We start from the raw sequence: 144179 nt of genomic DNA on the forward strand, positions 1-144179 counted from the left end.
AACCCGTTTTGTGGCTCAGTTCTGTAAAACTAAAGTTTTATTGTATGACTGCGAGGCTTCTAGGAAGCATATTTCCCACTTACAAAGAAACCTGTGCGGAGGAGCCATGCGCTGGAATATACAGAGTTGCATGTGAGGAGCAAACATCTGTGAGAAAGATGCTCCTGCGAATAATTCTTCAATTTTACAGTGAATGGATCCACAATACTTAACAATAACAGCTCCTCTGTGGTGGGGGGACAACACACCACACTTCTACCACTGTTACCACAGAATTCTTTCCCCGCTTATTGCTGGCCACTCAAGCTGTTCGTTTGTTTTAAGCCGTTGCTTCCATACTGCCTATTGGCCTCACCACTTAATGGCCTATGTTATGCACCTCTATTAGATATGGTGTCAGAGCTAGGTTAACACCATGATTTTACAAGTAGAAAGAGCCCATATATTAAAAGGGCTGTCATGGAGATAGCAAGATCAAAAATGAATGAAATGCTTCACCAAGCCAGAGAAAATTCACTCGTAAAAGTAAGCCGATGGTAAGAAAGTATACGAAATGTGTAGAAGTACCAAGTTCGTTTGGAAAGCGATACTGAAGTCCAGCTTTTGTGAAATGAATATCGGGGCCTGGTGTGGGGTTGTTGGGGTTTTTTTAGTCCTACCAGGCTGCACTTCCTATTTTTAAAACAACCTTCAGCAGGAGCAGTGACAATGAATTAATTGATGGCGACGGCAGCAACAGCATACATCTTTGAAGCCTGAGAACTAAGCAAGAGATGAACAAAGGTCACAAGACACAGAAATGCCTTTCCCACAGAAGCCCTGGCCTCTCTCCCTACATGTTTGGGGGCCCACTGCCCCCACCTGCCCTCCCCTGCCTGCAGAGACTTTCTGCACACTTCATTCATGTTTTTGGCTTGGGGCTGGATGGACTTAGATGCAAGTCTGGGGAAAGTAAGGAAGTCAGCATTAGAGAACTTTGAATTCTTCCCTAACAGTTGCCAAAAAGGTACATTTATCATGAACACTGTGAAATGCCATTGCAAGGTCTTTATGATGTAGAATCTCCTGAAATCCACCAAGTGTCTGTCTGTCTGTCTGTCTGTCTGTCTGTCTCTCTCTCTCTCTCTCTCTCACACACACACACACACAGGTTTCAAACCAGTTTATCTAAAGGGATCCTGCAGTTTCATGAGGGTACTGAGAATTCTTGGCTAGAGACCCCTGTCCCCTGCCCAAGCGGCCCCTCTTCCTAGAGCTACAATTCTCAGAATTCTTGTATTTGGTAGCTGTAATCACTAAAAACAGGTTTGAAACCAGTTTAAAGTTGTAATGTAGATTGCCCCCCACACACACACACACTTTTAGCAACCATGATAGCTGTTTGTATTCATCATGTGGTTTGGGGGGATGTGGGAAGGGTTGGATGGATTCTTATGAAAAGGTCTTATAAACAGTGTTCAAATATATTCAGATTTCCTAGCCACCACATTAATTGCAACTCAAATTGTTCAAGGCTTGGTATGCCTCTAGCAATCAGGGAACCAAACACACTCTGCATATTTTTTATTAACCAAATTCCATTTATGTATGACTGTGTGTCTGTGTGAGTATGTATGCATGTTTGTATGTATATGTATTAAACTTATATTCTGCTGTTCCTTTGGGAAGTTCAGAAAAGCTTACAAAGGAGTCCCAGACAATTTCCCATTCACACACTAAGCAGGCAGAGACATGCTTAGCTTTAATAATGTAACAGAGTGTTGTGTTTCCTCAGACTGTGTGGATCTGAGCAAGAATGGGTGCAACAAGCTGCTGCATGATAGCAGCAAGAAGTCAAGGCCTAAAGCATGGATTCAAAGCAACCCTGAACAGCATGACTTAACTGGAGGTGGCCATTCCTATATTCATTAGTTAGTTAAGCTTATCTTCTGCGCCTTCATCACAACAAGTACTCCCAGGTACCATAAAAGAATTCCACAAAACAAGCCTCATAAAATCACATAAACAGCAGAATAAATCAAAAGCTTAAATCAAAATCATAAAAACACAGCAGCAGATTAAAATGTCCACAGTGGCCTTTTAAAAACATGTAAAAGCCTGGGAGAATAAAGGGGCTTTGCTTGGCACCAAAACAACACTAACATAGGCACTAGAGGAGAATTTTCCTAGGGAGAGACCAGGTGCCAGAACTGAAAAAGCTTTCTCCATAATTGTCACTAGGGATGGACAATTTTGGTTTCTCAGTTTCTCATTTTTCCAATCTTAATGTCTGTTCATTCCAAATTTTGAAATATTATTGTTAAGCTTTGCATGAAATTTTGTATGCATTTCAGCACATTTCTTCTAATGCATCAATTTTTATATGCAGTTTTGCCTAATATACACGTGTTTTGCAAGCAATTTCCCTAGTACAATGCATTTTTGAACATTATTTTCACACAAACACACACATACACATGCATTTTTGTGTGTAATTTTCACAAATATATCCATTTTTGTATGCATTTTTTGATTGGAGAACTCTATTGTGAAAGTCATGGAAGTTCGAATTTCAAAGGATAACTGAATTTTGCTTCACGTATAGCTTCAAAGGGGCAAAATTAGGGAAATTCACATTAAAATGCAAAACAAACAAATTTCTCCTCCTTCCCCAGTCAGCACCCACCTTACCTCAGACAGCTGAGGTAAGCCTCAGATGAGGATCTCAGCAACTTGGCAGACTGGTACAGGTGAAGATGGTCCAACGACGAGTACCTATGGCATATGATATAAGAAAAATATTACAGTTATAAGTAATACAAAGAAAATGCATATGAGAGTTTGTGCTTTCAGATGAAGGGCTCCTAGCACTAGCAATCAATGTTGTTGTTGTTTTGCAGACTTTTTCTGGTAAGAAAGAAGACAAAAGAAGCAGTGGGAAAGCATGGGAGGGCTACACATTGAAGATGTTGACAACATCTGGACTGCCCATAAAATCTGTGAATAAGGCAGAGCAATTCCTCATCTTGAAGCACCCTATTTGACTGAGCTACAAATCAGGCAGTCTCCAGTTTGAATCTTTCCTCTGCCATGAATTCAACAGATAGCCTTAGGAAAGCCATTTTCTCTCAATCCCTCCCCCCACTGCCCAGTTGCAACTTGTGATTTTGCAGTCCCAGTGCCTGCAGCATTTCAGTTGGTAAAGGTCAGGAAATCATGGGATGTAGTGTAACATGTAGTTCAGCCTTCATACACAAGCACTTATTGCTAACATAGCTACACGTGTCACAGGAGGCCGCACTGGCTATGCAGTGCTTCACAAAATATATATTTTATTTTATTAAAAATAGCAAGCAATGTTCTTCCATGAGGCATCAGAGAAGCGAATTAAGAGTTCCCATTTCAAATCTATTTCTGTTGTGCTGTACCTTTTGCAAATAACCCTGAACTCAGCTTGTGTGTTAGTTCCTCTCTAGCCACCAATAAAGATATCTCTGAAAATGTCTTTGCATCAGACATTTCCCAGATGGGTTTCATGATCACATGCATTATGTCTTCGTTGCATTCTGTTCCCGACAAATCATTCCTCTCCACATTTTCCAATAATTGCAATGGAGTTTAATAATCAGTGTTTGCAGTATGTTTAAAGGATGAGCCCATGGTTAAAATTTTCAAAGCTTTTGGATTTGAAAACTATCGATCTAAACTGGAAAGGTTTTACATGCTCTCTTTTCTTTTCTTCCTCCCCCTCCCTCCTCTCTTTTCAAAAAGAAATACTGAGGTATGACTCAGCTAGGAGGGATGATTTCAAATGATGTGTCAGCTGAAGAAACAGAAAACAGATGTGCTGTCAGGCAAAAAGAAGAAAATAACTTAGAGGCCTATGGCCTTTCTGAACTGCCAGAAACACGCTGCCTTCCCACTGTAATCACCTAAAGCTGTAGTAGATAGTGAAGTTGGCAGATTAGATTTTGTTCAAACCTTGGGAACATATCAGCTTTCAGTTGCTGGCCAGCTAACACAAACTCGTTTTCCTGGAAATCAGTATACTGTGAAATGTATTTCCAAGCACGGGTTAGTGCACATGAATAAAATTGGTGTGAAAATATGGATTGAGTCACCTTAATGCAGCCTTCTCCAACCAGCTGCCCATCAGATATGCTGAACTACAATTCCCAGCATCCCAGCCAGCCCTGCTGAGAGGGATGCTGGGGGTTGTAGTCCAACACTTCTGGGGAGCACCAGGTTGGGGAAGGCTGCTCTAGTCTGATTTTTGCACCCTATTCAGGCATTCAGATTGTGTGTTCAATGAATGCACATGGGGTGGGGGGGGATCTCAAAGATCACTCCTTCCTCTATGCACATTCATTAAATGGTACTCTGTGTATACAGCTGTATGCAGAGAAAGCTCTGTACATGGCCATGGACCCCATGTGTGCACACAGGGCTCCACAGCTGAGCAAGGCATTGTGTTTATAGCAAGCTGGTCATGTGACTGCATCACCATAAGTACAACTAGCAATTCAATCTGTGTGAACTGAATCACTGCTCAACTCACTTTTGACAGTTTTGTGGTGTTGCAGTCAAGTAAAATATGACCTGAGTTGTGGATTCTGTTTGTAGTCAAGGGATCCAATAAACCAAGGATGTGGAACTGCTGGCCCATGGGCCAGACACAACCTGCAGATGCTTTTCATCTGGCCCCTGGCCAATCCTCCCAGGCACCACCCCCCTCATGAGCCACACCCTTCCTTGGTAGTTCCATCCACTTCCTCCTCTGCCACAGCCTTCTCTTCTTCAGAGCAACACATCCTTCTGAAAGATGCTCTACGCCACCACACTTTGTAGATGGGGCTTTGTGTCGCCCCTGCAGTGGGCGTTGAACTCTTAGGTTAGAGGTGCCAAGATAGTGATAAATCAGACTCAAAGGTTTACTTACAAGGAGTACTTTGTTGGGTAACTTACAGCACACAGGCATACCCAATGGTTGGATCAGACAGCTTCTCTGAACCACGAGCCATTGGGCACAATGGGTCCTATATGCTACATGTTGGCAAGAAGGCAGCATAGCACTAGCAAGCACCCCTGGCGTTCATTCGCAGCGTAGGCTAGAAGTATTTGGCTCTCAAGCACAGCCACCTGTAAACAAGCTTCACTTCTCAGGCACATCAGAGATAAAGACTCTCCTCAATAGCAAGGAATGCACCAAGAAGGCTGTTATCGGCCTTTTGACTCACCTGCACATGCTCAGAGGCTTACTAGCATGGGAACTGCACCAGCAATGAACTTAAGCAAGTATTATGGATGTCTAGGCCCCTCTAACACTACAAATGACTTGGGTACGCTCCTGGGGCCAATACAGACTTTGAGTTCACATGTGCGCCTTCTTGCCTCTATCCTTGTTTCTCATTCTCCTCAGCAAAAATTGTGGCCACCACAAGGAAGAGAGAGAGAGAGAGAGACCAGGAGGCTGGCAGTCACATCCTAAGACACTCTAATGCAGTGTTCCTTCACTGCAAGGACCAAGGGACACTGGTGGTTCTCAATCACCACAAGGGCAGCTCTCAGCCTCTCTTCTCGATCACTGCAAGTGCAGCTCTCTGCCTCTCTCGTTCATTCACTCTTTTGCACTAGCTGCTCAAACTCAGCAGGGCCTCTCTTTGTTGTTGTTCAGTTGTTCAGTCATGTCCGACTCTTTGTGACCCCATGGACCATAGCATGCCAGGCCTTCCTGTCCTGCGCTCTCTCCCACAGCGTGCTTAAATCCATATTCATTGCATCGGTGATGCTATCTAGCCATCTCATCCTCTGCCGTCCCCTTCTCCTTTTGCCTTCAGTCTTTCCCAGCATCAGGGTCTTTTCCAGAGAGTTTTCTCTTCGCAGGGGCCTCTCTAGCTTTATGTAAAAGATTTTTAATATTTAAAAGTGTTTTAAAGTATTTTTAACAAGATTTTGCCTTCTTTGCTTTAGCTGAGGGTGGAAATGAAGGCAAAATTTGAATGTGCGGGCAAGTGAAAGAGAGCAATATGGACCTGTGCTGGGAGATTTTGAAGCACTGAGTAGAGCTGAACATCTCCAAGATGAGAAAAAGATCCATCCCGATCCAAGGCCCAAGTGAATCTGCTGGAATTTGCCTGCCTGGTGACTTGGTGGCTGACTGACTTAGGCCTTGCATGGGTGCCATGGAGGGGTTTGGGGAGGAAAGGCCTAAAAAGGGCTCCAGCCAAGTCCAGTGCACACCATCACTGCTTGGCTGGGTGGGGGCGGGGAAGAGGAGAAGACCTTCATGGCCTGGAAGAGGCCCCCAAATCTTGGTGGGTTTTGGTGTCAGTTTGTTGTTGTTCAGTCGTTAAGTCATGTCCGACTCTTCGTGACCCCATGGACCATAGCACGCCAGGCCTTCCTGTCCTCCGCTCTCTCCTGGAGTGTGCTCCAATTCATATTAATTGCATCGGTGATGCTATCTAGCCATCTCATCCTCTGCTGTCCCCTTCTCCTTTTGCCTTCAATCTTTCCCAGCATCAGGGTCTTTTCCAGTGACTTTTCTCTTTGCATTAGGTGGCCAGAATATTTGAGCTTCAGCTTCAGTATCTGTCCTAATGAGCAGTCAGGGTTGATTTCCTTTAGGATGGACTGATTTGACCTCCTTGCAGTCCAGGGGACTCGTAAGAGTCTTCTCCAGCACCACAGTTTGAAGGCATCAGTTCTTCAGCGCTCTGCTTTCCTTATAGTCAAGCTCTCACAGCCATACGTTGCTACTGGGAAAACCATAGCTTTGATTAGACGGACCTTTGTCGGCAAGGTGATGTCTCTGCTTCTTACTATGCTGTCTAGGTTGGCCATAGCTTTCCTCCCAAGGAGCAAGCGTCTTTTAATTTCATGGCTACAGTCACCGTCTGCGGTGATCTTGGAGCCCAAGAAAATAAAATCTGTCACTGCTTCCATTTCTTCCCCTTCTATATGCCAGGAAGTGATGGGGCCAGATGCCATGATCTTCGTTTTGTTAATGTTGAGTTTCAAACCAGCTTTTGCACTCTCCACTTTCACCCTCAACAAGAGGCTCTTGAGATCCTCTTTGCTTTCTGCCATTAGGGTGGTATCGTCTGCGTATCTGAGGTTGTTGATAATTCTCCCGGCAAACTTAATTCCAACCTGTGATTCATCCAACCCGGCGTTTCTCATGGATGTACTCTGCATATAAGTTAAATAAGCAGGGCGACAGTATACAGCCTTCTTGGTGTCGGTGCCTGCAGCCAAAGTGGCTCCTGCTTGAAAAGTAATAAAGTAATGAAAATCACTAGACTGTGCTACGTGGTTAGGCCTCCAAGCCTGTATATGCACTTTCCTGTCTGTCTCAAGCTCTCTTGCCTTCTCCTAAGCAAAAGCAGTGGCTGGATCACTTGGGCAAGAGAGGGGTCCAGTGATGACATGGAAGCCCCAGCCTTGTTCTTATTTTATTTTTATTTTATTTTTGGAGGCAGTGGCTGAGTTCTTGGCAGTGGGAGGAAAAAATGTGTGGCACAGAGAGAGAGAGAGAGACAGAGACAGAGACAGAGAAAGAAGTGTGGTGGCAAAGGGAGGACGATTTCACATATGCATACACACAGAACCGCACCTTCCCCCCAGGTGTAATAACTTCTTGAAATAATTACCATCATTCCGGCCACCTCTGGTTTTGTGCACCACTGGTATGTGGCCTCCAACAGATTATCCCCAAGACAATGCAATTATCAACAGGAAAAAAAGTGTCCCCACCCCTAACAATGAACAGTTTGCCACTTGTGAGGATTGGCCCACTAAATATTCTTAAAATGTTACATTGTCCTTGGCTGCTGTATTTTTCCCTGTCTCTATCTAGAAAGGGGACACCCATTACAGATGCTTACTTAACAGCTGAGTGACATTCTGAAGGCCATGCAGAAATCCCTCACAGCACTGAGTGCTGAGAGGGATGAGGCTGTGCTCCTACACCAGCAGTGTAGCGTGCGCAGGCAAACTAGCTGGATAAGGAGATTCCTGTCCTTGCTCTGTGCAGCACCTTTTTTGCACCCCATAGAGCAGAAAGAACTCTGTGAGATCTGAGACATTTTATTATATTCAGCAGTATATAAATGCCACAAATAAATAAATAAACTGTTTGCAGAAACATGGGTCAGATTGTAAAATGACACCAGGCAGGTTAGGAACAAAAATATCTATGTAGCATTCTATGTAGAGAAAGCATCTCTTGCTCTCAGCTGCTATGGATGCAACATTAGCACAGCAGAGAGGTACCTGCTTGGGCCATGGTTCTTAGGTTACTAACACTATATACACAGGTCAAGTGACTTGATTTAAACAAGATGCTAGTCACTTGGAAGATACTAGTTGTTGTCACACTGATACAGTCCCCACCCCCACCCCCACTTAAATCTGTTCTTACTTCCATACGTAAGTATCTCTGGCTGGATCTACACTTACTGCCTTTTTTTGCTTCAAATGAGGTTTCACCGCCCGCCTTTCACACTATGCAGTAGCCACCTCAAATTGGAACCGGAATTTCCCACTTCCATGCTCCCGCTTTCAATACCCTAATATCCTGGTATTTCCCCTTAATATGCTCTGATTTTCTGCCTTCGTTACCATATCCAGTCGTAGTCCCCTCCCCCGCCTGTCCATATGCGGCGATGTTTGTATTTCCCTCCTGTCCAATCACAGCTCTCGATGGCCCCATTTCTTCTTCCGGCTACCGATTGATCACATAGCTTCCTCAGCAGCCCCTGTTTCCTCAGCAACAAGCAAAGGGCTGGATGTACGCGTGCTTGTCTGATCTCGGAAGCTAAGCAGGGTCGGTCCTGGTTAGTGGTTGGCTGGGCGACCGCCTGGGAATCAGGCTTCCTGCACTGAGCAGGGGGTTGTTGTATCCCTTCAAATGAGATTAAGCTTTACCCCCTCCTATCCCCCGCTCTGGATGTGTGTGTTTTTAATTAAGGCATTATCCTTGCAGAATCTGGGCTTATCCGCGATGTTTTTTTTTCTAATTGAGGCATGATCTTTGAAGCTTCGAAGTTGTGAAGATCATGCCTCAATTAGGAAAAAAAAAAAACATCTTGGAGAAGCCCGGATTCTGCAAGGATAACACCTTAATTTTAAAAAAAAAACACATCCGGAGCGGGGGATAGGAGGGGGTAAAACTTAGTCTCATTTGAAGGGATACAACAACAACCCCCTGCTCAGTGCAGGAAGCCTGATTCCCAGGCGGTCGCCCATCCAACTACTGACCGGGGCCGACCCCACTTAGCATCCGAGATCAGACAAGCGCGTGCAGGAAAACAGCACAGCGCTCAAGTGTGAACCGAGCTTGCGTATTCGATGAAGCACTGCAACGGGGAAAATGGGTGAGTGTGAATAATCACGTGTTAATGCGAGAGCGTTTAACCCGACGGGACACTGAATTCATTGCGATGGCGGGCGCAATGTAGATCAGCCCTCTGTTGCTTGACTGGAGTAATTATTTGGAACTTCTACTGAAATGAATGGGTCTTACTTCCAGGGAATGCATGAAAGACTTGATAGTTTTCCTGACACTCCTACTCCCACTTGGGGGTTATACTTGGCTATGGAAGAAACAAGTTTTTTCTTGATCATGCTTATTTTGACCAAAAGCTTTCACTGCGAAGCTAGATGAAATTCAGTTTTACATGATGTCTGTCTGAACTACCGGCAGGAGTTGGTGAAATGTGTCACTGTTGCTCTGAACCTCAGCTTACTTCTTTCTTTTTTTACCAATTGGAAAACTGCAGCAAATCAAAGCAGTTGGACAACTCAAATGCTTGGTGACATGCAAAAGTTTCATTAAAAACCATGCCAATGACTCAAATGCAAATAGCAAGCAGGGAAATTTAGAAATCTCCTGTGCAGTTATGCTCCGAAGGCTGTTATTTCTGGCATTTATATGCCATACGCTCTATCACCTGGGGATGAAATACTGCATGGCATTACAATCAAATAGGAAACACAGTCTAATTCAAAGATTCCTTCTATCAGCATTCGCAACAACAAAAATGTTGTTGGCACTTATACCTTCCAGGGTGGGGGGTGACTGTGTGTGAGTGACAATGAGAGAGAGAATGAATGAATGAATACATTGAATGAAAATGAGTTACAGTTAGGGCTGGGAGAATCAGCAAGGCTCAGGCTTGTTAAGGCACTTTGGTTTCCACCTCCAAGCTCAGGTCACCTCATTCCTGTTCCTGAATGCGGGTGTGTTGTTGTTCTTGTTTGAACAGGAAAAGTGTGGATTGGGGTGTACTTTTTAAAAAAACTGTCCATCCAAATTGCGTACTCTCCCCCCCACCATTGACTTAAGCATGAAAATGTGTCACTTGCTTCCAAAATGTGCATTTTTAGAGTGCACATTTCTATAACAAAAGCATTTTTTTAACACGATCGCAAGTGTAGGAATGTGCTTTGCCCAAAAAATACACTCCCATTTGGGGTTGTGAATGGGGCACATTCTGATCTTTAATGAAATGAAACAAAATTCTTGAACATCCAGATGTTATAATGTACAATTCTATACATTCAAAGTTCAATGCAGCTTACTTCCAGATAAGTGTGTACAGAAGGGATGAGGAGATTCAGGCTTGTGGGGTCTACTTCGTTTGTTTTTCCTAAAAGCCTGAGATATACCAACTGGAGCCTGGGGCAAAAGGCATACACTTAAAATCAAATAATTTTGAGCCCAAGAATTCCACACATAAATCTGCTCCTGGTTACCCTGAGTGTTCTTCATTTCCACAGTATAATATAGGGTGTGGTGGGGGGTCATGTTGTTATTGCTGTTGTTCAATATTTGGGAGCCTTGCTGATCTACAATGAATCACCCAGAGATTTACCAGGAGATCCTAATCTATCTTCTGCCTGCTTCAGGTGTATAGGATTGTGGCCCTCAGGCCCATGTAAGCTGTGTTGCGTTCAAGCAAAAAGAATTAACTGCATTGCCCCTTAAATACAGCATAGCCTCCAGATTCATCCCTCCCTTTCTTCCCTTGAATTAGTGGGAAATCTGCTGCTACAGGCCCATGTCTAACAGCCCTGCCAGGGAGCTGTATATATAATCCTATTTAATAAACCTGATACAACAAACATGGCCAGTACCTGTATGGGGCTTGACTGAGTAACTTAGGTTCAACCGGCAACACCTAAGTGAAGACTCGTTCTGATATTTATTTTCACTATACTAATGCCAGGTCTACCAATATGAATTTCATTTCATTTCTTTCATTTCTATACCACCCAATAGCTAACGTTCTCTGGGAAGTTCACAAAAATTACAGCCCAAAATACAACATAATAAATAACAAAATATAATCTTTAACATACAAAAATTAAAAACGATCTAAAACAGCTGAGAACATCATTTTATACAAGTTTAACTGTCCTGGTTCCCCTCCTCCCCAAAGAATCATGGAACTTGTACTTTAGCAAGGGTGCTGAGAGAATCCTGCTAGAGGTAGCTCCTCCCCCTTACAGGATTCCATAGTATGCAGCAAAGACACAGCCTTAATGCCCAATGAGAGACTTCAAAGCTCATATTCATGTTCAATTCTGGATGGATTGTGAAAGTTCCTTGGATTATAACTTTCAGTGGATAAGAGGGGAAGATAAAAGGAGACCTATAAGGATGTCAGAGGAATCCAGTTGGGGGGTGGACTTTGATGAGCATTCATTGGCTCATCCCCCAGGAGTCCAGGATTCCGTTCTGTCTTCTGCCAGCTGGCCCAATTCAGTGCGCAACAAATCAGGCCAGCTGGCAGAATTTCTTTAAATTGGGGGGGGGGGTGCATAAAATGACATTTGCACAAATTATGGCCATAAATTGCATAATGTGCACAAAGTATGCAAATTGGTGCAATTAGCCGTTGTGATTTGCGCAAATGTCTATTTGTGCAAATTACGGCCAAGACCCCAAAAATGGGTACAAACCCCCGGAACTTGGGGAAACCACGTGGCTCAGCTTGCAAAAGAAAGCCAAGTCGAGGATGCCGTGGAGGTCTTGTCAGCCCAAAGAGGGCAGCATTTCCTGGTGGTGGACATCCCTATTCAGGTGATTCAAAAGTCTGCTCATGGACAGGAGATGGGAACACACACTCCAGCACCAAACTTCCTGAGTTGAACCAGAAGGTTTGAAGCAAATCTGTAGCCATGTTCTTCAGCTGAACACAGTTGCAGTCCTTATTATGGGTTGTATCCAAGATTATTCATGCCTAGAGGAGACCCATTAAAATGAATGGGACTTCTGTTATGTAGCCCATTGGACATAACTCAATAGTTTAGATATACAATATATACATCATAAGACAAATACAAGATAAAATTTACCCAACAGAATGAAACCATAATTTAAAAAAAAAGACATTGTTGAGTTATTATTTACCAAATATATGAATCCAATAACAATCATAAAAGTGTTGATACAGAGGGAAATTGAAAGAGATGCAGTCAATCTAACACAAAAATGTGATTAAAATGTCAGTGATCAAGAAATACAAGATAACTGATATATTCTATTGTATGCTGGAGAAAGTTAGATGTAGTTGCATCTGTGGCTTTGGGTTTATTTCAGATTTATTGTGGCAACATTTTATCTTTCCTGTCCTCAAACACTTATGAATTAGGTTTTCCCAAACACAAATGTTGTGGAAACTGGACAGAAAGACCACAGGCAGTCTTGACAAGCTGTTCTTGATTATATTTACTAGATTGGCTGTAGCAGTTTCCTGCCCATCTTTACCGTGATGATTGATGATAATGGAGACGCAAATTGTATTTGACCCATTCAGTGCTAAAACTACTCCCTCAGGACAAGTAGAATCCTGCAAAGTTACACAGATGGGTGGTTATTAGAAGAAATTTAATTACAGCATTTCAACATTGTTACAGAGGAAGGGCCACAATCCACTGGGCAGTTTCCCACACAAACTGCATTGACAGAAATGTGGAGCTGCACAAACTATATTTGTGTCCATGGAGCTTGCACAGGAAAATGCCTTGGTGGGTTGTGCCTTGAGACTGATTACATCGAAGTCCTCTTCAGGACTGATGCTCATGCATTGACTCAACATCGCAGCAGGGAGTGGGGCTGCGCTGGCTAGCCCCACCTCCAACCTCGCACATACCGGTCTGCCTCGCACATGATGTCCACAAACAGCAAGGAAGCCTTCACATGTACATCTCTACACACAAAGGCTTTCTCACTGCGAATGTTCATGCTGAATGTATGGACATCAGGGGGCAGGGCAAGACAACAGGCAATGTCAGGGGCAGGGCAAGCCACCCTTATGCATCAGTGTGTGGGCATCACTTCTGAAGAAGGCTCTAGTTATCCAAAGTAAGTCATTCCATTGGTTTCTTCATCAGCCAGGCATGGCAAAGAGATGTGCATGTAAACCATTTCATAGCCAGCATGGGGAAAACCCTTGGTTCATTGTTTGAGTGTTTAGCTTTCAGATCTTGAGATCACAAACATGACCCTGCTCTATTCCCAGTAAGGCAAATACTTAGGCCCAGGGCTCCTTGTAAGAGAGGGCAGAATATAAATATAAATACATACAGTACATACATAATATTAAAAGCTACTGCAGATTTACAGAGTTCATGCAGGCAAATGGACTTGGAGTTGTTTGGTTGCTACGCTAAGGAGCACTTCAAGATGTGTCATCATGCACATCTTGAAGGGAATATCTGTGTTATGTACTGGGGGGGGCGTTCTTGTTGTTGTTTTGATGTGACAGAGCCATTCAGTTATTATTTTTATGTTTCTGGTTTGCAGACACCCCTTTCCATGGCAGTAAATGAAATGTTGGTGAGACGAGGAAAGTCTTCTTTCTCCAGTGGTATCCCATCATGCAGTTATCTGATATTCTATGCAAATAAACACAGTGAGAAGAGTTGTTTGTTTGCATGTACAGTGGTGGTATCATCACTCTTCAAAGGCCCTCTGCTGGGGGGTGGGGGCAGCCAAATGAAGGGAAGAGGATGGCTACTGAGGAGAGGGCCTTTTCAGTGGTGGCACCCTGGTGGTGGCATACCCTCCCCAGAGAAGCTCACCTGGCACCTAAATTGTGGCATTTGGAGCACTACATGAAGACTTTTAAAAAAATTCTCCAAGGCATTTTATTTCTTCAGTTTTTATTGTTTTAAATTAGTTTTTGTGTTTTTAGATCTTTGCACTGCTGATGGTTTTTATACTTTCATTTTATACTATAGTTTTAAAATGTTTACCGTTTTATACAGTGTTTTGTCAGGTTGCTAAATTTTATGTTTTTGATTGTTGTGAAATGCCCAGAGAGCTTTGGCTATTGGGCCATTAGAAATGTAATTAATTAATTAATCAATTAATTAATGGGGCTAGTGTAAGAATCACTCAGGCTTCCTGCTTCAGACAAGAATCGCTCCAAGTCCTCCATTACAAAATTGCTGATTGGAGTGCCAAAATGGAATGACACATAATGCCTCATGGCTAGACATAGCGTAGAAAGGAGCAATCATATACAAGACATGCTGCACTGCCGTGATGGAGGATGCCCTAGGTGAGAGACAGGAGGCAAGGCAGCCCAGGTGAGAGATGGACTGTCCAGTCACTGTTTGTCACTATCTGTGAAGGTCCTTGGCACGGGCATTATGGGTGGCTGAGGAAAGTGAAAATGTGACCATGTTTTTTGCCGCTCCTGTGTTGATCGAGATTAATGCACCTCTGTTTTCTCCTGGCTTATAATGCTGCTGCTCCAATGGTCTTTGAATTTAATGGTTTTACATTGTAATGTTTTGACACTGATGTGTTGCCGTTGTTGTTTTTTTGTTGTTGTTACTAGTACCTCTGTGATTTAGTTAGTGAAACGTCTGTTAATTAAATATACATTTTTGTGTGATCACATTTATGAAAATGTTTCATATAGTTAGGTAAATTTTAGTGGTACTTATTAGTTTGCTAGTGTGGATATAAACACTATATTATGAAATCTGCCTGATATATTTATTCATGTTTCTGCTGCACCTATATATGGAGAATTTGTATACTTTTCTTATTAACGTCTTTGAGCATTTAGAAAAACAGCTTATAAATAAACTTGATGATGATGATATTTGGGCATCTATCCAGCTAAATTGCATTTGTAGCAATTTAGATCTGAACAGATGCAGAAAAGACCACAGAACCCATTGCTTTGCCTAGGGCTGCCATGGCTGTCATTTTCACCATTTGTGCGGGATCTATTAAACCCATTTTTCTAATGCATCTGAAAGAATTTTTGGTTAACAAGATTATATCTTTTTATTCCTGATTCTTCCTTGTGGTGGAAATCCTCAAGTGATCATCACTTCCTCTGACAGTGGTACGCGTTACATTGCTAACGTATCAGTGTTATTGTGTTATTATTTACATCTTTTCTACTTGGGCTTGTTAGGAGCAGGACAGTGTCAACCCCATAATGGAGGAGGTTTTAGAAATTCTCATGCAATATCTATTGTAGCTTCTGTATCTCTCTCTCTTATGTATAATTGAAACTTTGTAACTGCGCAGGGATGGCTGAGTAAATAAATGAAGGGATACTTACAAAACAGAAAGTGGGAGACCCTGATATCTTTTTACAAAAGAAGTAATAATATAAACATTCACAAAACTTAAAACATTCCAACATCTGTTAGATATAAATTTGTCTTTGAATTAAACCATTTTCTTCTTTATTCTAAACACCGGGCAAGAATCTGTGGCTGCACATTGGGATGGACAAAGCAAAGGCAGAAGAGCCAGCAAGACATTGATAGATCAGTCCCATTACGTTAAGAGAACAGCTGTGAGAATAAGCGAAGGTCACCTGGGGATTTCCACCATGAGGAAGCATGGGGGGGGGGGAATTATCATCTTGCTAACCAGAAATCCTGGGAGATGCATTAGAAAAATGGGATTAATAGTTCCGTCAGAAATGGTGAACATGCCACAGACTCTTAAATCCACAGCACTACGATCTTATAGACCAGCACTTCCTTAGCTTTTTCTAGATGCTGACAAAAGAGGACCTGTCTCATGCTTTCTCCAAGATAATGTGAAGAACTACAAAGTGCCGGGAAGCACAGACCTTTCATTATTTACATCTCTAGATGTTGCTGAACCCTTTGCACTGGTTAAGATGGGATTGGATGGGTTCTTCTCTTTGTCAGACATAGCAATAATGGCTTGAGTGCATCTTCTAGATTCACAACAGAGTAAAAATCCAAAAGGACATCACTGTTACTACACAGCTACAGATATGATCATAAGAAACTGTACGAGAAGCTGTAATTTGCTATCATAATTTTTTTTGGGGGGGCAACAACACAGATGTGATGCTTTAAGCTTAATCTTGCTGCTGGGAATAGCTTACCCATGGAATACAGTTCTAAAACCATCAATCAAATAACATTCAATAAACAAAGAAACCTGAAGAAATAGGCTTACTATTCTCTTCCACAGAATTTGGCTTGAAGCTGACTTTGAAATTTGTCCTCTTGCAATATGAACAGAAACCCAAGGTGACTTTTATCAATCAAGAATCCCTTTCAGGTGATATCTCACTGCATTGCATGTAGGAAAAGGGACATTTAAAAGCCATTATTGCATTTTATAATATGAAATAAATAAAATACATGGCTCACTGTTCTGGCTGTAATGAACTCTCACGAGAGCTGGAGTGCTAAATAATTCAGCTGAGAAGCTTGGGTGCTAGAAGAAATGCAACATTCAAAGAGAAACCCCAAACATTATGTGAAGAGGATGCTGGAACAGCCAACATGGGGGACTCTTTTGTAGAGATGATGTTCTCATTATCAGGTGCAATGCTATTCTTATTGATAAGGGGTCATTCTGGTATCGTCCATAACCTCACATCCAAGCAATTACTGGAGATCTATATTGCCTTTTCTCACACTTCTGCAGCAGACTTCTAGCCTATTGTTCCATGTTAAATCTCATCCTTTTGTTCCTCTGCATACTTATTACAAACATAAGCATGACTTCAAGGAAGAGTTGAGCTATACGTGGGACAACCTGACTATCCGAAGTAGATTTGGTGATTCTAACCCTGTTCCCAGCCATTGCTGCCTGTGGCACTTCTTATCTCTAGCCTTTATCACTGGAGCACCGCCATGATCTGACACACTGGCCATTCTGACGTTGGAACACATGGAAACAATATTCAAAATGGTGGCAGCCCAAAAATGCCAATGGCTGGGAGGAGTATGGAAACGGTCTGCAGTACATGACAATGGGAAGTAGACACTTGAGCCCTCCTGCCTTGAATATACATTTTAATGTTTATAGTCTTAAAATATATTTGGAGTGAAAGCATTCAGATTGATTGTGCCTTTCTTCAGCCATTGCTTAAAGTGAAATACGTTTATTGTTTCATGCTCCACAATGCCCTGCCCTTTTGTCATTCCAAGGCAGTTGCTTTAGGATGAGAGGGAACACTGAAGACTTTTACTGTTTCTTTAATGCCAGTTTATAGATATACTGGCTGAGTAGCTAGGAAGCAAGAAGGAAAACAGATAGTAGTGCTGACTCCAGGTAAGTTGCCAAATACAACCACAGCACCCTCAGAGCCTTAACTCCACAACAGCAGAACTGCTTTCTTGTTTTCTGAAATTGAGAATTCCTTCCTTTCCAGGTTATCTAGCTTACACTCAGGTTTAGCAAAGAAGTTTCACAACCTCTTCAAAGTTCAGACCCTCCAAGCAGGTGTGAGCTGACCTCCAAATGTCCAAGGAGATCTGGGGTTAAGGATGTATGAGAAATTCATTTCAGATCATTTCTGATCAGGATTTACCCAGTTCATACCTTCTGGATCTAATACAAATGCAATTTGCGGTCAAAGTCTGTACACTTTTGAGCTTGTAATGTCATTTGCTGACACATACACCCCCCCAAATGTGTTTAACAGCATGTGTGCATTTTAAAAATGTGCATAAAAATGTGTACTTTTGAAAAATGTGCACATATACACTTCAATCAATGGGAGAAAAACGCGTACCTTTCAAAGATACATACATCTGGAAAATATGTACGAAAATATGCACAGATGTTTGTGCAAGAAAAAAGCTCGCAATCTGATACGATTTGAGTTGGAACGAGCTTCAAGATGGAATTCAGAGAACTTCAGTGAGCTCAAGTTTTGCTTATTTATACATCCCTACCTGGGGTGTTGTTGATCTCTCATTATTCCTGGTGGAGCAGCTTGTCACTGAGGTGCCTGCACAGATATTAAGAGTGAGGGGGATGTCCTCTTGACACGGCCGCATCTGCTTGGAGTTCAATATGGAGTAACCCATGAGAGCACATTCTCGATAAAGGCCCCCTGACTGTAGAATTCCCGCCCTCCCCATATATCGTCAGCACTGGGTCTTACAAGCTTTTGGTCCCAATGAAAGACCTATCTCTTCACCCAGGTGTTCAATTTTTATATATATTTACTACTGATGCAGCATCATATAAACTATTATTTGTCTGTATAGCTGTTCTCCCCTGTTTGATTCTTCTTGTTGTTGTCTGGTTGTTGTATAATTTTATTGTGTTTTGTTGGCTGTACCCTGCTTTGGGATTATTTTATAATAAAAAGTATGTACTTGTGAATAAATAAATGAAAATAAATAAAATGAATAAAAAAAGAAAAAAGAAAAAAGAAATAAATAATGAAAAACAGGTATTCATATACATACATGCATGCATACATGCATACATACATACATACATGCATACATACATACATATATGAAAGATAGAAAGACTAACAACAGAGTATTCAAAAAATATATTTAAGCTAAACGTTTCAGCTTCAGCCTTCATCAGTAGCTGTGCTGTTCAAAGGAGTGTATATATAACACTCAAATTTAAAGGGAAGCATAAAAAACCATGACATGGAATTGTTCCAGTAATCCATATTTGCTGTATTTTCCTTTAATTTATTAGTTATTTGATTTATACTTCACCTTTCCACAAAGTAAATGGTGCTCAAGGAGGCTAACAAGAATAAGAAACCAAGATTAAAATAAACTTAGTTAAAACAATAATCAAAACAATTAGATTTCAAGAATGGGGCACTCTTAACTTAACTGTCCTCTTAACTTCATTGCTGCCTGTGTGTTTTCAGATGGTCTTTGTGGCTAATACATCCTGGGCTAAGGGACAATGGAAAAATGAAGAAGGGCTGCCATTTCTTTAAATGGCAGACATAGCCAGGTACAATCTGCAGCTTTAATACAGTCATAAATTTCAGCTCTCTTCCTTGTATGTTGCCAAAATGAACAATGCCACTGGATTGTCTAAAGTTATTTTATCCGTTGGCACAATGGTGGGAATGTAGAATGTTGTGGAAAATGCTCCATTATTGTGTGCATTTTCAATTCTCAGAAAAGCAGCAGTATTGCCATAGTCAGATGATTGGGCCACAACATTCATCATTGAAATAAGATACATCTAACTATCGGATACTGTGTTTTCAGCCATTAATCTTCTTCAGCCAGCCCCTGGCCCTCATTACATTCATCATCTCTCTGTTCACAGGAGTTCTGTGCACTATAAAAGATAAAGCAACTTCTGTAGTGCCAGGAAGAACATGGAATATATTCTAATTATGAATTGCATTCTCGGCCACTGCTCTTCCAGCCTTGCGGCATCTCTCAATTTGGGCCACTCCTTTTATTTGAAATTATGAGAAACAATGCATTGAGAATGCACATTCACTGGCAAGTCCTTCACCAACTGGACAATGCTGAATGGTCATCCCCTCTCCCTCTACTCACTTAATTCTTTCCCCCTATTTTTCTGCTCCCTACTTGCATTTTCCATTTGCTACCGTGGATTCCCTCAGAATCAAGCAGCTCCAGCACACTGGAACTTCCTGGAGCATCAAGATACCAGAGCCTCGGACCATAACAACATGCCATGGCCAAAGGGTCAGACCCTCAGTCAAGTGAAGTAGCTGAGGACAAGGAGGAGGAAAACAGGGTGCAGGAATTACCCCCAGAATGAACTCTGGAAGACATAATTCTTCCAGAACCTTCTTCTATGCAAGGTCAACCCCAGGAGTCTACCTGATCCTGAGGAGGTTGCTCTACCTTTCTTCTTGCATGCTGAAGAGTCTACTCCTGAACCCTCAGAAGAGCCAGAGACTCCCCAGTTCTGCCAGACCCAACACCTGCAGAATTGAGCAGTGTCCCTTTAAGAAGTAGTAGCTTCCTCACTGGTGCCAAACCTAGAAACCCTACCTCGCCTGCTGCATATTTAAGCCTTCTGTTCGCTGCTGACCTTTGCTGGAGCCATATCTTTAGCCACTTGCTCTTAGATACCTGTTATAGGGATGCACGAAAGTCACTTACCTGGTCTCGCAGCTTGCTTCGCGGTGGGGGGGAGGCGCTTCGCTGCTCCCCCCGAAGTTCAGGCCGGGGGGGGAGGCTTCCCTCCTCGCCCGGCCGAAATTCAGGCCGGGGGGGAGGCTTCCCCCCTACGTAGACTACGGCGAAATCTTTACGTAGACTAAAGTCTTTACGTAGACTAAGTCTTTACGTAGACTACGGCGAAAATAAGGGCAACGCAAATAGTGTTGCCCTTATTTTCGCCGTAGTCTACGTAATCTTTACATAGACTACAGCAACCAAATAAGGAATGCGAATGGCGGCTCCCTATGGGGGCCGCCATTAGCCGTACGTGCTTTTTTTTTTTTAAGTCACCCGTGATAGGCTACGTGACGATTTACGTAGCCTATCACGGCTGACTTTGCAAATCTAGCCGTGATAGGCTACGTTAATCGTCACGTAGCCTATCACAGGGGCGTGGGTTTTTTTACTTTTCTTGGAATGGCAGCGGCGGCAGCCGGTCCTGCCCCTGTCGAAGCCCTGCCGAACCGCCGCTGCGACCCGCCACCAGGAGCGACATTCGGGAAAGGTAAGTCCCATCCTGGGAGGGGCGGGGGGGCAGAGAATTTCTCCCCAAAACTACTTCGGGGGGCCGAATACGTTGGCACTCGGCCCCCCGAAGTTTTGGGGAGAAATTCTCCCCCATCCCTATACCTGTATCCATCTTGATTTTTCCTCGGCATCACTCAGTTCTGCTTCCTTGCCTGAACTCTTGCCTTGACTTCCCGGTTCTCCATGTGGATACTGCCAAAAACAGGATAAAATGCAATTGCTCTTCTAGATAGGTAGAGTTCCCCCCCCCCCCAATGTTTCAAAGGAAAGTTTTTGAGGTAATTTTGGAAGCTTCTTCTTGGGAGAGGCATCTGAGCAATATCAAAGAAAACAAAGTTTCAATAGGACTAGTGAAACTTCTCAGAGTTCTGCCCATCCCCTCTGTTTTGGATGCCCTCTGTCTCTAACCAGCACTGAATATCCTGTTGGGAATCTAAGGCAAATGAAGGAACTTGGCCGTCAATCCTGGGAACTGAGTTCCAGTGAATTGAATTTCACTGGAATTTCCTTATGCAGGAAAATGCAGGAATTTTAGCAGATGAAAACAGAGTTACAATAGGACTAGTGACTTGGCATCAAGAAGTGAACATCATTGGCATCAATAACTAAAAACCAGATTCTCTTTGCTGGATTGGAGACGTCCTTGCATTCAGAAGGTCTTCAATCCAGCAAAGAGGGTGGATGGACAAACAATAGTCCTCACTGTTCCCTCACTGCATCGGACAGCTTCAATCATGTGATGCAAAGCGGTCTCAATATCCCATGGTGTAAGGTCTTTGGTCCAATGAGAGGAAGTTAAAAGCACTGTGCTGTCACTGAGACCTTCTGGTCTGGTGTACCCAACTTGTATCCTGACAGCCATTCAATTCAGCTCTGTGTTTTATGCATTCCCCTTGCTGCACTGGAGGCTCTAAGAGAACTAATAAGTTAAATACTTTTCTGTGCATACATTAGCTGTGGAATGATCTCATTCAGAAGCACATCCTTTCTTAAACATCCTGGCTTTCATTTGATATCCTGGTACATCTCTCTCTTGCTAACCTTCAAACATGTCACTGAGTACTTTTATGAAAGGCTTAGGCATTCCTATCTATAAGGTCAGTCTGTGCAGTTACACTAGCTAGGGCAAATTTGAAAAGGCTATCAAGCTTTGTGCTTCAAGGCAGAAACTGATCACCTCCTGAGGACAGAAGAAATGTTATCCTACTATATAGTATTTCACAGTGTGCTTTATCGTATTTTTACTCTGCATTCCTCTTAAGCACCTGATGAGGACCATTCCATATGTCGCATGATGGAATAAATCAGCCTTGCCCAACTTGTTGCCCTCCAGATGTGTTGGACTACTGGCTGGGGACTGTAGAAGTTGTAGTCCAAAATGTCTGAAGGACGCCAGCATGGGGAAGGCTGGAACAAATGGACAACTGGGTTGTTCCACTGATGAGTGAAAGAGCAAAACCCAGCCTCGTCGAGGTTCTCCAAATTCCACTCAAAACTCATTCTGACTCATGTCCAGATCAGATGGCGAGCTTTGGGTTGGATCCAAATTTATACTGGATGAACTGTGGAGATGGAAGTGGACTTCTCTGCCCTCCCCTTCCCACAGCAGCCCCTCCAGCCCCCTGAAAATGCTACAGAGAGTCAGGAGACCTGCAGAATGGAGAGAGCTGTGGGGGGAAGGGGAATTCCCCCAAATAGGGCAGAGGGACCTTCCATGAGCAGAGCCCTTTTTCTTGCGGAAGGTCCCTTCCATTCACAGAAGACAGAACCTGGATCCAACTCTTGTTTTTTTTTTCTTTTCGCACAAAAAATATGCATTTTTGTACACATTTTTCTAAATGTATGCATCAGTTATGCACATTTCTGAAATGTACACATTTTCCCATTTATTAAAGCAGGTTTGTGCACGTTTCAAAAGTGCAGATTTTTTCATGTGCGTTTTTCAAATGTACACGTTTTTCGAACACATTTTTTGTGTGTTCTGCAAATCGCATTCCAAGCTTGGAAATTTATGGACTTCAGCTGCAGATTGCATTCATGCCCACGTTTGATTCCAGGAGGTGCTAACAATGGGGAAACGTGGTCAAAGTACTGGTCAAAATTGAACTGAAATACATTTCTGATACATCCCTATCTTTTATGTTCCTAAATTCATACATGGCTTTATTAAAACTGAACTAAGACTACTAACTTTCTAATGAACATTTTTTTCAGCATTACTCAGAAACGCCTCTCCTTTTTAATGACTATTGGCATTTTATGCAAACGTGTCTGCACGTTTGTTTAACGACATCTGTCACACACATGCCCTCAGTGCCACATCCTAACAGTTCATGACATCACCCTATTCATTATGTGTTCCCTGATTGGGTAGGATCACATGTGGAAGAAAGCTTAAATAGGGAGGGGGGAAATTGTGTTTGAAGAACAGCACCTAGAGAAGCAATAGCATTGAACAGGGTTGAAAGAGGGAATACCCACCCAGTCTATGCAACTTGAACCACAAAAATCAAAAGTGGCAAGCCCTAGCTTTTTACAGTGTACACCAACTTCTGCAATGAAGTCAGGCACTGCCAGAATTTATTTACCCTGGATTGCCTTTGGCATGCAGGGCAATAAAATTGCCTATTCACTGAAAGTATGTCATCTGTCTTGAGGCACTAGAGGGGTTAATGTAATGTGTAAGCAACATATGATGTATTTAATGAGCTCTGAAATTGCTTCTGTGAAATAGCCACATAACTGCCACAACTCGATTTACAGCAGATCCTGCAAATAACAAATGCAATTACTTTGGAATCAACATAATATTAGGTCAGACTGACTCCCCTCCCCACCCCCCTTGGTCTGGTAGGGATGTAATGCAAGAAGGCTAAACCAAGCGTAAGTTTCTTATCATGTTCCTTTGTTGAGCTCTTGTAAGTGATAGAAAACATAAATCACTTGGAAAATGTTTTAGGCTGCAGTCGTATACACTTACCTGGGAGTAAGCTGTGTTGAACTCAGTGTGTAAGCTGCATTGAACTTCTGAGTAGGCAGGTGTAGGGTTGCACTGCTAGTCACAAAGATGCAGTATTATCTGAGTAGTATGATCCTGTTGGGCACAGCTGCTCCTGGAAAGTGAGCTGCCTGCTCCACATTCTAGCTCAAGGCGTAGAGATTGAGGCAAGTTTATGACTGCCATCAGCATATACTGATCTTTGTGAGCATCACAATTCGTCCCCTGCCACAAGCAATTATATCTGGTTGTATCAGTATTATGAAAGCCAAATTGTGCAAAGTTCAGCTCATGCTGGATGGTAAGCAGATGACCTCTTCAGGGAACACGAAACTGAGCCTAAGGCTTCGGTCCTTAGGAAGCTGTCTCAAGTGCCATAGGATTTTGTGGATCTCCGCCTCCAATGGCAGAGTGAGTTCCACCTTCAGAGGGGGCGGAGACCAGCCTCAGAGGCCTCCTCCCAGCCCTGGCGGAAACCTCAGCAGCCCATATCTCTGTCCAGCAGAGGGAGAAATGTGTGCTGAGGGCAGGACAGTGGGCAATAGGAGGAGAGGTGGCCCCTAGACTCACCCCCAAACCATCTCCTCATCTACACCAGGCCTGGAGCTGGTGTAGATCAATTCCCTCCCAGTGGTTTCAGTGGGAGGGAATTTGCAGCCCAGTGTGTGGCAGGGGGTGGGGAGGAATGCTGCTACTCCCTCCTTCCCTTCTGCCCAGGCACACTCACACCGGCAGGGCTTTAGGTTCATCAGAGGCTATGATATCAGAGCACTCTCCAGCACAAGGAAGGCTTGTTCTGTAAATCCTCCTGTCATTCTGTCTCATCTCCAAGTACTAATGATTAGTGCTAATTAACCTTTACCTCTGTGGCACTTTTAGTAATCATGGCTTCAGCATCCAAACTGTACATGAAAGAATCATGTCGCACTGTTGATAATTGGGTTTCTCTGCGCAATCTCTTAAGCAGAAGAACCTTATTGGGATCAATCTGTCAAGAGATTTATCTAAAATGCTAAAATGTATTCTGCCAATATTTGGTATCTGACTGCTCTTGTTGATGACATATTTCCTGCATAGTATCGTACCCTTTTGACACATTTTTATTATGACATGTTTGTCTTGTGCAAGATTAACAATCTACACAGTATGAAAGAGTGCTCCAGATTCTACTGACATACAGAATAATTATATGTGTGAACCAGAAACTCTAATTATGTATTTTTGCATAGGCACAAAAAGATTCTTTCATTGGATAGTGGAAGTAATGTTTTGAGTTACTGTCTATCTTCTTCAGGCTTAGGTGTGCCGAACAAAATTAATAGGTTAGCTTGGATAAATGTGCACAGCAAAACAAAACAAACATAACTCCGCTGGGATGATGATCACTTGGGCCTCCCTTTATCTATAATAATACAAGAGGATGCCATTCTGTCCATCCATCAGTGCCATAATGCCAAGACCGTTAAACCTAGACACCTAACACTTGGCATTAATACTAAGGGTACCTAGGGATGTCAGAGAATTCCGCGACGGATCTCGGTGAGGCTGAATGCCAGTGCATTCGGCCCCCCGAAATCCATCGCGGAACAAAGCCCCCGCCCCCCCAACCCACAAAAGGCACGCGGGACAAAGTCCCCGCGGCCCCCAACCCACAAAAGGCACGCGAAACGGAGCACTTACCTGCTCCCGTCCGCGCTGCTTTGTGAATGGCGGCCGTCCTGCGGCCGCCATCCGCTTCCTCCTCTTCAGAGCCATGATAGGCTACATAAATACTTACGTAGCCTATCACGGCTAATGCAGGGATGCCATTTGCGTCCCTGCGGAGGCCATGATAGGCTACGTAAGTATTTACATAGCCTATCACGGCGGGGGGGGAACCCAGCATACGCAAATGGCGGCGGCTACCGCCATTTGCGTACGCTGGGGTTTTCCCCCCTGCCGTGATAGGCTATGTAAATATTTACGTAGCCTATCATGGCTCAATACAGGGACTCAAATGGCGGCGGCAGCGACAGCCACCATTTGCGTCCCTGCAGGGCTGCCCAGCAGCCGGATGTCCGGCTGCGGGCGGCCGGAGCTGGCCGGTGGCTCCACAGCTTGGCCGCGGAGCGGAGCCAGCAGGGCAGGATTCTGGGGGGGAGGACCGGATCGCCTCCCCCCCGTCGAGGGTTCCGGGGGGAGGGACGGAGCACCTCCCCCCCACCGCAGATTGCCCGGCGCGGAGCCAGGTAGGTGTTTCGTACATCCCTAAGGGTACCCTAGGTGTGTGTACCTCAGGGTTATTTTGTTTTTACAATGCATTAAGAAATTTTAATACGTCTGTGTGTTTGAAGCCTGCAGTACCATCTTTAGTCACTAGGAGGTTCATAGGTTGCAGTTGATAGAACTTGAAGTCGGTAGGGATGTACAAATCCCCTTACCTGCCATCTGCAGGGGTCCGCCGGGGGGGGGGGAAGCGATACATTCCTTCCCCCGGAATCCTCGACGGGGGGGAGGCGATTCATTCCTCCCCCCCAGAATCTGTCCAGGCCAGCTCCGCTTCAACCCTGCGGAGCCAGCTGCCAGCTCCGCAGGGCTGGAGAAAGTCGATACGGCCAGCAGCCATTGCCATGCCGTATCTCTGTGTAAGTCAGTCCCCCGGATGCAAATGGCATAGCAGGCACCATTTGCGGCCGGAAGGCTGGTCGATTAGCCTAAATGCAGCCATAAATAAGAGAGAGAAGGCCTTTCCAGTTGTGGCACCCTGTTTGTAGAATGCTGTCCCAAGAGAAGCTTGCTTGCTGCCTATGTTATGGTCTTTCCAGCACCAGGTGAAGATCTCTCTCTCTCTCTCTCTCTCTCTTTTTTTTTTTTTTTAATTCTCCAGGTATTTTAAGAACTGCTTTTGGTGCTTTTAGTACTTTATTCTGCTGCTGGTTTTAAATTGGTTTTATGTGCTGGAATGGTTTTATTCTGTGTTGTTTTTATATTTTTGTTTTAATGTTTGTATGTTATTCTTTTAATGTATTGTGCACCACCCAGAGAACTTCAGTTATTAGGCGGTATAAAAGTACAATAAATAAATAAATAAATAAATAAAGAAATAAATAAAGAAAGAAAGAAAGAAAGAAAGGAGTTGATAGCCACTCCCTCTGGGGACTAAAGATAGGGGTTGTGGCTAGGGGTGCCGGACAGGGTGGGCACAATATGTCCAACTCTGAGAGCTGCGTAAATTAATTTTGCTTGAAGGCTTTGCTGTATCAAACTAAGGGCTATTCTAACCTGTGCAAATCCCGGCCCATATGGGTTAAGGCTTAGCAGAGACAATGTTAATTAGGTCGCAGGTGGTTATACCTCATATGAAGGGGATATAAAGATTTTACAGAGGGAAAACAGTCAACCACGAGGGGAAGAAAATTCATTTGGAAGCATTAGAAGGAAAAGTAAGATGTTCCTGTATCTCCAGTGTCTTTTGGTACTTAAAAGGTAAGAATGGTCATCGTGCTAGCAATACTGGAAGTGTACTTGGAAATCACAGTAGACAGAAAGATGAAGTAAATTCATCAGTATTACCACATCGTCATAGATTAAAAGAGAATCCATGTTTCAGGTACTCATTACATGTTTGAACAGAATCTACTTCAGAATCCATACGTAGATCTCTCTTGCTACATCAGGTCAAATACCCCCCTTTTTTTTAATCACTCCGCCTTTCTAAAATGTGATGTGAAATTCTTCACTGTTTAAAAAAAAAGTCCTGTGTTCATAATATTGCATGTGGAGACAGCACGGTCTTTCAGTGTATATGCCAAACCATTTTCTAACAGAAGGGTGAGTTTGATCTTGTTAAAGCACCTTGTTTAAAATTCTATCCCCAACAGCTCTATATGTAAATTAGAATTAAAAAGGGTGCTTTGTTATATTCCTTTCATGATGCATCTAATATTAGAAGAAATCTCATGCTACTGGTGTGCAAATTAGGTGGTGCTGAAGGACAAGCTATTAGATATGCAATCCCGGGTCATAACAGACTTTACTAATGACATCAAAATCTTCCCAAAGCAGCATGTTCTCATTACAGATCTTAAAACGTTATTAGCTTGCCTCTTTCTCCCCCCGCCCCTTTCAAGCTAACTTGCCAAATATTTTTCAAGCGCCCATGGTCACTGCTGCACAGATTTGCTTTTCATAACATCATTAAGGTTCCCAAATTTTCTTGCTATTATTTATTCAGCAGCTTAAAATAATTTGATTAGAATATGTAAAAGTTTCACTATGGAAAAACATGCTAGATACCAAAGGCACAGGTTTCAGTGCCTATGAATGGCGCTTTTTAAAAATTACCTTGTAACCACCATATGTCAAAAAGTGCAGTTATCAGCAAATGCCACTCACCTGTTTTCTCCCCACCTTATTACCTGAAGACACTTAGCCAAATTCTAAAACATTTCATAGGTCCAAGATCTCAGCTAGCCAAAGAGAATGCAGGAAGATATACCAGGGACATTGGTTGGAAGGCTGGTCTAGGATTTTAACGTAGACGCAGACATATGCAGGGACATTATAATGTAAAATGCATTAAGCTGTCAAAATGAAGATCCTGTCTTCAATCATGTGAAGTCCCCATAGACATTAATGTTAAATCTTGCATTCAAACACTTCCTGCCCACACAAAATGCGGGAGGGGGGGATTATCCTTAGAAAATAGAAACTGGGGAATGCAAGTGGTGGAATGGCAAAGAAGATACTTGTTAGGGGAAATAAATACAATATTTTCTCTATTCGCCATCATTAGCATCTACTTGTTATTGTTCTAGCATCAACACACATTGGGCAGTGTGTCTATCCAGGTGGTTAAACTCACATCCAATCCACACCTCCATGTAAATCGATCTTCAACCTTATTGAAAACACAACTTGACCAGCAAGCAACTAATTAATGCAGAAGCTCAAATAGTTGACTGTAGAAAGAGGATGTATGGAAGCTGAAGCAACTGAAATAAAAGAAATGGCATAGATGAGGTGGAAAAAAAATGATGCAAGGCTACAGCTCGGAACAGCTGCAAATAATCAGGTCAGAGAGAGGCTTACTCCTACTGAGAAATAAACTGGTTTGAACTGGACTAAAGATACTCAGTAGGGACAACCACTCAATGTATGATAAGAGATAATAAGGCCAAATCAGTTGCTGGCAGATCTATGCAGGGAAAAATTAAAGCAATTCTGAATGCAAAGAGCAGGGGCAACTATAACACAATGCCCAGTTGGGGAAGATTTATAGCATCTACATATGAACTTAAAAAAAAAAAAAAAAAAACTCTGGGCATCTTTACACCAGCCTAAAATCCTTCATTTAAAACGGGGCTTTCTAGATCGGGAGCCAATCTGGATCGAGACTGCAAAGGATAAAAGCCCGCTGTCCCCACAATAGGGTCCAGATCAAGTCCCTGTGCTACCTTTTGAATAAAAAGAATAAGAAAGATGCAGCTTCTAGAGACTTCTTTACAGCATGTGGTTTCACCCACAGCAACACAACAGCAAAGAGTTTTGTGGCAAATTACAGATTAAACCTGATAACCAACGGAAGGAAGTCCATGGAAGCCGACTTTTCTGCCCCTAGGGATGGACGAAAGTCACTTACCTGTCCTCGAAGCTTTTCACGGTGGGGGAGAGGCACTTCACTGCTCCCCCCGCGAAGTTCAGGCCGGGGGGGAGGCTTCCCGCCTTGCCCGGCCAAAATTCAGGCCGGGGGGGAGGCGCCTCACCTCGCCCGGCCGCGAACTAAAAAGTTTAAAAAAAAAACACCCCCGTGATAGGCTACGTGACGATTAACGTAGCCTATCACAGCTAGATCTGCAAAGTCAGCCGTGATAGGCTACATAAATCGTCACGTAGCCTATCACGGGTGACTTAAAAAAAAAAAAAGCACGTATGGATAATGGCGGCCCCCATAGGGAGCTGCCATTCGCGTTCCTTATTTGGTCGCTATAGTCTACGTAAATCTTTACGTAGACTACGGCAAAAATAAGGGCAACGCAAATAGCGTTGCCCTTATTTTTGCCGTAGTCTACGTAAAGATTTACGTAGACTACAGCGACCAAATAAGGAACGCGAATGGCGGCTCCCTATGGGGGCCGCCATTTGCGTACGCGCTTTTTTTTTTTTTAAAATCACCCGTGATAGGCTACGTGACGATTTACGTAGCCTATCACGGCTGACTTTGCAAATCTAGCCGTGATAGGCTACGGTAATCGTCACGTAGCCTATCACGGGGGTGGTTTTTTTTTCTTTTATTGGAATGGCGGCGGCGGCAACCAGTCAAAAGACCGGCTGCCACTCCTGCCCCGGACGAAGACCCGCCGAACCGCCGGCCGGACCCGCTGCCGGGAGGGACATTCGCCAAAGGTAAGTCCCATCCCGGCGGGGGGGCGGGGGGCGGGGGGATGCGGAGAATTTCTCCCTGAAACTTGTTCGGGGGGCCGAACACATTGGCGCTCGACCCCCCGAAGTTTCGGGGAGAAATTCTCCGCCAACCCTATCTGCCCCTTTCTTCCCCTGGTAGCCCTCAGAGCCCCCTAAAAATGCCACACAGCAGGTCAGTGGACCCTCCTGAGTGGGGTGGGCTGCAGCTTCGAGACCTGAGGGAGAATGGGGGAATCCCCCAAATCTGGTGGAGGCAACTACTGCGCGTGCACGCACACATGCACACACGCGTGCATAGTGTTTTGGAATTCAAATCAGTGTTGTGACGAGGGTGGATGGAAGTTCTAAATGTCATTACCCTCCCCATTTTCAGATATAGCTGTGGAATGAGCTGATGAAAATGTTTATCTTGATGGCCGGGTGATACTGAACATATATCTCACAGGAAAAGGCACCAAGTCCTCTAGATTTTTAGTGTATCTTTGGTAAAGATCCTTGATACAGGGTTGATCCCCACCAGTGTGTGGTAAGTGAGAAAACAGGTATAAATCATTGCACTAGAACCAGAGAGGCATTACACGCTAAGCACATATTCAGTTCAGGCTTCTCAATAAGCACTCCAACCTCATTTAGCTTGCAGCTCACACCTAAACTGAGATGATAATCTGGGGAAAAGATAAAGCCTTTTTTATTATTATTTGTCTGGCACCAAGTGGTATAAATAACTTCACCGTCACTTTTCTTTTATTCTACTGCTTCAGTATAAGCAGGAGATATATGTACAGTAAAAGAGGTAGTTTCAATGCATGGATTCCAGGCTTCCCTTCCATTTTTGCATTTATTTATATTTGAATTTATTTATATCTGTTTAAATTTATTATATCCACCTTTTCACCAGCAAAGGCCTGCAGAATGATTCTGCTCTTCAAGCTCCATTGTCTGCTTCCTTTAAAAGCTTATACATCAGTATTCATTTTCATCTATTAGGTCTGACAAAACACATAGTAATATGTTTCAACATAATACATACAATGTGGACTTGGTTAATTATGTCTGTAGAAATTTGCACTGAATAATGAGTTGCATGGAGAGAAATAAAATATCTTGAACTTTACATATATTAATAGAGTCAATTCTTTACCTGGATTATCTTTCTTGGATACTTTGATCTAGCACTGCAAAAGATCTAAAAGATATTAATTATTCTTTTCAGAATCATGATGCTCATATGGTAGAACAAACACACACTCATAGCTGTATTTTACAGTATGATTGGAAGGATATTTGCTCAGTTGGAAGTCAGTCTCCAGGAGTTTGCTGGGCTCCATCCAACATCACATCCACTCACACAACAGGGCCCTGTTTCCACAATGGAAGGAGAAGGAAAGAGTGGCTTACTCGCATTTTTCTAGGAGCCTCTTTTGGTCCGGGCAGGGCTCCACAGGGGTGTGTATCGCCCCATTTTAAATCACTTCTCCTAACATACTTCAGGGGCAGGGATTGGAGTGAACGTCATCTGAGTGGCAGGGGCCACTCAACCAATAACAGAGGCTTCCCCCCTCCATGTTCTCTCCCTCTTTCTCCCTAACAAAGGTGCAGATTAGAAGAAATTACTTCTAATGTGTGCAAGAGAAGCCACCTAACAATCCCCAATCTTTCTATCCTGTTGCTGCGCTGTAACGGGTGGGGTGGGGGGGAATGAATTACTTCCAATGTGGGCATTTGGGAGAGAAGCCTCATTGAGCACAATGTTACTTCTGAGTAGACACTAATTGGTTTGTGCTGGGAATCACAGGGATGGGAGACAGGGAAACACCCCTGGACTGGGGTCATGGTGAAAAGCACACTCCTGGGCAGGGCTAGTGTTCCTGAGGTCAATGCAGGGATTGGGGCACACAGCAACTATACCGGGGAGAACCTGGCTTGAGGAAAAGAATCAGACTTTAAGCACTCTCAGGAAATCTGTTTTTTCCCTGATAAGCTCTGGGCTGGCTGCTGGATGGACACAACGTCATGTATCCCTAATGACCTCAACATGTAGCCGGCTTGGAGTAAACCACTGGTGAAAATGCAGCCCAGGACTTCCCCTTTCTCTCACACACACACTCCCTGCCACATCATCGCACATCCCCGTGCACCACATCCACATCTGGACTTGGACTCAACAGCCCTTCAAAGAGAGGGCACCTTCAACTAGAAGAGCATCTTCTGAAAGCCCTTCAAATGGAAGACTGTTTTCTGTAAAATAGGACATATGGCCATCCTAGATATGTAACTGGACCTTTCATTGAAGAGCAAACCACCTCTGTTTGAGGCAGCAGCAGCAGAATGGCAGAGAAAAACTCCCAGCCCCTGTCAAACCCTCCAACACATTCTCTCACTTGCTTGGGACTTGTTACCTGCTTGAGGAACTATTAACATCCTGCCAGGTTAGTGTGACACTAAGCAACCCTGCCTATTTGTTCACAAAAGTGCAAAAGATGTTGTTCCTTGTACAGATGCCCATGCTTCTTCTGTCTGTAGAAAGTTCTTGCACATCTGGCAACAGCAGACCAAGCAGTTAAGACAGTTATCAAGGCTTCTTCTGATCTAAGAGGCCACAGTGACCTTGGGACATGTCATCAAATGACCATTTCCATAATACTGACGACTACTTTTGACACATAAAAGAATGTCTCCAAATGGAAGCTTCCCTCCCGGGGCGCATAGCAGCTCTGGGGAGATGATTTTCTGTGGCACCACCATATTATGCACATAGAGGGTTTAAAAATCCCTCACATGCTGCAGCCCCAGTCCTGCTTCCCCCCTCCCTCCACTCAGCTGTTATTTAAAGAATTTTTAAAACCGACACAGAAAATGCCTACACATATTTAACACCACTTGTAGTTTGGCTTTCAGATGACGTTTGACAGTTGTTGGATTTGTCAAAACTGGCTTAGGTTGCAATCCTATACTCACTTAACTGGGAGTAAGTCCTACTGAACTCAAAGGAGCTTACCTCTGAGTAGGCGCATCTGGACTGCATCGATCATCATCACTCTTCTGACTGAAACCATTTTATTCCAATTTCTCTCATTCCTCTCCCCAGCATCTATGTATCCAAAGCTATGCAGCATGAATGGATGTATCCTTAAATCAGTGGAAGGAGGTGACTCCAACGTCAGTGGGGCAGTGCATTCGCGCTGGGTTTCAGTCAGAACCAGTCTGAACTCTAACGGAGCTATCCAACGTGCCAGACTGGATTCACCAGCCCACTAACATCAGAGCCACCAGCCTCCACTGCTTTAAATGTTCTGCCGTGCACATTTCAGCTTTGCAGTGCTGGAAAGTGCGGTGTTTGAATCAGGAAGCTGTACATGCAAATAGAATGATCCACAGATGCTCTATGCTAGCCTTTCCCAACCTGGTGCCCTCCAGTTGTTTTGGACTACGACCCCCAGCATTCTTGACCATTGGCCATGCTGGCTGGCTGGGGCTAATGGGGGTTGAAGTCCAAAACATCTTGAGGAGACCAAGATGATTTATGCCAATGCAGCCGAACTTGTAGACTGCAGCCATGTGCCTCAGTGTAACATGGGTCTGGGTCGAGACAGCATTAGTTGTTCTCAGATCCCATTCTTATCGGTGGGACATAAGTCATGACGAACTTGTTTCATTGATTCCAACTAACTTAGTTTGGATCCAACACATGGAGTTAAGCATGCCTAAAACCCATTGAAATCAATGGCTCCAGAGTTTTCATTCTGCTGGCAGGAGCAGCACAGAGCGGAATTCTGCTCGGAATGCTCCTGCTGGTAGAAAGATGGTGGAGGCGATTTTCGCCAATTTTCCCTCCCTCTGCAATCCCCAATGCCACTTCCTCCTCCATTGTTGCTGAGGGTTGCCGAACTAGAAGGAGCAGTGCAAGGATTTTGCTCACATTCGAAAAAGTGATGAAAACGCCCTGGTCTCACCCCAAACGCAATCACAAACGCAATCATGATTTTCAGGGGAAAGCTTGCACATTCTCAAACTTGTGATCACATTCGCAAAATGCATCTTTTTTGAAAAATAAGCACCGTTAAAGGTGCATTTTTCAAAAAGAACACATTTTCCCACTTTAATTAATGGGGGAAACAAAGCATTTGGGTGTGTGCTTGGAAAACTCTGCATTTTTTCTTTTCAAAAACCCCCCACATATGCTCACATTCATAAATGAGGATGAGGCAAAACAAGCATCGGGGTGGGAAAAGGCACATTGAACAGAACGATGTTGGTTTCTGGCCTATGCTTAAACAATGCTATGCAGGCAAAAAGCATCAGTGTGAATAATATGGATTCCAAATTTCTGCAGATTTTCTCATTACTTACAGTATGCCTAAGGGGGAAATTCATAACATTGATGGATAATGGAGAAATAAACCTCAGAGCTGTAGACTTCATCTTTCTCCGAGGTCAGACTTCTATTGATCAGAATATATTTGTGAAATCAGGAGGGTTTTTAACAGGGCACAGCTCCTTCTGTCACCAATATTAGCTCTCGGCATAATTTTCTTTCCAAAAGGAACCATTCCAGGTGGCATACTATTATGAGTCTTTTGCTGTCAGGTAGCTAGCCGCACTGGCTCTAGTTAACTCGGATCTGAATGGCATTCTGGCAGATCTGGCAAGTGACTGACATTCCATAAGTCAGACGTGGCTACCCCAGCTGGAAGAAATGTGATTAATCTTGAGTTGACAACTGTCTTCATTAAGGTGCCAGCCACTGACAGGAAAAATAAGGACCTAGGCAAACAATAATGGGGCGGGGGGAGAGAGATCCTAGTTGAGTACACTTTCTGGGCAGCATTAAATTTTAAGATCCTTTTCTTCTCGAGGCCATAGATTAATGTGGCTACAAAAACTGAAAACAAGTTGCTACGTGCAAACCCTGACCATCAGCAAGCCATGTTTTCCTTGTAAAATATTTGTGTTCACTTGTAAACTTCATTGTTATAGCATACGGAAGCGATCATCGTGCCAGCAATGCTACACTTAAATAATGCACTGTCTCTCACACACACACGCACACACATGCAAGCCATGGACAAAGCAGAGCTACAAAACTATCTGAGCCACAGAGATTAGGCTCAGAATTTTTTAGCGTCAGCTAAAGGAGCTCCCTCTCTCCCATTTCATGTCCATGTTGGCCACTTGAGAGGGCAGGGAAACTCACTATGCATTATGGATGGATCAGTCTATTTCTGGCCCATGATAGTTCCACATTTGTCCATTCATAAGTCTATTCAATCCTACATCAACATGAATCTGAATTAAAAAAAAAAAAACAGCATGAAATCCATATTTAAATATAGTATTTCAACACATATTTTCAAATATATTTTCTCACACAAAATATGCATTTTAATATTTTAATACTGTGATTATCAGCATTTTCTGAATTTAATTTCCCTCTGACTGCTTTACAATTTCCCCACCCCACCCCCTAGGGATGTACGGATTTTGTAAAATCTGTTCCATCTGCATTTCACAGATTGCCAGGTGCTTTTCATTCCAGTGTTTGCTCATTGATGGAATCAGATTTTTTTTTCAGTTTTCCGAACTTGTGTTCATGCACACTTGCAAAAATTTGCCGTTGCACAAATTTGCACTTGTGTAAATGCGCAAATCCTCCCAAAATGTGTGTTTCCATGCTTCAGCCTTCATGAGGGAGATGCACATTTTTGGCTGGTGTGTGTTTGTTTGTTTTACATATTTTTCCATGACTAAATTTGCGTAAAATTCCAGAAAGTAAACAAACCAGTCTGCATGTCCACGGAGTCCATGCAACTTGGGAAAAGCCAGTGCACTGTGGAATCAATGGGTTGGAAGCATAGAAATCAGAACTCATTTGATTCCATTGCAGCTTTTTTTGACATCCCTAACCACCCCCAGGGCTAGCGTCAAGTGTAGGCATGGTCGGGCACTTGCTGAGGGCCCACACCGCAGCAGGGGACCACTGACAAGAGCCCCCTGGACCTGCTCCTCCTGTTCACCATTGCAACCTGCTTGTTCACCTGCATCTCACTCTGGCCCAGACAGCAGTGGTGGGGAGAAGGAGGAGCAGTAGATGCCACTGCCAGCTGGCTGGCTGGTTCTCTGCCTCTCAAGCAAGCCAGTAGTAGCAATGATGAGAAGGAGGAGCAACAGCAGCTGGTGATGATGCTGGTGAGACGGGAGGCTCACTGAGGGAGGGGGCCCATGGAGGATATCTTGCCCAAGGGCCCTCATAATCCTGGAGCCAACACTGCTCACCCCACCCCGCCATATGTACCATCTGTATATGTACCTGAAACTCTCAATAACACTTCATGCATCTGATAGTCAGATAGTTCTGACTATAGTCCACAAAAGCTTATGCCAGAATAAATATGTTAGTCTTTAAGTTGCCACAAGGGTCTTTGTCACACCTCTAAAGGTATTTTATCTCAAAGTTCACATTTCTAAACTTATTTTATCCTCAAATGCACATTTTTAAAACCCTTTTTTTTTAAACGTAGGCATTTAAAAAGGAGAGTGAGAGAGAACAGCATTGCAAAAATCAGAGAAGTGCAAATCTGAAGGATAACTGTGTTCCGATCTGCACATTAGTCCAGGAGGAGCACATCAAATCAGGTTGTCCTGCAATTCACAAAGAACAGAATTCCTCCAGCATGCCTACCATGTATCACATGGCTTTAAGAACATAAAAACATAAGAAGAGCCCTGCTGGATCAGACCAAGGGTCCATCTACTCCAGCATTCTGTTCACACAGTGGCCTGGCCAGCCAGCTGCCCACAGGAAACGCTCAAACTGGACATGAGTGCAGCAGCACCCTCCCACCCATGTTCCCCAGCAACTGGCGAATGCAGGCACACTGCCTCTGATACTGGAAATAGCATAGAACCATCAGGACTAAAAGCCATTGATGGCCTTCTCCTCCAGGAATTTATCTAACCTCCTTTTAAAGCCATCCAAATTGGCGGCCATCACTACATCTTGTGGTAGCAAATTCCATAATTTGACTATGTGCTGGGTGAAGAAATACTTCCTTTTATCTATCCTGAATCCACCACCAATCGGCTTCATGGGATGACCCTATTTTTAGTATTATGAGAGAGGAAGAAAAATGTCTCCCTATCCACATTCTTCACACCTTTTTATATCCTTTTCCCCCATATTGATTTACAAAAGGGGAGAATACACTCAATTTCAACATCAGTCTAGCCAAGACTTTGTCAGGGTATCTACTGGAAATCCATGCTTGCTTGGCCATCTTTCCCGGGGGGGGGGGGTTCATTCATACATTCAGCATTGCTCATTGGCTTTTGGGAGATATGTATCATTTTTTTTAATTAAAAACAGAGGCTAGAGGAAGAGCATCCTAGGAGAGGAAATGCTTTTTGATCCAGAGTGAGCTGCCTTTGCTCAGTAGTCGAAATGCTGCATCAATATTTAGTATGAGTTGTGGTTGGGAGGAACTTTTATCTTATTGAACCTGTCTTGGTTTTGGATACGTTATATCGGTACATAAATAAAAGATCTGGATGGTGAGACAACATTCCTTCTGTACTTGCACAGCAGTCCATAAAAACAAAAGGCAAATCAGAAAGCATGAAGAGCAACTGTGTTCAGACACCACCACAACATCAGAGAGTAGCTCTGTTGCTAATTCATTGTTCTTGAGTTGTATCAATGAATTGGCCAAGCTGCAGTCGAAGCACAAGGGTCTGTGTCAGTATCGTCAGAACCACTGACTGAAGGCTGCCTGTAAATCACTGGGAGAATGATGGGCAGATGCCTGCCTATGGCAAGGCAGTACCATCCCTAACCATTCTATGCATGAAATTACATGTGGTGCTTAGAACAGCACTGGCGCTGGAGGGAGAAATAGTATGGAGGCAAGAAGCCATATCAGAACTAGAGTCTCCTGCAGGGGCAATCAGCAGAGCAGCACAAGGCCAAAGTCCAGGGCTCTGCAGACCACGGGGCTCCCAAATAACCAGCCAGAGAGCAACAGATGTGGGGGCCAGTGGCAAGCAGGCCTGGCATCAGCATCTGGGGCTCCATGCCTACCAAGGCTAAAGCTGGGCTGAATCTACACATAGCAGTTACACCATTATCATACTACAGTGATAACTGTTGGTGCCCATTGGTGTCATGTGCACCAATAGTTATCATTGCAGTATGATAATGGTAAAACTGCTATGTGTAGATTCAACCCTGGTCCCTGCAACATACTTTCTTCTTTTTTAAAATAACATTTTAAAGTCAGGGGGTCTGCAACCAGGCATGGACATGGTTACAGATAGACATCTTATCATTATTTTTCCTTCAAAAGCATATTATCCTTTTCTATACAAAAATGGTGCTTATTTCTAAGTGAGTGCCTGTCTACACTTACTTTTTTTTTTGCTTCCAATGAGGTTTCACCACCCATCTTTCACACTATGCAGTACCCGCCTCGAATTGGAACCGGAATTTCCGGCTTCCGTGCTCACACTTTCAATATCCTGATATCCCAGTATTTCCGCTTAATGTGCTCTGATTTTCTGCCTTCGCTACCGTATCTGAGCATAGGTCCCCTCCCCTGCCTGTCTATATATGGCGGTGTTTGTATTTCCCTGCTGTCCAATCACAGCTCTTGACGGCCCCATGTCGTCTTCCGGATCCTGATCGCATAGCTTCCTCAGCACTCAACATTTCCTCAGCAACAAACAAAGGGCTGGATGTGCGCGCGCTTGTCTGATCTCAGATGCTAAGCGGGGTCAGCCCCGGTAAGTAGTTGGATGGGCGACTGCCTGGGAATCAGGCTTCCTGCATTGAGCAGGGGGTTGTTCTATCCCTTCAAATGAGACTAAGTTTTACTCCCTTCTATCCCCCGCTTCAGCTTTTTTTTTTTTTAATTAAGGCGTTATCTTCGAAGAATCATGGCTTCTCTATGATTTTTTTTTTTCTAATTCAGGCATGATCTTTGAAGATTTGAAGCTTCACATCTTCGAATCTTCAAATCTTCAAAGATCATGCCTGACTTCGTGGAGAAGCCACGATTCTTTGAAAATAACGCCTTAATTTTTAAAAAAGAAAGCCGAAGCAGCAGATAAAAGGGGGTAAAACGTAGTCTCATTTGAAGGGATAGAACAACCCCCTGCTTAATGCAGGAAGCCTGATTCCCAGGTGGTCACCCATTCAACTACTGACCAGGCCGACGTGAAGCTTCGAATCTTCAAAGATGCCAGCAGCCCCCCCCCCAAACGTGAGTGCTGGGTGCCGCCACTGCCCCTCTTTCTCGCGCCAGCTGTCAAGGGCTGGCGTGGGGAAAAGAGCATTGGCGGACACCCTCCAGCCGCTCGCCCTGGCCTCCACAGGTGGGGGTGAGAAGAGGATAGGTGTCTCCTTCTTCCCTCCACCCCCACCTGCTACAGCAGAGGCGGCAAGGGACAAGCTGATTGTTTTCCCCAAGGCCAGGAAAACATGTGGAAAACTACAAGCCTCTCCCGTGGTGGGCGTGGAATCAGCAGAAACAGGAAGAGTTTCTGATCCTCCAATGAGAGCCACCATCTTTAAGAGCAGGAAAACAGCACAGCGCTTGAGTGTGAACTGAGCTCACGCATTTGATGAAGCACTGCAATGGGGAAAATGGGTGAGTGTGGATAATCACGTTTTAATGCGAGAGCGTTTAACCTGACAGGACACCAAATTTGTTGCGATGGTGGGTGCACTGGAGATAAGCCCTAAGTGTGTTTAGCATCAGGGCAGCAGAAGCAATCTCCATTTTATTGCTGTAGTCATGACAGTGCTATAATTTAAGTGAGTTTAAAATACAAATCAGAGTGTGTGTTTTTGGTTTGCTTTTTAATCAGGGTTTGCAAGTTGTTGGTTTTTTTTTTTTACTCTAACATATTAAAGCCCTTACTAACAACCCTTACTTACAGTTGCAAAGAGACTCATACTTCAAGCATAGGAGGATAAACAGCCACCACCTATCATTTAATGGACTGGAGATATTACTGCTCTTGCTGCATTTGAACGCATGTCTTACAGTCATCGGTTTTGTCTGGATGCTGATTTGGATATATGGACTGCTTATAGTAACATATATATTTGAAACAGAATTGTTGAATCTCTCTCTCTTTTAATTAATGGTGTTGTGAATAGTTCTTGTGAATGGATATGTTACCATCTTGTTCTTGTTTGTTGTTTTCCCTTTTTAAAAAATGTGCTATAATTGCAAATAAAATTAAAAGAAAAAATTAAGGGAATGTAGAAGCAGTTGTGACACATGGAATGGCAGCAGAGATGGGGGTGGAGAACATAAATGTTAATTGTGTGCTTCACAACTGAAGTAGTACATATGGCTGTCTAAACAGCCCCCCAGGGTTGGTAATTCCCTAGCTGCACCAGTAGCTGCTATGCTGCAGCCAAGTGGAGGAGCAGTGATACTGCTGCAGTCAAGGCCGCACTGCAACAAGGTCACACCAACAAAGGATGGCGCCACAGGCTGCCCATGGCGCAACTTAAACCAAGCCCTTATCTGTCTGCAGTGTCAGAAGACAACATCCCTGGGAATGAAATGTGACTGCACGTCTATGTGTATTGTGTGTTTAGGTTGTACAACAGGAAAAGAAGAGATGTTACACTTCATATGTTAATCTATTAACTTTGTAGGTTGCAATAAATAGATGTAATAATTAAACAAATGGTTTCTTCATTTACTAAAGAAATAATTATAGTATGTTTTACAGTGCAATCCTTGCAGGCTTACTCAGAAGTAGGAATGGGTGAAAATTTCCTTTCAGTTTGATTTTGATAAGAATCTTCCAAAATTCACAAAGTTCCCTATATTGGGGATGGGGTGGGAGAGAATATATATATATATATATATATATATATGAGAGAGAGAGAGAAAGCAAAACTGACAGATTCATCCATCCAGGCCCAGGGCTCTGAGTGCTTTGCTCATAAACATCTGAGCTTGAATCACCATGTGTGGCTAGGGGGATTCAATTAAGCATGCTTAAAGCACCTCTTGTTTCTGACAGGGTCCTCATCTTTTAACAGCTATATGGCCGGCAAGAACATCATGGACCTCTCCATGCTGGGAATACCTATTGAATTTGGCTGGTGCAGAGGGTGAGAATTTTGTTTCTGATAGGAATTTAGCAAAATTCGCAACATTCTTTATATTTGAGAGAGAAAGAACTTGAGATTTTAAAAAACTGAATGAGGAAGGAAGTAAAACTGACAGGTTCACCCACCTACTCAGAGGTAAGACCCACTGAGTTCACTGGTACTTAGTCCCTATTAAGTGTATTTAAGACTGCAACCTTATATGGATGGACGTTTTGATTTTTTTTAAGTGAAAGAAAGAAAAAAACTCAGCCAGAGAGTAGAAGTAGATAACACAGGCTGATGTTGTGATGCGCAGGAGTCAGTCTAAAGTGCCATTACTAACCATTCTTCCCAATGCCAATTGCCTTGAGTCCCTGAACGAAAACAGAAATATCTGTTATACGAAGATTCAGTTCTGATACTGAGATCAGAATGGGATCAACAGTGCAATCCGATTCAAGTTTACTCAGAAGCAAATCCCACTGAGTTCACTGGGACTTATTTCCAAGTACGTGTGCTTAGGACTGCAGTTTGAGACATGCACAGTCCTGTTGTTTGCCTAACCAAAAGCGGATGTTACTGACTCCTGGCAGATTACGCAACTCTTCCTAAGGATGATCCATAACAGTGCATACCCAAAGGGCCATAGCTGTTACTAAAAGGGATGGGAAAAGGAAATCACCCTAGGCAAGGAGCTGAGAACTTCACGTTCAGTTCCTAACATTAGCACATCACCCTCAAAGGAAAAAAGGGGAAATTACGTGATATAATGAAGACTGACAGCCTTGAAGTCTGAGGCTAATGAAATCTTCCAGGATATCACAGCATGAATCGTGGCAAAAATTTCCACTGCAGCAAATCTTAAGCAGAGTTAGTAGAGCATGTTATTGAGACAGAAGATACTGTGTTATTCTGGCCATCCAACGTAACTGTATCCATTGTGGGCTTTGGTCTCTAGGGGAACATACAGAAAATCACCAAATGTTAGAAGAGGGCAACGAATAATAATAGATCTGAAGGATGGCTGAATTGAAGTCCTGTAAATACTGTTTTCTGTTTTGTTTCTCATTGTTCCTGTGAACTGTCTAGAAATATGGATGGTAATGCATGCTTTATTTTTGCTTTTGACATTTTGAGGATTTGCCATGGATAATTATTTTTAGAAGACAGGCAGTGCTCCAATTTTAGGAGAGGGCTTGGACAAAAGGCTTAACTTGTGGTATAAGCATTTCCTGTCATTCGGCATTGATTTCTGTTGAAGTGGGTGCATGGTCAGCCTCTTCTTACCTCATGGAGAGCTTGCCCTTGTTAAGTGTAGCGATTATGCAAGGCAAGCTTATGCCAATGACAAGATGCTGAGATGAGAAGGCATTCAATAGACGCTGTAGTCAAGGTGAACATCAGGCACAGCTTTCCAGTACAAGGTCTTTTGTGCCTCCGCTTCATCCGTCTTCATAAGAAGGGCATCATTTAAAAATATGTATAAAATTCTCCCTCCAGCTCTCATTAATAACTATGGCTTTGAAAATGAAGGCAAGGTCAAATCTCTGACCTTGCCCTATTGTCAGGAAGCAACTAGTTAGAGAGGAAATCTGCTGTGTTGTATCTTTTTGCTATCTTGCTTTATCTCTCCTTCCCCTGAGTGCACGCGCGCATGCAAACGTACACACACACACATGATGGGAAAAATACACAACAGGCACTTGGGAATGTGAACAGTAAAATGACAAAGGAAGAAAGAGGATGGAGAGAAAATGATAGGAAAACATATAGATCACTGTAATGAAAATATAACAGGGAGAAACAGTAGAGGAGTTTATTCTGTAATGAAATGTGTCCTTCTTAGGAACATGGGAAGCTGCTGTACAAAGCTCATATTGTTTGTCCATCTTGCCCGGTATTGTCTATTCTGCATATACAACAGGGCCGGCCCAAGACATCTTTCTGCCTGAGGCAAAGTGGACTTCCCTTCATCAGAGGCTGACCAAACTGGCAGTTGAATCTTGCTTCAATACTGGCAATGGGGCAGCATACTCCACTGCCCCTGAGAGCAGCAGGCAAGGCAGGGTACAGGTCAAGCCCTGTGGCACATGCAGTTATGTCATCCAGCACCTCACCACTGCTCCCCAGGCCCAGCATCTGCTGTCTGAGGTGGCCGCTTAACTTTGCCTAGTGTCAGGGCTAGCCCTGCTGACTGGCAGGCAGCCCTTCAGCAACGCAGAGGTCTTCCCCATCAAACCGCTATCTAATCCTTTTGACTGGAAATACCAGGGGTGGAACCTGCAGCTTCCTACATCAGGGATGGGGAACCTCCAGCCTGTGGCCTAATCCAGTCCATGGAGGTTCCCCATCTGGCCCATGGAGCCTTCTTGGATTCCTCCAGGCAGCACAGCTTGGCCTCCAAGACCACCCACTGGAGGAATCCCTGCTGTTATCTCCCATCATCCCTGTTGTTACCTCCGCTTCTGGGGTGGCACCGGACTGCTCTGTGATCAGAGATAACAATGGGGATCTCCCTGCACACCACCCAGGCAAGCAATGTGCAGGGGAATCCCCACTGTTATCTCCGATCACAGATCAGAGATAACAGCAGGGATGTAGGTAGGGGGAACTTGGACTGCACTGGGGGGAGGTGCTCCTCCCAATGCCAGCCAAGTCCATTCACATGCCATGATCCACCCACATGGGGACAACATGCAGCATGAAAAACTGGGGATTCACAAATGCTGTTCCTTCCCCTAGTGGGGAGAATGTAGCATGGGAGAGGCAGTGAGGCATCTTGTGGCTCAGGCAGAAGCTAGATCATTCCATCCTCTACCTCAGTTGGGGTGGCTTTGCCCACACTGCGCCTTCCCCCATTGAGGAGGTCACAGCACAGGCAAAGTGACCCTGACCAAGGCAGCTGGAGCTCCCCTCCAGCCACCATCTCAGCTGGGGACATCTTTGCTGCACACAGGCTTTGCCCAGGTGGGGAAAGCCGGCCAGCAGCAAATCTGGTCCCCATCCAAGGTGCTGACTGAAGCTCTAGCCAGTTCTTCATCTGGGAACCAGATGGCATCGGGGTCATGGCCACACTCCCTGACATTGAGATGTGTTGCCACACACATCCTGACATCATCCAACCTATGAAGACTGTGGGGGCGGGTGTTTGGCCCACTATCCCAAAACTATCCCCAACCCTGGTCCCACAGCATAGTCTGAAGGCACTTGAGACAGCCACCTTGCTGAAACTAAGCAGGTTTGGGTCTGGTCAGTGCTTGGAGGGGAGGCCACCTGGGACCCACATGTATGTAACCACCTTGAGTTCCATGATGGAAGAAAGGTGGGATATAAATGTAATAATAAATAAAAATACATGCAAAGTATTATTAGTGTTGTTGTTGTTATTGTTATTGTTATTTTCATTTCTATACTGCCCATAGCCAAAGCTCTCTGAGTGATTTGCAACAATAGTAAGTAGCTGCTTTATGGTACTTTTTGTTCTCCATTTCTCCATGGTCAGAGCCACACTGGTTTTCCAGGGGGGCTCTGTGTGTGTGGACATGCAGAATTCTTTCTTTTCTTTTCTTTTCTTTTCTTTTGCCCAATAACTTTAAAATAAAGGCAAAGAAAAAGGCACCGTAGAAAAGATGCACGCTCTGTTTCCCCAGCATGAGACTGCTTTCTCAGGTCTCTCCCGGAGAGCAATTTTGTCAGCCTGGCAATTTAAATTTTCTGCTGACATTTAGCCAATCCAGTAAGAAGGTTGCCAGAAGCTAAATGATCAGACTCATCTGGTTCACTATAGATTAATCAGTCAATTAAAGCTCGCTGGACAAAATGTCAAGCAAGGAAAACAGCTGCTTTTGATCACTTCAAAATAACTCATAGACTATAAGGGTCCCCATATTAACAGGTGACAAACTGTGATTCAGATGATTAAAAGGCACTGCGCCAATGGACTCTCTGTCCTTAATACATTTTAAGAGGACTGAAATCTCCGATCTTGCAGACAAGTAGAATTTTACACCATAGCCACAGGCATTCCTTAATGAGTTAATTGCAGATATAACACTGCTGTAATTGAATCAAGTACAGAAAAAAGTAAGCTTTAAATTCCCTAGAGCCTTCCAGCTTTCTGTGTAACAAATCCCATGTTTGCAGAGCACAAAATGGGAAAACAATGCAGCCTCCTGGAAATCATTGTTCTGTGTTGATAATTTTATCATGAACAAAACAAAATCTATTTATATAAATGTTACTTATCACTAAATCTTTTCTGACACTAAAAGTATGATTTATGACCATGATGATAATCATAGAATCATAGAAACATAGAATAGTAGGGTTGGAAGGGGCCTACAAGGCCATCGGGTCTAACCCGCTTCTCAATGCAGGAATCCAAGTCGGAGCATCCCTGACAGATGGCTGTCCAGCCTCGTCTTGAACACCTCCAGAGTGGGAGAGCCCACCACCTCCCTAGGTAATTGGTTCCATTGTCAAATTGCTCTAACAGTCAGGACGTTTTTCCTGATGTTCATCCAGAATCTGGCTTCCTGTAACTTGAGCCCATTGTTCCGTGTCCTGCACTCTGGGATGATTGAGAAGAGATCCTGGCCTTCCTCTCTGTGACAGCCTTTCAAGTACTTGAAGAATGATAATGATGATGATTTTATGTACACAGAATCTCAGCTTTAACCAATAGCTGAGTTATAATAAGCTTGGCTTGTACACTGTAGTAATTAAGAAAATATATGCCATGGCATGTTCATGGCTTTGGCCTGATCTTCCACCCACAACACTGTCTTAATCTATGTCACTGTGGCTCTTCAGGTTTCACTCACTGTTTGTTGACATTCTAAAAGAAGAAACACCACCTGTATGCCCTGGCAAGATACATATGCTGATGGTCAGCAGCTTCCCAAACTACTGTCATAGCTGTTGCTGCTTCTGCTCTTACTTCCGCAGCACAAAGTCAGAATCATGTAGTTCACACATATTATCTTCCTATACACTGAACACTAAACGTATGGTGGGGGGAGGGGGAGAGAAAGATTGTGGCAGTAGTCTTTGCCCCTAATGTCCTGTTAAAGGTGTGCATAAAGGCATACTACAGGCATACTACTAACTTACGTCTCCTTGATTTCAACGAGCAGTATCCGGTGTTATTCCTACTTAGAGTAGACCCATTGAAATGATTAGGGCTTAAGTTAGTCATGACTACCTGAAGTCTTATTCATACCCGTGGGTCTACTCTAAGTATGAATAACATTGGATACTGCCCAATGGGTCTACTCTAAGCATGACTATTTTTGTTTTATTTCAGAAAATGTCTATACCACTTTTTAAAAATAAATAAATCTCAAAGCAGTTCACAAAATAAAATCATGAAAAAGCACAAAAAGCATCCCTAGACCATATCCCTCTCCCTGTCAGGGAAATGCAACCCTATCCAGGACAGGTAAATTACCCAAACTCCTAGACCCAGGAACACCCACCCTCAGGGCATTTGTCTCAGGATGAGCAAAGTGAATTCCACCTTGAAGCTTGTTCAGACTTGAGTCCATACCAGATTGTGAGTTGGGGGGGGGGGGTCACAAGAAAATCCATGCGTATTTTTCCACCAACTGTGCACATCTTTGAAATGTACACATTCTTCTCCCATTGATTAAACCATATTTGTGCACATTCTTCAAAAGTACGCATTTTTCCATGTGCGTTTTTCAAATGTATGCACGCTGCCGAAAGCATTTTTGGGGATCCGCGAATCACATTGTAAGCTCAGAAATGTATGGACTTCGACTTCAGATTGTGTCTAAGTCTGTGTTCAGTCTGGAGGGTGGGAACTGGATAAATAAATCCTGATCAAAACCAAACTGAAATGAATTTCTCATACATCCCTACCTCTGTCTTACCAGGATTCAGTTTCAGTTGGATGGCCCTCACCCAGCCCACTATTGCATCCAGGCACCAGTCCAGGAAATGCACAGCAACACTTGAGTCAGATGTAAGAGAGAAATAGAGCTGGGTGTCATCTGTATGTTGATGCCACTTTGCTCCAAATCCCCTAATGACCACACCCAATGGCTCCATATAGACTTTAAAAGCATTGGTGACAGGATCATGCCCTGTGGCAGCCCACAGCTGAACCACTGAGGGCCAAGACACAGTCCCCCAATTTTCACTCTCTGGGACAAACCCCACAAGTGGGAGAGGAACCACTGCAATACAGTGCCCGCTACTCCAACACCATGGAGCTGGTCCAGGAGGATACCATGATCAATGATATCAAAAGCCACTGAGAGATCAAGGAAAAGCTACAGGGTCACACTCCCCCTGTCCTGTCCCTCTCCTGGTAACCAGGGCAACCATGGCTGATCCTGTTCCAAAACCAGGCCTGAACCCAGACTTAGTCTGGACCCAATCTAGTGGAAGTGATCCTGCTCTCCTTTCCATGTTATGGTACTACTGTCTTCACAAGAGCTCCTAACCTTTGACTGTAGAATGACCATTCCCAGTTTATTTTGAAAATTAACATTTCTGTATAAAGAAGCTGTATAAAGAAGAATTCTGCTAATTGACTTCACAAGCCTTTTGACATTTCCATGGAAATTTCCAACAGGCTCACTCTTTTCTGTGAAAACTTCACGTGGCATTTTAAGAAGCCCTATGGCTTACTATTATCCAGGCTTCTATTTGCTTCTTCTAAATATTATTCACTCTTAGTGAAGCCTGTTGTGATAGAAAAAGTATTAATTTAAACTGTTTTTTTTTATCAGCTGGTAACTGATGCTACACGGGTCATTTTAATCATTTAAAACAGAATGATTTCTTTGTTTTTGATTAAATGGTATCTTAACATGTGACGCATGACTGAAGCAGGCAATTGGGAGGAGTGCGGAGGGGATCATGTCCTCCACACTCAAGCCACCTTGCATTCGTGGCTAGACAGCCAATTTCGGCTGTCTAGCCACAGGACATCAGAGCACGGGGGTGGGGGGGAGTCAGGACAATGCATGGGATGTGTCATACCAGCACTTCCTCACTCCCCGCCACTCCCCACCCCCAGGAACACCCCTTTTTGCCCTGCTCCATGCTGCTCTTATGAGCCCGGAGCCCAGGGAGAATCTACAAGAGGGCAGGGGAGGGGGCAGGGAGGCGGTTCTCCAGGAACCAACTTCAGAGTGCGGGCTCCGAGTTTCCAGTTCCCAGAAACTGACCAATCCTATGGCCATCTAGCCACTGTCTAGAGGCCAAAGGATCGCACCCTAAGAAGACAATAATATTTGTTCCAATTTCACTAAAGAAGACCTCCCACAGACAACCATTTGTGACATTTAACATCCGCTATTAGCATACATGAATGCTGAAAAGTAAGCATTTTATTATCCTACTCAGATTTGTAGGCCTTTGCTCTATCGATCTATCGATCTATCCCTACAAAGCAAGACAAGAAAGAAAAAGTTTTTTAAAGGCCATAATTATGAAAAGAAGGGGGGAAAGTAGTGCAAGACAGTGTTCCCATTTCAGAAAACAATTCTCTTGGATTTCCAATAAAACACTTTTTTATCTGGTTCTGGTATGAGAAATGAGAGAATTAGATATCAGTTAAAGAGCAGGAAACGTCAAGCAAAGAGTGGGTTTAGATACAATGGCTGCATTAACTACTATGTCTGATACTAGGAGGCTGAAAAACAAAACAGACCTCTGTTGTTCAGTGCTGCTATCCCCTGAAGCCAAAGGTGAGTTTCATCTAGTTTGCATTGACTTCCGATAAGAACCCCCTGCCCCCGGTTCTTGATTTCCTGCTGTAAAGTGAAATGTGATGCACTTTAAACTATATCTGCCCTGCTTTCCTCCTAAACTGGTATCTCAAAAGTGTTTTCTTCATGCATTACCATTCCCTATATTCAAATATAAGAAAAGTATTCTAAACTAGCACTGTGCCAAATTTTTCAATCTATTTATTTTTGACCTTTTGTTAGGGGGAAGGAAGAAAAGAAACTGCATCCAAAAATGGTGGAAAGGAGGGAGAATCTCAGAGAAATGTCTCAGTGTGCCGGGCTTCAGGGCTTACCTTACTGTAAGGAGGTGGCTGACAGGGGTCAGGGCAGCGTTGGGCCTTTTATTTTACAACTTTTATCCGGTTCCATCCTTGCAGCCCCTCCGGCTGCTTGTGCTTCCTGGAAAGCCCACTAAAGGACTTAACCATGACCTCCTTCCTTGGGGCTTTCCAGCACTGCTGCCGGCTGCGTGCCTGAAAGCTGAGTGAGTTGTTGCCGCTGATCATCTTCTTCTTGTTAAGAGGACTTTTAACAACAACAAAACAAATCACAAATGCCTCACTCAGTTTTCAGGTACGCAGCAGGTGGCAGCACTGGAAAGCCCCAAGGTTAAGGTTGCATTCTGATTAAGTCATCTAAGGGGCTTTCCAGGAAGCGGCACAAGCAGCTGGAGAGAACAGGATAAAAGTTGTAAAATGAAGAGTGCCCGCATGCACACACAACCTCAGCTACCTCCTTAAAGTAAGGTAGGCACTGAAGCCTTGCACACTGAGACATTTTTCTTAAATTCTCAAAATCCCCATGAAAGAGGAAGAAAAACAACTGCTTCTTTCTCATGGAAACGAAGAGGTTGCAAAAGGACAGGTGAGGTTTCGGTAGAGCACTATCCTAAAGTCCAAAGCAGAATTGTTTAAATAGACACCAATACAGATACTTTTAGCCCTGTATGTTATTTGATACAGTTTTAATTAAACTTCCATTACACTTTTCTAGCTGGTGGGCAAGAGTGTGCTATGGTAGGAACATCTGGGTTCAGGCTACGAGATAAATGTAGCCATCACGTGGTCAGCTTTGAAGATGGGGTTGACTGAATGCAATTAGGTTGGCTTTACTAAATTGAGCGCTTCATGATCACATAAATTTTAACTGATAGACAGCAGTTAAAGCAACATCCAACCTTGTTGCTTTATGAATGGAAGGAGCTTCTGTTCAAGGAACGAGAGCTGCATTCACAGAAGTGGTCCTTCCATGGATGCAACTTTCCTTCTGTGAAAGGAGGGAAGCCAGAAGTCATAAGACTCATGGTTTCAAGACTTCTGTGTTCCTCATCACATAGTGTCATTGTCCAGTATGATTATTTTCAAGTCGGCTCTGGCTTCTGAAGCAGACTCGATGACAGACTTAGGCTGCAGTCCTACTTACCTGGAAGTAAGTACCGTCGAGCTCAGTGGGGCTTGCATCTCAGCCGATGTGCATAGGATTGCACTGTCAAAAGTGTCTTCTGACATGCTACGATATCGGTACTGCACTTTTCACATATAAGGCCATCATGGCTTACCTTTATAAATCAAGACAAGATGCTCCCCAAGGGTGGAGACATTTGCCCAGCCTCATTGCACATCAAAAGTTGCTAATTCCAAACGGCAGCTCCACTCAGCTGAAAGAGTGAAATGCAGACTTGTTTTTAAGGACAATGTGTCTGGCAATGACTTCAAACCCATTAAGGATACAGTCAAAGGGCAAAGTCTAGCTGAGGAAAAATTACACCTGCTCACCTGTGAGCACATATGGGGAAGTGTCTGATTACTGGTGCTTCTGTCTAGTGAAAAGTGCCTTCTCCAACCATTTCAAGACTTGTTTTGGCTAGATCCTGTGGGAAGAGAAAAAGACAATTCAAAGAAGAAAACAACTAAGCTTGAATGCTATCCAAGTCATAACTGTGGGAGTATAAGAAGAAGAATAGAAAAAAAAACCCTGCAGCTGGAATATTGCTTCCATTGAACTCTACAAATTTTGCCACTGAATTAATTGGCAACAGAATTGTCCTTCTGATTGCAGTTCTGGAGTTTGGTTGTATCAGGAACGCATCAAAAGGACTTGGAAACCACTGGGCACATAAAAGTAGCAGGCTGTACAGTAATAATTGGTTTCATAATCCTAGACATTCTTTCTACTGCTGAAGTCAGACAATGGAAACCAGCCACTATGAGAGTAGTTGCCATTTCACTATTTGAATAATATCATACACTCCCTATCACTTTTATCATCCTAATTGGCCAATATGGAGGACAATTAGTATTCCCATTTTATTATTTTATTTATTTGTGATATTTATATACTGCTAAATACAATACAATCCCTAAGTGATTCACATATAAATATTAAAAAGACATTTAAAATACAATATTAAAAACAGCATTAAAAACAATTCCAATTACAATAAAATTCAAGGAGCAGTAGGATGGAGCAGCATGATTAATTTAATTACAGCCCAGGGAAAGCCTGGGTGAACAAGTGTGTTTTCAGGAGGCAGTTGAAAGATGCTGCATTTTCTGCCTCCTGAACTGCACGAGGGAGGGTTTTCCAAAGGTGCCACTACCGAGAAGGCCCGCCATCAGGGCATTGCATGGCAACATTCTGTTAGTTTCAGAATGACCAGCAAGGGACAGGGTTATAAGACTGAGAGAAGGTAACCAGCTCAAGTGTTCCGGCATGGGCTTGGACTCAGTCCTAGGTCAATCAGAACCAAATTCAACATTGTGCAGCTGTATCAGGGTTCTGAGTAGACAAGTGTTAACAATAGGCCCTTTCCACTTTGTTCTAAGCCCCGCCTGTTTGTTGCTTGTGTATCACCTCCCCCTTGTGTGCTTGAGGACAATGTGACGTAGCCCAGTGTGTTCCAATGTGCAAAAGCAGCATTCCCCGGCTAGGTCTTACACATCCCTGGTAGTTTTCTGTGATGGGATGCAGAGTTAGTCGGAATCTTACCCTCCATTGTGGCTGTGGAAAGAAAACAGGAGGAGGAGGTAGGGGGCAACCTCCAGGGCTGTCCATTGACTTCAGTGGCAGTGTTTTTATCATGCTCTTTTGAAGGTGTACCTTTATGCAATTGCATGGGGCGGGAATGAGCCTGAGCAAGCGTAGGATCCCTTCTAAGCTTTGCTCCTTCCCCCAGTTGCACTCAATGCCCCCCTTGCACCAGCAGAGTCCTGCCATCATATGAGTTATACTGGCAATAGTTTTCCATTAGTGCAAGTCTCCAAGGACCTTGCTGTGCTGGCATGATTCCCCCCCTCCCATACACACACACACACACACTTGCAGCATGTTGTGCTATGCCAGCATAAGGGGAGTTAGGAGCAGGCAGGCAAGTGTAAATTGTATGTGTGCCTCAATCTCAGTCCCTTCTGCCATGTAGAAATAATATTTTTGGCCTACTTTGCAAGGGTGTTGTAAGGATTTCTGGGGTAACATGAAGCACTTTTTGGACATTCTGGAGTGTTATACAAATGCCAAGAAGGATTATTAAAGCACTAATAACTGAAAATGATATCCTTTTTTGGAAAGGGCCTTGTTTCTACGGCCCTACATCTGTAAGGAGAATAATACATGAAAACTCTCCACTAGCCTTTCCTAGTCCGGTAGCCTCCAGTTGTGTCTGTCCTAACCCAGAGGTGCTGAAACCAGCAAGACATGTACAAGAAAGGACACAAGACCCCCACTGGGGCAAGTCTGATCATGTCCAATCAGGTCAGGTCAAGTGGAGTCAGGTCTCATGGCATCAGGTCTGGTGTGCTGAATAGCAAGGCACTGTTAGACCAGGCAGGGTCTTTTGGTACCTTGGCCAGCTCCAAATCAGCCGAGACCCAGTCAAGATGAGCTATTGACTCGGCAACAGTCAAAGGCTTTCTGAAGCCTTATAAAGGCCAGCGGTTCAAGATCTGCAGTTAAGTCCAGCCCCTCAGAGAAGCAATTTGTTTCTTAAAGGGCTACTGCCTGATTTGTAGCCCCTGGTTCCTACAGGGTGGGGGTGGCGAAGGCTGTAATGGGGAAGTGTCCTCTGCATCTGAGAAGTCAGGTAGAGGCACATCCTCTGGCCTGGACAGCCCTGGCATAGCAGGAGTTGGGCTAATGGAGGGAGTCTCCTCTGTGTCTCCTACAGAGCCAGAGGACAGGTCAAGGCTGGGGAGCATGACACCATCAGACTACAACTCCCATCACCCTCAGGGGATAATGGCCATTGTAGTCCAACACATCTGGCGGGCATCAGGTTGGGAAAGGCAGCTATATATTCTTTTGGGTAGCAGGGCCCCAGACACATTGCTTTCTTATGCTTAAAAAAATCAATACTTTGTCTCATTTCATCTGCATTTGTTTCACGCACCCCTTTTTTTCCTTGTGACCAAAAATATTGACGCTCACCTCCTTACATTCCCCACAGTCATTGCCTAGAGGAAAATATGTCATAAAATTGACATGTATGATAGGCTAGTTTAATGTATCTCACCGGTGTCCTGCTGGGCCTGCTGGGTATCTGACCTAAAAATTCCACTGTCAGATTCCTCAGTGACATGTCATGATTGCATACAATGGCTCCCCACCACCACACTGAATGGCTGCCAGAAATGTAAGCAGCAGCCATCTTATTGAGCTCAGCAACAGAGTGGAAAGGTACAAGAGCACTAACAGGAAATGCCTGATAACTTTGTTGCCGATAGATGGATATCACTGTGGTTCCACATTCACCATGGCAACCTATCGGACTTAGGCTGTTGACATGCTGACACTGTTTTTCTCCTTAAAAAGATGGGAGGGGGGACACAGATTCCCCCCTTTTTATTACTGTCACTCAAGAATTATAAAACAGCACTATACTGCTTAACCAGCAACCAATAACAGGGTAAATAGACGTGTTCACCAATTTGTGACTTGAAGAAAAAATGTCTGATAGATCCTGATAAAATGCATGCTCTTGGCACTGCACATCAAGCCACAATAGAACATTTGGGGGAATGTATGAAAGGGATGTGCCTTTATTTCTCTGATGTTTTCCCTCTGCTCCACGCAATGTCCTTGTATTACCATGGTAATTGCCGTTGATGGTGCAATTTTGTACATCTCCACTCAGAAGTAAGTGTGTATATAATTATCACCTGAATGTCTTGGATATCTTTGCTTTTAGGAATTATATGTGCACTGGCATGTCCATTGGCATATTGATTGCTGCCTAGCTATTCCGTTGCTTCTTCACACAACACATAGTTAAAATATGGGATTCACTACCACAAGATGCATCAATGGCCACCAGTTTGGATGGCTCTAAAGGGGAATTAGACAAATGCATGGAGGATAAGGCTATCAATGGCTACTAGTCCTGATGGATATATGCTACCTCCAGTATCAGAGGCAGTATGCCAGTGTACACCAGTCACTGGGGAACATGAGCAGCAGGGTGCTATTGCACTAATGTCCTACTTCTTGGTTTTCCACAGGTGGCTGGTTGGCCACTGAGTGAACAGTTTGCTGGACTAGCTAGGTCTTTGGTGTGATCCAACATGGCTCTTCTTATGTTCTTATGCTTTCAACAGGATGCAAATTCAGTCGTGCATCTGTCAGAGAGAATAGGATACCTGTCCACACCAACTACACCAGCCTAAAATCCTGCATTTAAAACAGGGCTTTCTGCTTCGGTTTTAAATGCAGGATCACAACAACTCCCTTTTTCACATGCTTCCTTTCCCCCCACCCCCTTTCCCCTCCTTCTCCCCATATCTGAGTCTTCCATTATCTTTCATTGATCTCGCTCTTCTTCTTGCTACTTTTCCTCTTTTCACAGAGGAAATTGAAGCAGAACACAACGGGGTCATTTGATAGCTCATTATCCGCGATCTATTTAAAAATGGAACAAAGGGCATTTAGGGCAGGAGACGCCTTGAATGATCACAGCGTCATGTAAAGAGCCCACAAACATCCATGAAGGAGCAATCTCTATCACGGGGGGGGGGGGAAGCTCAGTGTAAAGGAGCGCTGGATCTCATTATTGGAAATCAAGCTCATTAGATTACCATAGCATGCCTAGAAAATTCCAGTTTTGACGAGAGTTTGGCTTTGCTAACCATTGTAGAAATCATTGAGTAAAATCTCTTGCATTATTAACAAACATGGCTGACCTCATTTGTGCAACACCAAAGTGGAAGGAGATACAGCAATGAGGGGTTCTGATTTCATTCATTCATATGTATGAAATCAGTTCACATCCTCCTCTGTAAACTGGGTGACTGACTCATTAAAACTGTGGAAGCCAACTTGAATTATCTGTCAGTCACAATCTCTCTATTTCAATTAATGTTAAAATATTGTTTTCATTAGCTAGCTATGTGCAAATTGATTCTACCCATTAGTATCCAGCATTTGTGTTACAATCAAAGGCCAGCTTGGATATCATCATACAACTAAAAGCCACAAGTATTGATAAACCAAGAGTTGTTGATCTAAAGGTAGAGATGATACTATGGCTTGAGAGCTACTGAGAGAGAGACATGACAAAGTAAATTGGCTGGAGCTGAACACATAATTTGGGGTGAGCTCTACCATTAAGCAGAGTGAGGCAACTGCCTCAGGAGGCAAATGCGGGGGTAGAGGGAGATGGGCAGCAGTGAGGTGTTTCATTTCATTTCATTTATTGTATTTCTATACTGCCCCCTAGCTGAAGCTCTCTGGGCAGTTCACAAAACTGCCCAGAGACAGAGGACAGAGGAGGACAGAGCTGTGTGTATCCTGTTGACTGTCCTATAACTCCTACACTAGTCTGGTGTCCTATCACCAGTAAGAGTCCACTGCCAGGCTAGTCAGTTTCTGGGCACTGAAAGTTAGGAGGGCACATCCTGTGCTTTAGGCAGCAAAAGTCTTGGCCTGGCACTGGGTGTGAGCAAAACCTGCTCTCCTCCTGCCACAAACAGTGGGGTCATCAGTGGGAAACACATCATATCTCCCAAACACATCCTTTTATTATCTTCCATAGAGCTGAATGGCTGCTATTCACTCCTATGGGAGTGTTGAACTAGGGAACATCATGGTAGTGATGGCAAAATCTTCTCTTACCTCTCTGGATAGCTAAAACTTTATGGTGAGTGCCTCATCTCTGTTTGCTTTTAAGCTTGACCTTTTTTTAGAACCAATACAACTCTTCACACTTTGGCACATGACTCAAGACAGGATCTCCAGCAATCTGGAGAACACCCAGCCATGGCACATATGCAGTGTGCATTCATGGGGCGGGGGGGGGGAGGAGGAAACAATTTCACACTTAGAGCCATGCATCTTCTGACATTTTGGTGTGTAATTACGCTACACCACCAAAGCTTAATACATTGGATCTACAGAGGATACTGCTTATGGATCAATGACCTGAGCATTCAAAACCCAATTTAAAGGAATGTGCCCTGCATTAATGCACATAGCTATCCTTTGAATGCACATAGCTATCTTTTCAAAAGAGCATGAAAAAGGTCAATGCACCTCTTGGGTAACCGAATAAAACTGCATAAACAAGAAGCACATGGAATGGGAGAGCACTGAAGACAGCAATGATTTCATGAGATAATAGAACACTTAGTACTCTACCATCATGCTGAAAAGCCAATTTGAAGCCAATGGAAGGGATCTGGGTTCAAAATAAACACCTGAACAAACTTTGCACCATGTCCTATGAGCCACTGTGATAAAAGCAACTCTTTGGGGGAGGAATGCCATAGACAACCCCAGAAAAGAGGGGATGCAAACACCCCTAGACAAATAGCTCATCCCACCTATTGGCCAACCTGCATATTTACTAGAAGGGAAAGCATTCTTCATGTGCAAATTATAACTGAATCATAAGGCTGCCGTCTAACCGAGCTTACTTGCCTCTATCAAACTCAATAGGGTGACCTTCAGGAAACATGTGTTTAGGATGAGAATGTTACTGTGAAAAATACAGGTGCTTCTCTTTCAGAAATCTGACAGGACAGCAGGGAGCTGCCTTTCCCCGCAAAATGCATGTTGCCATTCCTGCACCCCCCCTCCCCCATTTCCCAAAGCGGTGTTTACATTATGGTCATTTTGGTGCCAGGCAAAGACCGTTTTCTTTTCCCAGGCATTTTAATTTCATTTTAAGCTCTTTAGGGCACAATCCTATGGGGAAAGTCAGTCACCACCGAACTTGGAAGTGACCACCTGTCCAATGCCGGGTGGGCAGAACACAGAGGGGATCCTCTCCTCTGTGCTCCAGCCGCCCTGTGTTTGTGGCTAGATGGATGATTTTGGCTGTCTAGCCATGGGACTTCAGAGCTGGGGGGGGAGGCTGGATGATGCATAGGAAGCATCATACCAGCACTTCCATGCACCCACCCCTCCGTGCCCCAGGAATTCCCCCTTTCACCCCACTCCACACTGTTCTTCTGGGCCCAGAGCTTGGGGTGAAATGTGCTGCCTCTAAGGTGGTGGGGGTGGGGAGGGGCAATTTTCTGGGAACCGACCTCGGAATGCAGCTCCGAGGTCATTTCCCAGAACGGAACAATCCTATGGCCACTCTCTAGAAGTCATAGAGTTGCTCTCTAATTGTTTTTAGCTCTGCTGCATTGATGTAATTTTTAGCTGTTGCTGGATTGATCTGTGTATTTGGTTTTGTGCTGTGGCCATTTTATTCTCTTTATTTTTTATTATGGTTTTTAGATTTTATTGTTAACTGTCCACAGGACATTGTTAATTGAGCAGTATACAAATGATGTAAATCAAGAAATAAATGCCTTTGCATATGCTAATGAATAGCAGCCACTCTTCCCTCTTTCTTTCCCCACTGTGTTTACTGGACAGTTGGCATCTCGGTGAACAGGTCTGCAATTATACATGGCTTTTTATAATACATTTCAAAACTTCTCACTCTGACTTAAATTTATACGACAAGATATTAATGGCTGGTATTTGCCTTGCTCCCAACCTAGGGTGATTCTGGAAACCTTCTTTCAATGAAACACGTAGTTCAGCTAAAGTTATCTGGCTCTCTCAAAACACAGGGCCTTACTTTTACTGCTATGTCCCTTAACATTATAAAAGAATGATTTTCTCATGTCACTGAACAAATTGTTTTCAGCGCCTTCCGTTCTATTAGCCACCTTCCCCAATGCTTGATTTAGAACATGAACACCTTGTGCCGTTACAAAATTCAAGGTGAAATCTCGATCATTTCACAGCACTTCTCTCTAGCGGAGAACAAGCCAGCAGCCATCAATGTGCAGCTCAGGCAAGGACATGACGCTCTTCAAGTTATAAATATACCTCTGACACAAGTACTCACCAAATTATTCCTTTCGAAAGAGACGGGGAAGTGCAATCTGCATTGAATGCGTAGTTAAATTGCTTACGGTTACAAAACATTTTTGAATCTGCAGGCTTTAGTCATCATCTGATGTCTTTACTTCTATTTACTATCTTCTATTTGCCATTTATATTTTGCGGTTTTGCCTTTTCTTCTAGTGGCAAGAAGAACCATATTCATCCTCTGCTGGGTACTGTTCTGTAAAGCTTTCTGATTAGGAAAGGATCCTGTAATATTTTTCTACCAAATGGCTCAATTTTGGTCGTATCTATCCTCCCTCCACGTTTCAGATAATGGACAACTGTCTGAATGCAAAAAGAGAGATCTGCATGCATAAAAAGCCATCCACCTATATTGCCCACATGCATCTGGCTGCACATGTCCCCCTTCTTCACGATGACCATCTGAGCCCTACTGAACAGGCTGGATGCATCTTCTGTTGCAGATGGGGATACAAAAGTGGAGCACATCTTATGTGTTTTTAGTTTCTGCAATTCCAGCTACATTGGGTCCAAAGTGTTTTAGCATTCATTGCCTAACGGCTAATTTTAGCTAGGCACGTCAAAAGTAGGTAGCCATTTGCCAATCTAGACAGATCTATTGCTAATTGTGGTGCTACTCATGGTTTCATTGGACAGCGCTATTCAAAATCTGCTAGGGATTGTATTGATTTAAACAGAGGAAATGTTACATTAGCCACAGAGCTGTTCTAAATGTTTCTCCCCCATTGCAAGCAATGGGAGGTGAATGGCAGGGGGGGGAGGCTTAGAAAAAATGGGAAGAAAGAGCAGCGAATGCCATGCCTCCCTCCCTTGTACCCTGCTGGCAGGAATCTGGCAGGGCTTGGGAAATATCCAAGTGCTCCACGCTTGGAGAGCCCTGAAAAAACAATAGAATTGTCCTGCCTGAGCATTTTATTATTAGCTTATGCTGCTGCTGATTATTAGTTATTTGTTGGTTTTACTTTTAACATATTTCTGAAGTTATGATCTTGCGATCCAAATCTTTTCAGATAAACAGCAACATTTAATACGGGCTCTACTGATTCTTTTAAATGACAAAATTAGCAGATGCTAAATTGGCAACAACAAACATTTCATTGTTCTGCTGCTAAACACGGCATCCATTCTTTCGGTGGGTTTGGTCTACTCTGCAAATTTTAGATTATTTATTACATTTCTATACCGCTCCATAGCCAAAGCTCTCTGGGCAGTTTACAAAGATTAAAAAGATTAAAAATAGAGTATACAGAGTATACAACTGAAGCCAGATTATTCCTGTCCAGATAGGGACATAGTTGGGCCACCAATCAAAGTTGGTAGAAGGCACTCCATGCCCCTGAGGTTACCTGAGCCTCAAGTGATAAAGATGGCTCAAGGAGAACCCTCAAGCTATGAACCTGCTCCTTCAGGGAAATGCAACCCCATCCAGAACAGGTTGAGCACCCTCCATCCAGTCAGGAGAACCACCCACAAACTGCATCTCAGTCTTGCTGGGTGGAATTTCAGTTTGTTGGGCCTCATCCAGTCCACTGTTGCAGCCAGACACTGATTTAGCACATCCACAGCCTCACCCAAAGAAGATGAAAAGGTGAAATAGAGCTGTGTGTCATCAGCATACTGATGAGAACACATTCCATAACTCCAGATGACCATGCTGAATGGTTTCATGTAGATGTTAAAAAGTATGGGGGACAAAATCGACAGCTGTGGAACACCATACTGGAGAATACATGGGGCCGAGCAATATTCCCCAAGCACCACCTTCTGGAGCTGACCTTCCAAGTAGGAGCAAAACCACTGCAATGCAGTGCTCCCACTCCCAACTCAGACAATCATCCCAGAATGATACCATGGTTGATGGTATCGAACGCCACCAAGAGATCAACCAGATGGCATCAACCACTCCATTACCATAAACCTAAGTATCATATTACCTTACAACTATCACAAATGCTATGTAGAATGTCGTTACTCAAGCACATGTTAGGTAGTGCCTGTGACATTGCTAGCGATGAGAGAAAAAAGATGGGGGTTTCATGTGTTTTAGCATTATATATTGTGTGTTTTAAGTAGGGATGTACGAAAGTGATTTATCTTTAATGAAATTTGATTCGAGGTGGGGGGGAGGCGCTCCGTTCCTCCCCCCCCCCAAATTCTGGCGGGGGGGAGGAGCTCTGTCCCTCCCCCCCGAAATTCTGGCCGGGGGGGAGGCGCTCCGTCCCTCCCCCCCCGAATCCTGGCCGGCCGGGTGCGCAAATGGCGGTGGCCGTAGCCGCCGCCATTTGCGTCCCTGCAGTCAGCCATGATAGGCTACGTAAATGTTTACGTAGCCTATCACGGCTGATTTAAAAGAAAAAAACGCGCATACGCAAATGGCGGTGCCCATGGGTGCCGCCATTTGCATTCCTTATTTTGACACGTCTTAGACTACATAAACATTTGCGTTCCTTATTTTGACACGTCTTAGTCTACGTAAACATTTACGTAAACTACGGCGAAAAGAAGGGGAACGCAAATAGCGTAGCGTCTACGCTATTTGCGTTCCCCTTATTTTCACCGTCTTAGTCTACGTAAATGTTTATGTAGACTAAGACGTGTCAAAATAAGGAACGCAAATGCCGGCGCCCATGGGCGCCGCCATTTGCATACGCACATGTTTTTTTCCCCTTTAAATCAGCCGTGATAGGCTACGTAAACATTTACGTAGCCTATCACAGTATTTTTTAAAAATCTAGCCATGATAGGCTATGTAAATCTTTACGTAGCCTATCACGTTTTGTTTTTGTTTTTTTTACTGGAAATGGCGGCGGTGGCAGCCGGTCGGAAGACTGGCCGCTGCAGCCACCTCCGCCGAACCGCCGCTGAACTGCTGCTGGAGCCGCCGCCGCCAGGAGGATTCGCCCAAGGTAAGTCACGTCCCGGGGGGGGGGGCTCGGGGGCAGACCATTTCGCTGCCAATTTCGGGGGGCCGAATGCACTGGCATTCGGCCTCCCCGAGATTCATGGTGAAATTCTCTGACATCCCTAGTTTTAAGTCACCAGAGAGGGAATGTTTCCCCATTATTCCACTCAAACATAGTAGAACACATCAAGTCTCTCAAGCAAAATTTTCAGTTTGGAAGATATCAGCAAGGCTACTCCTTCTGTCTTTAGCAATCCTCTTACTATCACACATATTTTGTTTTTAATATAGGTTTTTGTTGGTTGTGTTCAGGGTTCCCTCTCTCCAGTGCACATCTCTTTTGAGTAGGAAGGAACATAGGAAGTGGTCTGATACCTGGGTCAGACCATTCATTCATTCATTACATTTCTATACTGCCCAATAGCCAAAGCTCTCTGGGCAGTTCACAACATGGTAAAATATAATACAAAACCTTTCACATAAAAAAATTAAAACTGTTTCAAATACTTAAAAACAAGTACCCATAAAACTACCAGGAGCCAATACAAATTACATTAAAAAGCCCCAACATATGCCATTAAAGGCCTGGAAGAAAGTCTTGACCTGGTGCTGAGAAGATTATCATGTTGGCACAAGGCGGACCTCTCTGGGGTCCATCTAGCTCGCCGGGGTCCATGACTGCATACATCAGGGGTAGCCAACCTTTTGCTTGTCAAAGGCCGTATTCCCTCATTGGTAATCTGTTAGGAACCACAGTTTAGTGGCAGGTGGCATCAAAGTCAGCGGTGGGCAGGTCCAGAGTCAAAGGTCAGCCCTTTTTCTCTCTCTTTCTGCCACTTCCTTTTCTCTCTCTTTCTGCCACCCCCTTTTCTCCATCTCCCTCTCCCTGCCTGCCTGCCCAGTGAGCTGCCATGGAAGGGGCAAATACAGAGTGCTTTTGGAATTAGGCTGAGGGTTGTACAAAATTGGGCAGAGGGTTACCCGCCCCTGGTCTACACTGACTGGCAGGGGCTTTCCAGAGTTTCACACATGAATCTTTCCATACATGGAGAAACCAAGGATTGAACCTGTCAGGTACCTTGGTCCTCTCCCTTCGCAGTCACACACTCCAAGGCACCAGGCTTCAAGCTCACTACTTTATTAGTTAACGACCAGGTTCTTTACAAATGCAAATCCTCAGAGACTCTCAGGCTGCAATGGAAAACAGCTACTCCACACAATTACAAATATCAGTAGAGGAGCCAAGTGGGAATCAAAGACGTTGCCGGCAGTTTGAACAAGAACTTGCCCACCAGAATAATTTAGGGGGGGATGCCCCTCCTTTACAGTTGTGGCCCCCTACGTAGGCTACCACGCATAGCCAACCAGGTGGAACGTCTGAGCTCTGCCTCTAACTTTTCCTACTTTGCTATCTGCCCGACTCTAGCATCCTTCAGGTCACACCCCGCACTCTCCTCTTCCTCCAAGACCTGCGTTCTCATGGAGGAGGAAAGGGGGGGCTTCCGGTCAAGCCATCTGTGAGCCAGGTTCCTGAGAAGAACCCCTATCCATATCTGAGCTCACTAGGGAGCAAGCCTCCCCCAGTTCTGGCTGTTCCCATTCTGAGTCTGAGCTGCTATCTCCACACACTCAGAATCATTCCTGACAGAACCCTTTTCACTGATGGGATTATTTAGTAATGATGCCTCCTGCTACAAAGGCAATTTAGAAAAGAAAGAAAAACAGAGTGAGCCTTTACCAGTCCCACATGCACACAAGGCTATCTTAGAATAAAAAGAAACCACGCCCTTCTTTCGTGAAGAAAAAGGTAAAAAGTTTACTTGCAATATTCTTGCATATAAGATGCAGGTACAGAGTGGGGTTTCCAAAACTGCTTGTTCAGTCCATTTTGTGTTCCGTTACACAGGCAGGAGTGAGGGAGCAAACACATGTGTGCTCCCAGTAATGGAGGAGGTCGGGGGAGGGGGGACAAAATCATAGGAAACCACATTGTAGGCTATAGAGATCCAAAGGCTAGCTGTGGTCTAAATTCCCAGAGCCGGCCTTAGGGGTGGGTGAGCTGGACAGTTGCCTGGGACACAGTTGCCTCACCTCAGCTGAGGGAGGCACCAAGCTGCATTCAGCAGCTGTGTTTTTTGAATATAGTGTCTTTGTCTAGGGCGACAAAAAGCGAAAGTCTGTAACCTTTCTTTCTATGTTCTACAGGTTGTTTCTTTCAAAATTCTACAACAATTATCTTCTTTCAGTTAGCTTTACACTTCTTTTTCAATTTCCACTTTGACATAATTTGAGCTAGGTAAAAATTGGTGGAACACAGCTTTACTTTGAGGCAACGTTACCAAGCACTTAGCACTTCAAAAACTGTAAACACTATAAGCACTATATAAATGATACTTTTAAAAAATCCTTAAACTGTAAGAGGTCAGCTGGATACCTTTTTTAACAGCATTCTGTTCACACAGTGGCCAACCAGCTGTCAACGAGGAACCCACAAGCAGGGCATGAGCACAACAGCACCCTCCCGCCCATGTTCCCCAGCAACTGGTGCACATAGGCTCACTGCCTCTGGTACTGGAGATAGCACATAGTCATCAACACTAGTAGCCATTGATAGCCTTTTCCTCCAGGAATTTGTCCAGCCCCCTTTTAAAGCCATCCAACTTGGTGGCCATCACTACATCGTGTGGTAGCGAGTTCCATGGTTTAACTATGCGCTGTGTTTTTTATTTGTAACTTTTCTTTATTGTTTTAAAAGATAAAATAATGGATATTCTAAAATAGAGAATGTTTACCAAAAGACAGGAACTGCTAGAAAACAAAACAAAAAATATCATAAGTAAAACCTGTCATAGTTCTGCTGTGTTGCATAGTGCACTGCCACTGGCCAGAATGTGGCTTTTTGAACTTTGGTTTGTGCAAACCAAAGCACAGTGGCTGAGAGATCAAGGTTTTGAGCAATGTCATTCTTGATGGACATCATACCTGCACCAGGCCCCATAAATCCTCTGGGTGGCCCTGCAAAACTGACCATGGGGGCAGGGCACCAAAGGCACTCCTTGCTCAGGGTGCTATTTATCTTAGGGCCAGCCCTGGGAGCATCCCTACACATAAGGAGCTCTTTAATCACAAGGAGTCCATTGCTGTAATGGTGCATTTCTTCTGCGCATATGGACTTGAGCCAGCCTTGATGTTGGCTTTGGCACATCATCTCCTTCAGCCCCTCAACCCACCTCGCAAATTGCGAGAACTTGGCATCGAGACTCCCAGGGGCTCAGTGGTCATTCTACCTCAGCCTCTGATGCAGAGCTCCCTTCATCCTGGGGGAGGGTTGGACCATTGGCAGTGTCCCCCAAAGGCACAGGCTCCTCCTGCAATGCTTCCATGGGCAGTTCCTGGGCATTGTCAGTTACTGAGGCCTCCAGGTCCCTATCCAAGGAGGAATCCTCTAAGTGGGGCATGACAGGAAAGGGGCTTTGGGGACAGGTCACACATAAAGATAAAATGTGTTATCTGGCCTACTTCCCAGGATGCAGTAGATAAGCCTCCAGTTACTCTTATTATGTTGACGTCGCATTTGTCATTCAGCATTTAGAAACTATCTACCAGAAAGGCTAGTACAAGCAAGGGCCTCACTATAGCATCTCCAGGGTTTTTTTTCTCCCAACATTGTAATCAAGTCAATTCACTTTAAATAACTGTTTTCTCTGTCTGCTCCTTCAATCTTAATATGCAGGTTTCCGCCATAAAAAGAGGAAAAACAAGTACATTGGGCAATTAATCATTGCAGGCTATGAAATGGTCTGTAAATCACGGACGTTTTATAGTCATAGATTTTTGAACTTCGGCCCAAAAGTCTAAAGATTGACTTCATGTGCTATTAATCTTCAAACAGGCAGTTCACATATTTCTCCAAAGATTTCAGCAGCAGACTCAGACGGAGAGGGCCAGGTGTGCTCTATTACAGAGCTACAGACATCAGTGCAATTTGCGAGGTGGGTTGAGGGGCTGAAGGAGATGATGTGCCAAAGCCAACATCATGATTCTTCAACTAACTTGGCTATTCATGTTTGTTTTACTTAGAGACCACTGTAGGATAAACTCATATATATCTGCTGAAGAATAAAACAAAAGCTGTGGATCTTAGGCTAGCTAATGTCTTAAAAAGTGCATTCTGAGCTCCAAAATGAGAAGCTTTGTCTTATATTACATTTTTCATCTTTAAAAGCTGCAGAATAGAGTATGCTTTTTCTTCATCTGACATGTGCATTTGAACCCAAGCCGGGAGGCGGTATCTGTGAGCTGTTTCCATGCCTCCAACACTTCCAGCCAGGATCTTTGGGGCACATATACACCCATCATCCCCATCCCTCAGCAGAAGTTTACTTGATAATTGAGTGTGGGCTTGAACTAAAAGGTGCATGCTGGATATGTGACTTGCCCACAAGGAGTGAACGTGGAGATCACAATCTTCTCTTATGCAGATACTTAACTTTAGAGAATGGTTGTTGTTGCATTTGATGAGGTTACTCTGACTTGGTTCATATACACTCAAGTAAAGTGCCCCAGAGGGGAGTTGGAGTCTTGGAGAGTCAAAATACTTGTATATCCCCAACATGTCTACATCGTAACTTGTGATGAAGTCAGATGTGCCAAAGATTCATGCAATCTACCCCACCTCTTCTGACAGGGGTGCTTTGCATGAATCAACATTTAATTAAGCATGTGTTTCAAATAGCTTCAGCCAAGGGACCCAGGGCCACTGGGAGGCTACACCCCCTGCTTCCCAAGAATAACATCAAGCCAACGGGGAGACCAACCTGGCCCATATATTGGCCAGAGCAGGAGCAGCTGCAGGAAGCTCAGAGCAGTGTCCAACTGTGTCATTCAATTAGCGCAAATGATGTTGCCCTAGTGGAAACTAGGTCTGATCTACGCGCAAGAGAAGAATCCAACTAAAGTAATGTTTGTGCAAGTACAGTTGTGAAAGCAGCTGTGCATTATGCTTGTGCAACCCATTGTGCAACTCACTGTGCAACCCACTGTGAATAACTCTTGTGCAACTCATTGTGCATAACTCCTGTGCAACCTGTTGTGTAACTGGTTGCACCATGGGTTGCACAAGAGTTATGCACATCAGGTTGCACAAGGGGTTGCACACAATGCACAACTGCTTGCGCAACTGTGCTTGCACAAATGTAACTTTAGTTGTTGCACAACTGGTTGCACAACCGCTTGCATAATGGAAAGATTCAGCGGAGCTCCACTACCACTATTTGAGTGTACGGAATGACGCTGTTGGATCCTGCCCACACTCCCCCTCCTTGCCAGATAGAACACTCAGCTCCAGCTGACAGTTGCTCTGGGAGTGACTGGGACTGCAGAAATAATTCTCTGGCCCCATCCCTTGGTGTAAGGAACAAGAGCCAGCAATTGCTATTCAAGCAAGAACACCAGCAAGGGAAGATCAGCCTGGCCTGACGTATATTTAAATGTCCACTTATAGCTCACCACCCTGTTCTGGCCTTGCAAAACTGCTTTCTCTCCTCTTCCTTTTCCCTCCACTCCTCTTCCCTGATGTGTCTTGTCATTTGAGTTTCTAAGCCTGATGGCAGGACCCCCCTCCTCTCTCTCTTTTATTGACGTGAGCCGCTTTGGGAGTCAATAATTGTCTGAAAAGTGGGATGAGGATGCAGTAAGTAAGTAAATAAATAGCTGTCTGTGTGTGAACCTCAAAAATCCTTATTTTAAAATGTCCTTGCTGGCTTTTGAGATTTCTAGGAAAGACAGGCAAGAGAATCCATCCCCAGGGACACTGGCCTGGGCCAAAGTGGATGATACCGTTACCATGCAATGCTATGTATGTATGAGTGTTCAATGGAACTTACTCCAAGGTCAGGGTGTAGAAGACTGCAGCCTCAAGTTCAGATTTTGTCCATTGCATGTAGCTGGCATGCCACCCCTGCCTCTGCCACCCCTGTCCAAATACGGCCTACCCCGTAAAATCCTCTGCTTGTTGGTCTCCACATGATGGGCCAGATATGCAGCTCCCGGCTTACCTGGGGAGCAGTGCTGTGGTGGCGCGTGGTCCCAATGGGGAGTCGGGGATGGGCAGCTGAGCTGTAGCAGCGGGGCCACGTGTGCACCCACATGGGAGGCAGGGAGCCAATCAGAGGTTAAACTGGCTCAGTGGGAAGAGGGCTTTGTTGGCGGACTGGGGGGAAATCTTCCCTCCCTCTAGTCCGCCAGAGGCTCTTAAGAGCAGGGCGTCCCATGTGGCTTCAGCATTGCCGTCACTGACTTCCCCACCCACCCACTCCAGGGTAACTCATTTCTTGCCATGGATTATGGCTAGTTGCCCCTCAATGGGGCTGGGAAGGAATGTTACCTGCACACAGACTGGCACCAGTGTGCAGGGTTTTTGCCTTCCCCATTGCAAGAATATTAACTCGGTGATATTTAGATTTTTTTTGGCATGACAAGTATAACTGTAAGGGTGGTTATAAAACTTCCAGTTCTAAGTCACAACTTTGTAGGCGTGGAAGGCATTGGGCTGGATCCATTGGGAAGGGGAACAAGATTGGGTGCCCCATTTTCCCCTTCAAGAGGGAGTCCCCCTTAAGGGACCATGAGGGGGTGGCATTAAGACCCAGCTCAGCATGGGGCTGCAATCTGGGCCACACCCCAGGGAGGCAGAAAGGGACTCACATCAATGGCATGCGCCGTGGGGTATGCCTCTGACTCCTGCCCCCCACAGTGAGGCACCTGGCAGGCAGGCTGGCCAGGTTGATGGGATCGGACTGCAGGCAGGTAGTCCGGTTAACGGATCCATGCCCTATGCCCCCACCAACTCTATTCCAGGCTGAATCAATAAAGTTGTGGCCAGTTATTTAACCCATCCAAGTCTATGTCTGAATTGTTTCCCCACCTACCTGTCCTGCACTAAAGAATGTAGCTAGGTGCTGCCACACAACGGCACTTCAAGGTATCATCTGAACCACCACAGCGCTAACTGCAGCATATGACTGACATTTGCTGGCCACCACACCCACACTGCTTGCAAAAGCAAAGTAATATGCAGTAAAATGTACTTGCTAAACATGTTTATTTTTAATTCATTTATTTTTAAAAAAAATTCTAACCACTTTTCTGTTAAAAAAAAATCAATCATATAATAGAGGAGCAATGAAATCTATCATAAAAACAGTACTGTGAAAAACATCTGACACAGAAATCCTAAGCCCCAGATCTAGCTTTCCAGAGGAGGCTAGCGTTAGGCAGAGGTACCCCTTGGCTAGCACCTGAGGACAGGGGGGTCCACCACAGAGGACATTCCTGCTACATGCAGGGAGAGCTCCGTGGGTGTAATGCTACCACCAGCAGAGTTCCCACTAGAGTGGCCACGTGTCCTCTGTAAAAGCCAGAGGACACATGAGAACCAGCGTGGTGTAGTGGCTAGAGTGTTGGACTGGGAGTCAGGAGATCCGGGTTCTAGTCGCCACTCAGCCATGGAAGCTCACTGGGTGACTTTGGGCCAGTCACAGACTCTCAGCCCAACCTACCTCACAGGGTTGTTGTTGTGAGGCTAAAATGGAGAGGAGGGGGTTATGTACGTGCCTTGGGTTCCTTAAGGAGGAAAAAAGGTAGGATAGTAAATAAATAAATAAATAAATAAATAAATAAGCGAGCACGCCGCTGGGGTCCTCTACTTGAAGAGCTGCTAGAGGACCATCCTGTATCTGAAGGTGTCCTCTATTTGAAGTCTGTCCTGTCCAAGTCCAGTATAAAGATAAAGAACCATCAGAACTGTTTCCCATAACAGTGAGCACCTGGATCGCAGACTGAGCAGGCAGGCACGCAGGTCACCTGGTCACAGTCTTCCACACTAATGGTGATACGTACTGTATTTCTATTTAAATTATAATAATTTCTAAATTTGCATCTACAGATATATCAATTAACATATGCAAATACAGTCAGGGCCAGAAATATTGGAACAAGGATAACTGTTTTGGCAGTTGGCCTCTGTACACCACCACATTGAAGTTGAAAGGAAACACACCCAGATGGGAGTGAAGTCAGGGCTTTCAGCTGTAATTCAAGGGGTTTGACAAAAGTGGGGCACTAACCATTCAGGAAGGACAGCCAGTGGCATACACACACACCCATCGTTGGTGGCTCATAAGTAATGGAATGAATGGCTGACAAGCAGCTGCATGGCCAGGTGTGGCCTGTTTCCTGGGTGCCCCATGACCAATCAAGCAGATAAAAGGCCTGGAGGTGGTTCTGAGTGTTACATTTGCCTTTGGTAGCTGTTCACTGGAACTCCCAACATGAGGTCCAAAGAGGTGTCCATGGGAGTGAAGGAGGCCATCATTAGGCTGAGGAAACAAAATAAACCCATCAGAAAGACAGCAAAAACAGTGGGAGTGGCCAATACAACAGTTTGGAACATCCTGAAAAAGAAGAAATTAGCTGGCAAGCTCAGCAACAGCAAAACGCCTGAAAGACCACGGAAGACAACTAAAGTGGATGACCACAGAGTTCTGCTCATGGTGAAAAGGAACACTTTCACAACATCTAGCCAGGTCAAGAACACTCTTGAGGATGTAGGCATGTGTCATTGTCAACATCTACAGTCAAGAGACAGCTTTATGAATGTAAATATAGAGGCTTCACAACAAAGTGCAAACCATTGGTAACGCTCAAGAACTGAAAGGCCAGATTAGCCTTTGCCAGCAAACACCTAAAACAGCCTGCCCAGTTCTGGAATAAGATTCTTTGGACTGATGAAACCAAGATTAACTTGTACCAGAATGATGGGAAGAGAGAAGTATGGAGAAGGAAAGCAACAGCTCATGATCCAAAGCATACCACATCATCTGTCAAACATGGCGGGGGCAGTGTTATGGCATGGTATGGCTGCCAATGGAACCAGGTCACTGGTGTTTATTGATGACCTGACTGCTGATAAAAGCAGCAGGATGAATTCTGAAATGTATAGGGCAATACTTTCTGCTCAGATTCAGCCGAATGCTGCCAAACTGATAGGACGCCGCTTCATATTGCAGATGGATAATGACCCAAAACATACAGCAAAAGCTACCCAAGAGTTTCTCAAGGCAAAGAAGTGGGCTGTTCTTCAATGGCCAAGTCAGTCACCTGATCTCAACCCAACAGAGCATGCTTTTCACTTACTGAAGACAAGACTGAAGGCAGAAAGACCCACGAACAAGCAGCAGCCGAAGGCAGCTGCAGTAAAGGCCTGGCAAAGCATCTCGAGGGAGGAAACTCAGCATTTGGTCATGTCCATGGGTTCCAGACTTCAGGCAGTCATTGACTGCAAAGGATTTTCATCCAGGTATTGAAGGTGATCCTTAAGTTTGAAATGATGTTGGTTTGTTCCATTACTTATGAGCCACCAACGATGGGTGTGTGTGTATGCCACTGGCTGTCCTTCCTGAATGGTTAGTGCCCCACTTTTGTCAAACCCCTTGAATTACAGCTGGAAGTCCTGACTTCGCTCCCATCTGGGTGTGTTTCCTTTCAACTTCAATGTGGTGGTGTACAGAGGCCAACTACCAAAATAGTTATCCCTGTTCCAATATTTCTGGCCCTGACTGTATTGCACACATCACTGTCCTCTTTTGTTCTCCTTCTTGGTGATTCACAACTGCCCACCCCAGCCTAGTTCCTGCAGACGGCAGCTGGTGGAAGCCCCCAAAACAGGGCATTCAGAGATGGGATGGAGGCATTTCTATGCCTGGAGCTGGCATAGGAATTTCCCCACCCCTTGTACCCAATGCCATCCCTGGCATTCCAGACAATGGGAGGGGAAAGGTAAAAACCTGCACAGCCAGAGGGGGGAAACAAAACAACACTCTCTGCTTCTGCCCTAGCTGGCATGCGCCCCCAGGGCTTTGGATGAGGTGCCAGTTCTGCTGCTCCCCCGTGCCCCACATGCCCACACACGCCCGCACTTTGGATTGCACTGTACTAAGCTAGAATAGATGTCATAGAATCATAGAATCACAGAATGGTAGGGTTGGAAGGGGCCTACAAGGCCACCGAGTCCAACCCCCTGCTCAATGCAGGAATCCAAGTCAGAACATGTCTTCAATCTGGGTAAGTTCTATGTGGAGAAGGCAACTTTATGGACATTTTTAAATTAAATACTGATATTTCTGGGAAAGACTTGCCCTAATAGCAAGATGAAGCACACAGATTTGAAGACACAGTAGATATCCAGTCTCCCAGAAGAATATTTTTTCTCTTATTTCTTTTATCCTTCTTATTTGATTGTTCATTCATATATATATATATATATATATATACACACACACACACACACACACACACACACAAATAGGAGTTAGATGTATCTAGAAAATCCCTCAGTATTGCGCTAACGGAGATTTTATCCCTTTTCTATTAAAAAGAGAGTAATTCCCCCCCTTGCCCATTGCAATTAATGATTTCTTTCCCATTTTGACTAATGGTTTTAAAAACATAATTAAAAACAGCTTATGGTGTGACATTTCAGAGGAGGGGAGCAGGGAGAAAGCGTATATAAAAAGAAACCCCTTCAATAGTACTGTATGGCCTTAGAATGTACTGAAATCATATGGTGTTTAGGCCAAGGCATACTGTAGTCTACTAGATGACAGATGAAATCATAGCTCTTACATAATGGCAACAGCATTGTGATAATGCTTATGATTTTTATAAGTTAAGATGTATGATTCTCATAGGTAGTTAAATAAAGAAGGTAAGTTTGGGAGCGGTCCTTGCTTCGGTGGGCTTGATACTTCTGCTTTGTTTATACAAGCGGATTTGGCAAGGAAAAGGTATTATGCGAGGGGAAAATATGCAGTGCTGAAAGGATAAATCAAAGTATTTGGTGGGGGGAGGTAGTTGTGAAATACATAAAAGCAGCATTACTCTGACAAAAATATTTCTTCACCAGCTGTTTTTTTCTTTCCTAGCTACTTATTTGCACACTGAGGACCAGAAAATATGAACAAAATGAGAGAGGAAGAAAGAAGAAGCTTCAAACGTGTTGCAAACCCCCAGAAATTTACAGGTCTGTCTGACCATTAAAAACTGTTGTGCAAGGTAATCCAGCATGAAAGGCCAGTAGACTCCAGATTTATTACATTTCTATCCCAGTCCTTTCTCCAAGAAGCTCAGAGCAATGGTTCTTCTCCCCACCCCCTCCGTTATCCTCACAACAGCTTCATGAGGCATGTTGGCCTGAGAGAGTGTGTGCCGTGTGTGGCTGGCCAAAGCCCACCTACTGAGCAGCATGACAGAGTGAGGACTTGAACCCCAGTCTCTCAGTTCGTAGTCTAACACTCCAACCCCTACACCAAACTGGCTCACTCAGTTCCTGATTTGCCGGATTCTGCCCTGGCTCTTCTTACCCTATCTTTGCCCCCCGACCCTGCACTTATAAACCAAAGGTTGACAACCCCATTGCCACATGATGTGCTCTGCTTGGTCCTAGGAATGCTGAGGAATGTAGCATCAGACTGAACCCACCCACAAATACGGCTGCAGCAGCAGTACCTGGGGTGGGGGATAATCCCAATGACTGCACAGGCCGAAAAGTGCCAGCAGTGCTGGCTCCAGCTTTTGGAGGATCCTTGGGCAAGACGCCGTCATTGGCCCCCCGCCATCAGTATGTCTACCTTCTCACTACCATTGTCACCAGCTGCTATTGCTCCTTATCCTCTTTCTCAGCATTGCTACACTTTGCTTGATAAGCAGAGAGCCAGTGAGAAGTAGACAGTGGCATCTACTGCTCCTCTTTCTCACCACCACCATTGCCTGGGCCAGAGTGAGAGGCAGGTGAACAAGCAGGTGCAAAGGAGAAGAAGAGGAGCAACTCCAGGGGTCTCTTGTCAGTGGGCCCCTGCTGGACTGTGGGCCCTTGGCAGGTGCCCCACCATGCCTACCCTTGATGCTTGCCTTGGGTGTCACTGTAGTCAGCTGGGAGCTTCATTGATACCCATGCGTGGCTCCCGTGTCTAAAATCTCCATGCAAATGTTGCACTGAAATACAGCTGTAGTGCCTGCTGTGAAGATGTTTGAATCTCTGAAATGGCATTATCATTATCATCATCAACATTATATACTGCTTACCATATTTTAAAAATATCTCCAAAGTTGCAAAGAAAATGTATTACAATAAAACATTTATAAAACCATTAAAACCATGCACTCATGATACCATAATTAACAAATAAACTGGGCAGCACACATTCAGGGAAGGCCTGGGTAAAGAGGTGGGTCTTTAATTGTTGCCTAAAAGCATGCCACAGTTGTTGCCTCCTGAATACCAGGAAGGAGGGCATCACATAAGGTGGGGGCCACCATGGAGAAGGCCCATTTCCAGATTGCCGCATGATGGCAATCTGCAGGTCACAGTACAGCCACCAAGGCCTCCTCTGATTATCTCAATGATCACAAATGTCTATACTGAGGGAGGCGATCTGCCAGATAACTTGGTCCCAAGCTGTTTAGGGCTTTATATGCCAACAACAAGACCTCATAGTTGGCTTGACAGCTAATAAGTAGTCTGTGCAGTTGCTTCAACACCAGTGTAAACTGTGCATGGCCAGGTGCCCCACTCAGCCACACACCAGCTGCAGTTTCCGGACCAAGCACGAGGGTACCCCTGCATAAAATGCATGACAAGACTCCCTAGGACTTGCTTAAACTGAGCCGATTTGTTGGCTTTTTATTTCTAAATATGTCTCAGTAGATACGCTGGGGTGTGCACAGCAGAGCAAAAGGCAAACAGTAGAGTAACAGGCAGATGGACTGAGCAGGGGAGACAGAGAACAGACACACAGATCAAGACATAGCCAAGATCTAAGCTGTTGATCCATCAGATTTGTGTGGGCTGCTCAACCCTAGATTTCTCTGCATATGATTTATTCTGCAGTATATACTGTTGGTGAAAGCCCAAACTACAGTGCATTCATGGTGGTAATATATGTATCTTCAGAATCTAGGCCTTCTTATATCTCAGGAAGGAAATTGCAGGGGTGGGGTTCATATATGAAGAAGTTTGCAGTTATACACTTTCTTCCCCCTCCACATCTTGCTGACAGGCCTGCTGCACAACTGGGTAAAACGTGAATTACAATCAGACAAGCCAAGGCCTCAGGAGATGTCAGATGAATTCCTAGTTGAAAATTGCATTTGGCAGTAGAGCTAAAATTGGACTAGCTGCAGATGCTAAGAAGAACACCTAGCTTTGGGGCAACCAAAGTAAGTCTCAAGGGAAGCACAAAAACAGAACTCTAAGAAAATTAAAAGTTATGGACATGAAAAATTACTTCCTTCACTACCTCAATGGTTGCTATTTGGGGTTAGAATAAATTAATGAGAAGATAAAGCTGGAAGCATGCAGAAATGAATTCATAACTAAAGTAAACCTAGGAAAATGGAAAAGACTTCATTAGTGAAATGTTGCTGTAGCCTCAAAACAGGAGTAGGCAGCCTTTGAGGGCTGTGGGCACATTTGGCAATTTGAGAAACTGTCCTGGGCACCACCACAAAATGGCTGCCTCAGTGTAGTAAAAGATAAGTAACCTGCCCCAAAGTCTCTGCCTCTACCAAGCAGAGGTGGGGTCTGAGCCCCAACACACTAAACAACTCCTTTGAACCCACAGTTTTCAGCACCAGCAGAAGCCTATTTCATAACAATCCCAACTGCTGGTGAGAAAATGTGTTAATTAAAAAAAATAGGAGAGATAGGGCACCTTGGAGGGCACTGAGAAGGTGTCTGAGGGCACGTTGGTGTCTGAGGGCACAGTGTTGCCTATCCTTGCCCTAGAAAATCAAGGGGACACAATTGGGGAAACCAACATAAGGCAAGAAAGCAATTTACAAAATGTTGTACCCTAGTCAAACTTAAGAGAAGAAAATTTAGTACATAGAATGTGGAAGAATAGAAATTAAATGGTTTGGCAAAAGGAATGGTACAGTCTAGATCAGCATCACCCAACATGCTGCCCTATGGATGTTTTGGACCAGCTCCCATCAGCTTCAGCCAGCATTGCCAATGGTCAGGAATGCTGGAAGTTTGTTTGTTTGTTTGCTCACAACATTTGTATAGCTCTCCACATCTAAATAGATTCCAGAATGGTTAACAACAAGAGATAAAATGGACAAAAGATAAAAAGAAGAAACATGATATAAGACTATTCTTTTAAAAAAAAGAGTGCCAAAGCAAGGCTGGTTAATCAAGGAAGGCTTCCTGGAAAAGAGCTGTTTTCAGGAGGCACCGAAAACAACCAGTGTTGGTGCCTGCCTGACTCCAGAGGCAGAGAGTTCCATAGGATGGGAGCCACCACACTGAAGGCTCTTCCTCAGGTGGACTCCAGTCAGGCCATAGGTCCATATGGAACCACTAGGAGTGTATCCTCTGATGACCTCCGTGATCACGTAGGTTGGTATCTCAGGGAACCCGGTCCCAGGTTGTTTAGGGCTTTGTACACTAGTACCAAAACCTTAAACCTGGCATGATAATGAATAGGCAGTCAGTGCAGTTCTCTCAGCAAAGGAGTTGCATGCTGAAAAGGAGCAGCTCCCAATAACAGCCTATTATTGAGCCTATGCTACTACGTGAGAAGGGTACTGATAACTTCTTAGTTAGATATATACCTCTGGGAATATTGCTTGGATGATGTTAGATACTTTTACACTGTATAGATACATTCTAAAAGAGTAGCCATGTTAATCTATTCTGTTGCAACTAAAACAAGCCATGGGACAAATGATAGACTAAGTAATGCGTTGTGGCTTGAGCTTTGATGAAAATCTGCCTGCATCTGATGAAGCAAACCTCTTGGCTATGAAAGCTTAGTCCACAATACATTTATTTGTATTGAAGGAGAAATTCCAAAGGAGCAGCCATGTCCCATCTGTTGCAGCAAAAACAATCGAGAGTCCGGTGGCACCTTAAAGACTAACAAATTTATTGTGGCATCTAGAATGTTAAATTAATTTTAAGAGCTGTTTGTTCTTAGAAGTGTTGTCTTTTAAACAATGTGTGTTTTGTATACATGTTCAATATAGTTAGTATTTAACAAAAGAAATCTTTGGCAATATAATCTCTTGAGTTTCAGATGTTAGTTTTAGATGCTAGTTTTTTATTTAAAATAATGGGAACCATTTTGTTTCAATACTGCTTAGCAAGAGATTGTATTATACTTCTTTTTCATCTTCATTTTCTGATTATCCCATTCTATATATAAGTTTTTAGTGCACCTGAGGAAGATTTCTGAAATGCATTAGGCCTACAAATAAATCTTCTTTTGGCATTTGTTTCACAGGGGAAGAGTCCATTTTGTCAGGTGCATCTGATTAATTGAGCTCTGGCCCATGAAAGCTTCTGCCATAATACATCTGTTCTTGTTTAAGTCTGTGTTCTTAGGCTGCATTCAGATGATCAAATCTTGGCTGAATAAGCCAAGATATGCACAAACTTCATGCACCTGCACACCGTCCCCTTACTCCCATTATCTCTCCTCCCTTTACACAGGAAACAAGGCAGGATGCTGCAGTTAACGGTAGCTTCCCATTACATCTGAACCAGGAAACTATGTTTAATATCTTCTAAATAAGCAAGGATAAGAAGCCATGTTTTAAAGTTGGCTTACAAATCCTGGCTTGTTTGGAAGCCATTAACCATAGTTCCCAGTCCAGATGCAATGGGAAGCTACGGTTAAGCATGTCTGGTTTCCCTGCTTGTGTGAAGGAGGAAGTGAAGCGGGAGCAAAGAGGCTTCATGCAGATGCACAAAGCTCACGCATATCCTGGCTTATTAACTAAGATGTATCTCTCTTCTCAGGCAGAGAGATAATCTCCACATATACCTACTAGGAGCTAGGTCATTTATATGTTTATAAAGGTAGTCACTTACTACGCAATTACTGAATAGTCTGGTTTGAACATAATGCCAAACCATGGTTAAGCATTATGAGAACGAGCCTAGCCTCCTCCTGCTCCATCAGATTCTGAGTTCTCATGCTTCTCTGTCGCCCTCGTGATGCCAGCATTGCAGAATACCTCTATGGGATGGGTCAGCAAGGACAGGTTTCTGGAATAAGAATGAATCAGTGCCATGGAAAGCTCCAAGCGATGCTGGGGGCTGCTGGAAGCTAGCTGGGCTTGTCTATACAGGCTCCAACAAAGATCAGAGCAAGTCCAAAGCTGTTGGTTTTGACCTTTAACACCCTATATGGTTCCAGCCCAGCCTATCTTAAGGAGCGCCTCCAGCAGCACCAGACAGGCCGCTTAACAAGATCAGCCTCGGATGGCCTTCTCTCTGTCCCATCAGCCAGGACAGCTAGGCTGGTGGGGACGAGGGAGAGGGCCTTTTCTGTGGTGGCCCCCACTCTGTGGAACTCCCTCCCTAGGGAACTCCGCCATGCCCCCTCTTTAATGAGCTTCCGTCGTGCATTAAAAACGTGGCTGTTCAGGCAGGCATTTGGGGTGGGTTAGGGTATTTTAGAAAATGTTTTTATGGTAGAATTTTATTGTTTTAAACTGTTTTATTGTATGTTGTACATCGCCCAGAGTGGCTGGGTGACCAGCCAGATGGGCGATTAATAAATTTAATAATAATAATAATAATAATAATAATAAATAGGAAGTTACAGCCTATATTCTGCTTAGCTCTGCCTCTGCCTTTGACCTTTAAAGGGGCCTTGTCTGTTTGACCTTTAAAGGGGCTGTGACGACATGAGTGTGGTTGTGGCATCCTGGTGTCTTCATGGTCCAAGTCCTCAGAACCTGAGGATGATAATGGAGCCTCCTCTAGATGCAGGGGAGCCACCAGGGTTCCTCTGGAGAGCTGGGTCCTGGGGAGATAGAAGCCTCACAATGCCTTTCAATGGCTGAGTCTTCTATTGACTCCGGAGCCTCTTTGGAGGACAAGGGGTTGGAATCCTCTAAGGATGACAGTTCAGAGTGCTGGTCCATAACACTCACATGGCCATGAAAAGGAGTTTGGAAGCTTTTGGTTTTGATTGACCACAACTTACTGTGTTATCCAAACCTGGACAAATGCTGGTTAATCTTAACTATAGTTAGTGGAAACAAGCCAACTTCAAACCATAGTTTATGAAGCTTAACTAAGTTTTCACTGAACTTAGTTAAGATTAACCACAGTTTAGGGTTCAGACAACACACTAAGCTATGGTTAATCTAAAACAGGACATAAGCTTCTGACCTTCTCATAGCAGCCCTGCCAAAGGAGAAGGGAGGAGCAATGCCCAAGAGCAGGGAGAAGCCAGGCTTGTCTTTGCAATTCTAAACCATGATTTAACTTATATCCAAACACAGCCACTATGTTCAGTAAGCCAGACGTATATGTGCTCCTGATATATAATTCCCTGGACCACCAAGACATTTTGCTGCCTGAGGCGGAACATCAAATTGCACCTATTCCCCCTGCCCCAAGTCAAGGCGCATATTACATAGAGCAAGACAAGTTATTTTGGCACCTGCAAGCAGAAAATCATACAAGCATCTCTCTACTTCCCTGGGAGTAAAAATACAATAATAATAAATTAATCAACTAGTAATTTGCTTACTTTTTATGACACTCTAAAATCAGTTGCCTGAGATGAATTACTCATTCTGCCTAATGGTAGGGCTAGCCCTGATAACTCCTAATTTGATACAGCCTTTGGATTTGACACATCAGCCCAGTAGGGAAGGGACAACTGTTCCTGTTGCCCCCTCCAATAAATTCCATCTGTGGATAGGGGAAAGGCAGGGGAGAGGGCAATAAGGTGCTATAAAGAGCACAGAAATTCCATCCTTGCAGTTAGCAGTGCCTTCCCATAATCCTAAACTTTCCTTTGATACAAATGTCCTAAAATTGTCACATAAAAAGAAAGGTAAAGGTGTCCCCAACCAGTCGTGTCTGACTCTAGGGTGTGGTGCTCATCTCCGTTTCTAAGCCGAAGAGCCAGCGCTGTCCGAAGACGCTTCCGTGGTCATGTGGCCGGCATGACTGAACACCAAGGTGCACGGAATGCTGTTACCTTTCCCGCCAAGGCGGTACCTATTTATCTACTTGCAATTTCTTGCTTTCGAACTGCTAGGTTGGCAGGAGCTGGGACTGAAGACGGGAGCTCACTCCGTCACGCAGCACTCGGGTCTCGAACTGCTGTCCTGCTGACCTTCCGGTCTGCAATTCAGCGTCTTAACCACTAAGCCACCGCGGCCCTAAAATTGTCACATAAAATGGCTTAAATCAAGGCATTTGGATTTATCTGGGCGGTTCACCAAGCCTTTCAAAGCAAAATGAGACATTTGGCTGTGTATGAACTACAATGAATCAAACAGATTATTGCTTGGGAGAACACCAATAAACTGGTTCTACCTTTAAGCACTTACAACCATAGAAACAAAGTAGCTTAAAATAAATTTATATATATCCAAAAATATAACAAAATGTTAATATAAATACCAATATCTCACTCAGAATTAAAATGATTAACAGTCAAAAATGCCCATCAATACATCACCAAGTACAAAAAAGGGCCACAGTTGTAGAAACCGATAGGAAATTAGCGAACAAGCACTCAACTGTAAGTGGGTCAGGTTAGATTAGTATAATATTGTAACAATATAGAAACACACACACAAACGTGGTGAGTGTTAATAATCTATTTAGAACAGGATTGTTGGTAGAACAATATAAATGTACATATGAAACCAATGTAAATACAATTGTACATATACTGGTAAATAACAGAAGCATCTGTGTCATGGATATATACAAAATATTATTATAATTTATTCAGAGGATCTTAAAGCCCATTCAAAAAGTCTTTACAGGAAGCTGGTGTAATCCTGTTTCACATATGAGTCACTTCTTCAGATGAATAATAACTGTAAAGATATTGAGATTATAAGGTCTATAGTCATATATATATATATACACACACATATGCATATATATATATACACACACACACATGTATGCGTGTATATGCACATACGTGCACACACACATAATTATTTTTATATTCACATTAGTTGTCAGTTATTATCATAATATGTACATATACACAAACCTTATTTCAAGTAAACACAAAAGTTATTTTTTAAAATTGTTACCATAATATTATCAAAATTTATTTACATGAAAACGGGGCTGTACTTTATAAACAAAGAAGTTGCTTCAACTCAACGTTGTTAGACTCAACAAAAGACGTCGTGGCAGTACTGAATAGTTTTTTGAATGAGGCTGCTTTATCCGCTGGCATAGCTTGCATTTTATCTCAGAGAGCTTGACAGGGCTAAGACAATAACCCACATGGGCAAATGATAACACAGAAAACAACAGGATTACACTGGAATCCTGTAAAGACTTTTTGGATGGACTTTAAGATCCTCTGAATAAACTATAATAATATTTTGTATACCTGTGACACAGATGCTTCTGTTATTTACCAGTATATGTACAGTTGTATTTACATTGGTTTCATATATACAATTATATTGTTCTAACAACAATCCTCCCCTTCATGGATCACTGCCTTGTTGTGGCGAAGGGGCTTGCGTAACTCAGTGAAGCCATAAGCTATGCCGTGCAGGGCCACCCAAGACGGACAGGTCATGGCAGAGAGTTCTGACAAAATGTGGTCCACTGGAGAAGGAAATGGCAACCCACTCCAGTATTCTTGCCAAGAAAACCCCATGGAACGTATCACAAGGCTAAAAGAGATGACGCCGGAAGATGAGCCCCTCAGGTCGGAAGGTGTCCAATATACTACTGGGGAAGAGCAGAGGGTATTTCCAAGTAGCGCCAGAAAGAGTGAAGCGGCTGGGCCAAAGCCAAAAGGACACTCAGCTGTGGATGTGTCTGGTGGTGAAAAGAAAATCCGATGCTGTAAAGAACAATATTGTTTAGGAACCTGGAATGTCAGATCAATGAATCAAGGTAAGCTGGAGGTGGTCAAACATGAGATGGCAAGATTGAACATCGACATCTTGGGAATCAGCGAACTAAAATGGACAGGCATGGGCGAATTTAATTCAGGTGACCATCATATCTACTATTGTGGGCAAGAATCCCTTAGAAGAAATGGAGTAGCACTCATAGTCAACAAAAGGGTGGGAAAAGCAGTACTGGGGTACAATCTCAAAAATGATAGAATGATCTCAGTACGAATCCAAGGCAAACCATTCAACATCACAGTAATTCAAGTCTATGCCCCAACCACTGATGCCGAAGAAGCTGAGGTTGATCGGTTCTATGAAGACCTCCAACACCTTCTAGAACTAACACCAAAAAAAGATGTCCTCTTCATCATAGGGGACTGGAATGCTAAAGTAGGAAGTCAAGAAATCACCGGGATAACAGGCAGGCATGGCCTTGGTGTACAAAATGAAGCAGGACAAAAGCTAATAGAGTTTTGCCAAGAGAACACGCTGATCATAGCAAATACTCTTTTCCAACAGCACAAGAGACGACTCTACACATGGACATCACCAGATGGTCAATATCGAAATCAGATTGATTATGTCCTTTGCAGCCAAAGATGGAGAAGCTCCATACAGTCAGTCAAAACAAGACCTGGAGCTGACTGTGGCTCAGATCATGAGCTGCTTCTTGCAAAATTTCGGCTGAAATTGAAGAACGTAGGGAAAACCACTAAACCATTCAGGTATGACCTAAATCATATCCCTTATGAATATACAGTGGAGGTGAGGAATAGATTTCAGGGATTAGACCTGATAGACAGAGTGCCTGAGGAACTATGGACGGAGGTCCGTAACATTGTTCAGGAGGCAGCAACGAAATCCATCCCAAAGAAAAAGAAATGCAAGAAAGCCAAGTGGCTGTCTGATGAGGCTTTACAAGTAGCTGAGGAAAGAAGGGAAGCGAAAAGCAAGGGAGAAAGGGGAAGATATATCCAACTGAATGCAGAGTTCCAGAGAATAGCAAGGAGAGACAAGAAGGCCTTCTTAAATGAACAATGCAAGGAAATCGAGGAAAACAACAGAATGGGAAAGACTAGAGATCTCTTCAAGAAAATTGGAGATCTCAAGGGAACGTTTTGTGCAAAGATGGGCATGATAAAGGACAAAAAAGGCAGGGACCTAACAGAAGCAGATGAGATTAAGAAGAGGTGGAAAGAATACACAGAAGAACTATACAGGAAAGATCTTAATGTCTTTGATAGCCATGATAGTAATGTCCTTGATAGCCATGATAGTGCGGTCACTGAACTTGAGCCGGACATCCTCGAGAGTGAAGTCAAGTGGGCCTTAGGAAGCATTAGTAACAACAAAGCTAGCGGAGATGACAGTATTCCAGCTGAGCTATTTAAATTCCTAAAAGATGATGCTGTTAAAGTGCTGCATTCAATATGCCAACAAATTTGGAACACTCAGCAATGGCCGCAAGACTGGAAAAGGTCAGTTTACATTCCAATTCCAAAGAAGGGCAACGCCAAAGAGTGTTCAAACTACCGCACAATTGCGCTCATTTCACATGCCAGCAAGGTGATGCTCAAAATCCTACAAGCTAGGCTTCAGCAGTATGCGAACCGAGAACTACCGGAAGTACAAGCTGGGTTTCGAAGAGGCAGAGGAACTAGAGATCAAATCGCCAACATTCGCTGCATCATGGAGAAAGCAAGAGAATTCCAGAAAAATGTCTATTTCTGCTTCATTGACTACGCTAAAGCCTTTGATTGTGTGGATCACAACAAACTGTGGCAAATTCTTAAAGTGATGGGAGTACCAGACCACCTTACCTGTCTCCTGAGAAACCTGTACGAGGGTCAAGAAGCAACAGTATGAACCGGACATGGAACAACCGCGTGGTTCAAAATTGGGAAAGGAGTACGACAAGGCTGCATATTGTCACCCTGCTTATTTAACTTATATGCAGAGTACATCATGAGAAATGCCGGGTTGGATGAATCAGAGGTCGGAATTAAGATTGCCGGGAGAATTATCAACAACCTCCGATATGCAGACGATACCACCCTAATGGCAGAAAGTGAAGAGGATCTCAAGAGCCTCTTGTTGAGGGTGAAAGAGGAGAGTGCAAAAGCTGGTTTGAAACTCAACATTAAAAAAACTAAGATCATGGCATCTGGCCCCATCACTTCCTGGCATATAGAAGGGGAAGAAATGGAAGCAGTGACAGATTTTACTTTCTTGGGCTCCAAGATCACCGCAGACGGTGACTGTAGCCATGAAATTAAAAGATGCTTGCTCCTTGGGAGGAAAGCTATGGCCAACCTAGACAGCATAGTAAGAAGCAGAGACATCACCTTGCTGACAAAGGTCCGTCTAATCAAAGCTATGGTTTTCCCAGTAGTAATGTATGGCTGTGAGAGCTGGACTATAAGGAAGGCTGAGCGCCGAAGAATTGATGCTTTCGAACTGTGGTGCTGGAGAAGACTCTTACGAGTCCCCTGGACTGCAAGGAGGTCAAATCAGTCAATCCTAAAGGAAATCAACCCTGAGTGCTCATTGGAAGGACAGATACTGAAGCTGAAGCTCAAATATTTTGGCCACCTAATGCGAAGAGAAAACTCTCTGGAAAAGACTCTGATGCTGGGAAAGACTGAAGGCAAAAGGAGAAGGGGACGGCAGAGGATGAGATGGCTAGATAGCATCACGGATGCAATGAATATGAACTTGAGCATGCTCCGGGAGAGAGCGCAGGACAGGAAGGCCTGGCGTGCTATGGTCCATGGGGTCACGAAGAGTCGGACACGACTGAATGACTGAACAACAACAACAACAACAATCCTATTCTAAATATTAGTAGAGTGTTAAAGATTATTAACACTCACCACATTTTTGTGTGTGCATCAATACATCACCTACATAGGTGGTACATAGTCATAATACTAATTTCCAAATCCAAGCCTGTACACATCCACAATACCAATGTCAAATGTGTTTTGACCAAACTGGTCCTCTTCAGTGGGAGAAAATATAAAGATAAACAATCATTTCAGTCCTTACGAGAGCCACATTAACATGATGTTTGAATTCCTTCATGGAACCAGTACTTGTTATGAATAAGAAACTGAGATGAGATCCACACCATGCAACTGGTAACTGCATAAAAGAAAAGGGGGGAAGGACCTTCCCTCCTACATGCAAAAATGACTCATTCCTTCCACCTGAAGCAGCCATTTATCCTAACCAAAATAAACAAACCTGTTGTTCTAAACTGTTTTTTCAATGGTAACACACCGACACTAACTCCCAGAGATGGCTTGGACGCTAAGCTTTCTTTTGATTCAACAGTCCTAAAATTGTCACATAAAAGGCTTAAATCACGGCATTTGGATTTATCTGGGTTGTTCACCAAACTTTTCAAAGCAAATTGAGACATTTGGCTGTGTATGAGCTACACTGAGTCAAACAGGTCATTGCTTGGGAGAGCCACTGAGTTGATTTCATGCTAGCTGCTGCATCCACTTGCAGATTTAAAAAATAATTATTGCACAATTATATAAGTACAAAATAGCTACAGCATGCATCAAATACATGTGTACATATAACATAACACACACACACACCAACCAATCATCATACAAAAAGATACAGTCAGATAGGGACCATATGATACGAAAGAGGAATTTTATCAAAACATGAAATGATCAGCAGTTTAATTGGATCATGCCAGAAGTTTGACATATAGCAAATAACTGCTCTCCATATGAGGCAGATGGCTTGACAGTCCATAGTGGTCCTCTGATAAGCAGTTTAGAGTGCAATCCTATGGAGATAGATGGTCACCTCCAACCTCCTCTGAAGTCAGAGGTGACCGCCTATCCAATGCAGGGTGGCTAAAGCACGGAGGAGAGGGTTCCGTCCATGTTCTGGCTGCCCTGCAGTTTTCCTTAGATGTCCAACTTTGGGCATCTAAGCGTGGCTTCAGGGAGGGGGTGGGAACGGGGCTGGAGACCACATAGGAAGCTGTTTAAGACAGCTTCTGTGGCCTCCTCCCCTCCCCACCTCCAGGAATGCCCCCTTTTCGCCCTGTCCATGCTCCACGTTACAAGCACAGACAGGCACAGAGGGGCAGCCGCTGTTCTCTCCATCCCAGCTATGAGGAGGAGGGGGAGGGAAACCCAAAAAACCTATCTCACCCAGATGCTGTCTAGGGGACATAGGACTGCTCTCCCCATTAATTTAAGAAGATCTCTCAGTTAGGCTGTTTGAATCCCATTTAATTCCATGGTACAGAAACAGTCCACTGTGCATAGGATTCACAGCCTTCAGGAATAGTATAACAGGGGTTCAAATTTTGAACCGTTTTTAAAAATTAATACATTTACTATTTTAAAAAACAGATTACTTTACAAAGCAGATCACTTTACCATTTTTGACACTGTGAACGCTAAAACCTATTGCAAACATAAAAAAATAGAGACCCATCAAATATCTTGCAGATTTTTGTTCACTTGTTTTTCCCATTGCCTAGACTAGGGTTAGGCAACCTGGTGGATTACAGATTCCATCAGCCCTAGCCAGCATGGCTAATGGCCAGGGAGTGTGGGTGCTGTAATCCAAAACATCTGGAGGGCCACAAATTGCCTACTCCTTGGCTAGACAAAGGTATCATGGGGGGGGGGTCATTTTTTCCAAAAGTTATTTTGCTACTTGAGTAGCCTCTCTGTTATCTTTTCCAAGGAAACAGTCAAACATTTCATACTTCAAGCAATCTTGTTCTTATCTTCCTGTCTTCATAATTTTGCTGCTTTGGGGAAAACAGAACTAGATACACAGTCAGTGTACCTGAGTAAAATGCTCTTTTTGTACTGGAATAGGCTTTCAGTATTTCTGGTTTTTGTACAAGAACACAGATGGGATGTGCCTTTTTCTTGGAGAAGTAAAGGATGTACTGAGTAGAAAACCAGTTACAACTGGTTGCATGTAGCATTATACGCCACTCTTTAGTTATGTAAAATTAAAAGCCTACGGTGTATTAAAAGAAGTCCTTCAAAAAATTGGGTCAAGTCTTCATTTACCTTCCGGAAATGTGCCAGCAGCTAGTAGCCACTTTTCCAGAGCCAGACAGCAGAGTACATCAACTTTCAAGCTGATCACCTCAGTCCATTTTTAGCTTCTCTTTTATACAATTTAGACCATGCTGAGAGAATGATTTCAGTCAGCATATCTGCCCGACATATCTGATCCAGCAGCCATAGCAACACCCGAGTGAAGCAAGTATTGGCTCAAAATGCAAGGCCATCACGATTATGCTACAATAGCTTAGCTCTTAGGAACGAAAAAAAAACAAGCTTTACAAAACCAGTAACTTGAAAATTCTGCCATGATACAATTGCACTGTACAAGTGGGCAAACCATTGTCTGGAAAATGCTACACCATAATAACTCCATGGCCATTATTGTTCAGGGAGGCTGAAATGCAACCTGTGCTGAGGAGATTTCAGCCATTTGAATCCCACTGAAATCCTTACTAAAGAACACAATTGTCATGGAACATTTTGGATATGGCCCTTCCCCCTTTGTGTGCGGAAGGGCCCACATGTGGAGTAACACAGAAAGGGCCAAATAGAGCTCTGTTTAGCCTTTCCCCTCAGACCCAAGTGACATGTTACTTTGAAGACCTAGCAAGAAGCTACTACTTTTTTTTTCTTGCTTGCTTACTCTAAAAGAGTAGTAGGATTAAGAACATAAGAAGAGCCCTGCTGAATCAGACCAAGGATCCATCTAGTCCAACATTCTGTTTGCACAGTGGCCGACCAGCTGTCAATCAGGAACCCACAAGCAGGACATGAGCACAGCTGCACAAGAGCACCATCACCACCCATGTTCTCCAGCAACTGGCATACATAGGCATACATACTCTTAATCCAGGCACTTACTTGCAGAGTGCCTGGATTGGGACCCTAGGGTGGGGGTCAGGGAGGGAGTCTTCAACCTTTTGCCCTGGCTGTGGTCCTGATCCAGAGCAGGGCACCCTACCCTTGTAAAAGTGATCACCTGGGGCAGGGGTGCAGAACCTTTCACCCCGAGGGCCAGATTCCATTTTGGAGAAGCTCTCAGGGGCTGCATTCCAGTGGCCAAAGGGGCAGGGCCAAAAATACCAGCCTATCCCAGCTTAAAGCTCTTACTTCCAGTAACTAAGCCTTAGGAGAGAGGCGTATCAACCTTTCAAAATGGGGAAAAAACTGTACAAAAGCTGGGAAACCACCAAATGATCAGTGGTTAGGGGAAAGGGGCAGGGGCGGGGGGTGCAGCCATCTGGGGAACCCTGGAGGGTCAGATTGGGATCCCAGCTGGGCAAGACTTGTTTCACAGGCCTCAGGTTCTGCACCCCTGTGCTGGAGAATGGGGTAGTCTGTGTACACTAAGGATGTTGGCAGAATCCATCTAGGGGGGTGGAGCTCAATGAGTTTTCATCTCCCCCCTCCCACAGACTTCAGCCCATTTTCAGCTAGCTGGCCTGACTCGGTCCACAGTGAATCAGGTAGGGATGTCAGAGAATTCCGCCACAGATCTCAGTGAGGCCGAACTCCGTGGCGGAACGGCCTGCCACCCCCGCAGATCCCCCCCGGGATGAGACTTACCTGGGGCGGATGTTCCAGACAGCGGCGGCTCCAGCAGCAGCTTCGGCGGCGGCAGCGGCAGCGGCAGCGGCTGGTCTTCCGAACGGCTGCTGCCGCCGCTGCCACCACCATTTGCAGTCTTTTTTTTTCCCCCATTCGTGATAGGCTACGTAAAGCCTTATGTAGCCTATCATGTCTGGCTTAAAAAAAAAATGCGTACGCAAATGGCGGCGGATACGGCCGCTGCCATTTGCATTCCTTATTTTTGGCCGTCTTAGTCTACGTAAATATTGACGTAGACTAAGACAGCGAAAATAAGAGGAATGCAAATAGCATAGCGGATGCTATTTGCGTTCCCCCTTATTTTCGCCATCTTAGTCTACGTAAATATTTACGTAGACTAAGACGGCCAAAAATAAGGAACGCAAATGGCAGCGGCCGTAGCCGCCGCCATTTGCGTACACATTGGTTTTTTTGTTTTTTTTAAGCCAGACGTGATAGGCTATGTAAGTCTTTACATAGCCTATCACGGCTGACTACAGGGACGCAAACGGCGGCGGCTACGGCCACCGCCATTTGCGTCCCTGCTAGCCAGCAGCCAGATGTCCAGCTGCTGGCAGAGCTGGCTGGCAGCTCCGCGGAATCCCTGTGGAGGAGAGCTGGCTGGCCAGGATTCCGGGGGGAGGGATGGAGCGCCTCCCCCCCCCAGCGGAACCCGGTGGAGCCAGGTAAGGGGGATTTCATACATCCCTAGAATCAGGCCAACTAGTGGATTTTGCGTATTTTTAAATTTGCGCAAATTCTACAAAGTACAGCCACAATTTGTGCAAACTATGCAAATGTGCACAAATTTCGGCTGCAATTTCTGCAAATTTAAAAAAACCCTAAAATGTCCCCAGAGTTCAGGGGAAACCCATGGCTTGGCTCACAAATGCAAGCCGAGTTGGGGAAGCCATGGAACTCCAGCGAGCCCAAAAAGGGCCAAGTTTCCCAGCAATGGACATCCTTAGTGTACACTTCCCATTTCCCATCCTCCCCATCTACATGTTTGAGCGAGATGCGGTGCTTGTGTATGCACATTTATGCAGCTATGCGCATATACACACACACATATACACATATAGGGGAAGAAACAGGCCTTTGTTAATTCTGCTGGGATTCCTCTCCACTCCAGCACTAGATCCACAAGAGAAAGGACCATAGCTTGTGTGTGCCTCATCTCAAGTTTTCATTGAGTAGCATGCTACTGGCATTTGATTATTTGGTGCTCCTGGTAGCGATTTTTTCACGCACTGTTTTATTTATTTATTTAATTAACATTTACATATCACTAAATGTTAATAAGAAATTATATTATTGGCTGAAAAGCCATCAAGGCGGTACACAACAATATACAACTACCCTTATTGGATCAATCTTGGTTTTGTTTGCTTGTTTGTTTGTCTGGAGCAGAGGTGGGAAACTTGTGGCCCTCCAGAGGTTGAACAGGCGCTCCCATCACCCCTGACCATTGTCCATGCTGGCTGAGGGTGGTGGGCGTTGAAGTCCAACAGCAACATCTGAAGGACCATATGTTCACAATCATAGAATCATCATAGAATCATAGAACAGTAGGGTTGGAAGGGGCCTACAAGGCCATCGAGTCCAACCCCCTGCTCAGTGCAGGAATGCAAGTCAGAGCATCCCTGACAGACGACTGTCCAGCCTCATCTGAAATGCCTCCAGTGTGGGAGAGGCGAGCCCACCACCTCCCCAGGTAATTGGTTCCATTGTTGTATTGCTCTAACAGTCAGGATGTTTCTCCTGATGTTCAGCCGGAATCTGGCTTCCTGCAACTTGAGCCCATTATTCCGTGTCCTGCACTCTGGGATGATCAAGAAGAGATCCTGGCCTTCCTGTCTGTGACAACCTTTCAAGTACTTGAAGAGCGCTACCCTATCTCCCCTCAGTCTTCTCTTCTCAAGGCTAAACATCCCTAGTTTAGAGATACCATCAAGGTATAGTAGTTGATATATATTCATCTGTGTGGCAAGGGTGTTATTTTTTTATTTTTTTATTTCATTTCTATACCGCCCAATAGCCGAAGCTCTCTTATTTTTGCCTGCAGACTTTAAAAAAAACACTGTGCAAATTCTCACAAGATGTATCACTCACTACTCATGACTTCTGACTTGTGAACCTCTGACAGCCACTGGCCTGACAGCATGCCACCTAATCCTAGACATAGGGCGAGCTGGCCATGACTATACAGTAAGGGTAGGAGTACATTCTGTCTCAGATTAAGCCCTGGATTTGAGGCATATATGTCATACTGTGAGCCAAAGTAATATGTGTAGATATAGTTTAACAGTCGTAAAAAAAATGCTCATATAAAAACTTTAAGATGCCTTGATAACATATTACTGGTCCAGTGGCAGCAACAAATTTAGTCAGTGCATAATAAATCAAAACAACAGTAAATACCTTTAGACCCTTTTGTTGCCTCTGGGAGTACTCTATAAAATGCCTCCAAATCCCCATTCAAAAATAACTATATTTCTTTCATATAATGCAGTGAAATTTAAAAGTTTTCTAGGATCTCACCAGACTGGGTCAGATTCAGAAAAGAGATGAGACTGAAGACGCATTTGCAAAGCACTTAAATGAGAAGACAGACACAGAAGAACATTGAAATCACTCCATTTCAGTGGATATACTCTCGTTTAACTATTTTGTCACTAGCATCATGTCAGCAATGAGTGCAGGGCTCTCTTGGGAGAAAGGGCAGTACATAAATAAAATTAATGATAATAAAAATGCTTAAAACTAAGGAGATGTTTGTATGTTATGTGGAATTCAACCACAGAAAAGAATATTATTAAGGGAGGAACCCTATGCTAGGGGTGTACGAAACACTTACCTGGTTCCACTGGGGCCATCCACAGTGGGGGGGAGGCGCTCCGCCCCCCCCCCCGGAATCCTCCCTGGCCAGCTCCGCTCCACGGCGACTCCACGGAGCTGCGGGCGGGGGCCGGCCACAGCCGGACTTCCGGCCGCTGCCAGGCTGCTGCGGCTGCAAATGGCAGCCGCTATGCTGGCTGCCATTTGTGTCCCTGCCAAGCCGTGATAGGCTATGTAAATACTTATGTAGCCTATTACGGCAAAGAGCAGGGCCGCAAATGGCATAGCAGCTGCCATTTGCACCGCTGCTCTTTGCCGTGATAGGCTACGTAAGTATTTATGTAGCCTATCATGGCCTAATGCAGACATGCAAATCGCGGCCGCTATGACGGCCGCCATTTGCGACTGCAGCAGCCTGGCAGTGGCCGGAAGACAAGCCGGAGCCACCGCCGCATTCACCGCATCCACCACCGCCGCATCCGCTGCCAGGTAGGTCCGTCCCGGGGGGGGATTTTGGGGGGTGGCAGGGGGTGGAGGCCATTCTGCCATGGACTCCAGGGGGCCGGATTCCAAAGAATCCGGCCTCACGGAGTCCGTGGCGGATTTCTCCAACATCCCTACCCTATGCCCTTTTCAGGAGCACTTCAGTGTTGGAGCACTGTGAATATCCAATGCTTTGCCAGTGGACGCACACAGCAGGGCAAAAGTAACAACAGAGACAATGTTCACCTCTCCATCCTTGTTGTTGCTATTTCCTCTAGAAAGGCATCTGAGCTCATCTAGAGAAGTCATGCTGCTGGGGGCGGAGTGGAGAGGCCACATGTTGTTGTGTATCCTGGCCTCTTCCCTTTCCTTCCCACCCACCAGAACACCCTGTTTTTCACCTCCCCAAAGTTGCTTTTCTGACCTCAGGAAGCAGCCACCATACTTCTTTCCACCCACAAGGGGGCAGGGGAAGGGACTGGAATCCGTAGTCCCCATCCCAAGGTCATAGAAGTGTTTATGGCCTCAGGACGGGGAATCCAAAAAATGTTATGGTCTCCAAGACACTCTCCCAAGGACCATAAGTTTGCTTTGTTATGTATTTGTTTTGTCCCAGAGTGGCTTCCATGAAATAAGTAAAACAAGACAGTCCTTGCCTGAAGGTTTGCAATCTAAAAATGCCACACAAGGAAAAAAGGATGGGAAGGGGAGAGGAATATCTAGTTTGTGAAGTTGAATGAAGCACAATAAATATAGCCATTGAAGAGATGTTTTAAAATAAAATGTTGTATCACTGGTATTTTACATGGGCTAGGTTTATGAGAATGTGTCTGTAATTCAAAGTCTACAGATTTTATTAACATTTGGTGGTCGTATAAGAAAATTTTGTGGTCTAAAGTAATATAATGTACTTCATTGAAATGTAATCCAAGAAGTTTCGAAAGAAAAAATAGTTACCTCACCAAAAATTGTTCTTTTAAATTGTATGAGATTGGTGAATATGTGTTGAAACACTACATTAATTACCAATATATTATAGCTGTGCATTTGTTGGTAGTTAAGAATTGGAAATCTTAAACATTTCCATCTGTTAAGGAGTAGCTTCAGAAAAATTGGTTTCTGATCATTGTGAAAAAGATCACAATAATAATTCATACTCATCTTGAAAGTCTTTACAACATTCACTTATTTTGGGAGGAATTGATTCCTTTTGCAAATTGTTGGAAAAATAGATATGTATGATTAATGTTTTGCCAATGCTATCGAGAGCTTGAAATTATATTTTGCTGACAACACTGAGGACCGTGGGGATCAATGGAAGACATGATAGGTTAGATCCAGCTTTTTGCCCCTCCGAAGGAACACTCCCTGAGCAGAGGTCCACTGGGGATGCTTTGGCTGGTGGGAAATAGAGGGAGTGATTTTTGTCAATTCCCCTGTCCTTCTGCAGCCTCCACCACCTTTCATGGTGTTCCAGAGGGACCAGAGTTTTGAGGGACATAGTCGATCAGGGGTGGGCAACCTTTTGGGGCCGTGGGCACATTTGGCAATTTGAGAAACTGTCCTGGGTGCCACCAGAAAATGGCTGCCATGGGAGGCATGGCAAAGGACAAGTAACCTACCCAAAAGACTAGATACAAGGCAGAATTGGGGTCTGAGCCCCAGCACACTAAAAAACAGCACCAGCAGAAACCTATATTCCAGCTGCCCATGAGAAAATGTGTTTTAAAAAAAACATGGGAGGGGTAGGGCACTGATGGGTGCCAAGAAAAGTGTCCAGTGATGCATAGGTGCCAATGGGTACCATGTTGCCTACCCCTGTAGAAGATGGAGGAGGAAGAGGAGGAGGGGGGGCAGCAAAGATTATCTCTTCCCCCTTTGCACTAGCAGAAACATTTCCTGGATCAGAAGCTTTCTGTGGATGGGAGCAGCTCTGCCATCCACAGGAGGAGGACCCTGGATCCCACCCAATATGTTTTGTTAGATCTGTTTGTTTGTTATGTATGCTGTTTTGTTTAGTTTTTGTTGCTGCTGTTGTTCCTGGTGCTTTCAACTATATGTTGTACTTTATCTTTCCTACAATAAATTTGTATTAAGAGACGTTTTCATCCCATATTGGATATGGCACGAGTTCTTATCTATGACAGGAAATACCTGAACTTCCTACTCTACCATCACAAAATGTCTGTGATCATCATGTGGGGAGAAATGTGGTAGATAGTCTAAATCCACCCTAAGTTATTCTACCCCTCTTCAGACTTAAGTGCAGACATACAAAGGAGTGGTATGCAGCAATATGGGGAGAGGGGGTGATTGTCACAGGTGACAATCTACTGGGGGGTTACATAGATTTTGTGCATGGAGGTAGTTTCTAGTTAGGAAATTCATCACATTTGAATCCATTCTCAGTTGCCTCTCAACTTTCCCTTTAAACAAAGGGCTCTGGTCACATTAAATAGCCATTTTTAATTTCACTAGTGGCCTACTTTATTGCACTCCCTTCTCTTAAGAGTCTCTGAATGTCTAAGTTCAGATTTAGGTCTCTCCGAACTTGTCTACTCCTTTCAGGATGAGTTTATAGATCCTGACAGACTTGGCTCTTCTCCCTGCAAAGGAAGGAAGTTACTTTAAGCCTAAAAAAGCAAAAACATCTGGTTTTGAACAGCTGTGGAAATATTATATGCCTAATTATTTATAGGGGTACCTGTGCTGAGTGCTATTTTGTACTCTAGCATTCCAGGCTCCCTCAGCTTAGGAAAAAAATGTTAGTTCAACAATATGGGTTTTAAAACAATAATTCCCAATGGTAAAAACTTGTATTCTTCTCAAATTGCAGGATGTGAACATGTTTGGTTTAAGGCATACATGAGTTTCATAGTTTGGAGGGCTGTTTGGCTGTTGTCATTTTTATTGTTGTTGTTGTTGTGTACTGGTATTCATCAAAGCCTTTTCATTGGCCAAAGCACACAATGAACAGGATCGTTGTCATTTAATATGAGAGAAATTGGAATTATGAATTTTTTAAAAGATTCATATGAAGAGGTCAAAAGCATTACTGCCAATCAAGCAACGTGGTTTATTTTTGTATGTGTAGCTTTGCTTTCAAGAGTTAACCCTTCAAAGAATGTGTAGTAGTGGTGGTGGTGGTTTCAGTAATAGTAGTAGTTGTTACAACAGCTCTGGGTTATCAAACAATAGCAAAGGAGACCTCAGACATGGTCTCAAGGCATATGATGGAGCACGCTTGCTGAACCTAAGCAGTTCTGGTCAGGGCCTGAATACTGATGCGATTATTTGATTTGGTAATGATGCCTTCTGTTAGAAAGGCAATAATCACAGGGACGGGGTAAAAGCTGGAAAAGAACAGGCCAGAACAGCCCCTTTATTAAAAACAACAACAAAACAACAACAAGCCAAACACTATGGCATGTGTTGGAGACACCTGAGCACAATATTTTAGGACAGAAACCCTTGAAAAATTATATTATCATCATCATCAACATCATCACCACTAACACCTTAATACCCCAAACACATCTGGAACAGAATGGAGTGGCCCAGAACGGTCACTTTCAAATGAGCCCAATCAACCAAATTCACCAGTCACACATAACTATGTAGGACTGATACAATAAGTCACAAAGCTTCCACAGAAAACACGTTCAGGTGCCTGGGCTGAGCAACAGTCCATATTCTTGAAAAATGGCCTGGAACAGCTGCTTCCAACTGATCCCAATCAACCAACTTCACCATTCACACATGACTGTATGCAGGAGGGACACAATGAGCCCTCTGTCATGGAGTGTCGAGAATCCTACCAATGATGTAGAGAATGACTCATAGAGTGCCATCCATGAACATGGTATTTGTTTTGCTGAGTCACAGAAAGAGAGAGATCCTTGTCCAAGGACCTGTCAGTCTAAATTTGGGTGGGGTGGGTGGCAGAGACAATACCGAAAGGAGAGTGAAATCAGGGTAAAAAAGGATGAACATGGGTAATGTTTCAGTTTGAGATTTGGACTTAGGCCGTAAGCAGAATGCTCCATAGAAGACATTGCATTAAACTCTGCAGTTTAATCTAAGATTAAACTATTTTTATTTTTTTAATGATGGATGGACTTTCATTTTATAGGGAATATTCCCTTAAAACAGAGGACATACGTCAAGCAGTTGGGGTAAAGAGAAAGCTTCAGGTATAGGATGTTGGGTCAAGGGGTCATCTTGAACACAGGAAATATTACACTGGTTGGTCCCCTTTATAAAAATGGCCTCACAAGCATTCCTATACACTAGTGAGATCATTGGATCAACTGGAGTTTTTGGTTTGTTCATTTAATACTAGAAGCAGCCTTTCAGGTTACACTAAACTCTTCTTCAGACGTAGGTCATGAGGTCAAACATCAAACTTGCCAGAGAGTCTACCTGATGGTTACCTAGTTGCAGAGGTTTACTGGCCACTGCTGTTGGCATGGAGACTGCCTAGGTTGAATGCAAACACAACGTTCAGACATCATGTATGATGTCACAAGCAGGATAAGCTCCAAGTCTTGGCAAAGTGAGAGGCAGTTAACAGTCTGACTGAGGCATCATGCTGTTAAGATGGATCTTTGTGACAGGTGATTGGGACTATACTGACTTTTCCCATGGGGGGGAGTTTGGGAATGATTAACAGGGGTGGTTCATATGGTCCTTATCTGGGTAACTTGTAAAGCAGAGGTTCAAAGCCAAAACTGGGTGGGGCAAGCCCCTTTTCCCAAGGAGGCAGGGCGGGTGAAGCCGGGGTGGAGTTGGCAGAGTCCCCATTGATCCTCCATTGGAAGAGTAAGGGGGCTTGATTGCCTCAGCTTTCTGTGAATGGGGCTTCCATGAATAGGAAAGCCCATGAGCAATGAAGCAGCAGTGCGGTGGAATGCTCACTGTTTGGAGATCAGGGAGAACTGTGGGGATTCCTTTCCCTAACTCCTCCCCAACCCCATTATGGGCAGGGCTTATAGATGGGTGGGGCTTGTGCTGAGACAGGGTCCGCAGAGGCGGCACAAGCCTCTGCAGGCTGGATTAGTCCTGTGGGTGTAGGTTCTGCATCCCTATTGTACTGGAACTCTAGCGACTTCTATATTGGTTGCCCTTCACATAAAATGTTCTACCTGTGTTATTTTGTAATTTGTTAGATGGAGCTGTGTACAAAATAAAACATAAGAAGTAGCCCATAGAAACTGCAAGATGGCAAAAGGAGTAGATGGTCATGAAGTTATGTAGTTCACAAGCCATTTAGGGCTGTATTGATTCAAATTAGAACTTTGAATTTAATTTTTAATTTTTATTTACAATTATTTTTAGGATGCCTTTAAAGGTAGAACCCACTCAAAACAGCGTACAAGATAAAAACCATACAAAACAAATACAATTCTTTCTTTTTCTTTCTAAAATTTTTTGTATTCGCATTTTCCAACAATAAAAGTTTCCAACAACAATGTTTTTTTAAAAAATCAATAAATACGTACGCAATAAAAATCCAGTAAAAACAATAGTTACCAATAAAACCAGCAGTCCAAGAACTACAAAAAGGCCAGTGAAAACAGGTGGGTCTTCAGAGCTTTCCTGAAGACCTGCAAAGAAGGAGCCTGACAAACCCCTAATGGAAGTTGATTCCAGTGGGGCCACCACTGAAAAAGCCCTCTCCCTTGTACTCAACAGCCTAACATGTAGCCCTACAGGACATATTGAAGCATTGGTGCAATATGCGCTTGGTGTCACAATGCTCCCTGCAGGTGTGTCACCTTGCTGAAGCTTCTGAACACTCTTCAAGAGCATCCATACACAAAGGACATTGCAGCCATCAAGTTCTGAGCTTATGGAAACATGAGTAATGGTAGTACAGATATCCCTGTAAGATAGGAGTAGGGATTTTTGGACTGTGTAAAATCCGCTCCGTCTGTGTTTCACGGATTGTCAGGCACCTTTTGTTCCATTAACTGCTCACAGACAGATGCGATTTTTTTCATCATGCAGAAAAATACACAAATAATTACATAAGAGGTTTCATAACAATTTACATAATTTACCTTAGTACATAACATTTATTTGTTTGTTTGTTTTACAATATTTATATACTGCTCCACATCAAAAGATTTTGGACTGGTGAACGGCAAGGATAAAAGATAAAATCCTTGTGGACTGTAGGAATGCTGTGGACATAATATACCTCGACTTCAGCAAAGCTTTTGACAAAGTGCCCCATGATAATTTTAGATAGCAAACTAGCTAAAAGTGGGTTAGATGAAACAACTATCAGGTGGATCCACAGTTGGCTACAGGATCGGACTCAAAGAGTGCTTATCAATGGGATCTTCTCAAACTGGGGAGAGGTAACGAGTGGTGTACCGCAGGGCTCAGTCCTGGGCCCAGTGCTCTTCAACATTTTTATTAATGACTTGGAGGAGGAGGTGCAGGGAATGCTGATCAGATTTGCAGATGACACAAAATTGGGCGGGATGGCTAATACCTTGGAAGACAGAAACAAAATTCAAAGTGATCTGGATAGGCTGGAGCGCTGGGCAGAAAACAACAGAATGAAATGTAATAAGGATAAATGCCAAGTTCTGCCTCGGAAAAAGAAACCAAATGCACAGTTACAAGATGGGGGATACTTGGCTCAACAATACTACAAGAGAGAAGGAATTGTTGTCGATCACAAGCTGAATATGAGGCAACAATGTGATGTGGCTGCAAAGAAGGCCAATGTTCTTTTGGGCTGCATTAATAGAAGCATAGCTTCCAAATCCTGGGAAGTACTAGTTCCCCTCTACTCAGCACTGGTTAGGCCTCATCTGGAGTACTCATCTGGAGTACTGTGGCCAGTTCTGGGCACCACACTTTAAGAAAGATGCAGACAAAGTGGAGAGGCTTCAGAGGAGGGCAACGAAGATGATCAGGGGACTGGAAACAAAGCCCTATGAGGGGAGACTGAAAGAACTGGGCATGTTTAGCCTTGAGAAGAGAAAACTGAGGGGAGATAGGATAGCGCTCTTCAACTACTTGAAAGGTTGTCACAGAGAGGAAGACCAGGATCTCTTCTCGATCATCCCAGAGTGCAGGACACAGAATAATGGGCTCAAGTTACAGGAAGCCAGATTCCGGTTGAACATCAGGAGAAACGTCCTGACTGTTAAAGCAATATGACAATGGAACCAATTACCTAGGGAGGTGGTGGGCTCTCCCACCCTGGAGGCATTCCAGATGAAGCTGTACAGCCATCTGTCAGGAATGCTTTGACTTAGATTCCTGCATTGAGCAGGGGGTTGGACTCAATGGTCTTATAGGCCCCTTCCAACCCTACTATTCTATGATTCTATGATTCTAAGAATAAAACACCATGTTAAAACAATTAAAACATTTTAAAAGAAACAAGTTCTGATGAGACCAGATTTAATAAACCACAGCTGGTCACTCAAGGAAGGCTTCCTGAAATAACAATGTCTTCAGGAGGCCCTGGAAGGAACACAATGTTGGCACCTGCCTGGCCTCCAAAAGCAGAGAGTTCCACAGGAAGGGGGCCACCACACTGAAGGCCACCACAAAGAAGGCTCTTTTCCTGGTGGACTCCAGCCAGGCCATGGGTCCATGTGGAACCACTGGGAACATGCCCTCTGATGATCTCAGTGACCAGCCAATTTAGCATATTGTCCCCCATTCCACAAAAAATTGTTATCCCCCACAACAAAAGGAGGCTTTGGTTGAAAACTCAAAACCTACACAGAAATTACTCGATGCTGTAAACTTCAACATAAATGTGAAGATGGTAATTACAAACTGCTGGAAAAGTTGTGTGACAATACAACACCAGAAGAACTATACCAATACAAGTGGCATCTGCCCTGTTACAAGGAGTGCACATACACAGGTATTCTGGAAATATTACAGGCTAGATATAATTTTTTTTTAAGTGGCAGAACATTTGGCTGATGAAAGCATGGTAAGCAGGAACGAGATTCCCTGCATGAGGTCAAAAGGTGCACAAGTAGAAAAGAATGCCTGCTTCTTTTGTGACAGACATGAAGCTCGAAGGCATCCATTACACATTGTTTCAACAATGCATGTGGGTCAGAAGATCTATGAGGTGGTTCAGTCAAATCTGGAACTCTCAACAAGGGCCACAAGACTGGAAAAGGTCAGTTCGCATTCCAGTTCCAAAGAAGGGCAATGGCAAAGAGTGTTCAAACTACCGTACAAATTGCCCTCATTTCACATGCCAGCAAGGTGATGCTCAAAATCCTACAAGCTAGGCTTCAGCAGTATGTGAACCGAGAACTACCGGACGTACAAGCTGGGTTTCAAAGAGGCAGAGGAACTAGAGATCAAATCGCCAACATTTGCTGGATCATGGAGAAAGCAAGAGAATTCCAGAAAAACGTCTATTTCTGCTTCATTGACTATGCTAAAGCCTTTGATTGTGTGGATCACAACAAACTCTGGCAAATTCTTAAAGAGATGAGACCACCTTACCTGTCTCCTGAGAAACCTGTACGAGGGTCAAGAAGCAACAGTAAGAACCGGACATCGAACAACCAATTGGTTCAAAATTGGGAAAGGAGTACGACAAGGCTGTATATTGCCGCCCTGCTTATTTAACTTATATGCAGAGTACATCATGAGAAACGCCGGGTTGGATGAATCACAGGTCAGAATTAAGATTGCCGGGAGAATTATCAACAACCTCAGATATGCAGACGATACCACCCTAATGGCAGAAAGCGAAGAGGATCTAAAGAGCCTCTTGTTGAGGGTGAAAGTGGCCCCTTCCAAGTCTAGGATTCTACAATTCCCCTGATTCTATGAACAAGGCATCAAAGAATTTTACTGGGAAGAAAATGGCCATGGATGGGTCAAGCGCTCTCTGAAAGTCAGCAGAGGTGGTGGTGTAGGGGGCTTATGGGCACCCTAGACCTGCCCCAGTTCCCAAGACCCAGTGGAGGGTGGCACCACTGGCATGCAGACTCCCATCTTGCCCTGAGAGGAGAAGAAATCAAATCAGCTTCTCCAAGACCAATAGTTGTCTTCTTTGTTTTTGTTTTTTATTGCATAATTTTGTTGATTTTATTGTTTTAATAATTTCATGTAAACTGCTTTGTGAGGTCAGTCTATAAAGCAATATATAAATACCTTTAATAAATCAATATCCAGACCCCACTTCTGCCTTGGACTTAAGTTATTGGGCAAGTTACTTTTCTTTTAGCCTCACCAGTTTGCCTTCTGGGAAGTGAGTGTTTTGTGACCAGCCGTGCCCACCATGGCAGCCATTTTATGAATGGACAAGGTATCCTTCTGGCAGCCATTTTGACAAGGTACCCTTGTGGCAGCCATGACACACTCTAAAAATCCCAAATACGCCCACTGACCCAAAAGGATTGGGGACCACTGGCTGTTGCTGCTGCTTTTTCCCGGTCTTTTCTCAGCCTCCTTAGGACCTGTCTTTTCTGTCACTCTCTTTCCCTCGTCCATTTCTTCAGGACCTTTCTTCACCACCATTTCAGTCTCCCTTGGTCTCCCCAGACTCTTCCTTCCTCCAGTAGCCCTTCAAGGTCAAAAAGCAATCGAACTCTAGATATTTCCCCCTTGAGGCTACATATTGCAAAGGGTTATACCAGTTTTGTCCAGGGTGTATTGTATCATTCCTGCTGCCTCCTGAGGTTTTATTTTCTGAAATCTAAAGCCCTCCGCTCCCCTGTTCATACATCCCTTTTTACAAATAGGGGTGTCCTTAGAAGACAGGACCTTTAAAGACACACACACGCGCATGCGCCTTTTAGTGCCTGAGGCAATTGCCCCATACAGCTGATTTGGGGCGTCAAAAAAAAAGCGGGAAATTATTCACTATTTATTAGATATTATTGTATTGTCACTGCCAGGGAAGGGGAGAGGTGCTTGTAGGAATTTCTGCCTCAGGGGCCCAAACTGCTTGGCTGGCTTTGAGTACTACTATGCACCCTGACTGGTGGGGGTGGCGGGAGGTGCAATTTACTGCTCTGCCTCATGCAGTAAATTGTCTTTTGGCCAGCCTGTTGGGTGGGGAAAGGTAACTGAGATGGTACACAAAATTATGTTGGCTGGGGGAAACAACTGGGGATACAGAGAGATCTCTGGCTGGGGAAACTTGTTCAGGATTACATCAAACTTACTGTCTAAGGCTGAACATGTTTACTTAGAAGTAAGTGTATGTAAGATTGGTGATTTACTCCTTAAAGAGCTGCAACCTGCCTTAACCACCCCGATGATAGTTCCAATATATGGATCTAGAAAGAAACCTGGGGATTTATAACTTTAGAAATTTAAAAAGTAAACAACCAAACACAAAGGTAGCCATGCTGACCTATAAAAAATAAAAACCCAAAATCCACAGATGTGCAATTAGAAATTTATTAAGAATTTTGGTTGACCCTAATAAAGGTATGCAACTATGAATTTTGGTACTTCTAAGAATTGTATAATGATGAGGTTACTAGAAACTTAAAATTTGATTGTTTATTTATTTACTACATTTATATATATCCCGCCTTTTTTTCCTCTTTAAGGAACCCAAGGCGGCATACATAATCCTCCTCCTCCTCCATTTTATCCTCACAACAACCCTGTGAGGTGGGTTGGGCTGAGATTCTGTGACTGGCCCAAAGTCACCCAATGAGCTTCCATGGCCGAGTGGGGACTAGAACCCGGATCTCCCGACTCCCAGACCAACACTCTAGCCATTACACCACACTGGCAAGTAATATTGAGACATTTGGTGTAGATTTTTGGATTTCAAGAAATTGGAACCCAAGAACTGTTAAAAAAAAAAAAAATCCCAGAAACTAAAAAGAGAATGTGTGTGTGTGTGTGTGTGTGTATAAATATATATATATTGAGGAGCCATCTTTGGCAGTGGCTCTCTCTGCCTCTTCACCTGGCTTGGAGACCTGAGTAGCAAAGCATCGGTCTCTAGTCCTGAGGCCTCTGGTGCTGTTGTGCTTGTTGGTTGGGGTGGGGTGGGGGTGTTAAGCTGAGGTAAATCCCACTATGTTTAATGTGGGCTACTCTGATGCTGGGAAAGACTGAAGGCAAAAGGAGAAGGGGACGGCAGAGGATGAGATGGCTAGATAGCATCACGGATGCAATGAATATGAACTTGAGCACGCTCCGGGAGAGAGCGCAGGACAGGAAGGCCTGGCGTACTATGGTCCATGGGGTCACGAAGAGTCGGACACGACTGAACGACTGAACAACAACAACAACAACAACTCCTAGGGATGTCAGAGAATTCCACCACGGACTCCAGTGAGGCCGGATTCTTTAGAATCTGGCCCCCCGAAATCCGTGGCGGAACGGCCTCCTGCCCCTGCCACCCCATGGAATCCCCCCAGGAGAAGCTTACCTGGGGCGGATGCAGTGGCAGCGGTGGCTCCGGCAGCAGCGGAGGCTCCGGAGGCAGCAGAGGCAGCTCCGGCAGGTCTCCCGGCTGGCCACTGCCGGGTTGCTGCGACCGCAAATGGCGGCCGTCATAGTGGCTGCCATTTACGTGCTTGCAGGCAGCCATGATAGGCTACGTAAGTATTTGCGTAGCCTATTACGGCAAAGAGCAGGGATGCAAATGGTAACCGCTATGCCATTTGTGCCCCTACTTTTTGCCGTGATAGGCTACGTAAATACTTACGTAGCCTATCACGGTAAAGGCGGCCACACAAATGATGTAGCAGCCGCCATTTGCATGGCTGCCTTTACTGTGATAGGCTACATAAATACTTACATAGCCTATCACAGCGCCCCTGCTTTAGCCGTGATAGGCTACATAAATATTTATGTAGCCTATCACAGGCTACCGTAGGGATGCAAATGGCGTCCCCTACGCAGGACGCCATTTGCGTCTGCACCAGCCCGGCAGGAGCTGGAGGCCCTGCTGTGGATTGGCCTGGCCAGCAGCTCCACAACATGGCTGCGGAGCGGAGCCGGCCGGGCAGGATTCCGGGGGGGAGGACCGGATCGCCTCCCCCCCATCGAGGATTCCGGGGGGAGGACCGGATCGCCTCCCCCGCCCCAGCAGATGCACCTACCGGAACCAGGTATGGGATTCGTACATCCCTAGCTACTCCCTATTAATTGTGTAAGTTTGCAGCTTAAGAGCATGGGTTACTGTGGTCTACAATACATTCCCACACTCATTCTTGCCAGTGTGCCATGTTCAGTTTGCTATTAATCATAAATGTTTAAAGTGCCATACAGCTCGGGGGGAGGGGGGTGCCCTTGTCAGCCACACTTGGTGAACCCACAGCATGGAGAACAGGAAACAGCATTTTTCTTCCCAGAGGTAGATTGGAGGATACATCTTACACATCTACTGGTAAGCCACTATACTTTGAAAAATTGGGATTTTAACTCCCCCCTCTGAGATGCCATGTCATAATAAAAAGGTATATCTGAGGAGGCATGTTCCAGCAGCCCGTCTTTTCAGCGCCATTATGTTCAATTTGCAATTTATCTGTAAATGTTTAAGATTGTAAACAGCTCTTTGCTATGGGACACATGCATTGAGCCACAAAAAACCCACTGAAACCATGTTCCAATATCCAATCTGGGCATTGGGCAATAGTAGACATTCTCAAAGGGAAAGATCAGCAACCTTCCCTTTGTTTGAATAAAAAGCACACTCTGCACATGCTCAGGGAATGGACAAAATGAGGAATAAACATACCAGGTAATATGAAGAACTATATTCTTCCATTATGTGTGTGTGGGGGGGAGGAATCTCCCTCAATCCAGCTGGAACCCCCCCCCCCCCATTCACCCAAGGGTCTTCTGAGATAACTAACAGGAGGTTTGATAATGAACTGGATGTGGAAATACAAAGCTGAGCAGAGAGGAAAACCAACTCTGTGCATATCTGCTCAGAAGTAAGTCTTACTGAGTTCAATGCAACTTACTCCTACACATGTCAGCACCCCACTTGCCCCCAGCTCAGCTTTGTATTTCCACATCCAGCTCATTAGCAAACCTCCTGTTAGTTATCTCAGAAGACCCTTGGGTGAATGGGGGGAAACAGCTGGATGGAGGGAGATTACACACACACACACACACACACACACACACATAATAGAAGAATATGGTTCTTCATATTCCCTGGTATGTTTATTCCTCATTTTGTCCATTCCCTGAGCATGTGCAGACTAGTGTGCTTTTTATTCAAACAAAGAGAAGGTTGCTGATCTTTCCCTTCATGCTGCATTTGTACAAGTGTGACTGCTTCAGAAAGAACTTTTCATTATACTGTCTCTTTTTCTTCATGAGTTTCATATAACAGAAGTATGATGTAGTGGTTAGAGTCCAGCCCAAAGTCACCCAGTGAGATAACTAACAGGTTTGATAATGAGCTGGATGTGGAAATACAAAGCTGAGCTGGGGGCAAGTGGGGTGCTGACATGTGTAGGAATAAGTCACATTGAACCCAATAAGACTTATTCCTGAGTAGACATGCACAGAGTTGGTTCTCCTCTCTATTTTAGCCTCACAACGTCAACAACTACGCTGGATGTGGAAATAGAAAGCATAGCAGGGGGAATAATACCTCGTGCAGGGCTCCAGACCGGCATGGTCATTTTAAAAGGTTTTTTCTTTCTTTCAAACAGCATTGCTTTAAACAAAGAGTGCATCGCTCAGGCACACCTAGGGCAGCCTTGTTTTGGGAAGCCCCTAGGGGAAGGAAGTGTTTTGGCTGAAAGTAATTACTGCACATCTCAGGGCAGGGGAAAAAATACGTAAATATCTATGAAAAATAGCCTTTCTTACGGAAGTTATGCAGACTCACAGAGATGGCTGGGCACTGGAATTATGGCTGTTGGTACGGATTTATCTTCATAATTCTTGGAGCGGAAAAAAAAGAGGAGAATTCCGGGGGATTGCGAACGACGGTACGGAGCACTGGCCGCAAACTGCAGAAGTCAAGCGGCACGGAAGGTACACAATTCATACATCCCTAACAATAAGCCACAAAACCTTCAAAGAAACCACATTTGGATACCCGTCCCAGGCAATAGTCCATATTCTGGTAAATGGCCCAGAATGGTAACTTCTAATTGAGCCAAATCAACCAAATTCACCAGTCACAGATACTTACATGGGATGGATGCAATAAGCCACAAAATAGCCACAGAAACTACTTTTGGACATCTGTTACAATCGTCCATATTCTGGAAAATGGTCCAGAACTCCAACTTAAAAGTGAGCCAAACCAACCAAACTCACCAGTCACACATGACTATACGGAGGTGATGTAATAAGCTATAAAACCTCCACAAAGCCCTCTTCTTGTGCCTGTTTCAGGCAACAGTCCTTATTTTATAATATGGCCTGGAACAGGAACTTCCAAGTGAAACAAATCAACAAAAATCTCCTGTCACACGTGGGCAACTGCCTAGGAATAAGGCTCCCTGCATTGAGCAGGGGGTTCTTTCCCTTCAAATGAGACTACGTTTTACCCCCTCCTATCCCCCACTTCGGGGTGTGTGTGTTTTTAATTAAGGTGTTATCTTCGAAGAATCGTGGCTTCTTCGCAATGTTTTTTATTATTATTATTCAGGCATGATCTTTGAAAATTCAAAGACTTGAAGCTTCAAATCTTCGAATTTTCGAATCTTCGAAGATCATGCCTGAATGAGAAAAAAAATCGCAGCAAAGCCACGATACTTCGAAGATAATGCCTTAATTAAAAAAAATCCAAAGTGGGGGATAGGAGGAGGTAAAACTTAGTCTCATTTGAAGGGATAGAACAACCCCCTGCTCAATGCAGGAAGCCTGATTCCCAGGCAGTCGCCCATCCAACTACTGACTGGGGCCGACCCTGCTTAGCTTCCAAGATCAGACAAGCACGTGCACATCCAGCCCTTTGCTTGTTGCTGAGGAAACATTGAGTGCTGAGGAAGCTATGCCATCAGTAGCCGGAAGACAACGTAGGGCCGTCGAGAGCTGTGACTGGACAGCAGGGAAATACAAACACTGCCGTATATGTACAGGCAGGGGAGGGGACTATGTCCAGATATGGTAGCGAAGGCGGAAAATCAGAGCACATTAAGGGGAAATACTGGGATATCAGGGTATTGAAAGCAAGTGCACAGAAGTGGGAAATTCCGGTTCCAATTCGAGGCAGGTACTGTGTAGTGTGAAAGATGGGCAGCGAAACCTCATTTGAAGCGAAAAAACCTGTAAGTATAGATCGGCCCTTAGAAGTGACCACTCCGGGCCATCCGTTCTTTTCTGGATGTGTTCTGGGCATTAAGGGGTTAATAATAATATAATTTTTCAAGGGTTTCTGTCCTAAAATATTGTTCTTAGGTGTCTGCAACACATGCTATAGCATTTGGGATGTTTGTTTGTTTTTTAATTAAGGGGTTATTCCAGCCTGTTCTGTTCCATTCCGGCTTTTATACCATCTCATAATCACAGAAAGCCAAAAGGCAAAATGGAATGAGCATTTACCAGTCCCACATGCATTGTCTTATAACAATAAAGGAGACCACACCTTTCTCTAGTAAAGAAAGGTAAAATAGGTTTACTCAGAAATGTTCTTGCATAAAAATGCAGGTACAGTGTAGAGTTTCAAAAGAAGTTTGTTGGGTCTATTTTGTGTTCCATTACACAGGCATGGGTGAGAGAGCAAACACACATGCTCCCAGCAATGGTGGAAGTTGGGGAGGGGGTGGAGGAGCAAAAGGAAGAAATCACAGGAAACCTCATTATAGGCTATAGAGATCCTGAGGCTAGCTGTGGTCAAAATTCCCATGAACTAACTAACTGCAACACTGCTCCCTTCTAGGGATGTCAGAGAATTTCTCCACGAATCTCCAGGAGGCCGAATGCCAACGCATTCGGCCCCCTGAAATTAGTGGAGAAACGGTCCGCCCCCCCCCCAGAATGGGACTTACCTCTGTCGAATGTCCCTGGCGCTGGCAGCTCCCGGCGGCGGGGCGGCGGCGGGGCGGCGGCGGCGGCTCGGCAGCCAGTCTTACGACCGGCTGCCGCCACCGCCATTTCCAAGTGTAAAAAAAAACAAACAAACATGATAGGCTACGTAAAGATTTATGTAGCCTATCACGGTTAGATTTCCAAAAAACACCATGATAGGCTACGTAAATCCTTACGTAGCCTATCACGGCTGACTTGGAGGGGGAAAAGCGCGTATGCAAATGGCAGTGCCCATGGGCGCCGCCATTTGCGTACATGCTTTTTTTTTTCCCCCAAAGTCAGCCGTGATAGGCTATGTAAGGATTTACATAGCCTATCACGGCTGACTGCAGGGACGCAAACGGCGGCGGCTATGGCCGCCGCCATTTGCATCCCAGCCAACCAGGAGGATTCGTGGCCGGAGGGACGGGGCGCCTCCCTCCCAGCCAGAATTTCGGCTGGAGGGACGGGGCACCTCCCCCCCGGCCAGAATTTCAGCAGGGAGGAACGGAGCGCCTCCCCCCCACCGCGAAGCAAGCTGCGGGACCAGGTAAGTGACTTTCGTCCATCCCTACTCCCTTCCAATAACTTGCAGACAAGGCTACCTGAGATCCTTATGCATGTCATCTTGTGTTCCATGGAGGAAAGGTGGATTATAAATGTAATACATTTTTTAAAAATAAAAGAAGGTGGGGACAAGGTAATTGTGGATAAGAGAAAGGTAGGAGAGAAGACTGGGACACTGGACATGTGCACTGCTGTAGTGGAGCTAGGGGTCACAGGGATGCAGTTCTGACACTTTTTTATTGGCAGGTATGCTGATATCATCAGCCACATCTCTGTTATCTCTGCGCTTAGCTGCAATTTTCACAGTAGCTGGGTGAAAATGCATTTTCCCAACAACGATACATTGAAATGCAAAGTATTCTGCAGTGGCTTGATTCTGAATTGGCAATTAAGACCCATTGTTGTTGTTGTTGTTCAGTCGTTCAGTCGTGTCCGACTCTTCGTGACCCCATGGACCATAGCACGCCAGGCCTTCCTGTCCTGCGCTCTCTCCCGGAGCGTGCTCAAATTCATATTCATTGCATCGGTGATGCTATCTAGCCATCTCATCCTCTGCCGTCCCCTTCTCCTTTTGCCTTCAGTCTTTCCCAGCATCAGGGTCTTTTCCAGGGAGTTTCCTCTTCGCATTAGGTGGCCAAAATATTGGAGCTTCAGCTCCAGTATCTGTCCTTCCAATGAGCACTCAGGGTTGATTTCCTTTAGGATGGACTGATTTGACCTCCTTGCAGTCCAGGGGACTCGTAAGAGTCTTCTCCAGCACCACAGTTCGAAAGCATCAATTCTTCGGCGCTCAGCCTTCCTTATAGTCCAGCTCTCACAGCCATACATTACTACTGGGAAAACCATAGCTTTGATTAGACGGACCTTTGTCGGCAAGGTGATGTCTCTGCTTCTTACTATGCTGTCTAGGTTGGCCATAGCTTTCCTCCCCAGGAGCAAGCGTCTTTTAATTTCATGGCTACAGTCACCGTCTGCGGTGATCTTGGAGCCCAAGAAAGTAAAATCTGTCACTGCTTCCATTTCTTCCCCTTCTATATGCCAGGAAGTGATGGGGCCAGATGCCATGATCTTCGTTTTTTTAATGTTGAGTTTCAAACCAGCTTTTGCACTCTCCTCTTTCACCCTCAACAAGAGGCTCTTGAGATCCTCTTCGCTTTCTGCCATTAGGGTGGTATCGTCTGCATATCGGAGGTTGTTGATAATTCTCCCAGCAATCTTAATTCCGACCTGTGATTCATCCAACCCGGCATTTCTCATGATGTACTCTGCATATAAGTTAAATAAGCAGGGTGACAATATGCAGCCTTGTCGTACTCCTTTCCCAATTTTGAACCGATCGGTTGTTCCATGTCTGGTTCTTACTGTTGCTTCTTGACCCTTGTACAGGTTTCTCAGGAGACAGGTAAGGTGGTCTGGTACTCCCATCACTTTAAGAATTTGCCACAGTTTGTTGTGATCCACACAATCAAAGGCTTTAGCGTAGTCAATGAAGCAGAAATAGACGTTTTTCTGGAATTCTCTTGCTTTCTCCATGATCCAGCGAATGTTGGCGATTTGATCTCTAGTTCCTCTGCCTCTTCGAAACCCAGCTTGTACTTCCGGTAGTTCTCGGTTCGCATACTGCTGAAGCCTAGCTTGTAGGATTTTGAGCATCACCTTGCTGGCATGTGAAATGAGCGCAATGGTGCGGTAGTTTGAACACTCTTTGGCGTTGCCCTTCTTTGGAATTGGAATGTAAACTGACCTTTTCCAGTCTTGTGGCCACTGTTGAGTGTTCCAGATTTGTTGGCATATTGAATGCAGCACTTTAACAGCATCATCTTTTAGGATTTTAAATAGCTCGGCTGGAATACTGTCATCTCCGCTAGCTTTGTTGTTACTAATGCTTCCTAAGGCCCACTTGACTTCACTCTCGAGGATGTCCGGCTCAAGTTCAGTGACCGCACTATCATGGCTATCAGGGACATTAAGATCTTTCCTGTATAGTTCTTCTGTGTATTCTTTCTACCTCTTCTTAATCTCATCTGCTTCTGTTAGGTCCCTGCCTTCTTTGTCCTTGATCATGCCCATCTTTGCACAAAACGTTCCCTTGAGATCTCCAATTTTCTTGAAGAGATCTCTAGTCTTTCCCATTCTGTTGTTTTCCTCGATTTCTTTGCATTGTTCATTTAAGAAGGCCTTCTTGTCTCTCCTTGCTATTCTCTGGAACTCTGCATTCAGTTGGGTATATCTTCCCCTTTCTCCCTTGCTTTTCGCTTCCCTTCTTTCGTGAGCTACTTGTAAAGCCTCATCAGACAGCCACTTTGCTTTCTTGCATTTCTTTTTCTTTGGGATGGATTTCGTTGCTGCCTCCTGAACAATGTTACGGACCTCCGTCCATAGTTCCTCAGGCACTCTGTCTATCAGGTCTAATCCCTGAAATCTATTCCTCACCTCCACTGTATATTCATCAGGGATATGATTTAGGTCATACCTGAACGGTTTAGTGGTTTTCCTGACGTTCTTCAATTTCAGCCGAAATTTTGCAAGAAGCAGCTCATGATCTGAGCCACAGTCAGCTCCAGGTCTTGTTTTTACTGACTGTATGGAGCTTCTCCATCTTTGGCTGCAAAGGACATAATCAATCTGATTTCGATATTGACCATCTGGTGATGTCCATGTGTAGAGTCGCCTCTTGTGCTGTTTGAAAAGAGTGTTTGCTATGATCAGCATGTTCTCTTGGCAAAACTCTATTAGCTTTTGTCCTGCTTCATTTTGTACACCAAGGCCATGCCTGCCTGTTATCCTGGTGATTTCTTGACTTCCTACTTTAGCATTCCAATCCCCTATGATGAAGAGGACATCTTTTTTTGGTGTTAGTTCTAGAAGGTGTTGTAGGTCTTCATAGAACCGATCAACCTCAGCTTCTTCGGCCTCAGTGGTTGGGGCATAGACTTGAATTACTGTGATGTTGAATGGTTTGCCTTGGATTCGTACTGAGATCATTCTATCATTTTTAAGATTGTACCCCAGTACTGCTTTTCCCACCCTTTTGTTGACTATGAGTGCTACTCCATTTCTTCTAAGGGATTCTTGCCCACAATAGTAGATATGATAGTCACCTGAATTAAATTCGCCCATGCCTGTCCATTTTAGTTCGCTGATTCCCAAGATGTCGATGTTCAATCTTGCCATCTCATGTTTGACCACCTCCAGCTTACCTTGATTCATTGATCTGACATTCCAGGTTCCTAAACAATATTGTTCTTTACAGCATCGGATTTTCTTTTCACCACCAGACACATCCACAGCTGAGTGTCCTTTCGGCTTTGGCCCAGCCGCTTCACTCTTTCTGGCGCTACTTGGAAATACCCTCTGCTCTTCCCCAGTAGCATATTGGACACCTTCCGACCTGAGGGGCTCATCTTCCGGCGTCATCTCTTTTAGCCTTGTGATACATTCCATGGGGTTTTCTTGGCAAGAATACTGGAGTGGGTTGCCATTTCCTTCTCCAGTGGACCACATTTTGTCAGAACTCTCTGCCATGACCTGTCCGTCTTGGGTGGCCCTGCACGGCATAGCTTATGGCTTCATTGAGTTACGCAAGCCCCTTCGCCACAACAAGGCAGTGATCCATGAAGGGGAATTAAGACCCATACATTTTACAAAAGCCCTAAAATGGCTAGAACTGGTTGGTTGATATGGCTCAACACAGCTTCCTGCATTTTTAGCCTCTGCTTGGTAGGGGTGTACGAAACCCCCTTACTTGGACTCCATGGCGGTCTGCGGGGGGGAGGCGATCCATCCCTCCCCCCTGGAATCCTCGCCGGCTGGCTCCGCTCTGTGGCAAGTCCACGGAGCCGCCAGCTGACTCCAAAGTGCCAGCGATATGGCTGCCATGGCCATATCACTGGTGGGCCAGATGGACTGCGGCCGCAAATGGCGTCCAGGACACCATTTGCGGTCGTAAAGGCCTTAGTTTAAGGTAAATGCAGCTGTAAATGGCTGCATTTGCCTTAAATTAAGGCCTTTACAGCCACAAATGGCATCCCAGATGCCATTTGTGACCACAGTCAATCCAGCCCATCAGCGATACAGCAATGGCGGCCATATCACTGGCACTTCAGAGCTGGCTCGCAGGGAGGATCCAGCCAGGAAGGATTCCTCGTGGAGGCAGAGGTAAATCTTCTGATTCTTTTGAATCCAGCCTCACTGGGGTCTGTGGAGGATTTCTCCCCCATCCCTACCTTGGTGGCTATGAGGACAGACACAAGTGTCTAAACTTCAAACATGTACCGCTGAACCACTAGACATGAGGATTTTACAGTGTTTGACTTTGCCTAGAATGGTGCCCATATTTTGTAATACATGTCCATGAGTTGCACAGCAAGTAAAACCCATATGCAAACGTTTAAAAAATGTTCTCACGCTATCAGTCCTGTGATAATGGAGAACTTTGAACAGGCAGATAGACAAGCCACTACTAAAATTGTCACAAAAGGAAAAAATAAAAGGCACAGCCATACACATCCAAGGGAGGTCCACCTGGAATAAACTTTGTCCAACAATCATAATATATTTCACAGAAGAGGAAATTCAAGTCACATCATATCAAATGGCCTGAATATAAATTCTTTTATAAATCCCTGGGTAATTCTTTGTGGAAGGAGTCTCAACAATAAATGATTCCTTCCTTTACATTAAAATGTAAATTAAAAGGTTTCTTGGAGCTAGGGAAATCATATAAATATTTAACATGAACCTTAAATTCACATCCAGGACCAAAAATAGGATAGGAAAGAACACAAAGCCCTCAGCTTTCCTGTTTTGCTGCCCTTCTAAGAATAGGTTCATTTTACATGGAGAGAAGAAAAAATGGAAGGCAGAAGGCATCAAAACTACTAACTTGGAGAGGAGAAATTAGATATCCCTATTGTCATGTCAATTTTCTTCTAAGAATACTTGGTAGCTATTTATGCAGTGGCAAATTCAATTTACTTCGGGGTAATTAGAATATCTCCCCCCCCCCCAAGTTATACAAGTAGGATGAATGTATCCCCTGACAGATACTTATAGCCAATTTCAAACCTCTCGTAGGCTTTCTTCACATGGAGCTTTTATTCTGCGATTGAGATTGCTCCCTCACACAAGTTTGTGGGCTGTTTACATGATGCCGTGACCCTCCAGGGTGTCTCCTGCACTAAATGCCGTTTGTTCCATTTCTAAATAGATTGCAGATGATGAGCTATCAAATGACCCCGTTGTGTTGCACTTGAATTCCCTCCATGAAAAGAGGAAAAGAGGCAAGAAGAGGAGCGAGATCAATGAAAGATAATGGAAGACTTCGATACAGGGAGAAGGAGGGGGAAACCAGGGAGGAGGAAGCAGGTGAAAAAGGGAGTCCCTTATGATCCTGCATTTAAAATGGAAGCCGAAAGCCCCGTTTTAAATGCAGGATTTTAGGCTGGTGTAGAGATGCCCTGCATGCTTGTAGCTGCCTAGAACTAAATAAAGCTCGCTGCTAGAACTAAGGATAAGATGTAATGTGTGCATAATCATTCACTTACTCAACTCCACCTACTACCCAGAGGGCCATTTTAATACTCCACTCTAACCCACCCTGAATTTCAGACTGTATGTGATCATAGTTATTATGAAGCATGAAAATGTAACTATAACAAATGCTCTTAAAATACAGCGGCTTGTTAGCTAAACTAACGTGTCCCATCAATTTCAGGTGGTTGTGGGGGAGCAGGTGTTGGCATTGTTCAAATGCAGGAAGATGCAAAGCTTGAAGTCTTCCCTTTTCTCCCCAACACCCACCTCAGTTGGACACCCCCAACAGTAATGGAAATAATAGCTAGCTATGTCTTGCAGCCTTCCCCAAACGGTGACCTCCAGATGTGTTAAACTACAACTCCCATCTTCCCCAGCCATTGACCAGAATGCTGGCTGGGGGTGAAGGGAGTTGTAGAGTGTAGAACATTTAGAGGACACCCTCTTGGGGAAGACCTAACTTTAAGCAACATGTAGTTGTTTGGTATATGCTATTGATATAGAGTTAATATATGACAACACTGGTCATTGTGTTAGTTCTTGTATTTCATATAATAAAAAGAACTGGTTTTCCCAGTCATCTTCTCTCCAGTTGTTCCTAAAAGGAAAAATTCCAAAAAGTACAGAAATCAGAACACATCCGTAGTCATGAAATTCAAATGTAGTATCCAAAATTAGTGCTTCCACAACTGAAATTTGGCGGACTATCATTCTTCCAACTCCTTTTTATTATGGCCATGGAACCTAGAACATCCCTACTTGGCAAATGAATGAACCAGTATCCTCAGAACCTAGTAAAGCTGATGGCACAGTCCTATGTATACTTATACAGAAGTAAACCCCATTGTGTTTATTGGATCTTACTCTAGGTAACTGTGTGCCTAGGACTGCAGACTAAATCTTACTCCTAACTTTGTGTTGTGTTATGCCCACAGATAGGACCATTTAGGGCAGAATCCAATGGGGTGCTTATGCCCCCACCGATTCCTTTATGCCCCACTGATTCCCTTCTGCAAGCAGTAGGTCCCACTGATTCCATTGCACAAGTGGGACCCACCGCTTACACAAGGGAGATTTAGCGCCTCCTAACGGAAACCCCCAAATGAACAGAAACATTCATTTCTGGAAGGAGGGCTAACCAGCAGAGCTCTCTTATGTGAGCTCCAACAAACTGCCTCTTTCCAGAAACGAGCATTTCCACCCATTTTGGGTTGCCCCGGAAGTACTAAATTGCTAATGCGTATGCGGTGGGGTCTGCTTGCCCAACCAAATTGGTGGAGTGCCCCATTGAATTCTGCCCAAAGTTCCCACATTTATCAACTCATCTATTTTTTTTCCTGCCCATACTTTAAAAATGTAAAATCGTCATGCACATAGACTCAGCCCACAGTGTAATTGCAGTATGGACCATGGAACCTCCTACCTGTCACAAGAATAGATGCTTACTCAGATGTCTTGACTGCCTTGTTCTCCATGTCTTGAACACATACTTGTATCAGGTCCCTTTGATTTTAATGGGGCAGGCTTCGAGCTAAGAGGTAAGGAAAAATGCATTCTACATGCCTGCTCTCTCTCTCTCTTCTCTCTCTCTCTCTCTGGTTTCACCACTCTCTGGTTTCATTCATAAATATTATGTCTTTTCTACAAGTTCCACATACAGTCTTGGATATCAGCCATATTGGTCTTCAGGCCTCCAGGCATATCTCTAAAGCTGGAAGGAAATGCAGGGTGCCCAAAATTCCATTCTTTATGAAAATCATTGATTGGAGAGGGGTTATATCTGGCATTTTAGCGTTATCTTCAGCCAGGATTAATAGGTTCTTTAGAGAGCCATTTTGAGGCGATCTGTTCCACCCCCAGAATCCTCGGGGGGGGGGTTGGATTCCCAGAACTTTCGCAAATAATTCTGAAAATACCTGCGGGAAATCCTATTTCGGCACCCGCCGTCTCTCTCTGTAATTTGTAGTCCGATTGCTCCATTTTACAGGAAAGTTTATGGTTCACTAAACATTTCCATAAAGGCTTCTGGGTTTTCACATGGCGGGAATCCCCCATGTAACTTCCGGTCACCTCACTGGACCTCACTTCACCTGACCTCCATGCACTTTGTGACTCACCCCCCCCCCAGCAGTGAAAAAAGCCTCGAGGTCCCGGGGAAATGCCTATTTTAAAAGGGTAAAGCCGGTCGCGGCTCATGGGGATTCCCCTCCCCTCACCTGACCTCCGTGCACTTACGACTTAGCCCCAGTGAAAAAAAGCCTCAAGGTCCCAGCGGGGAAATGCCTATTTATTATCAGGTATGTGGCCGTCTGCGTCCATCTTCGATATCCAACCCACATATTTCTTTTTGTGGTTGTTTTTGAAAAATCAGCCGTTCGGGGGACAAAAAAAAATCTGGTCAGGGTGAGCTCCAGTCATGGTAGACCGGGCCACCCCGATCCAAAGGGGATTTCATGGGATGGATTTGGCGTAATTTGATCCCATTTGCGTTCGTTGCGAAATTCTCTGACATCCCTACAATGAACTAGCTTCATATTCCAGTAGAGGTTATATTTACTTTAACAGGTTGGCCTAGACTTCTTCAGTATACAAGAAGCTGCTGTGCTTATAACCATGATCATAATTTAGCTGACTGCTCCTATAAGAAGCAAAAAAGAAAGAAAAACTTGCTCATGTACACAAAATATTCCCTTCATTTTTGTTGCCAATTTGAAGACAAGCCCTCATGCAACATTGTACACTTTTTTTTCTGTTTTATGTGACTGATTTATTATATTTTTATTCCACCCTTAAGCTTGAGCCAGCAGACATGAGGATATCCCATTTTATCAAAATATCAGCTCTGTGAGGTAGGATAGGCTGAGGGCCAAACTAAATGTGATGTTAAGTTGAATGCATCATGCACTGGTGCCTGTGGCAGGTTTATTCTCAGTGAAAATCATTTCTGAGGTAAGGAAAGGGTTAAATTCCCACTCCACACCTGTTGCAGTGCTGATAATTATCAGCCCTTGCCCTTCCCCCATTGATTGCTATCTGCATTTTCAAAAACATGTTTTCAACTAGCCACAGTGTGTCATTTCACCCAAACCAGGAGAAACTGTGGTTAGTTTTAACAATGGTTTGTCTGAACAAGCCAACTTCAAACTATGGTTTATGATCCTGGCTTTTTCAGATAAACCACTGTTGAAACTAACCACAGTTTTCCATTCAGATGGAATGACACACTGCAGTTGGTTTAAAATGGAAGTGAATGTTCCCGATCTCCTCCTCATGGCCGCACTAGAGTATGAGGGGTAGGGAGGCTTGTGCACATAAGTCTAAACTAGCATTATGTCCAAACAAGTTGTGACTTGACTATGTTTCCAGAGGACAATCAGTGGACATGGGCAAGATTAAGCATCCTACCCACTCACTGATTTGCTCCCACAAATGTAGGGATGGCAGAGAATTCCACCATGCATCACGGTGAGGCTGAATGCCAGTGCATTCGGCCCCCCGAACTCCGTGGTGGAATGGCCTGCCACCCCCCGCCCCCCACGGATCCCCCCCAGGATGAGACTCACCTGGGGCGGATCTTCCGGGCGGCGGCAGCGGTGGCTGCGGCAGTGGCAGCTGTGGCGACTGGTCTTCCGACTGGCTGCCGCCACCGCCATTTCCACTCTTGTAAAAAAAAGAAAGAAAGATGTGATAGGCTACATAAAGATTTACATAGCCTATCATGACTAGGTTTAAAAAAAAAAACACGACGTGATACGCTACGTAAATCTTTACATAGCCTATCATGGCTGGCTGGGTTAAAAAACAAACCGCGTACGCAAATGGCGGCGGCTATGGCCGCCGCCATTTGCGTTTCTTATTTTTGCCCTCTTAATCTACGTAAATATTTACGTAGACTATGACGGCGAAAATAAAGGGGAACGCAAATAGTGTAGCAGGCGCTATTTGCGTTCCCCTTTATTCTCACCGTCATAGTCTATGTAAATATTTACGTAGATTAAGAGGGCAAAAATAAGGAACGCAAATGGCGGTGGCTGTAGCTGCCGCCATTTGCGTATGCAGTTTGTTTTTGTTTTTTTACCCAGAGCCCTCCGCAGCCGGAAATCCAGCTGCAGACGGCTCTGGTCTGGCTGGGCCTGGCCGGCTGCTCTGCAGAGCTGCTGCAGAGCACAGCCGGCCGCGGAGGATTCCGGGGGGGGGAGGTACGGAGTGCCTCCCCCCCCCGACGAGGATTCTGGGGGGAGGGACGGAACGCCTCCCCCCCACCATCAACATAATCCACGAACAGGTAAATGACTTTTGTACATCCCTACACAAATGTAGCTTCCATGTCTCCATGCATGCTGTCCTGGAAAATGCAGGTTTAGATACATGTATTTCTCAAACTAGTGAATAATTCTACCCTAAGGTACAGTACAGTCACTGGAAGGACTCCCATCAGATTTAAGTTACAGTTGGAAACCAAATGTGTAACTGTGAGAGACATCATATATCTTCAAAAATAGTAAAAGCATATTTTCACTAATTCCATGCCTATGCCATTACATCTGTTTTGACCTCATCTTACTAAGCATCTTTGCAATGGCCAATGTGCATGCCAGATGGAACCCTTCACTACATGGTATGTCTCTGTCATGCATCCAACGTTTAAAGGAATTAAATTACCCCATCTGCTCTTCCAGCTTGCAGAACGAGAGTGCTTTATATATACTGTTGATAATTTAACATAAAATAAAGGAATGAGAGGTTGCATCACTTAAATCCTAAGCCAAAACTGACTCACAATCTTTGCCGACAAGAATCGCTCAATACATACTGACATATACGAAGATCTAATGTTTAAAGTTTCAGGCTTTTATGAGTACAAACGACTGGATGAATATGCTTTATGCCATCCCATTTATAACACATTCCTCCACAACACACATGGAGAGAGCATATGTTGAAAACTGAAACAGCAAAAGAAAAAAAAAGTACACTTTTGGTTTATGGGGAGTGGTGGAATGCATGAATATTAGTTTTCTAAAATATTTTTGTTTCACTACAGTTATCGTCAGTGATTGCCAACCATGCAAACCTATGAGATATTCAAGTACAACATATAATCCCACTCTAGTACTCATTATAGAACCTCTCTTCCCTACCCCATGGCTTAACTTGGGTTTGCTCCTCGTCTCCTGAGCCAAGACATGAGCAACAGGAGAGGCAGGTATCTATGGTGTTTCACACTTGAAACTAGGGATGGCTGAGAAATTCATTCAGTTTGCATATCAAACATGAATCACAACATGGTTTGCTGTCAAAATCCACATGTTTCTGAAGTTTGTGATCCAGTTTACAAAGAAAAGTGTACAAAAAATACATTTGGATCGGCATGCATTAAAAATGCATTTATTTCAAAAATGTGCACCAAAATGCATAAATTTTAAAAGAAACACACACAAAAACACTTATTCAATGGAAAAATCACTTGGAAAAAAATGCATATATTTGAAAAAGTGCAAACAAAATGTGTACAGAGATTTCCAGATGAGGCAGATTATCTAGATCCATTTCAATCTAGCTTCAGGCCTGTTTATGGGACACCAGGGATATACAAACTCACCCCTGTCTGGGTTCTCTGGACTCCTGCCTAGCCCCTGCCCCTGCTTGCCAGTCCCCAGACTGCCCTCGAGCCCCTCCCACTCTCAGCAAGCAGTCACACTCACCCTAGCAGCCTCGTCGAGCTGTGCAGTCGCCATTTCTAAAAAAAAAAATGGCGATCGCAAAAATGCATGTTTTTGTATGTACAAAATGCATATTTTTGCAAATGCGCATATTCTCATGTGTGAAATGAGCATTTTTGTGAAGGCACACATTCATGTGTGTACGAAAATATGCATTTTTCGAAAAATATGCGTTTCCGCACATATGCCAATATGTGCATTCGCAAAATGCACATTTTCACATGTGTGCCAATTTGCACATTTTTGTGATCGCCATTTTATTTCTCAGAAAATGGCAACCACAAAGCTCAACAAGGCTGCCAGAGTGAGTGCAGGCCATTTGCCGAGCACAGGCAGGGTGCGAGCAGGGTCAGGGGCTCGGCGAGCAGGGCTTGGGGGTGCGGGCAGGAGCAGGTCTGCCAGATTCCTGGACTGAACTGGGCACCTGTACCATCCCTATGGGACACAAACTGCTTTGGTCACTGTGGTGGATGATCTATGCCAGAAACCGGACAGAGGGAGTGTGTCCCTATCAGTTCTGCTGGATCTCTCAGCGGCTTTCAGTACTATTGACCATGGTATCTTTCTGAGGTGTCTGTCTGAGATGGAACTAGGAGGCAGTGTGATACGGTGCCTCCAGTACTTCTTGGAGGAGTGATTTCAGAAGGTGGTGCTGGGGAATTCCTGTTCAACATAGTGGCTGTTGGCCTGTGGTGTCTGTCAGGGTTCCATCTTAACCCCCATGCTATCTAACATATACATGAAACCACTGGGAGAGATTGTCTGGAGTTTTGGTGGTCTCTGCCACCAGTATGCTGATGACACCCAACTCTATCTGCTCTACTTCTAAATCAATGTCTGATGTCGGATGAGGATGAACTGAATGAGGGTGAACAAATTGGATGCTTAATCCAGACAAGACAGAGGTGCTCCTGTCAAAAGGCAGGTCAGGGAATAGGGTTTCAACCTGTGCTGGATGGAGTTACACTTCCCCTGAATTTTCAGACTTGGAATGTGGATGCACTCATAGACTCAGCTCTGAACCTGCATGCCCAGGTTTCAGTGGTGGCCAGGAGTATGTTTGCCCAGCTGAGGCTAGTGCACCAACTCCACCCATTCCTAGAGAAGTCTGATCTGGCCACAGTCACACATGCCTTAGTTCCATCCTGTTTCAACTATTGTAATGCATGCTATGTGAGGCTGCCTTTGTAAAGATTTCGGAAACTTCAGCTTGTCCAGAATGCTGAGGCCAGACTGCTGACTGGGGCCGGTTAAAGGGAGCATGCGGCCCTCTTGTTGCAACAGCTTCAGTGGCTGCCAGTCTGTTTCCGGGCACAATTCAAAGTGTTGGTTATGGTCTTTAAAGCCCTATGCAGCTTGGGATTGGGCTATCTAAAAGACTACCTTTTCCCATACATGCCTGCCTGGTTCTTAAGATCTTCAAGGGAGGCCCTCCTCTCGGTACCACCACCTTCAAGGGCATGTTTGGTGGGGATGCGAAAGAGGGCCTTTCCCACCTGAATCCCCTTTAAAAATTCCCCACAGATCTGTTTTGCCAATAGGCAATGGTACTGTTTGGATATTCAGAATGGAACGAACACACTAATGGGTGACAGAAAGAGTTTATTAACCGAAAGCAGGTTAACAGAAATCATTGAAGCAAAAGTAAGCAAAATATGATAATGCAGCAAGTCTAATACAAAGCAAGATAAGCACACATCCCTTCAGTCACCGGGATCCCCATACTCTTATCAGATAAGCAAATCCGATAAGAGCAGCGACAAACATGCTCCAATGGCCTGGCCTGCAGCACCTGTTTCGGATCAGCCTGCAGTAAGGTTCTGCCCCTTGGGAGGGTGCCAGGGAATCACATACTATTCCTTTGATCCCTCCCATTCTGGACATAGTCCAAGCCTCAAGCGTGTTTCAAACTGGGAAAACACTGGCCCTAACAACTGGTATGCAGCCAACCTGGAAGATAACCCTCATCTCAGCCACCCTGCTTACAACCAGTCTGAACCTTGAGATATTGCCAAGGCTTTACCTACCAGCCTCAAGCACAGTATCAACAACAGTAAGCCTGGGACTAATAGTGAAAAGCATAGCTAGCCCACCTCAATGTACAGGCCCAAACTCTAGACATGGGTAGGAGAACACTGCTGACTCCTCAATACACAATGGTCTTCTGCAGTTTCCATGACAAAATCCCCAAAGATGTAAATGTTTCAGTAAGGGCTAAAATACACATTACCTTAACTGTGCCATCCTATTCATGTTTAGACAGAACAAAGTTCTGCGCCATGCATAGGACTGCACCCTCAGTATGTGTCTAGCAACTATGTCTTCTTTTCATCTTTACTCTAGAGCAGATGCAAAGTGTCTGATCCAGATCTTAAAAGCCTACCTTCTATGCTACAGTGCTAATCCAGATCAAACGACCTGCACCTACTCTAGAGTAAAAGTGGGGGAAGTGTAGCTGCTAGACATACACTTGGGACACAATCCTATGAATGTTTAGTCAGAAAAAAATCCTACAACTCCCAGCATGGCTGGCTGGGGAATGCTGAGTGTTGTGGGACTTTTTTCTGACTAAATATGCATCGGATTGCACCCTTAAAGTAATATCTCTTTTGGCCCTAAGTTTAAATGAAAGCTGCTCCATAGCATTTCTTATCAGTTTCATACCATAAGGACACATTGTAACACTTTAGAACACAGTCGATGAGTGTTACAAAAATTAATAAAAAGCATCCAGTTTTGAACAAAAGCGTTTAGCGTCTGTGATTTTTGTCATTGTTCATTCCGGTTGTTAATGTTGCCAGAGAGGCATATTCTCATATTTTATCCATTCCCTAGTGCACAGCTTGCATATACATTCTGCCTGTTGCAACTTGGGGAAGGATCTAACGGTACCACCAGCACTTCTGGTATTGTGCTTGCATAACCCGACAATTGCTCAGCGTCAATAATGCTTGGTCATGGGATGAGTTTCCCAGGAAATCCATCAATCTTGCATGAGCTATTGGCATTGCACAAGCACTGGTTTCTGCTAGCGCAATGTCAATAGTGAACCCTTCCCAATATAAGAGACCGAGACTGGAAATCTGTACCTACTTTCCTAGGAGTGAGCCTCATCGAAATCCATAGGACTTGCTTCTGAGAAGACATGTATATGATTGCGCTATATATTTGTTGCATGAACATTTAATAGAAGAGGCTCACTAGAACAGATCTGAGAAGAGATGATGGAGATCGGTGGTTAGACCTCCAGTCTCTTTGATTTTTTAATAAAAAGAAATCATGGGGGAAGGACTGATTGAGTTTGGAACTGCCATACTGGGGGAAAGGGTGCTTAACTCTTTCTCATGCAACACCAAATTGGAAGGGGTGCAAGTGCTATTTATATATATATATATATATAGAGAGAGAGAGAGAGAGAGAGAGAGAAAGAGAGAGAGAGAGAGAGAGAGAGAGAGAATAAAGTGACTTTGGATCTACTCACAGGTCTTCATTGTCTTGTGTAGCTTGGCCCTAAATAAGTAAATATAATAATTTTTATAGATTTATTAAATATTTATTTATTGGATTTTGTTGTATTTGTTTTGCATTGTTTTTATTTTATCGGCCACATTAAGAGGGTTCTACCATTTAAGGAGAGCCTCATGTGGCGCAGAGCGGTAGGTGGCAGTAATGCAACCAAAACTCTCCCCACGACCTGAGTTCAATCCCAGCGGAAGCTGGTTTTCAGGTAGCTGGCTCAGGTCGACTCAGCCCTCCATCCTTCCAAGGTCGGTAAAATGAGTACCCAGCTTGCTGGGGGAAAGGTAGTCACAACTGGGGAAGGCAATAGCAAACCACCCCGCTATACAGTCTACCAGGAAAACGCCAAGGAAAAACAGCGTCCCTCTAGAGGTCAGTAATGACTCGGTGCTTGCACAAGAGGAACCATTAAAGGGCTCCTGGAAATCATTTTAAATCAGTAAATAAAATTGATACATAGAGGGTTGGACTGTATCCTGTTGTCTGAACCTGCTGGCCGCTGCTCCATGTGGTGAAGCACATCGTGGCAGCCTCTCAAGGAAGTGTCAGAAACTGAGTGCAGCTGCCTCATGTGGTGGAGCACCGGCTACAGGTGGCCAGCTTCTCAGCAAAGCACCTTTCAGGCCTGGACTGACTCCACCCACCCAAGCTGGCCATTGGGTCCTTCTCAGCCGGAAGGAGTGTAAAGGGCTTCCCAGTGCAGTGGAGCCTTGCTCTGGTGTGTCTTGTGTTTCTAACCTTGCCCTTCTGTCCTGACTCCTGCCTTGTTTTCCACTCTTGCCTTTCGGGTTGCCCTCAGATCCTGATTGCTCTTTGGGCCCAACTCCCAGTCCCTAGCTCTAGAATTCAGCCCACAGCACAGTCCTAGCTTCTAGGATTCTTCCATTACAATGATTACTTACCACCAGTGTTTTTGCTGAAGGATGCGTGTCCATCATAGACACAAAAGGCTCCCTTTGCTTTATCTATTTATTTACTTATTATTTAATTTATATCCCGCCTGTCCCCTGCAAAAATGGCACTCAAAAATGGTCAACAATAAAATCCAGATTAAAAACAAAACCTTGATTAAAACATAAATTCAAATCAATTAAAAACACAATTTTAAACATAACAATATAAAATAAAGAGTACCGACTAATTAAAACAACCCTCGACAACAGACCAGCTTATATGCCGAAGGCCTGCTTGAATAAAAACATCTTTGCTTGCCAGCAGAAGGACAACAGAGAGGAGGCCAACCTAGCCTTCTTCAGCAGAGAGTTCCAGAGCCTGGGACTTTTTGATTTTCCTTCCCAGCATTTAGGAGTGTAATTCCTATTTGTTTCCTTCACTGTGTGAGGCATAGATACTGTCTTAAAGCAATCTCCCTTATCTACATTCCATAAGAACTTAGATACAATATCTCAACTTCCAAAGATAGCCCATAGGTATGTTATCTCCTACATCCTGTGGCCATTTCACCATGTATTCTTCACTTTCACACTTTAGTTCACACTACAAAAGAAGCTTCTAGATCTTTGACTCTTTTTTTTCCTGCTACCAATGCTCAGTTTTTCAAAGCTTGGTCAATTTCTTAGGCCAGAGTCTCTTTTTAAAAGGGAAATAAATATGCATTAATTGGAATTCTCAAAGCAAGGAAGGGCTTATAATGTAAGTCTTATTATACCATCAAAGTTTTTCTCTTAATTTTGCAACATACTAACTACCCAATAATTGGCATTCATGTCATTATGCCGATATATTTCCTGTTTTCCTGAATTTCTTACATGCTACTTGTTTTGAATTTAAGTCTGAAACATATATTGTTGATTTTTTTTCCAACCTCGTTCGATACCTATCCCATATTCATACCAGATAAGACAATGAAAAGCTACCTCTCGCTTATTTTGTATTCAGCTGATTATTTATCTATATCCATAACGACATCTATATCCATGACAAAAGAAAGCCACTAAATTTGTTTGATTGTAGTACATCTATCAGATTCTTTATAGTTATTGATCCACTCTCATATCCAGTTATGCAAAAATATACATAACACTGTACATTGATAAGGCTGTAAATAAAACTTATTCGTAACACTGGGTTGGATCCAGAGTTCCCATGTGAGGCGGCTCCTTCACACAGAGCTTTTATCCTGCTATTGAGATTGCTCACTAACTGAAGTTTGCGGGTCCTCTCCATGACATTGTCAACCTCCATTGTCAACCTCCAGAGGTATTTCCTGGTTATTTCATCTCAAAAAGAACTAATGAACTATCTTTTTAACTCGGAATGATACAGGATTAAAACAGCCACTAGGTGGCACTGTTTCATTGAGTTCTATGGAACCTTGAAAAGCTTCCCCTCTCAGCAATCACATGGTCACTGTCTGGGAGCCTGCTGTAAGCATGGAAAGGCTCCAGGATGGGAGGACTACGGGGGGTTTCTTTAGTGTAAAGGCAGCCAGGGACTCTGCTTATGAGATGTTCCTACTGGAGAAAGGGGGCAGGTGATCAGGCTGACCATAATAACAAATGCTGCATTGTATCGCCCCATTCCAGTAGTGGGTGGGTCCAAAGGCAAAAGGGGACAGGGCAAAAATACCAGAAATATCAGCATACAGACACAAAGGCATAATTATTTTGTCTCCAAAATAAATGACAAGAAATCTCTTGAATTCAAAGGAAAATCATAAAATATCACAGTAACTTTGAGGATTATGTGTTTCCTCCACTTGTCTGAACAGAAAAAAAACAAAACCCATAAATGCTGCATGTAGAGATCATCACATTGGATGAACGCACATGCAACAGAACGAATGCTCTTGGTTTTCTATATGGGATTTGCACATTTCTTCCTTTGTAGAAGTGCTTTCCTTGTGAATCCGCAACCCTCGTGAAGTGGCCCCAAGGCTAGAGTAGAGTGATAGATAACAGTTAAACAGCACAAGAAATCCTGTCTCCTAAAAGGCTGTGGGGGGCAGTGAAATCAGCAAAGTGCACAAAATTGTAAACTTTTCCACCTTTCCTTAAGAAAATTAGTTTAAATTTAGTTGACAGGAATGACATCTTAGTCCAATAAGGAAAAAAAGAAAAATCTATACGAGAACAGTCCCAAGTCTCTTTCCATAGGCAAGATCATTGATTTTAGACTGCCCAGCTCACAAAGCATTCATGTCCATTAAGAGTTTTCAGGTTATGATTCAGGAAAACGTAGTGCATAATGGCGGCCCGGTTTTTTTTTTTAGTGCAGTTTATATCTTTGCAGAGTTGGCTAATGCTTCACTTCCTTCCCCACCTTGCCTCACATCCATCATCTTTTCTGTTGACAGCATGGGCGCAAAGGGCAGCATGGGCTGCCTAGGTGCCTAGAGGTGGATTTAGCTATCACACACTCCAAATATAGCAAAACCTGAGCAAGGCCTCTGAACCAATGGGGCGCAACCAGCAGAGGAAATACCACTCATACTTTTGATGAGGAACGGCTTGATTTGATGGAGGGCTTACTTGAAACCAGTTTTTAATGCCTGAGCTCAGTCCTAGAACATGTGAAGTAGTCACAAAGCAGAGAATGCTGCTGAGCATACCAGGAGCACCTTTCGCTTAGCCCTGGCTCAAGACATTTTAACGCAGGGATGGGCTATGGGAGGCCCCATTTGACCGGCCAGCTTTCCTGCTGTATCTCCAATCTCTTATCAGAGATAAGATAGTTCCACTGCTTCCCCATCGGAAGGCTGCATTAAGACTTTTTAAAAGCCTATTTGCAGCAGGAGGCATGTTCAGGGCGGCAGGGGGTGGGGGTAGCTGCTGAAGAGGAAAGGGCTAATGGCTGAGTCAGAAAACCCGAGCAGAGGCCTTCCCCACACTGTGAAAGAATATGTGATTAAAGAATTGCCATATTGCTGTCCTTTATTGGTGCCCAAACTCAGCCATCAGAAGTGGCCTGCCTCACTTAGCCTAATCTTTGAGGTCAGGGCTCTTTTCTCTCACTGCTGAGTAGCCACAAATATCCCTCATGATATAGGTAATGGGGAAACACATCTTCAGAGCCAGAGTACCTGCTCAGAACAGGCTGTAATCCCTCACTGTGAGGGAACCAAAATGTAAATGATAGTCTCGATACAGCAGACAGCAAGCTGAGGGCAGATTTGAATAACAAAAGGGAAACAAGAATGCAGCCCATGCCATTTGTCACAACCTGTCCTCCATCTGTGCTCTGAACTTGCCTCCTTCAGCTCCTCAGCTAAGGAATTTTTCTGGAAATATGAAACAAACGGTGGAAATCAAGTTGATAAATAGCAACTTCTAAACAAGTTTCAGTGTGGCAGACAGCAGATAAATCTTCATGTATGTCTGGGAATCCCTCATTGCTAAACCTGCAGAGCAGAGATAGATAGATAGATAGATAGATAGATAGATAGATAGATAGATAGATAGATAGATGATAGATAGATAGAGAGACTCACTCCCACAGCTGTGAGCACTATGTTTGTCTCAACTGTAAAGCAAAACAAGTTATACGTGGCATGGAAATGTGTTGCCACCATTGTGTCACTTGTGCAATGAGGACTGAGCTGAATGCTCAGTACTGAACATTTTTGTTCCCAAAGGGGAGATTGAGGAGTGAAAAGTCCCTTCCCCACCCTTCCCCTTGTTCACACCTTTGTCACTGCTTGTTTGTAATACTGGCAGCAGCAGGGGTGGTGCTATGATCCAGACAGCAATGTCAATCATCCCACTGTTTCCCTTCTTCCTGTGTATCAGGGTGAGGGTAGACAGTAGTACCCTCACTCTTGCCTGGCTTTATGATCACTATATAGTCAAATCTGATTGGCAGTGTGCTATTATTATCATAAGGCCAACCGAGAGCAAGGGCAATGCATGGAAGAAATGGGGGAAATGGCCTTGAGCAGTAGTGAGGCGCATGGTCAACAGTACTGCCAAGACCACTGCCAGAAAGGTGTGGAAACACTTTATTCCCCAAAGAGCCTCTGAAAAGGGAGCCCTCCTCTTAACGTGTGTGGAGGACAGCAGTGTTAGGGAGTCATTTTGGCTCAGTCCTTCATGTAAAAGTATATGAGTGGGTTTTTCCCACTTACGTGCACACTTATGGGTGCTGTGAGAACAGATTTGCATCTCCATGAGTAGGGAGCCAAGGGGTGCTACTTATTGTGAATGAGCTAATCCAAAATAAAATAGTATGATCTGTGGCACTAGAACATATGATTCAGGGAAGGAACTCTGCAGATCCTTCCTTTATATTTTACAGTTGTTTGAGATGTCACAAAAAGTGCCAAAACAGGAAGTTTTGGTCAGTCTGTTTTCTCTTTTCATGCTTATGTAAAGGTAATATGTATCACCCTATTAGCTGATACATTCAAAGATGTGCACATTGTCCCCCTTCAGTTCCCACAACTGAAGCATGACAACAGTGAGAAAGTAGGTGACTCACCCATCTTCTTGCAGTGCTTTTTATAATGTTCAAACGTGTCCTGTACAGCAAAGTAGACAAACCCTTGCTGTCATTTCTCCTTTGGGTTTGTTTTTTTACCCCAGGATCCCCCAGCCAGAACCTGTTGCAAAAGACATCCACTTACAATTAAAGATTTCTGGATGTCCGGTTGGAATCATGTCATCCGGCAGTGACTTGCAGAGTTCAGCAGGGAAAAGGTTGAGAAACCTTTTTATCTTCCCCTGGAATTAAAAGGGGAAGTTTACAGTACCATCCAGATGAAATCTTCGAAGAACAGCTGCTTTTGTGAAGAAACAGAGGGGCTGAAATCTAAGAATAGATGCCGGAGTGTCATCTACTGCACACTGTTTGAAACTTCTAAGCAATTAGGAGACACAAGGACAAACAACATCTCTGAACTTAAACTACCAGCAATATCTGAGGACTTGTAATTAAATCTGCGTAAGTTTGTTTTTCTTGTTTCTGCAATTATACTTGCTTGTTGTGCTTTGGAAAGTGGGGGATGGCAGAACCAAAGGAAAAAAAGGAAAGCCTTGAAAACGCCACCTACCCCCCAATGGCTCCCCCGGCAAAGGTTTCTAGAAATGCCGGAAATGAAGAGGAGTTACTTGCTTTGATAAAAATTCTGTTTCTCAGCTACCAGAGCAGTCAAAGAAACTTGAAACAATTCAGGATTCAATAACCACCCTTCAGGGGGCTGTGGATTTAATTAATATCTCTTTTCAAAGATGGAAGTGAAGGTTAATGATCTTGAAGATCGGATTGTTGCGCATGAAACAGCCATGAAAGTGTCTCATAATGTTTTGTCTGCTCGAATCTCTCAACTGGAGACCTTGAAACACAGAGCGAATCTACGTGTCCTTGGTATTAAAGACGTGGTTACTGATATAGGCTTGGCAGAATTTATGGATAAACTTTTGCATGAGCTATTTGCTTTACCATCTGATTTCTTACTTGATATTGAGCATGCATATCATGTTCCTGGTTCAAGGAGTGGCACTAAAGGGACTTATGGGACTGTTATTGTTCAATTTTCATGAGTCTCCACACAAAAAACTACCTTATGCGTCTGGCAAGAGAACGAGGTGAGCTCCGGTGGGGACCAGCAAATGACAAGATTATGCTCTTTCATGATTATACTAAAGAAATTGCTGAGACAGAAAAAGGCAATTTGCCAAGGCAAGAAGTTTGGCAAAGCAAATTAACCTGCAATATCATATTAAATATCCAGCTACATTTTGTGTTCTTTTTGAAGATCAGATGAAGAGATTCTTGGATCCTGATGCTGCAGAAACATTTTTAATTCGTATTAAAATTAAATTCAGGGAACCAACTCTCTCAGCCTCCGGAGTTGTAACTTAACCATTTTTACTGTTCTTTTGAAGTGTTGTTTGGGTTTTAGCTGATAAGTGGTCAGGCAGTAGGCCAAAGATAAATGTTTGCATTTCTTCTTCTTCTCTCTCCTCTTTTTTATGTTATATTGTAATAAAGTGCATATTTGTGTGTGTATGTGTGAGTACACATATAAATGTATTTTTAGATATGATACTACTTAAAATATACAAATGATATGTTCCTGTTTTTGTCTTTCTCTTAAACTTCTCTTTTTCCCCCTTTTTATTAGTATTATCACTATTAATATCACTATGGAATTGTTGTTGCTGTTCCTTGCTGGCTAAACTTTTAATGTTTATTAATATTAATATTAATTACTAATGAATAGTAATTTATGGCTAATGGAAATGGAATCTTTGCTTCTATTTCTGTGCTATACTGTTTGGATATTTGGTTTGTTCTTATTGCAGTTTAATATAATTCTGTTTTTTTCTTTTTTCTTTTCTGTTTTTTCTCTTCCCTCTTTTGCTATTCTCCCTTTCTTTTCCTTTTTTAGAATACTGCAATGTTGGAAACTGAAGATTTTGATTATATTGTTGGTAGTAAAAACAAAATAAAAATAGATTAAAAAAAAGAATTAAAGAATGCTGAACCGAGGATTTTTTTTTAAGTACCAGAACTGAATGGAGCTCACAGTCCCTGCACACAAAATCATTACCCCAAGCATCTTCTTTTTCCCCTCATTTCAGCAGTATACTTTAGGGAAAGGACATTCATTTCTGCATTGCTGCATTACTGTAATTGGAATTTCTGCCAATTTGAAGGCAGAAATGCCAAAGTACTACAAATCACCCAGAGCATAAAATCCCAAATTTAAAATGCGGATTTCTGCTTCTGTTGTAAATGCAGGATCATGACGGACTCCCTTTACACGTGCTTCCTTCCCCCCTTCCCCCTCCTTTTCTCCCTTATCTGAGTCTTCCATATGTTTCATTATACAGCTGCTAGATGGCGCTGTGGTCTAGCTCCTCTTATTGCGCATTTTCCTCTGTTCACAAGGGAACTCCAGCGGAACTCAAGTGCTGTAATTTGATAGGTCATTATCTCCAATCTTTTTAAAAAATGGGATAAAGGTCATTTAGGTCGGGAGATGCCCTGGAGGTTGATGACATCATCTAAAGGACCCACAAACTTCTGTGAGTGAGCAATCTCAGTAGCAGGATAAAAGCTCTGTGTGGAGAAGCCCTTAGCGGTGTGTGTGTGTGAGGTCATCCATGGAAAACATTCTCAAAAGAAAAGAAAGTGTAAATGTACAAAGATAAATACAATAAAAAGAGGTGTTTTTTTAAAAGAAAAGAAAACCTGATCCCTTCTTTCCCATGCCTCATCACTCTTTGGATTTAAAATTTCTAAAACCATATTGATGTCTTTAACAATAGAACATTATTGCTGTTGGTGTTGGTGGTTTAGGGTGCAATCCTATGGCCACTAGTCAGCGGCTAGCCGGCCATAGGATAGGTTGGTTCCCTGAGAACCGACCTCCACCCCCTCCCATGCTGCCTCATAGGAGCAGCAAAATCGGGGCATTCCTGGGGGCAGGGAGGGTGGAAGTGCCATTCTGACGCTTCCTATGTGTCATCCAGTGTCCACCCCCTCCCTGCTCCGACTTCCTGTGGCTAGCCAAAATCAGCTGTCTAGCCACGAATACAGGGCGGCTGAAGTGCAGAGGGGACAATCCCCTCTGCACTGCTCCTGCCTTGCATTGGATAGGCGGTGGCCTCTGAGTTCAGAGGCAGCTGCCTATCCTGAAAGGATTGCACCCTTAACCAAACTGTTCTTGCTTTGTTGAAGAATGCAAGGTGGGTGGTCCCCCATACCCAAGTCTTTAATATTATGTATGATTTTTCCTCAGGAGAATCTGTATTACTTATTACTGTGAAATATACAGAAACAAGCACATGCTGCTTTTTGCAATTTGATCTTAAATATAACCAAGAAAGGATCCTTGAACTACACATACACAGACACTGAAATTTCCCCCCACCACTACAACCACTCCCTGCCCTCCAACCCCTTCAGGATGTAGGAGGTTTAATTGAAGCTAGGTATGTGTAGGTTTCCTTTCTCAAGCCTCTTAGACAGTTCAGATGGTTCATTGAACTAACCCCATGATGTACTTGCCTGCTTTCCTATGGTACTTGCTTTCACAAGAAAGCTGTCTTTGTGGCCCATTTCATCACCAGGGGTGTCATCACCATGCCATCAGCTTCACTTTGTTGTTGCAATGCTTCCCCAATCGCATCCTCCTTTTCCTGTTTCCACAACCCTTAAATACCCAGCTTATCATCGCTGTAGCCTGGGGCTCTGTGCTGTTTCCACTGAGCTCTAATTGAATTATTTTCTTGATGGCTGGGTGGAGTCTGAGTGGAGTCTGGATTGGGTCTGATGACCTCATCAGTGTTCCCACCTCCTTGGCCGTGTTTCCAGGACAATAGAAGGAGAAGCTAATGGAGGAGTACGGGATTTTAAAAAAAAGAATCAGCTTTGCTGTGAAGAGAGGTTCTCCCTCTCTCCCCCCCCCCCGCCTTTTGCTTTTCCCCTGAAAGTCCAGATGCACCTGCATTTCAGGAGCAAGCCTCATTGAGCACAATGGGAGTTACTTCTGAGTAGACACACATATGCTTGTGCTGGAAAGGGGGAGGGGAGAACACAAAGAGGGAAACCAGCCCCCATTTTAGCATTGACCACAATGGGAGTTACTTCTGATGAGACAGTAATGGGTTTGTTGTGGGGGAAAGTGGTAAACGCAGCCCTCATTGTAACCTGCAGGATATCTATAAGGAAGCTGTGAAGTACTTTCATCCTAAGGCAATTCATCGGAGCCTCGTAATGGCACTTGGTCATTTAATCGCACTTAAGGAATTGGGCTTTAAAGTGTGCTATTTCAATTGAGGGGGAATCTCTGTAAGTTCTGATGTGGGCATTCAAACGCAACCCTCATCGACCACAATAGGAGTTACTGCTAAGGAGACGCTAATGGGTTTCTTCTGGGAAAGAGACCGAAACCAGCCCCCATTTTAATGCATTTTATAGCTTCTCTGTATGGAAGCTGTGAATGAGTTATGTCCTAAGGCAATGGACCAGAGCCCCAGGATCATGCTTAATTGCATTTAAGGAATTGGGATTTGATATGTGCCATGTCAGTTGAGGGGCTTCTCTGTTATTTCTGTGGTCATTGAGAGGGCAAGCCTCAAGTGGAAGAAAACACCCCTTGACTGGGGTTATGGGCTGTGTTCTGGTGCTTATTTTCAGTGATGTTTTAAAAGTTCTTCCCTTGGCATCCTGCTCCAAAACGGTGATGAAACTTCCAGAAAACAGGGAGGGAAAGGGTTGGGTCACTGAGGTCAAAGTGACACACTCACAAAGGCTGGGCTACACACCCCATGGGCAGGACTATGATACCAGACTCAGTGTGGCTGTGGAAACAGTGGAGCCAAAGTAAGCTGGAAAAGACTGACTATATAACTAGTCTCAGAAGAAGTGGTTTTTCCACATTAAAATGCAGAGCTGGTGCTGAATGGCCACGACATCATGGAAACACAGAGACCTCACTGTGCGGCCAGGTTGGAGTAAATCGCTGGTGGAAACATGGCCCTGGATTCTTCCTATCTCTTCTGCTGCTGCTCTTTTCTGCAGAATTTTTTCCAGAGTATTTGCCCATTTGTTTCTACATGGCAAATGCTTAGGCTGCACTGGGTTTTCTTAAAATTAACATGCCCGTAATACAGTAAGCAGCCATCATGATGAAAGTGCTGATTATTTTACTCAATTTCCACCTAATATAGAAGCTCCAGATTTGTCTGTCTTTCTGTTTGTTTGTTTGTTTGTTTGTTTGCTTGCTTGCTTATTTTCCATCTTCAACACTACCATACTATGTGAAGAGGATTATCAGACAGAACAAGTGATTCCTCCTTCAGGGAATCAAATGGATTTATTTATTTATTTATTTATTTATTTATTTATTTATTTACAGTGTTTGCTAGCCATCTATCTATTCCTAAAAGCCAGCTAAGCAATGGAGGATCTTGGCAGAGTTTCCACAGCAGGAAGGGCTCTGTGTAGTGCCAGATAAATGTGCCAAGAGTCCTAGTTTGGCTTTCTATACTCTCAGTAGGTTCTTGAGGGAAACAAAGCTTTCCGTTGTCAGTCACAAGCTCAATTATAGCACTCCTTTTTGTGGTACAGCTGTGCCTAGCAAATCCAATGCTCTTCCATCTTTCTGAATGATTTTTCTCCCCTGCAATAAGGGTGTAATTACCAGTCCCTTTGTGCTCTGCTTTGCCGCTCCTGCCATCTGGAAGAGCTTTCTTGTAACTATCTAGCTTACCATCTCTTTTCCCTCTTTGCTCAGACTTCTATCTCTCCCCCCCACCTCCCGGTGTTAGCTTTGTGACTCAGTACATGAATTTATGCAGCAATGAACAGGCTGCTGGCTGTGTGGATGCATTTGCATAAGACGGAGATAAGCCGGTGGCCTACAGAACGTTGAGATCCTGCATTGACACCTGAATGAAAATGTCCAAATGCCCAAAATTCTCAAATATAAACAATTCAGCCTATGTTAGAGGGGTCAAAGCTGGAGTAGCAAGATTATGACCTCTCTGTATTAGGTTTCCAGGCATAATTTACACACTAATTGTCTGAACCTGCAGTTCCTTTCGTACTGAACAGAATTATTATTGCAACAACTACCATTAGGTTTAGAGGGGATTCTGACTTAGAGGTATTGTAGTTTTGCCTCATTGGCTCTTCAACCAAGCACATAACCAAATGTCTGAACCAGCAGTTCCTTTTATATTGAGCAGGACTACTATTGCAACAACTATCACAGATATAGATATAGATATATAATCAAGGTTGCTGAATAGGGATAATGGGAGCATTCGTCTTCCCCACATTTCATACCACATGTCATTGCAGTGTGGTATAGTGGTTAGAGTGCTGGACTGGGATAAGGAGACCTGAGTTCAAGTCCCCACTTGGCCATGAAACTCACTGAGTGATTTTGGGCCAATCACTGACTTTCAGCCTAACCTACCTCACAGGGTTATTGTGAGGATAAAATGGAGATAAAGAGGTTAATGTAAGCTGCCTTGTGTTCCTTGCAGTGGTGGGGGAGGAAGGTGGGATATAAACATAATAATAAATAAAATTTTAAAAAGACATTTCTTTATTGTAAGAAAAGAAACTGCTTCTGCTTGTGCAAGATGACCCCTAAAATTCTGAGGACCTGCAGTTCTTGCTGCACCTTAGCCTGTGTTCTGAAGCAGCCTTCCTCACCCTGATGACCTCCAGATGTTTTGGACTACACCTCCCAGCAGACCCAGCCAGCACAGCCAATGGTCAGGAATTGTCATCCAAAACATCTAGAGGGAACCAGGTTGAGGAAGGCTGTTCTATCAGGTTCCTAAACCTCAAGAGGGGCATTGAGGGCTGCAGTGGGGAGGAGTGTCAGGAAAGCCCCTGTTGCATGAAGGAAACTCCCCTCATGGTTCTCTAGATCCAACCCTATAGGCATAACTCAGAGAAAGTTAAGTGTGCTTGTCCCATTGACTTTAACAGAGGGCTGATCTACATTGCACCCGCCATCGCAATGAATTCAGTGCCCCGTCAGGTTAAACGCTCTCACATTAACACGTGATTATTCACACTCACCCATTTTCCCCGTTGTGGTGCTTCATCGAATGCACGAGCTCGGTTCACACTCGAGCACTGTGCTGTTTTCCTGCTCTTAAAGACAGAGGCTCTCATTGGAGGATCAGAAACTCTTCCTGTTTCTGCTGATTCCACGCCCACCATGCTCCATGAAGCTTCACAACTTCGAATCTTCGAAGATCATGCCTGAATTAGAAAAAAAAAAACATTGCGGAGAAGCCCTGATTCTGTGAGAATAACGCCTTAATTTAAAAAAAAAAAAAAACATCCGGAGTGGGGGATAGGAGGGGGTAAAACTTAGTCTCATTTGAAGGGATACAACAACCCCCTGCTCAATGCAGGAAGCCTGATTCCCAGGCAGTCGCCCATCCAACTACTGACCGGGGCCAACCCCGCTTAGCTTCTGAGATCAGACAAGCTCACGCACATCCAGCCCTTTGCTTGTTGCTGAGGAAACAGGGGCTGCTGAGGAAGCTATGTGATCAGTAGCCGGAAGAAGACATGGGGCTGTCGACAGCTGTGATTGGACAGGAGGGAAATGCAAACACCACCATATATGGACAGGCGGGGGAGGGGACTATGACCGGATACAGTAGCAAAGGCAGAAAATCAGAGCACATTAAGGGGAAATACTGAAATATTAGGGTATTGAAAGCGGGAGCATGGAAGTGGAAAATTCTGGTTCCAATTTGAGGCAGGTACTGCGTAGTGTGAAAGACGGGCAGTGAAACCTCATTGGAAGCGAAAAAAGGCGGTAAGTGTAGATCCAGCCAGAGTTGATACTCCAGTCCTAACTAAAATGGCTGGGGATGCAATGCTAGACATCCTTACGTGGGAGTAAGCTCCACTGAACTTATTTACTGGGACTTACATTTGAGTAAACATGATTAGGATTGCCTTGCAGGATTAGGACCTTTTAAAGATTCTGAGCGGCTAAAGGTTCATTTGAGGCTCCACTTCTTTCTCGTTTCCATTGGAGTTGATTTGGGTCCCTCCTTGGGTGAGGCCTGAGATAACTCCCCACCCCCTACTATCTCTCCCCAAAGGTCTGACACATGAGCTAAAAAGATTCATGTCTGTATCCAGGCCCTTCCAGGCCCACCTTGAGTTCTTCAAATACCCTTCTGATTACAACTCCTTGTGCTATGAGACAAGTTGCTGACCTTAGGGTGCCCATGTGTCCTCTTTTACACAGGACAGTCCTCTATTTGAACAGCTGCCAGATGACCTTCCTCTGTTTAAAAAGCATCTTCTGTTTGAAGTATAAAGATGAAGAAACATCAGAAGGAAGAGCTGGTCCTTGAAGTTGACCATCAATACTTACAGTAGCACCTGGACAGCAGACTGCGCAAGGCATGCCCGTCACCTGATTACAGTCTTCTGCGTTATGTTGAAATGCACAATGTTTCTATTTAAATTGTCTGGTTTTTTAAAATTTGAATCTAGACATGTAAATTGGTATATGCACATTTTATGCAAGTTTCTGTCCTCTTTTTTGGCCATTCACAAGTGGCCACCCTAGTTGCTCTGGAAGGTTTCCTTACTTTCTAGACTGGTGTTTTTCAGGGAGCATGGTGGGAAGCATAGTTGGAGAAGCCTCACAATATGCAGACATTCTGGAAGCATATTAAGCTGCCTTATACCAGTGCAAAACATTGGTCCACCTAGCTTAGCATTGTCTGGCAGACTGGAAGCATCTCTCCAGGGGTTCGTACTGGAGCCTTTCCCAGTCTTGCCTGGAGGTGCCAGGAACTTACTGAAGCCAGGACTTTTTGCATGCAGAGGACATGCTCTACCACTGAGTTACAGGCCTTTCTTTATCTGTAGTTCTCTGGATCCCATCCTTTTATCTGCAAGTCAGTCCCATTACTTCAATGGAACTGACTTCCAAGTAAATAAGGGCCAAAGGAAACATTACTTTAAATCTGTATCTACCCACTCCATTTTTTGTTTCTATTTTACCCTAGAGTAAGTATCCTAGTGTGGGGTCTTGATATAAATTTAAATCCAGAGCAGGGGTGCCTACCCTAGAGTAAAACTGAACAAACATTATAGCTGCTAGACACAGATTTAAAGTAATGTATGCTTTAGAACTGCGAGTATTAAGCACACAGCTCCCTTTCTGGATTGCTCCCATGACATACAAGCAAATCCCACTGAAATTTATTCAGCTTAATTTTAATGCTACCCTGTCCTTATTTTTGGTTTATTTTGGAGTTCTAATAATACCATGTGCAGCTGAAACCACCAGTGTCTTTCAAGCTTGCGCATTTCCTCTTGAATGAATTCAGGCAAATTCTTGCACAATGTTCTTAATACCACACACACTACGTGCTTCTTTAGAGAACCAAATTACAGTCTCTATGACAACAATGCACAAACCTGCAATTGCCCGCCATTGTGTGGTCTCAAAGCAGAAGGCAGAGCATGAGATCACATGGGAAATCGCCCCCGCTCTGCTAATCTGAACACTAGCTTCTCTCTCCATGACAAAGGTTCGTGATTTTATATTTTGTTCTATGTAGGCACCAAACCATGTAAAACAAGTCTTAATTTTTCACTTAAAAAAACAACAGTACTTGCAATGGTAGACATTGCAAATTGATTGTTGAGAGTTACCTCTATCTGCTGTCATGTATGAAAAGTAGTGTATTGAATTGAACACTTAGGGAAGGGCTTTCACCAATAAAAACCACTATGAAGAATGGTCAGATAACATATTTGAACTATGTTTTTCTTGATGCGCTTGATTTTTTTACTCCTTGAAAAGTTCTTCGCTGTTAACGTCTTCCAATTAGTGACACTGACCTGGTTTGCACAATCACCATAGCCCACCATGGCTTATTTAAGCCATGGTGAACTGCAGCACCCACAGCCACCACATTGCCCATTCAAGGCCCAGTCACTGCTTGTCATGTTGTCTGAACCCGGGCAGCAGGGATTGTTTGAGAATTAAACAACCCTCAAATAAGTGATGGTCCATTGTAGGGTTATTTGAGGGTTGTTTAACCTTCAGACAACCCCTGCCACCTGGGTTTGAATGACACAACAAACCATGGCAACTCCCCACTGGGGGTTGAATATTCAAAATGGCTGCCCACCTACACCACAACCCACCGTGGCTTAAATAAACCACCGTGGGCTGTGGTGATCATGCAAACCAGGGCACTGTAAACACGGATCCTGCATGATACAAAGAAAAAGAGGGTTCTTTAACCTAGCACTTTCAAGACAGAACAAAGAGGCTGGATTGCACTAACCTTGAATATGGGTCCCAAATCCTATTTGATATGTCACACAACAAGATAGAAGCACCCAGTCAGCACAGTTTTAAAAAGAATAATAGAGGCAAACAGGATTTGATAGTAAGGTGCCATCCCTAGAGTTGCTAGCCATAGTTCACTCTGTGGTCTTTAGAATGACAGCTGTGTTGAGAAGCCCACCAAAAGAGAACTGGGGGGGGGGGTGTCTTCACGACAACAGAAAGAGAAGGGAATGGTGGCTTACCTGGATTTTCAAGGAACTGGCTTTGGTCCGCGCAGGGCAACAAGTGCACGGCACCATTCTAAGTCACTTCACAGAAGCATACTTCCAGGTGGGGTGGGGGGATTGGAGGGAACATCATCAGACTGGCAGGGGCCACCCAACTAATAAGAGAGGCTCAAAGGCCCCCATCCAGACAGTACCCCCTTTCTCCTTCCCCTGAAGCTCCAGCAGGGGCGTTGGTAGGTTCTTAAAAGATCCAGGGCACAGGCCCATAACTAGGGATGTACGAAACTCACTTACCTTTTTGCGGAATTTTTCGCGGAGGGGATAGGCACTCCATCCCTCCCCCCAGAATCCTCGACGGGGAGGGAGGCGATCCGGTCCTCCCCCCCGGAATTCCACCCAGCCAGCTCCACTTCGCGGCGGCTCCGCAGAGCAGCCAGCCAGGGCCGACTGCAGCTGGATTTCTGGCCGTGGACAGGCTGCTGCGGACGCCAATGGCGGCCGCTGTAGCAGCTGCCATTTGCATCCAGACAGGCTGCTGTGATAGGCTACGTAAGTATTTACACAGCCTATCACGGCTAACCCCCCCCCCAAAAAAAACCAGCATACGCAAATGGCGGTGGCTACGGCGGCCGCCATTTGCATTCCCTATTTTTCACAGTTCTCGCCTATGTAAATATTTACGTAGGCTATTATGGTGAAAAAAAGGGGAATGCAAATAGCGTCCACTACGCTATTTGCGTTCCCCTTTTTTTCACCATAATAGCCTACGTAAATATTTATATAAATATCAGAAAAAATAGGTGCAGGGTTTGTATTTTGATTTTCTTTTAAAGGGAACTGCCAATAACATTGTTATTTCTTGGAGGAATTGGATAAAAGTTTCAGGATTCATTGCCCTATCAGAGGAGATGATGCCTTCCAAATTTCAGAATGATAGCCACAAGGGGTTTTGTGCAAGGGTGGCCTTGATATTTTGAGGTCTCCAAAAGAGAACATATTCCTCTCTCTATGTTCCTTGTGGACCTGAAAATTACAGACAGCCTAGAGGTGTCCCTAAGTAAAAAACCAGCAAAGTTTCAGAAGGATAGGTGCAGCAGTTCATGTGAAAGGGGAGTTCTCCAATTTGGGGGAGGGAGTGATTTGCTTTCCCTTCCATTCACCCCTTCCCCAATAGTTTTTGGGTAGATTTGTATGAAAATGCACAGGTCATTAGAGGTGTCCCCCAGGCAAGAAACCTGCAAAGTTTCTGGAGGATATACATGCCTGAAAATTTAGAATTACTAGAATTTATTTACATTTCCCCAATGTTAGCAGCAGGGGAACATGGGTGGGAAGGTGCTATTGCACTCATGTCCTGTTTGTGGGTTTCCCATGGGCATCTGGTTGGCCACAGTGTGAACAGAATGCTGGACTAGATGGACCTTGGTCTGATGCAACACGGCTCTTATGTTCTTAAATAGAGAGTGTCTCTGAGGATATGCAGAATGCTTTTCTTTCACCACTGAGCACTTATATTCTCCCCCTACCAATTCTATTCCCCTCCATGCAACCATCCCTCCTCATCCAACCACCCTCCATCAACTCTTCATAAAAACAGATATCTTGTTTCATGCAACTCCTCTCTACCTCCTCCTTGATATGCACAAGCTCTCATTGTATCTTCCTCCCAATAACTTCATTTGTGCCAAGACTTCACCAGGATTCAGCCAATGAATCTGTTTTCAAAACTAGGGCTAAGTTATGGAGAAACTCTGAGCATGTACTAAGTGCCTTTCCCTCATCACTGAAGACAGCATTCATACAAAACCACCACCCCTCCCCACAAACAACAAAACATGCCTGGGACTGAGCTGAAAAGGTAGTCAATTCATTAGCCGAAACTGGGTAGGCACTGTATTAAGGCTGCAGTACCATGCTCACAACTCAGGACTTATTTCTGAATAAGCATGCAGAACATCAAGGTGCAAACGTCCCTGCAAAAGTAACTTTTGCTAGAATCCTATGCACACTTCCCTGAGGGTAAGTCTCATTAAACATAGTGGGGCTTCTGAGTAGGCATATATAGGATTGCATAAGTGAGCAGTATTTATCTTCCCTCCACTTAAAAAACAAACCAAGAACTCCTATTTTTATTAATGCTTTCTGTTCATAGGAACATAGGCTGCCTTAGGCTGAGTCAGACCCTGGGTCCATCTAGCCCAGTACTGTTGACACTGACTGGCAGCAGCAGCTCTCCAGGGTTTCAGGCAGGATTCTTTCCTAGCCCTGCCTGGAGATGCTGGGGGTTGAACCTGGGACTTTCTGCATGCCAAGCAGGTGCTCTGCCACTGAGCCGCAGCCCTTCCTATTGCTGGATGATGGCAACTTGACAAACAAAACAGCCCCAGATTTGTTTCTCTGCAACCAGGTGAACCCACTCTTCTCAAAGGCTTGAGTGAGAAGGAGAAAACCCAACCCTCTTGTGTGTTTGTATAAAGTCAAATGCAGTTCAGAACTTCTCTTGCCCATGGAAGAGAATTCTCTTTAAGAATTCACCAAGATATGCCCTGGGTGGAATAAAAAGAGAAAGAAAGAAAAGGATAGGAATGGTGATTGGAAATGCAGGGCGGGGGAGGTGCAGAGAGAATTCCCTAAGCCAAGTGGCTCCTTTCAGAGAGGTAGTACTTCAGAGAAATTTAGGAAGCTGTGGAGGGTTTGTAAAGATTGCACATACTCACATTAACTTTATGAGGTGAGGTGGCTGAGAGCTTTTTCTAGCTTTTAAAAACAAAACAAAACTCTAGAACCTATTTAAAAGCCTCAGCAGTTCCTCGATCATGACACCACATAGTCCTAACCCTCCTCTTGGAATAAAACAATTCCTACAGCTATTTAGGAGAAATTAAAGTGGAGGGGGAGAAAGAAGTTTGTGGAGGCTGATTGGATCCTTTGTGTCAGGAACGCCTTGGCGACCTCTCTCAGTAGATTCCAATAGCCAACTCAAGACACATACAAAAGGGAATTCTTTTCAAAGCTTTAATCCCATTACAGCTTAATGACTCTTTCAGATGCTAATCACCAGTGGCTAAAGCAAAGAACAGCAGCATGGACTAAGCTTCAGGCAGGCAGTTGATCCCCATTTGAAAGAGAGTCTCTTGAAGGCCCAGAACTTATGGGCTAGGGAGAGATCCTCCCTCTTTCCCTTGGGGCCATGGAAGGCGGCCATTGCTTGCATGCCAAATGGGCGCTACGCCTCCTTTCCGCACCCTCCATCACTCATCTGTGTCGAGCATCTAAGAAGCCCCCCTCCCACACTCCCTCACTACCCAGGTCACTATCTATCCCTGGAATGCCAGCAGGAGGAATCTCTGCCAGGTGCTGAGCCTGTGAGGGATGAGCTGGCTCCACTCCACGAATGGCTGTTCCTCCTCAGAATCAGAACTGCTCTGGGGCTCTCTGGGCTCAGTTTCCACCCTGACACTTTGCTGTATTGAAGCTACTAAACTTCTGCAGAAGCCAAAGCTTCCAGTTTGGGGCAGTGAAATCAGATGCTGTGTGGAATACCAGTATTTCACATGGAGGTCTTTCTTCCCTTCCTTCTCCCTCTTCAAAATTTCATTGCAAGCAAGCTCCCAACAGTGGGCATGCAAGAGCAGAAAAGTAGGGGGAGAAAGGATTTTTGCACCTCAAAAACAAAAAATCCTACACCAGAGATTAGGGATAGTGACCTCCTAATGGTCACCTTAAACACCTTCTGATTAAGATCTCTAATCCCCTGTGTGGCTTGACAGTTTTATATTTTGTTTTAGTTTTTGAGAAAAGGAAACTTTACACATGGCTAGCACAAAAGCCACTGGATCTAACTGTCTGAAATTTGGCAGGCTCAGTCAGCTCCAGAGAGGCTGCCAGGTCCCTAAATTCCATGCACTTATGTGGAAGCACAAAAAAATGATAGCTCCTTTGCTCTGACAGATTGTTTTGAAAAAAGCAAATTCTACCTGTGACTAGCACAAAAGCAACTGGGCCTAATTGTGTGAAGTTTGGTAGATTCAGTCAGCTGTATAGGGGCTGCCAGGTCCCTAAATTCCATGCACTTATGCGGAAGCACAAAAAAAATTATAGCTCTTTGCTTTGACAGATTTTCTTGAAAATAACTATTTTTATCTGTGACTATCACAAAAACCACTGGATCTAACTGTCTGAAATTTGGCAGATTCAATCAGCTCCATGGGGGCTACCAGATCACCACATTTCATGTATTTTTCATACACACTAAAAAGGTTACAGCCGTTTCTATTTTCCAATGCAAGTCAATGGGAAAATGTAAAACAAAAAACAGCAATTAGGACAGCTCCAAAAAGATCCGGGGCCCATGCCCAGGTAGGCCCTCCACTAACGATGCCCCTGAGCTCCTGTAATGTGATGGAGCGAAGCTTCGCATTATTTACTTCCTTACAACAACAAAGCAAACAGTAAAGAAATGTAGCATTGATACTTGGGCAACAAGCCTCATTGACCACAATGGGAGTTACTTCTGAGGTAGTAACTCCCCAAGTTGGGTTGGGGACCCGCTTCCCAAGTTGGGGACCTGCTTCCCCAACCTATGCCTGATTCTGCTTTTTTTTTTCTTTCCCTCTAAAACCACATTAACCAGCACTGCCCCCTATTTCTCCCTATCATGCATTTGCCCAGGAATACCTACACTCCCTATCTCACTATCACACTATTGCATGATAGTGAGATGGGGGGGTGTAGGTATTCCTGGGCATATGCGCAACAGTGAGATAGGGAGTATGGTATTGCTGTACAAAAGTGCTATTTCGCTTTAATGCTTTACTTTAAAAAAAAAAAAAAGTTAGAGGCTGCCCTGAGCACACCTACACTTTGCTGGGATGGCCACCAGAGTTTAGCGGTAGGCAAGGTGAAGTAAATTCCATTAGGTAGCTCAGAACTCTGACAGCCAGCCTTGAAATGGTGGAAACATCAAGGAAAATCAGGCAGGGAAAACATTAGGGAAACACCCCTTGACCAGGGTCAGTGAGGTCACAGCCATGAAAAACACACCCCGGGGCAGGGCTATCATGCCGGAGTGAATGCGGAGGGTGGCGCACACCACAACAGGAGTGCAGACAAGCCAAATTAAGGAAAATAATAGGACTAAAGGTAGTCTCAGAAGAACTGGTTTTTCGACGCAAAACTCTGGGTTGGCTGTGGGATGGCAGATGTCATGTGCCCTGAATGACCTCCGAATGCAGCAACCTCACAGTAAATTGCTCTTGGAGACACCCCCCTGGGCATCTAGCCACACTAAATGGCTTTGCCAAACAGTTTGTATGTTTGACCAAGTCTTCCAGTATATAAGCCTTGCTAAGAGGCCAAAAGCATAAAAATTCAGAACTTATCTTCTGACTAGGGATGTTAGAAAATTCCGTCACAGACTTCAATGAGTCCGGATTCTT

Source organism: Heloderma suspectum, chromosome 1, assembly GCF_057233095.1.
Source record: "Heloderma suspectum isolate Gila_16-S chromosome 1, 16-S_ref, whole genome shotgun sequence".
NCBI lineage: Eukaryota > Metazoa > Chordata > Lepidosauria > Squamata > Helodermatidae > Heloderma > Heloderma suspectum.